Raw genomic sequence first — 144179 nt, 5'->3', positions numbered from 1 at the left:
AAAATTTGCATTTCCTGCGAAAATGCAGTGTGGATGCTTTAAAGCTGAAGCTGTCTTGTGAAAATAGTTGAAAATAGCTGAAGAAATCAAAGTCAGTGATTAACAAGTTGTTGAATTTTAATTACGTTGCAGAACAACATCAAGTTAACAAAAATGTAATAACTTAGCAGAAATGAAATAATTTAGAATAACATAACTTAACATAACATAACATAATAAATAAAAGTAGTGCAACCTAGCAAAAATAATATAATTTAGTAGAAAATTAAAAACTTGGCAGAAATATTACAAGTTACCAGAACTGCTATAATTTTGCAGAAATGTAATAATTAGGCAAAACTGTCAACAGATAACAGCTGAAAAGGCTAAAGTAACCTCAAAGTTACTTGTTTATCTGTTAAAAATTACCAGAAACATTAGAAAAGGAAGAAAATCAGCCAGCAGATAAACTGATGTGGAACAAAACCAAGGGAAAATAACAGAGTTTACACAGCTGGTGAAATCTAAAAATGGCAAAAAAAACAAGAACAAAAAAAACCCCAAACAAAACAAAAACCCACACAAACAACATTTAGGTAATAAATGCACAAGATGCTGCGGTCAGAGATAAAAACACCCAAAAATAATGTTATTGAAATGCCAAAGAGTGACAGAAAGTTTAGAAAGTAGAAAACCAGTAGTAGAAAAGTAGAACATTCAAATATATTTAGAAACATATGATACAAAATATTTACTCAGTTGTTTCCAATGATTACAATAATGGCATACAGAAATAAAAATCCCATTTGGGACAAACAGAAAAATATTAATAGAAAATGCAAATCAAATGAATCTAACATCTATACAAACAATTGAAGCATCTGTTGGAATTGTGAACATATCCTTGTTTGCCATGTTTATGTTTATGGCCCTAAGATGCGCAGACACATGATAGGCTATTAACTGCAAAAATATACACATATATAAACAGCAAGTGAGAGAGAAAAATATATGCTCTGATTTGGAGCTTTGTGTAAATACCATTTGGCAAGGATAAACAACATGTTCCAATGCCACGTTAAAATTTTCATAAGCTTCATTTTTTCAGTTAGTTTACAGTTTCCTGATTTTATGATAAATATGGTACCAATCTACAAAATACTGTCGAAATGAAGTCCACATTTTGATATATTTGAGGTGTAGAGAGTCACACAGCTGAACAATCGATGTGCATATTTAAAGAAACAGGGATCAAATAAAGAACATTATTGTGGAATAAATTACAGTGAAAATAATCACTGCTTTGCGTTAAAGAGTGACTTATGATGAGGTATTAATTGGGTTAACCTAACCTCTAACAGCTTTTCACATAGTGCTGTGACCAGGATGAAATCCATCATAAAGTAACTGTAAACAGTAGAACCATTAGCATGAATGTTATGGTTCTACTCTGATCAAAACAAAAGTCAGCTGTGTGACCTGATATAAAATGATAAAGAGGAACACATATAAATGGATGTGACCTTTATGGACTTTTCAAAATGACTTTATATGTCTGACCCATTATCTATATATATTAGAGCAGATGTCGAAAACCACTGTTAGACCTAGTCTATACTAATGTAGTTACTGACACCCCATACTAAGGCAGGATTCATACAAACACACATTATTTATTCTCTTAAACATTTTCTTTTTTCACATTTTGAGATTGTGTAATTTCTATAAAGAATATGTCTAATAGTGCAATAGATATAGTTATTTAAATGTCCATAATAATGACATGATCATTTTTGTACATGCTACAATTCAAGATTTAGAGCTGTGTGTTTGTATGAATTCAGCTTGCTATACTTATAGACTTAGATATATTAATCCACTATTTACCCAAACAAGTTACATTGTTTGGGTAAATAGATTGGGTTTGTCCTACAAAATAATTATTCAACAATAAAAAAAAAAAACACAAAAAACATCTAGACATTAATCCAGAGTTCAGTTTCATATGTCTGATATTGTTTGTTAAATCTGGTGACACAAACACAGTCAAAAATTCATTGCTAGCGTGACATGTGGTCCTTTTTGCCTTTGACCAATGATATGCTGGTTACTTGGACCAGTTTAGTATTTGCTGTCACAGAGGAATGTTAACCATAAATCCAAAAGACAAAACTGAAAAAAATATGTTAATTGCAAACATGTTTTTGCTTAGTAAAAGGACTGAAATTACATGGAAACTGTCACCTTAAAGCCTCATTGTAAATATCATCACAAACAGATGTTTTACACACAGTTAACAAAGCTCCACCACATCCGATCACTGCATATAAATCTAAAAGAAAAGAAAAAACAGAAAAAGAAAATAATAATAAAAAATTAACACAAGGGAAGACTTTTGATTTAACAACTAAGCTTAAAATAAATGTTACCTTTGAATATTTGTGGGAAAAATCTGATACTACCCCAAGAATTCAAAGCCACACCGGAAACGATGACAGGCTTGCAGCCCTCTGTCTTCCTGGAGTGAGGTGCCTGATCAGTAGCAGTGAGTTGACAGAAGTCGGTGTCTGTAAGAGTGGCCAAACACTGATACTGTCCACTTACGTAGAGTCTAAGAAGCTGGAATGCAGGCACACTGTACGAGCTTGTTCTAAAAAAATACAGAAAAAGGAACATTTTATTTGTGTTAAGGCCTAAAAACTAGAAATAAGTTATAAAATGGACAATGTTGAAATACCTTATAGGTGCTGCAGGCCACATAACCAGAATCCAGAGCAATCTCACACTCACATGATGGTGAGGAAAGACATGAGCTCTGCAATGAGGTTTGAATGTCTCAGTTGGGACACTGAAGAACTCAGGAGACAGCAGTACCTGCACAGAGAGACAGAGTAGAAAAAGCATAGATTTGTAATCCATAATGTGAATTAAAACTCAAAAAGTGTCAACAAGTATAATCATTTGAGTGTGGAATTCTTTATGCAATAAACAGGATTTAAATTAATTAAATGAATTAAAAGCAATGGCATTTTTTTTAATCAAAGATAAAGAATCATACCTCTCTCTGCTCTGAGGATCACTGAGCATCTCTGACAGGAAATACAGTTTCCTCAGTATCAGTCATCATTGATGGTCTCAGAGGTGTGTAGTGTGGCAGCATGATGATGGTCTCCAGATCAGGCAGGAGGTCAGGTGATGGGTGTGTCATCTTCTCCATTGAAGACACACTGGTATGGCAGTTCATAAAACAGCAGTCTCCTTGTGGCATGTAGTATCTGTGGAGTCCAGCACTGATGGATCAGGTTTGGCTCAGCAGTTCATGAAGATGGTGTTAAGATGTTGTTGTTTCAGCTGAGGATGGTGAAGTTTGAAGGTTTTCCCACAAAGGAAACAGGACTGTGTGTGCCCTGTCTGAAAAAAAATACATCTACAAAACATAAAGTGCTTTTAACACCACCCACCCTCCCCACCCACCCATCTCAGCCCCAAGTGTCTATGTAATGCTGGTATGGGGTGTCAGTTACTAAATCTAATTAGTGCGTCAGAAAGCGGGGGCTACACCTAAAGCCCCCGCTTTCTGATGTCTTTGTTTATTAGCAGCTTTTTCCAGCTGCTCAGAGAATTCTGACTTGGCCTTTATCCACCCAAACCCAACCCACCCGGATAAAGGCCAAGTCAGAAAATGGATGCAGAAACTTTCCATGTACTTCTAAATCAGATTTAATATATATTCTGTAAGCTGTAAAAATGTTTTTCTCTACATAATGTATCATTATAGACATCTCTGGTAGCCTAAAGATAGTTTAAAACTTTTAACATTTTTTTACCTGTAAAACATGATAAGCAAAAACTCATTCATTCCCAAAACGTTTGATTCTACAAAATCTACTATAATCAAGAAAATATAATTTTCTGTTATTATTCATGTGACCCATAATAAATACCTGCATTTATCTGGGATTTATTTATTTACTATTTCATATTTGAAAGCCCTTTGAGGGAAGCTCTCGTTTGTTGAGATACATACGCCAGAGTAAAAAAGTATCAAAAAGGAGATGACAATTAACATCCATGAAAAATGCATTAGTAGATTAGTCATTTAAAACATGAGAATAAAAATAAATTATGTCCGTTTAATACTTTTTGCAGCATATTTCAGATCTGAGGTGCATGATAACAGAAAGCAGATCTCCCTGCTCTGCATGAAGTACAGCCATGATTTGGTGAAATGATTAATAACATTGCAATAAGAAAGGCTCTTCTTACAGACAAAGTAGGTAAGACAATATGAAGAAATAAGATTTTTCAATGAAAAATCTTTTTTCATGCTCTACAATCAGTAAACTCTGTAACAAACATGATCTGTAATTGTTTCAAAACTCACCAGGCGACTTCATGATTGGCTGGAGGACAGGACACAAAACACAGGGTTGTGGTAACTGTAATATGTCCTCAGGACACCTGAATGTAGACTGTGCTGTGGCTGAGAAATAAAAATGAGGTCAAGCAGGGTGTTCTTGTCTGTAGTGGCAGAAGTGATCAGCTGTGAATACCCTCTCGACTGAAACTGCTCCAGAATCTGTTTTCTTCCACTCTGTAACTGGTTCTCATTAAAATCTCCACACACAATGATTGGGTGACAGTCCATTATTTCAAGTGAATCTAAAAGACTTACCAGGTTTTGCATGAATGGTGTCAAACTGTAGTCAGGAGGTCTGTACACAACAGCAATGAGCGCAGGGAATGGAGCCTGAACCTTCAACACTAAGAACTCAAGATCAGTGACATTATGCAGATACTGTTTTACCTGAACCTGAAAATGATTCCTCAAATACACAACAACTCCACCACCACTTCTGCTGGCCATGTGAGGAAAGTTTGTGTAGGACACATGTCTGTTGCGTTTGAACATGGTGTAGCCGTCCAAATGAAGACTGTCTGCAACAAAGGAGCCTTGGAGGTGAGACTCTGTGAGACACAAAACATCTGCTAAACACATTTCATGATGACTCTTGATGTCACTGATGTGAGATGGCAAACCTTCTGTATTGTGATGGATCAGTGTAAGAGTGTCAGGTCTGCTGGCTGTTTCTCTGACCTGAAGAAGAGGCATCATTTCCTCAACGCTGGCTTGTCTCATGGTTTGGAGCGCTGCAGTTACCTCAGGATTGGCGTAAATCTTTTTCTCATCCAAGTCCTGTAAATAGAGTCCACTGAGAGACGTCACCCTGCTGAGAGCAACATAAGCCATACCAGGTTCAAAAATGTTCTTCATTGAAACTACAGCTGTCTGTGTTGTAAGACCCTGAGTTTTGTGGATTGTGCAGGCAAATGCTAGCTTTACAGGAAACTGTCTGCGTACCGCTCCTTTAAACTTCAGACTCTCCTCTGCTCTTTCAATATAAATCAGATCATCAGATGCTGCATTAGCACTGCGGGTGTTTCTTACAGACTGCCGGTTGTCCATTCTGAGCCCCAGTTTAATTATGTGTCCATCATTTTCAGATCTCACCACCTTTATCAGTATACCAAAAGCACCATTGACCAAACCGTTTAGTGTGTCCAAGTTTCTGGTCAGCATCACTCGAGCTCCTTCAGCAACATTCAGGGTGTCGGGTAAATCATTTCGCCCACCTGTAAATGGTCTGTCTCTTCGTGCCATTCTGCCTGTACATTTATCCTTCTGGAAATCGTCTGCATTGATGATTATAATGTTTGAATGAAGCTTCTTGAGCGTATCTGTGTTGTGGGATTCAACACTCTTGTTGGTGGCATAAATGTGTAAGACCTCAGTTGGACATTCTTCTGGTGCAGTCACAGCCTGTGACAACAAATCTCTGTCGCACTGAGAAAGCTCATCTGTCTTTTCTTTCACTCTAATCCTGTTCAACATCTCTGCAAAGGCCACATCATCTTTCTGACGCATGATCTCGGTTAGAGTGATCATCTGAAAATGTTCCTGCCATAGGTCAATCTGTTCTGGATCATAAACGCAGAGAGGTTTAGACTGTCGCACTGGTGGCAGCTGGTAAAAATCTCCAACAGCTAAAACTGACATTCCACCAAAAGGTCTCTGAGTGCCTTTGATTTGTTTCAGTCTTGCATCCACATAAGCAAAAAGGGGTTTTGAAACCATTGAAATCTCATCAATAACAATAATTTCAGCATTTATAAGCTCAGATCTGACTTCATCCAGTTGGTTACCAAGTCCTTGAATGGGTGGTTTCAGACTTCTGGGTAGTTTGAGTAGGGAATGTAACGTAGAGCCATTGATAGAAAAAGCTGCTGTCCCAGTAAATGAAGTCAGTAAAACAGTTGGATTTGATATGTCAGCTTCTTCTGCATTAGCAGGCAGTCTGCTCAGGATCTTTGATGCTTCAGAGTGAATACATTTAATCAGATGTGACTTTCCAGTTCCTGCACCACCGTTGATATAGAAGAAAAATGGATCTGGGTTCAAACCACAAACTCGCTGAATACACCAGTCTCTTATAGCATAGAACACGCAGGCCTGCTTCTGGTTCAGATTCTGATACATTACACGTACCACAGCTGGATCGACTGCAGGTTGTTCTCTGATGGCTCTGATCTCTGTTACAGCATCAGACTGACGACTGTAGTCGGGAACATTCTCCTGTTCGTTCTCATCATCAGAATGTCTCTCAGGAAGATTCTCATCACATTGCAGCCTCACAACTTCAGATTCAGGAGCCAGATTACACCATTCATCAATAACAACATCCCTATTTTGTTCAAACTCTTCCAGTGCACTCTCAATATCCTCAGAGTTCTTCTCATACTTGTCTTTATTTCTCTTCACAACCCTTTTCACAGACTCACTGTGGTCTGAACATGGAAGTCGTACAAAACCTGAGTTGTAGAAGGACTGATAGGTTTGGAACCCTTGTGGTTTCAGTTCCTGCTCTGATCTGTGTGGAAGGTAAAGTCTCAACAGTCGACCATAATATTGCTCAGGATCTTTTTCCTGTGAACAGTGGTAATACCTGATTATAGCTGGTTTATCATTCTTTCGCCTTTGTACAAATCCAAGCTGGTTCAGAAGAGGAAGCACATCTTTTCCTTCATTTGGACCACTCACCAACCGGCACAAGGCAGCAAAATCAGCCAGTGACATTTCCTCATATTCTGGTGTCTCAGGTCTGCATTTGTATTTATCACTCAAACTTGTCATCCAAATATTACAACTGTCATGTGTTGTGGTTTCCAGATAGCTCATGGGGCGACTCATTTTTACTGGGTTATCATCTGTTGGTACAAATACAACACTGCGGGAACATTTTTTCATTTTTAGGCCACAGACTCGAGTCACACACTCCTGTGCGCTGATTTCTCTCTTTTTTGAATAAGCCTGCATCACAGCTCTCATTTCATCACATTCATTGACCGTGTTGTTTGCAGAGTTGTCAATAACTGTCTTCAGGTATTCAGAAAGGCCAGATTCTTTCTTCGTTATATATTTACAGAGGTATTCTATACATGAATAGGCATTCAATATTAACGAGACATCTAAATTAGAGTTCCAGGCTTCAAGCAGGTGTGGGTTGTAATTGTTGATCCAACAGTCCTTTGGGTCACGTTTCAGAATGAGAGCTGTTTTCTTGTTTATGTCTTGGAGACATTGTTCATACTCATTCATTGTCAAGTTGCATCGTGACAGAATCTGCTCTATGGTGAGGGAAGCAGCTTCAGGTTCCTTCAGCAGGTTCAACAAAGGTCTGAGTTTGGCTTTTGCAGCTTCAGTGTCTGAATCCTCATCCTGTCTCACAATCATTGTTCTTGTGGCTGGCGGTTTTGGAAACCCAAATCTACAACCAGAGTTCACACTCTTAAAGCATGTTTTTGTGTGGTTTTTGCTGTGCTTTTGTAGTTCAGCGACTTTTTTGTGCAGTTCAGGCTGTTTTTCTGGATCAGGGAGTTGAGCTGAGATGTATCTGTCCACAAAGTCACAGACAGTTTGGTCATCATCCACATCTACTTCTACCTTTTCTTGAATCCACAGCAACATGTGTATATGCGGACTGCCTCTGTGTTGGAACTCAACTCTGTAAAAGTAATCAATGATTTCACCAAGGGGCTGTGCAGGAGAAAACAGCAAATCTCTGAACAAAGCCTCAACACGCTTATCAAACATTCGCATGGTGGTTACTGGATTTGATCTTAGAATTTCACACTTTTCTGACCAGTCCAGGGCTTCAAAATCAACCCCTTCACCTTGTTGTCTCTTTATTGCTTGAATCACTTCGGGCCATCTCATCTCAGCAGCAGAGAAAGTGACAAAGAACTGAGGTGTTCCTATTTGACGAACCATACTGAATAGATCTTTGGTGGTTTTCTGCCAGTAAGCTGGAGTTCCTCTGAGTGGCTGCATAAATCTGATTGCATCTTTATTTCTTACCAGCTTCTCTACTTCTGTCTTACTTTGTAACATTCCTGATGTTATTTTGCGTCCATCTTTGGTCATAGTTTTACCTTTCCTTAGCTGTATTGTCATGCTGGAATTAGCCAGGTGTATTTCAGTGACAAACTGTGAGAAAAACAGGTAATTTGTGTCTTTAGCAAATCTTGCATCAATGTTGAAAAGCCTTGACTTGAAGTAAGCACTTGGTGTGAGTTTAAGACGTCTCTTTTCATCCAGTGTATTTTGCCCGGTAGGAAACTGCACAGGAAATGCCATGGCTTCCAAATGAGGAGTTCTGAAGAAGCTAACAGGATTGTTTCTTTCTGCAGGAGCCACACAATATGTGTTATCAGTGAAACAGAGAATCTCTTCTGAAATGTCTACAGGCTGCAGACAACTTTCTAGAGCAAAACCTCCATTGTTCAAATCACTTTCTGGTTCCTCTGGATTATGTTCCTCTGGTTGTTCATCACAGGATGCCATATCAATATCTTGTTCACTTTCAGACTCAGTTTCACACAAAAGGGCATCTTTTTCATAGTTGTCAATTTCCATTAGATCTGCTTCATCATAATCATCACTTCCCATGCTGGCTTCATCACTGCTGTCATGATCAGGTAACGTTGGATCACAAAGCAATGCATTGTCTCTGATAATAATATCTGTGTACTGTGGATGAATCTGTTTCAGTTTACGCAGAGCTTGAATGAGTTTAGACCAGGTGACAGTCTGGAACAGCTGATGGCCTTTGTAGCACAGTCGTCTTTTCAGCTTGATCCTCATTATCTGTGATTGGCTTCTGAGCCGAGGTAAAGAGTCAACTGTTTGTTGGACCTCAGATGGTACACACACCACATTACCACGTATGAGTCTTTGTCTACCTTTTGGAAGTGGAATAATCTTAGCAAATGGTATGCATTTGGCAATCAGATGTCTCTCCAGAATGTTGAGATCACACAGTTCAGCTGGAATATCCTGCAGATCTAAACCATTGACAGCAGCAAGCCTTGGCATGCGTCCACTTTTGAGGGAACTGTGACACGTGTGACAGATATACTCCTTTTTTCTCTCAACAGGAAAACTGCACTGATCATTACATGCTTCATCACACACATGAACAAATTTACCAGTTAGACACTGCTGAGCTACAGTTTGGTGTTTTGAGTAATTTTCTCTTTTGCAGATTTTCACCTGATTAGGAAAAGAAGCTTTTAGACAAACAGTACAAACATAAGATGGTGCTGACTTAATGTTTGATCTGAAACAAGATATGGCTTCATTCATTAAAGTGTTATCTGGATGAGACTGTAAACTTTCAGCTGGTCGTTGCATCTGACGATATTTTCGTTTTATGTTCATTGCACATCTGATATTATGCATCTGTCTAAAAGAAAAACTGTTCCAATATTTTACTCTCATTCGTTTTCTCATATTGTCCTTGTGATGCTGCTGAAATATTCTCTCTTCGCCATAATGTCTAGTGATGTAGGATTGTTTTTTCTGTCTAAATTCTTCACTTTCTTTATATAGGTTATATACATATGTCCTCATGTAAGCTTTATGTTTCTCTCTGAATTCAGCACAAGTTCTGTATATTCTTCTTATACGCTCTTTCTGCTTCTCTCTCAATAGAGGAGATTCTCTATATATTCTTCTCATTCGTTCCTTCTGCTTATCTCTGAATACTGGAGATTTTCTATATGCTCTTTTTATACGTTCTTTCTGCTTTTCTCTGAACATTGGCTTGTCTTTGTACATCCTTATGACACGTTCTTTTTTTCTCTCTCTAATTTTAGCACTTTCTCTATATATTATTCTCATTCGTTCCTTCTGTTTTTCCTTGAATCCATCTCTATAGGTCCTTCTCATTTGCTCTTTTCGTTTTTCCTTATAATCATCTCTTTCTCTATACAGCTTTCTCATTTGCTCCTTCTTTTTTTCCTTAAAATCATTCCTTTCTCTATAAATCTTTCTCAAATGTTCTCTCTGTTTCTCTCTATACGTATCATTTAGTTTATATAGGTTTTTTTTGTACACTCTCTTTTTCTGTCTGTGATCGGGATCATTAGACTTTCTACTGGAATTTATTTTCCTTGCCTTAAAGATTTCATCAAAAGTGTACATCTGCCTTTCTTTCTTTTTCTGATTTTCCTTTCTTTGTGGTACTTTTTGTTGTGCCAATAATCTTCTCCTCAGTTTTCTTCTTTCCTGTTTATTACATTTTAGAAGTTTATGTAAGAGTTCCTCTGTTGTCTTGGTTGAACAGGAGGCACTGAATTGAATTGAATTATTCTGAGGTACAGAATCTGATGTCACCTGAGTTTCACTCACAGAAGATGCAGAGGTTTGATGTAGCAGAGATGCAGCAGCTGCCTCATTTAAATCCGTGCAGAATGATGTAAATTCAGTGGTTAAAGTTTCCGTCACAGCTTTCCTTGTCTGCTCAGTGGATGTTTGGGAGTTTAATTCCTGAACAGGTTCATATAAAGCTGTTGTTAGAACATTTGTAGCAGTTTGCCTGTATTCGGTGGTTTGATTAGCATATCTTTGGTCAGCAACGTTTTCACTCTGAAACTCGACAGGCTGTAGCTCATAAGTGCAGGATGGTGCGGTGCTAAGCATTCGGTACAAGTATTTGATCCTGTCAATCATGTCGTTAAGACGTGCAAATTTTAACATAACTGCAGTTCCACCACTTACAGCTAGCGACAATGGCATTCCTGTAGACTTACGTGGGTGAGGGTCAAAGTATGCGTATTCACCTGAAGTCAGCCTGCAAACTGCGATGACTGTTCCTCCCATGACTAGCAAAGCATAGCGAACATCTGAAGCCAAACACTGTAGTCCCTGTTCAAGGCTCGGAAGATGATCTGTACCATCAAATGTGCCGTAACGACCACACTGAGACATATCCACTTGATACTTGTGTCTGCGGCTGGTGACCACTGTGGGAAGCTCATCGCAGGCTAGAAACACGCTGTTTACGAACCTCTTTCTGGCATCTGAATGCATGGCATGGCCTTTGTCCAACACACGGTTAAGATCTGCTCTCGTAATGAATTCATCCTCGTGTAAGAATGACAGGAAAACCAAACTGTTAGCCATGCATTGCTGATTCCGGTACTTTCCATACTTAACAGAGGCCTGGCTTCGGGATGCACAGATGCTACTCACTCGTGGACGACTTTCATTGTTTGTAACCTGTACATGAGACGGTCCTGGAGCTTCTCCATCATGCTGCGTTTGCACAGTTACCTGGGGTTCAGTCTGGATTACCTGCTGTACTTTAGCATTTGGCACACATGCTGAGCGAACACCTCTCTTTACCACATCTGCATAAGACACTGCGGCTGTCTGAGCACTGCTCTGCACTTCTGGACTGGGAATACTTGTAACAGACACCTTTACCTGCTCACCGCTCTGAGAAACATTTACCTGTTCTTTCTGCTTTTGCCATCTAAGCTTCTGGGACTGCGACCTTTGACCTTTTCTCGGCATTTTATTGAAGTACAAACTGAAGCTTATATACAAAGATATAAACAGAGCTCAACCTGGAAACGGTGAAGAACTAATTACTCAAGTTAGTATTAAATCTGAAAAAATGTAAATATAATATAAAATGTTCCAATGTTTTTATAAATATGTAAATAGATGTAAAAGGTTGACTTTAATCCAAACTCAATATAAAAGATATTCAGTTCTTTGAAAACACTTTGCTCAGTTTTATTGTAGCTTTTTCCAAAACACAATATTTTTACTTCTGATACTTTAACCACACTTGTTAATGACTAGATCTTAGCTTCTGTAAAGGGATGTATAGAATAAATCACAATAATCAACAGGCTATAATAAAACTCTTAGTTTTTAAGCAGACTTTGTGTAAATCTTTCAGATATCTAAAATGTAAAGCAAATATAAACAGCTGTGGTGATGTGGTGATCAGATGACAGGCAATGAGGATTCTTCAGCTGGATGTTCTACAGCAGTCAGGAAACAGGAAGTCTGGGTCCTCAGGGCAGCTTCTCGATGACAATTGTGTCTGAACACTTACACTGAGTAACAGAAATGGGTTTGTCCCTAAATAAGAATAGTATAACCCTACTATAGTCAAATGTTACTGACAATGAAACGGACTAGCAAAATGTATCTGAAGTTATGCAATTTAATATTTTTGTGAATACAACAGTCTGAATGTGTCGTATAAAATAACAAGTTTATCTTATTACAAAAAACCTTAAAGAAGGTGTAAATTTTATATAATGTATCAAAGTAATTGCACCTCTAAGCCAAACTATCAGTGTTTATTCCAAAGTATTCCAAGTAAAAATTAAAATTACAAGTCTACAGCTGTGTAAATAGTTTCTACTGTACTGTAATTCTACTATTGTAATTTCAACTTTCTACTTGTAATTTCCAGGAAAAAGACTGGATGTGAGAGAGTTTAACGAAAGGAAAGAAGGAGCAGTGAGAGCAGAGATCTCTCAGAATTCTGTAACAGATAGATGAAGTACTGGTAACTTCAATTTCCCAAAAATTGGGGCCATGTCAAAACTTGATTATTCCAGTCAAAACTTGATTCCAGTCAAAATTTGATTCCAGTTAAAAACGTGATTTTTGATAACTTAGATAGAGCTTGTGGGATAGAGTGAAGCAAGATAGAACGTCTTGTCAAAATAGATAGAGTGGGTAGAGTGATAGGACAGACTGAATGGCTTGTTAATGATAGAGGGAGAGAGCTTCTGCAGCAGGTCACCTGTAAGACACAAAGAGACAGGAATTAGGCATATTTCCAATAAGCGTGGCTTTACCATATTCTTCAGACTATAAGGCCAACTTAAAATCCTGTCATTTTCCCAAAAATCAACAGTGTGCGTTATGAATTGATTCTGGTTGTGCTTACTCTAACTGGATTTATGTGGTACATGGCACTCTCAATTCTGTCAAATATTTAGTAAGACTTTGGTAAGCTGCACCGCTTGATGTATTTTCGGACCATTATGGCTACAATTAATCAGGAGTCTTGTGGAGTAATTCGTACTGTGCTTCAACATAATATTATGGTGTGTGCATAAGGACCTGGCACGTGTTAAGAGAAATGCTTACGAAGCAGGTTTCAAACTGATAAGCTCATGAAGAATTTGATGGATTTGTGGAAGAGGAATAAACTGAAAAAGTGAATGTGTCGTTCTGTATTTTATGTGTTACAACTGAACAATGTTGCAGATTATTGTGAATGAGTTGAATACAGCTTGACTTATCTGGCTGTTTTGATTGGCTTAATGTACCTTATGTTTAAAAAACAGACCCGTTCATTGCCCTTATGCCTTATAATCTGAAAAATACAGTGCATATTGGACTGAACGACAATGTTAAACAAATGGTGGTGGAACTGATATAATGACATTTTTGCATTCTGTTAACACAATAAAAACAAACAGTGTATTGACTGAAACCAAGATGTGCTGCAACAGTTCCTGTAAATATTATATGGTCCAAACAAACCTACACACTGACATTAGAGCAGTCAGTTTCAGGCTTCCTGTTCTACATTAACTTTACATCCACTCAACTCAAATTTACTGATTAACTGGCCAAAAAGAACATATATCCTTTCTCACATTTGCCTAAAAACATCTTGATGATCACCTGATCACCAAGAGCTGTGCTGACTCACTGCACTAAACTGAGTCTCCTACAGTGAGAGACGAATTTCAGAAAAACACCAGCATTTAAGTCAAACATGATGCTGTTAATGTGATGGTCCAGAGTCCCTTTACTACTTCAGGACCTGCATCATGCCGTCAGGTCCTGAGCTTCAGATTAATCATACTTGGAATTCCCAGCAGGAAACTCATGAGTTGTTCCAAAACACACAAGGAACTCTGAACGAAACAAAACTCTTGGTGCAGACTAATCAGATTCTGGACTTCAATGAAATTGAGAACTTTACATGACTTGAAAACCGTATATTAGACCTTAATGAAACAAAATCTGAAAGTAGAGTTGTCCAAAATCCCCCCAGTGATGCAAATCAGTCATTAATAGTTACTGTAAATGCTTGATGGTACTTATTGCTATTAGGGCTATTAGACTGGGTATTAGACAGCAACATGTTTTTACATTAGACCAGGTTGTTCTGGTTTGATTTTCTGTGCTTCATAAACAGAATGAATCACTGTCAAACTGCTTTTTGTATTTATCCAGGTTATCCTTGTTAGATGATTTAAAACATTTAAATGTGACAAAAAAACATAAACAAAATAAATCTGCAAGGAAGAAAGTCTTTTCCCAGCACTGGACCTCAGACAAACCTTTACTTACCAGACTTGAGACGATCAGATCAGCAGTCTAAAGAAAGGAAACAATACATCAGGTCACTGTTCAATGATTCAGACAGTTGAGCCTCTTCACACACAATCCAATTTACTGTGACATAAAATAACTAGTAAAATCCTCAATTTCTTCAAGCTTTTATGAACATTAGTTGCAGAGTCTCACATGGCTATAACGTGTAATAAAAGCATTCATACTACAGAAGTGCAAAGAATAGGCTCTAATATTTGTTGGCACAAATGCAGGATATACCAAATATTTCCAACACAGAAGCTTTGTGGCTCAAACATTTTCTATCAGAAGTCAGTTGTAATAAAATGTGAAGAACCACTACTTTAATGTCATTTCAGGTTAAAAACATTGAATCCAAAGTAAGTGTTTAAATCAGAAGCAACAGAAAACCTCATCATTTCTTACTTTTTATTATCGGTTAAGGGTAAAAGTATCCTTTGTAGTCACTCAGGCAAAATACTTCTAGTGTTTTGACTTCATGCTAATTCATAAGTGGAAGATGAGAGACACTAAAAATCGATAGCTGTGTTGCTCTTAACTGTTTAAGTTACCACCTATACTGACTCACCCAAAGCACTTTCATAGTTGTGTTCGCTACATAATCCACATAAGGATTATGTAGCATAAGGAGAAATTGAACAAGTGTATGCAAACATCTCTGACAATCAGACATAAATGGGCTATTAAAGTTTAGGGACAGTCAGAGGTCCTGTGTGGGGCCTTTGTTGCTACAGGTTATAAATCCTGACTGTGTTTTGGCCATGTAAATTACTAAACATTACCATCACTGTCTACTTACCAGAAAAGGCAAAACCAAAGATCTGTTCACTCTGTAGCAAAAGACAAAGAACAAAAATACAGAATGAGACAACTCAAATCAGCATCAGAGTCAATACTGCATCACTCTCTCTAGTCAAATATATTCAGGAAAATTCTTTGATTACCACAGCTGGAATACAAGCAACAGCTCCTCTCGGTTTTCTTTTTTTCTCTACACCCTAATAAAGATCACCCTCTTCATGAAGGTAATATGTGGTTTGATCCATTTGCAATAAACCACACAAGTTTCTTAGTCATGTAATGCTCTACAATTTAGGTTCGATTCCATACCAGAGTAGATATCATAACCAATGATTTGCTACACCTAGAAATGCACACTTTATCAAATGGTGACATCACAATTTAAAAGCAGACAACAATCAGAAATGATAGCTTCTATGTAATGTTTGTAGCCTTTAACATTTGAGGTGGCCTGCACTGAAATCCTATTAACACAATAAATTAAAAAAAACAAACAGTCTGAAAAGTTAAATTAAAATTCAGTAGGAAAAGAACTTGGAAGTACACAGAAATTTACTCAGTATGACTTTTGGTAAAAATGAAAAATTTGGTGCCACATGGTTCTTACACAGCAGTTTATATATATTTCAGTCACATTTGGGGCATGTTTGATACACACCAATAAGCACTGAATTAAATCTATGACAAACTTATGATAGCTGATATTAGGGCCTAATTATAAAAATGTAGTATAATGATAATTTCTTTGTAGATAATTTAATGATAAAAAACAGAAATGAGTCCTGAATGTGAGCTGTTGCATGTAAGGACTTTGCTGGAGATTCCCATATTTATTTTAAAAAAACAGCAACAACAACAACTAACAAACAAACAAAAATGACTTTCACATACAGTTCATCTTTTGCAAATGTGGGCAGGATTATTTTCAAAAACACAGCCTTGATTTTATCTGGCCTCTAACAAATTTTTTAATGTTATGTTTTCATCCCATTTGTATTTTCCAAGTCATCATCACAAATGACAAAAAGCAGTTTTCAGACCGGGATTTAATTTCTGAAGAGAAAGAAGCTTTTGAAATCCTCAATGCCCTACATCAGGGGTCTCAAACTCCAGTCATCGATGGCTGGTGTCCCGTAAATTTAACACGTGTCCCTGTTGCAGCACACCTGAATAACATTAATAGGTCATTAGAAAGACTATAAACTTAACTGCATGCTGAGGTGGCAATTCAGCCATTTGCTTAATGTTACAGCAACTCACGAGTGAATGAACATGATGAAATAAAAGTATTTTAGAAGTACACTTTTCCAAACATATTTATTCAAATTTAATTGAGTAGGTAGGGTTAGGGGATGTCACCTCAGCATGCAGTCAAATTCTATACTCTTGCTAATGACCTACAAATTTTATTCAGGTGTGTTGTAACATGGACACATGGAAAAGCTTCAGAACACAGGCCCTTGAGAACTGCAGTTTGAGACCCCTGCCCTATGTGAAAAAATAATTTTCCCTAAACAGCTACTCATGAGCCGCTCAAGATATGTTTACAAACAGACTTCTAAGGATTTGGAGACCCCACTAAACACAGCCCATCCCAGAGGTTGTAGACAAAAAGGCAAAAACATTGACATGTGTGATGGTCCAAAGTTCCTTTACTACTTCAGGACCTGCATCATGCCGTCAGGTCCTGAGCTTCAGATTAATCATACTTGGGATTCCCAGCAGGAAACTCATGAGTTGATCCAAAACACACAAGGAACTCTGAACGAAACAAAACTCTTGGTGCAGACTAATCAGATTCTGGACTTCAATGAAATTGAGAACTTTACATGACTTGAAAACCGTATATTAGACCTTAATGAAACAAAATCTGAAAATAGAGTTGTCTAAAATCCCCCCAGTGATGCAAATCAGTCATTAATAGTTACTGTAAATGCTTGATGGTACTTATTGCTATTAGGGCTATTAGACTGGGTATTAGACAGCAACATGTTTTTACATTAGACCAGGTTGTTCTGGTTTGATTTTCTGTGCTTCATAAACAGAATCATCACCGTCAAACTGCTTTTTTGTATTTATCCAGGTTATCCTTGTTAGATGATTTAAAACATTTAAACATGACAAAAAAAAAACAAACAAAAAAAAAAACATAAAATAACTCTGCAAGGAAGAAAGACTTTTCCCAGCACTGGACATCAGACAAACCTTTACTTACCAGACTTGAGACGATCAGATCAGCAGTCTAAAGAAAGGAAACAATACATCAGGTCACTGTTCAATGATTCAGACAGTTGAGCCTCTTCACACACAATCCAATTTACTGTGACATAAAATAACTAGTAAAATCCTCAATTTCTTCAAGCTTTTATGAACATTAGTTGCAGAGTCTCACATGGCTATAACGTGTAATAAAAGCATTCATACTACAGAAGTGCAAAGAATAGGCTCTAATATTTGTTGGCACAAATGCAAGATACACCAAATATTTCCAACACAGAAGCTTTGTGGCTCAAACATCAGATCACTGTTTAATGACTTAGACCGTTGTGCCTTGTGTCACACGCAATCTGATTTACTGTGACATTAAATAACTAGTACAATCATTAATTTCCCTTAAGAACTTACTGTACTATAAAGAGGACTAATATTAGCTGCAGAGTATCACATGGCTATAACGTGTAATATAAGCATTCATACTACAGAAGTGCAAAGAATAGGCTCCAATATTTGTTGGCACAAATGCAGGATATACCTGTTGGAAGGAATATTTATGTATTTTGCAATATTTCCCTTTTTGCCAACATTTCTATGTAATTTTCAAACACACTGTATTCACTAAATAATTAATAAACTAATGTTAACTTATAGCATAAATAGAGAACACACTGACTTTAATATAGCAAACACTGTGCACTCACAGCTCTAGTTCTCTTAGTTTTTTTCTCATTGCTTAAGTGCTTAAAATCAGCCATAAACGGCTATTAAATTTCAGGGACATTTTCAGGGACAGTCAGAGGTCCTGTGTGCGGGCTTTGCTGCTTCAGATTACAAATCCTGACCATTTGCTTTTGCCCGTCAGTAAATGGATGTCACAAAAAGCAAAACTACTGTATGTAAATTGTCAGACATGCTATACAATGACAGTGTCATATTGCTTCATCACTGTTTACTTACCAGCAAAGGCAAAACCAAAGATCTGTTTCAATCTGTGTAACAAAAGATAAAGCACAAAAATACAGAAAGAGACAACTCAAATCAGCGTCAGTCAATACTGCATTACTTTCGGTAGTCAAAAAGATTCAGTTAACTTCTGTGTTTACTACAGCTGGAATACAAACAACAACTGTCCTCTGTTTTCTTTTTTCTACACCTTATTAAAGATAACCATATTCATTAAAGGTAATATGTGGTTTCATCCATTTGCAATAAGCCACACAAGTTTCTTAGTCATGTTAAACTCTAATAGTCTAAGGAGCTTGGAAAGAAAGTGTCTGGACTTCTTCACTGAAGAAGCTTCCCAGATGTGAAGAGGTGAAACGTCTTCTTGAAGTACAATGACCTGAATGACTGAGAACCTTCACAGTCATAATGCTCTAATACTTTGCTGCTATTAGATAACGTAGTCAATATCATAAGCAATTATTTGCTACACGTATCACTGCACACTTTATCTAATGGTGACATCACAATTTCAAAGCAAGCAACAATCATAAATGAAAGCTTGAATGATATATCTGTTTTTTATCTGGTTTTAACATTTGAGCTGGCCTACATTCAAATTCTGCTGCCTAAAAATATTATCAATTGCATACACCATCATTAAGTATAATACATGCTGTTGTTTTAAAACAAATATCTACATACTGTATTAATAATATTAATGGCCCACTGCTGCATTTTATTTATTTGAAGTTAGCCCCTTTTTGTTTTTAATTTCATTCATGTTCCATAAAGAGAGAAGTCTCACAGACCTCCAGATTTTGGTTATATTTAAAAGTAGGACTGCACAAAACAGTTCTTAAGAATTAAAAAGTCAACTCTTATTGTTCTTACATTAACTATGTGTTTTATCCTCAGTCTCCCTTCCCTTAATTAACCTGCAACACAGACACACGCGCATACAAGCACGTGACTCTTTTTCTCCTGCTGATCAGCCAGAGGCTCCTATTAAGTCGCCACACCTGGTGCTTCAGCAGTTATTGGTTCTAAGATGGCGGTTACCTTTACAACCTGAAGAATGAGCCTGTTTTAACCTACCTACCGATTTGTGAGGAGTAGAACTAACTGCACCTTCTGTAACAGTCTCAGAAACACTAACACACCAAATGAAGCTAATAAAACAACACTAACTGTAGTTTACAGTCAAATGAACCGTCTTCATTTCACACCGGGCCTATAGGAGCACTAGGCATTAGCATTAGGTTGTTAGCATTAGCTCATAAAACACTCCCTTTAGTAATACAACCTTTTACTAAAAAAAGCATTCATTGTGTTACTTTAATCAGAGTTTTACTTCGACTGGATTTATAAGTCACTAACAAAAGCTCGGTAAATCCCTCAAACAGCTTATAAACATTTCTTTTCAGAGAAGAGAAGGAGAGAAGTAGCTCTTACAGCAGCGATCGGGGAAGTGGGCGGAGACGTGCGAGTGAGCCGGAGTCATAAAAAAAAAAGAGGCATTTACTGGTAGTGGGATATCCCGCCAGTACAAAAAGTTGGCGAAGAAAATGTAAAAAATATATGTAAATGTATTATTATATGAGATTTATTTGCTACAGAAAAAACTAGCAGAACTTGAAGTATATAAATTGAATAAATATTCCAAACAGGATTATTAGAATTTAAAATAATGGTTAAAATTCATTAATAAATATTAGGTTATTATGTTAAAATGTAATATATATTAACACATTTATTTAACTGACAGGATCAATAAGAACAGTCTTCTCCTCAACACCAATACCAAGGAGCTGGTGATGGAGTGCAATGATGGGGAGTTAGATATTGTGCAGAGCAGATGAGGAGGAAGTTGTATTCTAAAATGGAGAACAAATAACACAGTCACCTAAGCATCCTCACAGGACAGCAGAAAGTACAGTAACAGGTATCTCTCACTGAGGTATTCTGAGCTAAATGGACTTGGCACCACTTGTTCACCTGTGCTACAGTGAGGCAAAGGTGTGGTTGTCTACAACAAGGCTGTGTTCAGCAAAGGCTTTAAAGACAACCATGCAAACTATAAATAAATAACATAGCAGTTATACTTAGTCTTTTTACAGCAGCCCTCTCTATAAAAGCACATTTGTCATATAAATATAACTGTTTTAACACAAATACTATATTTAGCAGAAATATTATGATTTGGCACAAATACTATGATTTACCAGTAATACAATGTTTTTGAAAAAACACTGTAATTTCACTCAAATACTATAAAATAGCAGTAATAGTATGATTTGGCAGAAATACTACGTTTGAGCACAAATACAATGACAAAGCAGAAATACTATGACTTAGTAGTAATACTATAACATGACAGTTATACTATGATTTTGCAGACATAGTATGTTTTTGCACAAATACTACGACTTTGCTCAAATACTACGAAATTGCAGTAATACTATGATTTTGAAGGAATACTATGATGTGGTAGAAATACTATGCCTTAGTAGTAATACTATAATATAACAGATATACTGATTTTGCAGACACAGTATGTTTTTGCACAAATACTACGATTTTGCTCAAATACTATGAAACTGCAGTAATACTATCATGTTGAAGGAATACTATGAGTTGGTAGAAATACTATGCCTTAGTAGTAATACTATAATATAACAGATATACTGTGATTTTGCAGACATAGTATGTTTTTGCACAAATACTACGACTTTGCTCAAATACTATGAAATTGCAGTAATACTATGATTTTGAAGGAATACTATGATGTGGTAGAAATACTATGCCTTAGTAGTAATACTATAACATAACAGTTATACTGATTTTGCAGACACAGTATGTTTTGGCACAAATACTACGATTTTGCTCAAATACTATGAAGCTGCAGTAATACTATGATTTTGAAGGAATACTATGATTTGGTAGAAATACTATGCCTTAGTAGTAATACTATAATATAACAGATATACTGTGATTTTGCAGACATAGTATGTTTTTGCACAAATACTACGACTTTGCTCAAATACTATGAAATTGCAGTAATACTATGATTTTGAAGGAATACTATGATGTGGTAGAAATACTATGCCTTAGTAGTAATACTATAATATAACAGATATACTGTGATTTTGCAGACATAGTATGTTTTTGCACAAATACTACGACTTTGCTCAAATACTATGAAATTGCAGTAATACTATGATTTTGAAGGAATACTATGATGTGGTAGAAATACTATGCCTTAGTAGTAATACTATAACATAACAGTTATACTGATTTTGTAGACACAGTATGTTTTGGCACAAATACTACGATTTTGCTCAAATACTATGAAACTGCAGTAATACTATGATTTTGAAGGAATACTATGATGTGGTAGAAATACTATGCCTTAGTAGTAATACTATAACATAACAGTTATACTGATTTTGCAGACATAGTATGTTTTTGCACAAATACTGCGACTTCTGCCATGGAGCGTTAACAAGAATCTGAGGTCCATATTAGAAAAGCTCAGAAAATCATAAAACTTTCCAGAATTGTAATAAATTAGCAATATAAATTACAGGTCTGTGTATAAATTTGTAGTGAAAAAAAAAAGTTGAACAAAGTGGGATTTAACCCACGACCTTTGACCTGCAGACGCGCGTCATTACCAATTACGTCACCTGGAACGGGGGCTGGCGGCTGGAAAAAAAGATTGATGAGCAGTCAGAAATAGATGGCGGTGAGAGGCTTAAATCGCCGTTTTTTGTAGTTACAAAACGTCGTGTAACTCAAAAACTAGGTGGGATAGAAGCACAAGTCTTGTACTGGGCGAATCAGCCGACTTTGGTGAACTTTGACTGCGATTTTCATTGCTCTTTGTACCTCCGTCGCGGAGATATGATGAGAGAAGAAATTTTCATTTTCAGAGTTTGAAAACTGAGAGGAGGACAGATTTCCAACCCTCAAACAAACATAATTTATGGCTCAACAGTAAGATGACAGTAAAAACTGCTCACACCGTGAGTGTCAGCAGTGCCCGAAGATAAATTGGCAGCATGCAGATGAATCTTACAAAGAAGCTCTGAGTGAGATGTTGAGCTTGTATTTCCACCCCAAGCTGGTAGGGGGTGCTCTTTATTAAACACTTGCTTGTGCTACAATGTGCTTCAAGGGTCAATAAAAGCATAACAGAACTCACTTATGGTACTGCATTCTTCCTATAAAACAATAACTGTCAGTGACTTTGTACCGTAGTATAAACACAACATTCAAGACAACAGTTAAAAGTAATGTAACCATAAACAATGAAACAAGAACATCTAAAATGCAGCACATGTCCCAAGGCATGATGGGAGAGAACTAGCTGTTCCCCCAACACGCCACATTATTTATGAATTATGATTTGGCAGAAACACTGGGACTTGGTATAAATAGTATGATTTACATGAAATACTTTGACTTAGCAGAAATTCTATAATCTAGCAAAAACCACTTCAGCATAGCAGAAATTCTATGATTGAGCAGAATTACTAGGATTTAGCACAAACACTATGATTTGGCTCAAAAACCTTTATTTTGCAGTTATATTGTGATTTGGCAGAAATACTATGCTTTGGAACAAATACCAAGATTTGGCAGAAATACTATGAGCAGTAATAATATAACATAGCAGAAATACTGTTATTTTGTGGAAATACTATGATTTAGCACAAATACCATGATTGAGCAGAAGTACTAAGATGTAGTAGAAGTACTTTGATTTAACAGAAATACTATTATGGAGGAGTAATACTTTAACATGGGAGAAATATTGATACAGACACACAAACATACACATACACAGAGCCTAAAAGGAACAGTGGCTGTTAAGAGTCTGGGCTTGGTATATCTAGGTCAGTTAAATTAGCTGCACCTGCTGTAATCAGCCCTTACACACACAGACACAGAGAGAGGTATAAGTTTTCTGCAGTGTATTTCTCACATTCAGGATTCCCCTCGAACAAATGGCCATAATTTCCTAACCGTAGGGGCTAGAACGCTCATTCTGACACCGTTTTGTTCAGAAGAGATGGGGGAATCTGCAGGTCTTCATAAATCAGAGATAAAATATAAATTATTAAAGATATATGACTTGTAATACACTGTAACTGAGCAGAGGCAAAGCAAAACTGCCTTGACTTGCCCTCAAACAATGTTTTGTAACTCTAAATCTATTTGGAGCATCAAAATCATTCTTTCACCATAGGAAACAGCAGGCTTTGGTGAACAGTCATGGGAATTTTCAGGTCTCTGTGGAAATCCATCAAAAAGATATGATGAGAGAAAAAAGTGCCTCATTTCCAGAGTTTGAAATCTGAAGAAATCTGAGCGAGGGACAAATTTCCTATCCTCAAACAAGTGTAATTCATGGCCAAACGGTAATAGGTGAGGAAAAAATTATTGAACTGTGAGCATCAGGGATGTCTGAAGATATATTGGCACAAGCCTCATGTCTCAACTCTGTTTTGTTAAGGAGATATGGCGATTTGAAAATGCCTCTCATTAGAGAAATCCAGCGGTGATTTTGAACAAACTCTCCATTGACTTTGTATGGAGACTTTTCCGACCTTGTGTTGGTCTGAGGAGATTTGCCAAAATTCTATAAATCCCACAACAATGATAGTGACATTTTCGGAAAGCCAGCAAAAATACCTACGTTTTGATGTATAATGTGTGGGAGTTGAGTGGAAATTGAGCGAGTAGCAAGAAGTTGTTCAGACATGAAGAGAAAATTCAGAACAGAGCAGCCCTCACTCTGAGTTAATTGCATAGCAACCATAGCAACACATGTATTTTCTGAAAAATCACAATTTTGCAACTGAAAACTTAAAGAGGTATAAAATTAAAACGGTAGAAGATCTGAAAAAGCTGAATCACTCAGGAATAGCCCAATAATCTGAGAACATTTTAAAGTTTGAATGGAGTTTCTAGGTGAAAGTATGAGGACGTAGTTAAGTTTCAAAAACAAGCAAGTTTTAGCAGAATTGTGGAAGTTTCCCATTCATTTCAATAGGACAAATTAAAGGAAAAAAGTGTAATATTTTAATAAGTATAACAGTAATAAACACCAAAAGTCATAGCAGGAATTAGCAGAAAGAGCAGAACAGTTTAGAGTTTGAACGGAGAAAATCGGCTGAAAACTGAGGCAGTAGTTAAGTGCCAAAAAACGTACGGAAGCAACTAGTAAATAGTGGAATAAAGAATAAAGAGAAACAGGAACTCAATAGTGTGGAAGCCCTTTTAGGGCATCCACACAATAAAGATAAAGAATAAAGAGAAACAGGAACTCAATAGTGTGGAAGCCCTTGAGGGCATCCACACAATTTGCATTTCCTGCGAAAATGCTGTGTGGATGCCTTAACGCTGAAGCTGTCTGCTGAAAAGCTGAAAACGATGAAAAGTTGCAAAAAGTTGTATGGTGGTGAAAAAAGAACGTCACCCTGAGCAGGATTCGAACCTGGACCTCTTGGGCTCAAGGCGGCTCCTTATCTCACTGACCTAAACTCATTCTCCCAGAAAAAAAGAGGAGGAGAGACCGACAATTCTGCTAAAATGAGTAGAAGCTGCTGAGAATTGTGCTGAGAAGAGGTGAAAAGGCTGAAAATTTTGCAGAAAAGAGGTAAATCAGCAGAATTTCTGCAGAAAAGAGGCAGAACAAAAGAACAAAAGAGAAAACTGAAAACAGGTTTTGCCATGACCGGGATTTGAACCTGGCCCTTCTGGTCTCAAGGCAGCTGCTCATCTCACTGAACCAAAGTCTTTCTCTCAAAAACAAGAGATGGAGAAACTGACAATTTTGCTAAATGAGCAGAAGCTGCTGAGAATTGTGCTGAGAAGAAGTGGAAAGGCTGAAAATTTTGCAAAAAAGAGGTGAATCAGCAGAATTTCTGCAGAAAAGAGGTAAAGAAGCAATAAGTTGCGCTGAAAAGAGATGAATCAGCAGAATTTCTGCTCAAAGGCGGCTATTCATTTCCCTGAGCCAAAGTCATTCTTACAAAGAAGAGGTGGAGAGACGGACAATTCTGCTGAAATGAGCAGAAGTTGCTGACAATTGTGCTGATAAGAGGTGAAAAGGCTGAAAATTTTGCAGAAAAGAGGTGAATCAGCAGAATTTCTGCAGAAAAGAGGCAAAGAAGCAGAAACTTGCGCTGAAAAGAGATGAATCAGCAGAGTTTCTGCTCAAAAGAGTTGTCTTTTTTCTGAATACAGCCAAAAAAGCTGGAATTTGTGCTGAAAAGGGGTGAAAAAAATGAAAATTTTGCTGAAAAGGGGTGAAGAAGCTAAAGTATACTAAATCAAAGTATTTGTGCCAAAACATAGTGTTTCTGCCATATTGTGGTACTACTACATTACAACATGAATACGGATTAAAGATGAAAGAAACTGGCAACAAATTCCTCCACTACAAACCAGTCTGATACCACTTCTTTGCAGTGTTCACGTTTACTAAGGCACTACCCAAAAGGCGCCACAAGAGGGCACTCCAACACAAGAGATGACCTATGTACACTGATGCACTTAGTAACAGTCAGCCTCCTTGAATTGGCAGAAATACTGTGATTTAGTAGTAATACTATAACATAACAGATATACTACCAGGCTCAAAGCAGCTACTCATCTCACTGACCCAAACACATTCTCACAGAGAAGAGGTGGACAGACTGACAATTCTGCTGAAATTAGCAGAAGCTGCTGAGAATTGTGCTGATAAGAGGTGAAAGGGCTGAAAATTTTGCAGAAAAGAGGTGAATCAGCAGAATTTCTGCAGAAAAGAGGCAAAGGAGCAGAAACTTGCGCTGAAAAGAGATGAATCAGCAGAGTTTCTGCTGAAAAGACGTTTTTTTTCTGAAAACAGCCCAAATAAATGGAATTTGTGCTGAAAAGGGGTGAAAAAAATGAAAATTTTGCTGAAAAGGGGCGAAGAAGCTAAAGTATACCAAATCAAAGTATTTGTGCCAAAACATAGTGTTTCTGCCATATGGTGTTATTTGTGCCACAAAAGTTACTACATTACAACATGAATGCGGATTAAAGATGAAAGAAACTGGCAACAAATTCCTCCACTACAAACCAGTCTGATACCACTTCTTTGCAGTGTTCACGTTTACTAAGGCACTACCCAAAAGGCGCCACAAGAGGGCACTCCAACACAAGAGATGAGGTGAATGAGCAGAATTTCTGCTGAAAAGAGGCAGAAGGTTCTGTATGTAGAAAAAGAAACACTGTTGAACCATGTGTGAAATAAATAAAGAAATGAAATGAAAGAACAACCTGGTTCTGTTCAAATTCACCAATCAGAGGTACTGCCTCAGTCTGCTTCATCAGGCTGTGTACTTGTTTCTGCCATGGAGCGTTAACAAGAATCTGAGGTCCATATTAGAAAGGCTGCTAAAATCATAAAACTTTGCAGAATTGTAATAAATTAGCAATATAAATTACAGGTCTGTGATAGTATATAAATTTGTAGTGAAAAAAAAAACGTGGACCAAGGTGGGATTGAACCCACGACCTTTGAGCTGCAGAGCCGTGTCATTACTGATTGCGCCACCTGGAAAGGGGCGGCGGTCTAAAAGACAGCTACTTGGGCAGTCAGAAAATAGATCGCGGTGAGAGGCGAAAAACGCCGTTTTTTCGAGTTACAAAACGTCGTGTAACTCAAAAACTAGGAGGGCTAGAAGCATAATTCTTGTACTGGGTGAATCAGTGGACTTTGGTGTATTTTGACTGCGATTTTCATTGCTCTTTCTACCTCCGTCGCGGAGATATGACGAGAGAAGAAACGGCTTCATTTCCAGAGTTTGAAGACTGAGAGAAGGACAGATTTCCACCCCTCAAACAAACGTAATTCATTGCTCAACGGTAAGATAATTGTAAAACTGCTTCCACTGTGAGTGTCAGCAGTGTCTGAAGATATATTGGCACAAGCCTCATGTCCTAAATTTGCTTTGTTAAAGAGATATGGCGATTTTAAAATGCCTCCCGTTTCAGAATTTCAGCTCTGAATTTCAAAACCTCCCCATAGACTTTGAATGGGGAGTATTGAGACCTTGTGTCACTCCGAGGCAAATTGCGAAAAAACGGTAAATCTCACAATAAAGATAGTGACATTGTCTGAAAGCCAGCAAAAATACCTACGTTTTGATGTCTAATTTGTGGGGATTGAGTGGAAATTGAGTGAGTAGCAAGAAGTTGTTTAGACATGAAGAGAAAATTCAGAACGCACCAGCACTCACTCTGACTTAATTGCATAGCAACCATAGCAACGCATGTATTTTCTGAAAAATCACAATTTTGCAACTGAAAACTTAAAGAGAGATAAGATTAAAACGGTAGAAGATCTGAAAAAGCTGAATCAGACAGGAATAGCCAAATAATCTGAGAACATTTTAAAGTTTGAATGGAGTTTCTAGGTGAAAGCATGAGGACGTAGTTAAGTTTCAAAGACAAGCAAGTTTTAGCAGAATTGTGGAAGTTTCCCATTCATTTCAATGGGACAAATTAAAGGAAAAAAGTGTAATATTTTAAAAAGTATAAGAGTAATAAACACCAAAAGTCATAGCTGGAATTAGCAGAAAGGGCAGAACAGTATAGAGTTTGAACTGAGAAAATCGGCTGAAAACTGGAGGAGTAGTTAAGTGCCGAAAAACGTACGGAAGCAACAGGAATAATAAAGAATAAAGAGAAACAGGAAAACAATAGTGTGGAAGCCCTTTAGGGCATCCACACAATAAAGAATAAAGAGAAACAGGATCTCAATAGTGTGGAAGCCCTTTTAGGGCATCCACACAACTAGAAAAATTTGCATTTCCTGCGAAAATGCTGTGTGGATGCCTTAACGCTGAAGCTGTCTGCTGAAAATGACTGAAAAAGATGAAAAGCTGCAAAAATTGTATGGCAGTAAAGAAACTGAAAAATTATGCTGAAAACAAGTGAAAAAACAGAAACTTTTGCTGAAAAGAGGTGGAAAGGCAATGATTCTGCTTAAAAGGGGTAAAGAAGTTCAAATTTGTACTGAAAAGAGGAGAGGTGAAAAGGTTTCTTCTGAAATGAGCAGAAGATACTGAGATTTGTACTGATAAGAGGTGAAAGGCTGAAAATTCTGCTTAAAATAGGTGAATCAGCAGAATTTCTACTAAAAAGAGGTAAAGAAGTAGTTGCACTGAAAAAAGGTGAATCAGCAGAATGTCTGCTGAAAAAGAGATTTCTGTTGAAAACACCTGAAAAATCTGGAATTTGTGCTGAAAAGGGGTGAAAAAACTCACAATTCTGCTGAAACGGGGTGAAGAAGAGATGTTTGGCTGTTGAGAAGAGTTAAATAAGTTGAACTGACAAATGTGATGATATGGCACAAATACTATGATTGGGTACAAATACTATAATTTGGCACAAGTACTATGATTTAGTACAAATACTGTGATTTGGCAGAAATAGTATGACTTGGCAATAATACTGTGTTTTAGCACAACTACTGAGATTTGATTGAAATACTATGATTTAGAAAAGATATTATGACTTTGTACAAATACAATGTTTTGGCACAAATAATATGATTTGGTTCAGATGCTATGATTTGAAACAAATACTATGATTTGGGAGAAATACTATTATTTAGTTGAAATACTATGATTTTCCACATAACAGATATATGATGATGTTGCAGACATTCTGGTTTTACACAAATACTATAATGTGGCAGAAATACTATGTTTTAGCACAAATACTATGATTTGCTATAAATACTATGATTTGGCACATATACTGTATTCAGCAGATATACCATAACAAAATAGAGAGTCTACGACTTAGTAATAATACTATAACATAATAGATATACTATGATTTTGCAGACAGTCTATGTTTTTGCACAACTAGCACAATGTGGCAGAAATACTATGATTTGGCACAAGTACTATGATTTAGTAGAAATACTCTTTTGGCACAAATACTATGTTTCAGTACAAATACTATGATTTGGCAATAATACTGCGTTTCAGCACAGCTACTGAGATTTGATTGAAATACTATGATTTAAAAGAAATACTATGATTTCGTACAAATACTATGTTTTGGTTCGAATACTATGATTTGCAAAAAATAGTATGATTTGCACAAGTACCATGATTTAGTACAAATACTACGAATTGGCAGAAATACTGTGACTTAGTAGTAATACTTTAACATAACAGATATACTGTGATTTTGCAGAGATAGTATGTTTTTGTACATATACTACGATTTTGCTCAAATACTATGAAATTGCAGTAATACTATGATTTTGAAGGAATACTATGAATAGGTAGAAATACTATGCCTTAGTAGTAATACTATAACACAACACATATACTGTGATTTAACAGACAATATGTTTTTGCAAAAATAATACGATTTCGCTCAAATACTATGAAATTGCAGTAATACTTTGATTTTGAAGGAATACTATATATAGGTAGAAATACTATGCCTTAGTAGTAATACTATAACATAACAGACATACTGTGATTTTGCAGACATAGAATTTTTTTTTGCACAAATACTACGATTTTGCTCAAATACTATGAAATTGCAGTAATACTATGATTTTGAAGGAATACTATGATTAGGGAGAAATACTATGCCTTAGTAGTAGTACAATAACATAACACATATACTGTGATTTAGCAGACATAGTATGTTTTTGCACAAATACTACGATTTTGCTCAAATACTCCGAAATTGCAGTGATACTCTGATTTTGAAGGAATACTACAATTTGGCAGAAATACTATGTTTGGGCGCAAATACTATGATTTGCTATAAATACTATGATTTGGCACAAATACTATGATTTAGCAGAAATACTATGTTTTAACATGAATAATGTCTTTTGACAGAAATTTCTGCTAAAAGGTACTATTTCTGCTTTTTAGCAGAAATACTGTAATTTTGCATAAATACTTTGATTTGGGATAAATACTATGATTTGGCAGATATATTGTATTCAGCAAATATACTATAACATAACAGACATTCCTCCACTTAGTAGTAATACTATAACATAAAATAAATGTTATGGTTTTGCCCAAAAAACATGATTTGGCACAAACAACATGATTTTTCAAAAAATACTATGATTTAGCAGAAATACTATGATTGAGCAGAAGTACTAAGATGTAGTAGAAGTACTTTGATTTAGCACAAATACTATTATGGAGGAGTAATGCTTTAACATGGGAGAGATATTGATACACACACACACATACACAGAGAGCAAAGTGTACAGGGGCTGTTAAGAGTCTGGGCTTGGTATATCTAGGTCAGCTAAATTGGCTGCACCTGCTGTAATCAGCACTTACACACACAGACACAGAGAGAGCTATGGGTTTCCTTCAGTGTATTTCTCACATTCAGGATTCCCCTCGAACAAATGGCCATAATTTCCTAACCGTAGGGGCTAGAACGGTCATTCTGACACCGTTTTGTTCAGAAGAGATGGGGAAATCTGCAGGTCTTCATAATTCAGAGATAAAATATAAATTATTGAAGATATATGACTTGTAATACACTGTAACTGAGTAGAGGCAAAGCAAAACTGCCTTGACCTGCCCTCAAACAACGTTTTGTAACTCTAAATCTATATGGAGCATCAAAATCATTCTTTCACCGTAAGAAACAGCAGGCTTTCTTACGGTGACCTGGAAATTTTCAGGTCTCTGTTGAAATCCATCAAAAAGATCTGACGAGAGAAAAAAGTGCCTCATTTCCAGAGTTTGAAATCTGAACAGATCGGAGCGAGGGACAAATTTCCTATCCTCAAACAAGTGTAATTCATGGCCAAACGGTAATAGGTGAGGAAGAAATTCTTGAATTGTGAGCATCAGGGATGTCTGAAGATATATTGGCACAAGCCTCATGTCTCAACTTTGTTTCGTTAAGGAGATATGACGATTTGAAAATGCCTCTCATTTGAGAAATCCAGCGCTGATTTTGAACAAACTCTCCATTGACTTTGTATGGAGACTTTTCCGACCTTGTGTTGCTCTGAGGAGATTTGCAAAAAATCTATAAGTCCCACAACAATGATGGTGACATTTTCTGAAAGCCAGCAAAAATACCTACGTTTTGATGTATAATTTGTGGGGGTTGAATGGAAATTGAGCGAGTAGCAAGAAGTTGTTCAGACATGAAGAGAAAATTCAGAATGGATGAGTGCACACTGTAATTTAATTGCATAGCAACAATAACAACGCATGTATTTTCTGAAAAATCACAATTTTGCAACTGAAAACTTAAAGAGGTATAAGATTAAAACGGTAGAAGATCTGAAAAAGCTGAATCACACAGGAATAGCCCAATAATCTGAGAACATTTTACAGTTTGAATGGAGTTTCTAGGTGAAAGTATGACAAAGTAGTTAAGTTTCAAAAACAAGCAAGTTTTAGCAGAATTGTGGAAGTTTTCCATTCATTTCAATGGGACAAATTAAAGGAAAAAAGTGTAATATTTTAAAAAGTATAATAGTAATAAACACCAAAAGTCATAGCAGGAATTAGCAGAAAGAGCAGAACAGTATAGAGTTTGAACGGAGAAAATCGGCTGAAAACTGAAAGAGTAGTTAAGTGCCGAAAAATGGGGGAGCAACCAGAATAAAGTAAAGATAAAGAATAAAGAGAAACAGGATCTCAATAGTGTGGATGCTTCCAGCATCCACACAATAAAGAGAAACAGGAAAACAATTGTGTGGAAGCCCTTTAGGGCATCCACACAACTAGAAAAATTTGCATTTCCTGCGAAAATGCAGTGTGGATGCTGTAACGCTGAAGCTGTCTGCTAAAAATAGCTGAAAAAGCTGAAAAGTAGCAAAAAATTGTAATATATTTGGAGAAGCATAAGAACTTAGCAAAAATGTAAAAACTTAGCAGAACTGCAATAATGTAAAGAAAACATAATACTCGGCAGAAATAAAATAACCTAGCAGAACTTAGCAGAAATATTGTAACTTAGCAGAAACATGATAACTTCTCAGAAATACAGAAATTTAGCAAATATGGTACAAGATTACAGAGATACTTTATTTAAACAAAAATACCTAAACACTGCAGAAATACTGTGATTTAGGACAAATACTACAACATAGCAGAAATGCTGTGATTCAGCAAATATACTATTCTATGGCACAAATAGAATGAATATGCTCAAATAATATGATTTTGCTCAAAAACTATGATTTAGCAATAATACTAAGATTTGGCAGAAATACTATGCTAGGGCACAAATACTATAATTAATTACAAGTACAATAACATAGCAGAACTATCAAGATTTGGCGGAAATACTTTTAGTTTTAGCAGTAATACTATGATTTGGTAGAAATACTATAATTACACAGAAATATTATATTTACGTCAAATCCTATAAAATAGCAGAAATAGTATGATTTAGCACAAATGCTGTATTTAGCACAAATCTTATAAAATACCAGAAATAATATGATTTAGCAGAAATGCTGTATTTAGCACAAATACTGAAAAGCAGCAGAAATGCTATGACTTAGCACAATAGTAATTAGTTAAATAGAAAAATTGGAAAAGCAAAATGGACAGCTGAAAAAATCCTGAACATGCTAAGGGTCCCTCAAATATAATTGTTAAATGAAAAGAAATCAGCAAAAAAAAGTATAACAGTCACACAATCAGAAATATGTACACATATGGAAACACACATGCACAGAGAGACACACACAGGATCAAATTCAGTCAACCAGTTTAAATATATTGAATTTAAATCATACAATAAGATGCTTCCATAAAAAGGCTCTCTCGCCCTCTCTCTCTCTCTCTCTCTGTCACACACACACACACACACACACACACACACACACACACAAGATCCAATTCAGTCAACCAGTCTAAATATATTGAATTTGAATCTTACAATGAGATCATCCCATAAAAAGGCTTTCTCTCTCTCTCTCTCTCTCTCTCTCTCTCTCTCTGTCACACACACACACACACACACACACACACACACACAGGGAGAGAGAAGTAAGTTTCTAGCTCAGTCAAGCAGCCTGGGAGCTGCTGAATTTGAATCCACCAATCAGAGAGGCTGTATACTTTTTCCCGCCAAAACAGGTGCAGCCGTTTTTACACACACAGAGCACAGAGAGACAGGATTTCTGCAGTGAATTTCTCATAGTGAGGATTCCTCTCAAACAAATGGCCATAATTTCCTAACCGTAGGGGCTAGAACGGTCATTCTTACACCGTTTTGTTCAGAAGAGATCAGGGAATCTTAAAGTGTTGACAATTTATCATTAAAATATGAATTATTAAAGATATTTGACTTCTAATGCACCATAACTGAGTAGAGCAAAGCAAAAACTGCCTTGACTTGCCCTCAAACAACGCTTTCTAACTCTAAATCTATTTGGAGTATCAATATCATTTTTTCACCGTAAGAGACAGCAGGCTTTGGTGAACAATCTTGGAAATTTTCAGGTCTCTGTTGATATCCATTAAAAAGATATGACGAGAGAAAAAAGTGGATCATTTCCAGAGTTTGAAATCTGAAGAAATCTGAGCGAAGGACGAATTTCCTACCCTCAAACAAGTCTAACTCATTTCAGAACGGTAATAGGTGAGAAAGAAATTCTTGAATTGTGAGTGTCAGGAGTGTCTGAAGATATACTGGGACAAGCCTCATGTTTTAACTTCGCTTCGTTAAGGAGATATGACGATTCGAATATGCCTCTCATTACAGAAATCAAGCTGTGATTTTGAACAAGCTCTCCATTGACTTTCTATGGGGATTTTTGAGACTTTGTGTTGGTCTGAGGAGATTTGCCAAAATTCTATAAATCTCACAACAATGATGGCGACATTTTCTGAAAGCCAGCAAAAATACCTACGTTTTGATGTATAATTTGTGGAAGTTGAGTGAAAATTGAGCAAGTAGCAAGAAGTTGTTCGGACATGAAGAGAAGACTGCAAAACCTTCAGTGGCACACTGGAAGCCAAGTGCATAGCAACCATAACAACGCATGTATTTTGTGAAAAATCACAATTTTGCAACTCAAAACTTTAAGAGGCATAAAAGTAAAACGGTAAAAGATTTGAAAAAGCTGATTTATTCCTGAATAGCCCAATAATTGGAGAACATTTTAAAGTTTGAATGGTTATTCTACGTGAAAGTAGGAAAAAGTAGTTAAGTTTCAAAAACAAGCAAATTTTAGCAGAATTGCAGAAGTTTCCCATTCATTTCAATGGGACAAATTAAGCTTAATATTTTAAAAAGTATAATAGTATAAAATACCAAAAGACATAGCCATCATTAGCAGAAATAGCAGAATAGTTTAAAATTTGAACGGTGAAAATCGGCTGAAAATTGTGGAAGTAGATCCACGGCGAAAAGTGTACGGAAGTCCCAAGAGGAACTCAATAGTGTGGATGCTTAAAGCATCCACACAATAAAGAGAAACAGGAACTCAATAGTGTGGATGCTTAAAGCATCCACAGAATAAAGAGAAACAGGAACTCAATAGTGTGGATGCCTCCAGCATCCACACAACTAGAAAAATTTGCATTTCCTGCGAAAATGCTGTGTGGATGCCTTAACGCTGAAGTTGGCTGCTGAAAAAGCTGAAAAAGCTGAAAATTTGCAAAAAGTTATATGGGGATGCAGAAACTGGAAATTCTGCAGAAAACAGGTGAAGAAGCAGAATTTTTTTTGCTGAAAAGAGGTGAAAAGCCAAAAATTCTACTGAAAGGGGTAAAGACGGAGAAATCTTTGCTGAAAAGTAGTGGAAAAAAAATGTTACCCTGAGCAGGATTCGAAACTGGCCCTTCTGGTCTAGAGACAGCTACTCATCTCACTGAGCCAAACTCATTCTGACCAAGAATAGGTGGAGAGACTGCCAATTTTGCTGAAATGAGGAGAAGCTGCTGAGAATTGTGCTGATAAGAGGTGAAAAGGCTGAAAATTTTGCAGAAGAGTTGAATAAGCAAAATTCTGAAAATTCTGCTGAAAAGAGGTCAATCAGCATAATTTCTGCTGAAAAGAGGTGAATGAGCAAAATTCTGCTGAAAAGAGGTTTTTGCTTAAAACAGCTGAAAAAGCTGGGATTTGTGCTGAAAAGTGGTGAAAAAACTGGAAAATTCTGGTGAAAAGGGGTGAAGAATCTGACATTTGTGTTAAAAAGAGTTAAAACAATGTAATTATGCACTGAAAAAAATAGTTGCCATAAGCGGGATTTGAACCCGGGCCTCCCGCTCTGAGAACTGCTGCTCATCTCACTGAGCTAAAACACAGCTCACTCCAGGGAGCAAAATCAGTGACCACATTGATAATGTGTTCCATTCATTTCAATGGTCAAATGTCATAGCACACATTAGCAGAAATAGCAGAATTTTTTTAAAGTCTGAACATAGTATTTATACTATAACATAGTATTTCTTCTAAATCATAATATTTGAACAAAATGATAGTATTTCTGCCAAATCACAGTATTTCTGGTAAATCACAGTGTTTGTGCCAAATCACAGTATTTGTACCAAATCATACTACTTGTGACAAATCATACAATTTGTGCTGAAACATTGATTTATGTATGATTTATGATTTAGCAGAAACACTGGGACTTGGTAGAAATACTATGATTTACATGAAATACTTTGACTTAGCAGAAATACTATAATCAAGCAAAAAGTACTACAGCATAAATTCAGAAATTCTATCATTGAGTAAAATTACTAGGATTTAGCAGAAATACTATGATTTGGCACAAATACTATGTTTTAGCACAAAAAATATGTTTTGGCTCAAAAACTTTTATTTTGCAGTTATACTATGATTTGGAAGAAAAACTATGCTTTGGAAGAAATACTATGCTTTGGAACAAATACCATGATTTGGCAGAAATACTATGAGCAGTAATAATATAACATAGCAGAAATACTATTATTTGGGTGAATGCTATTGTTTGGCACAAACACTATGATTTAGCACTGTACAGAATGGTGTACGTCAGTTTAATGCTGGGTGGTGCTGCAATAGTAGCTATCCTCGGTCAGAAGGAGAGGCTGGCATCCAGGGATTAGATTACCACAGGTGGAGTTTATTGGCAGTCAGATGGATGTTACAGGGAGATATGGCATACAGTAGGAGGATGTGGAGGGGTGATATGGTGTGGTTTCTATGATTAAGAACAGGGTATACATTACAACATGAATACGGATTAAAGATTAAAGAAACTGGCAACAAATTCCTCCACTACAAACCAGTCTGATACCACTTCTTGCAGTGTTCACATTTACTAAGGCACTACCCAAAAGGCGTCACAAGAGGGCACTCCAACACAAGAGATGACCTATGTACACTGATGCACTTAGTAACAGTCAGCCTCCTACTTAGCCACTACGTAATACAGCGATATTACAGTGTACAAATTCACATAAATATGATTTGGCAGAAATACTAAACTTTGGCACAAATACTATAATTGAGTACAAGTACTCTAAGATAACAGAAATACTATGATTTAGCAGAAATACAATGTTTTTGCAGAAACACTGTAACTTCACTCAAATACTATGAGATAGCAGTAATACTATGATTTGGCAGAAATGCTACGTTTTAGTACAAATACTATGACAAAGCAGAAATACTATGACTTAGAAGTAATACTATCACAAAAGGGATTCCTCAAAATACAATGAAATTGCAGTAATTCTATGATTTGGCAGAAATACGGTACTTCATACAAATACAATGCTTTGGTACAAATACTATATTTTGGTTTGAATACTATGATTTGCAACAAATACTATGATTTGGCACGAGTAGTATGATTTAGTACAAATACTACGAATTGGCAGAAATACTGCGACTTAGTAGTAATACTATAACATAACAGATATACTGTTATGTTGCAGACAGTCTATGTTTTTGCACAAATACCACAATATGGCAGAAATACTAGGTTTTAGCACAAATACTATGATTTGGTATAAATACTATGTTTTGGCACATATACCTTATTCAGCAGATATACTATAACATAACAGAAATTCTACGACATAGTAGTAATACTATAACATAACAGAAATATTAATTGGGCACAAATACTATAATTTGGCACAAGTACCATGTTTTGGCAAAATCCCATAATTTGGCACAAATACTATGATATGGCAGAAATAATATGATTGGGTACAAATACTATGATTGGGCAGAAATACTATGTTTCAGTACAAATACTATGATTTAGCAGAAATACTATGTTTTAACATAAATACTATTTTTTGGCAGAAATTTCTGCTAAAAGGTACTATTTCTGCCTTTTGGCAGAAATACTGTAATTTGGCATAAATACTATGATTTGGGATAAATACTATGATTTGACAGATATACTATATTCAGCATATATACTATAACATAACAGAAATACTTCCACCTAGTAGTAATACTATAATATATCAGAAATATTATGATTTGGCCCCAAACCATGATTTGGCACAAATACCATGACTTTGCAAAAATACTATGATTTAGCAGAAATACTATGATTGAGCAGAAGTACTAAGATGTAGTAGAAGTACTTTGATTCAGCAGAAATACTATTATGGAGGAGTAATACTTTAACATGAGAGAAATATTGATACTCACACACATACACAGAGCGCAAAGTGAACAGGAGCTGTTAAGAGTCTGGGCTTGGTATATCTAGGTCAGTTAAATTAGCTGCACCTGCTGTAATCAGCCCTCACACACACAGACACAGAGAGAGGTGTGAGTTTTCTTCAGTGTATTTCTGACATTCAGGATTCCCCTCGAACAAATGGCCATAATTTCCTAACCGTAGGGGCTAGAATGGTCGTTCTGACACCGTTTTGTTCAGAAGAGATGGGGGAATCTGCAGGTCTTCTTAATTCAGAGATAAAATATAAATTATTGAAGATATATGACTTGTAATACACTGTAACTGAGTAGAGGCGAAGCAAAACTGCCTTGACTTGCCCTCAAACAACGTTGTGTAACTCTAAATCTATAAGGAGCATCAAAATCATTCTTTCACCGTAAGAAACAGCAGGCTTTGGTGAACAGTCATGGAAATTTTCAGGGCTCTGTAGAAATCCATCAAAATGATATGACGAGAGAAAAAAGTGCCTCATTTCCAGAGTTGGAAATCTGAAGAAATCTGAGCGAGGGACAAATTTCCTACCTTCAAACAAGTGTAATTCATGGCCAAACGGTAATAGGTGAGGAAAAAATTCTTGAATTGTGAGCATCAGGAGTGTCTGAAGATATACTGGCACAAGCCTCATGTCTTAACTTTACTTTGTTAAGGAGATATGACAATTTGAAAATGCCTCTCATTAGAGAGTCCCAGCGCTGATTTTGAACAGACTCTCCATTGAGTTTCTATGGAGAGTTTTCAGACTTTGTGTTGCTCTGAGGCGATTTGATAAAAATCTATAACTTCCACAACAGTGATAGTGACATTTTCTGAAAGCCAGCAAAAATACCTACGTTTTGATGTATAATTTGTGGGGGGTGAGTGGAAATTGAGCGAGTAGCAAGAAGTTGTTGGGACATGAAGAGAAAATTCAGAACAGACCAGCGCTCACTCTGAGTTAATTGCATAGCAACCATAGCAACGCCTGTATTTTCTGAAAAATCACAATTTTGCAACTGAAAACTTAAAGAGGTATAAGAGTAAAATGGTAGAAGATCTGAAAAAGCTGAATCAGACATGAATAGCCTAATAATTAGAGAACATTTTAAAGTTTGAATGGAGTTTCTAGGTGAAAGTATGATGAAGTAGTTAAGTTTCAAAAGCAAGAAGGTTTTAGCAGAATTGTGGAAGTTTCCCATTCATTTCAATGGGACAAATTAAAGGAACAAAGTGTAATATTTTAAAAAGTATAATAGTAATAAACACCAAAAGATATAGCGATCATTAGCAGAAATAGCAGAATAGTTTGAACGGAGAAAATCGGCTGAAAACTGAGGGAGTAGTTAAGCGCCAAAAAACGTACGGAAGCAACTAGAATAAAGTAGAATAAAGAATAAAGAGAAACAGGAACTCAATAGTGTGGAAGCCCTTTTAGGGCATCCACACAACTAGAAAGTGCATTTTCTGAAGAAGCTTCAGTGTGAATGCTTGAATCTGAATGTATGCACTGAAATGAATTAATTGCTGAATTTTAAATTAAAAATGTTGAATGAGATTAAAAAAAACGAATTTAACCTGAAAACAAAAGTGCTTAACCGCTAAAAGCTGAAGGTTACACAGAAGAAGAAGTTGGAAAAAAGCTGAAAATGTTTTAATTGTAAATTAGAAAAACCTAAGAAATGAGAAAAGAACATTTAGAGTCAGAAAACATCTGAATGAATATTAAAGGTTCATATTCTATGAATCACTGGATGACTAAAATGTGATCCCTCCGCTTGGATCCACACAGTTTGAAAAATTTAAAAGTCTGAGCTTTGAAAGACACGGTGTTGGAAAGAGAACAACGATGGTGACATTTTGAGGGTAAAATGATGGCTGTAGAGTAAACACTGTGGACACAGCAGCAGTTGAAAGAGAAATGTTTAAGATGAATCTTGGCACACTGAGAGAGAGCTCGTTAGGCAGGCAGGTGTGAGCCTGCACCCAATGGCTCCATACACACGCACAGACATGCACCTCACTTTTGCTGCTTAAAATGAACAGAAAAGTCAGCCCCAAACAAATCACTCCCAAATGAAAAGTACATGTCGTATTGACAAAATTCTTTCACCGTGAGCGGCAGCAATGTCTAGTCTACCGAATTCTCAGTTTTCATGCCTGTGGAGTTTATTATATGGACGTGGTGACAGTGGAAAGACACCATGCTCTTCTGATTTTCAAACGAACCTTCTGAGCCATTTTAACATTAGAGTCTATGGAAGAGTTGGAGCGAGGAGGCTGCGCATTGGTGACATTTATGAAAGAACCATAACACCTAGTACAATTAGTAAACACATTGGATGAAAGAGGACAATGATGGCTACGATTTGAGGGTAAAATCATACCTGTAGAGCAAATGCCGCGGACACGGCAGCAGTTTTAAAAAAGATTTTAAGATTAATTTTTTTTTCTCTTCTCACTCTAGCAGTTGAGCTGTCTCACTCTAGCCCCAACATTCCGTCCCATACACACCCATTATAAACTCTGAAACGGGTGAAAAAACATCATGAAACTTAAACTGGAACTGAAGAAAAAGTATAATAGATATTGAAAAGATAAATACAAGTTGAATAGTTCAATGTCTTGGCTTCATTTTAAAGTTTGAATGGTGGCTCTATGTCAACCTATGTGGAAGTAGTTAGAGTTGAAACAGGAGTAAGTTGAATGAGCATTTGAAGATTCTCCCATTGAAATACATTATAAATTTTTGTTGAATAAAGTTGAATAATTTAAAGAATATAGAAATTAAAAATGAGAAAAATACAAGCACACATGTCCAAAAGAAGAAGAATCTAACGGTGGTTGAATGGTTTTTCTAAGTTAAACTGTGTTGAAGGAGATAGATGCCGAAAAACGTACGGAATATGAAAAGTAGAAGAACAATACTGTGGATGCTTAATAAGCATCCACACTAATAATAAAGAAACAGAAGAACAATACTGTGAATGCTTTTACAAGCATTCACACTAATAAAATAGAAAAATAAAGATTACAACAACAATACTGTGAATGCTTTTCAAGCATTCACACTAATAAACTGCTTCAACCAGCCCTTAAATTCAGGGTTTGATTCCCACTCTTTTCTGTATTTTTGAGTGTACAGTTTAGACTGAGACATGATGAGCTAGCTAGCTAGGTGTTTAGCTTATGTCACAGAGAGGCACACACACAATGGAGGAAATGAGTAAGTTACTGTGTTGGAATGATGTTTTAGTGCACTGATATAGTTTAGACAAAGAAAAATGTACATTTACCGGCTTTGCTCATGTGCGATTCATTTGCAGTTTGTACGCGTAAGGGTGAACATCTCCTGCTCTGACAGCAGCTGGGGGTGACTGCTGCGTGAGGACTATCCACCGCCTGTAAGCGCTTTGACACGGGCGATGTGCCCATGGAAGCACCAGCTGCTTGTTGTGAGTAAGAGCGATTTGTGGTTTCATGTCAAAAAGTCGTCATAAGTCTACTATAACACCAGCAAAAGTTGCCAGATTTGTCACTAGTCACTTTTTAGAAAAAAAGTCGGTAAGGGGGTCTGAAAACTCGCTAAATATAGCGACAAAGTCGGTAGGTTGGCAACACTGTGCGTGATGCGCACATGACCACTGATGCGCTCATTCCCTTTGGGTGCGCTTGATTCTTGCCTCTTGACTAGGGTGACCATATTTTGATTTCCAAAAAAGAGGACACTTTGCTCAGTCATGAAGAACTTTTTTAAAGAAACATATTTAACATATTTAAACGATGCCTTCTCTGTGCAGTTACTGAATTGTGAAATAAAATGTGTCATATAGGCTTTTACAAGTCAACAAGTGCAAAAAAAATAACTTCAAAACCTCTGGAATTAAATAATGGTACAGAAATAATGCCTCATCTGCATAAGAAAAATTACCAGTACTAGGGTGGTATGAGGGCTGGACTGGGACAAAAAATTGACCAGGGCATTTTGACTAGAGACCGGCCCACCAGGTATTATAGGAAAAGCCATAAAGCCTTTGAATGAAAACAAACGCTGTTGTGACAGTGATGTACACTGTCTTGTTGGTATATGTATGATTTCTAGACATTTTACATCAGATAAAAACTTTGGTTGTAAGATTCAGATAATTATTTATTAAAAAGCTAGACATTTTAAATGAGAATAAGAAAGAAAGGTATTTCTTTGTGCCCCCCTTTCCCTGTTAATGCCCAAGCTGGCCCCCTGGCAAAACTTTGCTAGAGCTGCCCCTGCACAGTTACCAGCTGTAAGCTAGTTAGAAAAAGGATCCTGGTGTTATTTGTCTCTCAGAAACAGGTTCATAACTTCCCTTCAACTCATTCATGTCACCTAAAAGGTAAACCTGTTTCTCCATCACCTGTTAAGCTCTGATGATTCAGTGAGGACATCTCCTGGTTTCATCTTCATGTTTCCCTCTCACCACATATCCAAACTGATATCATATCACTATCATAACATCATAGCACCCACCCAGCTGTATAGAAACTCCGTCATGCTAGCTAGTACGCAGTACGAGTTATTGTAACTGACTGTAAAAAGTCAGCACAACGAAAATAAACTACACCTAAACTTGGTTTATATCTGACTGATTTTTACACATCGGCCAGCATCTGGCCAATCCACCACCTTTCATTGTTTATACCGTTACAACAACAACAACAACAACAAAACCATCGGCCGTAAAAACGAAAAATCACCATTGGCCCACCGGTGGTCAGTCCAGCTATGGTCGGTACGAGGGAAATTTCTTTCGCAGTTCGTCTGAAAAGATGCACTTGCGCTTTGGGATCTTTTAAACATCAGTAGGTGCATTGCTGCGCGCTGTCAGTCCCGTCTGTGAGCGCAGAACAAGCGCTCACAAAGCAGCAGTTCGGGGTTGACGTTGTCGTGTTATTCAATTATACGTGGGTCCACTGTATGATTCATAACCAGCTTTTTATTTTCCGTTCTTACTCTGTTCAACATAACATTCCATTTTATTCAAAACCCACAGGTTTTCCTGTCGGAATACAGGAAAACCTGGACATTTTTATCAATCTCGAAAATCCCCCCAGACGCCCCGGACAGAACATGAAAACTGGACATGTCCGGGGAAAAGAGGACGGTTGGTCACCCTACTCTAGACATCCTGAGGCCGAGTCAGCAGGGAATTTGCACAACTCTCTTGCTGCTGAATTTAACATTCTTGAACAAGTCACCTATATAGTCTGTCAAAACCCGAACGTGAAGTCATATTGCCTTAGATTTCTATCCATCCTTGTCTCTCCTTAGTGCATGATATAAGGATATAAGGAAAAAAAGGATATAACACTTTGCCCCTGCATAGACTTCCATAACCTAAGCAAAATCACAGTAAAAAACAAATACCCCTTACCTGTCCTCGTCTCAGCATTTGAACTCCTTCAAAGCACGACTATCAACACAAAACTGGATCTCTGCAACACTCATTATTTGGTAAGGATCAGGAAACGAGATGAATGGGAAACTGCATTCAATACATATCTTGGCTATTCTGAGTATTTTGTAATGCCATTTCGTTCGACAAATGCTACAGCTGTGTTTCAAACCCTGGATAATGATGTCCTACAGGGCTTCATCAATCTTTTTGTGTTTATCTACCTTGCGGAGATATTTATCTTCTCGAAGTCTCTCCAGGAGCACAAGACACAGGTCCATCTGTTCCTCCAGCGCATCTTGGAAAACCCACTCTATGAAAAGGGAAAAATATGTGAGCTTCACGTTGAGTTTGTCTTTCTTGGGATTCACTGTAGGAAGAGGGCAACTGAAGACTCATTGGGTGAAAGTTAAGGCCATGGTAGACTTTCCCATTCCCACGGACTTAAAGCAGCTGCAAAGGTTCCTTGGTTTTGGCAACACCCATCTTTGGCCTTTCCATTAACTAGTCTCACCTCTCCCAAGGACCCTCTTCAGTGGAGTTCTGCTGCCCAAGCCGTCTTGGACAAGCTGAAGCAGCTCTTTGTCACAGCACGCATTCTCGTACAACAGAACCTGAGTGACAGTTCATTGTGGAGGTGTCATGGTCCGGGGAAGTGTCTTGTTTTTTGGTGTTTTTCCACTGGGCTCCTGCACCTTGGCCTTGCCTGTTTGGTGGGGTCTGCCACTGGTGTCGGCCCAGTCTCACCTGCAAGCCATCAGCAGCAATCAGCCATTCTGCATTTAAGGGCGGTGTGGACTACAAAATTTAATTCAAATTTTATTTGTCACATACATAATCATACACAGTACGACATACAATGAAATACTTATTGCTGTGCAATTCCCTGCCAAATACAAGAAAAAACCTAACAATCACTTAAAAGTTAAAGTTAAAGTTAAAAATCAAAATTAACAAAGGTGTGCAAATCAGCAGTGTGCAGATTGACAGTGAACAGTCAAAAAGAACAGCTAATGAGATATGTTATTGTGAGTTTGTTATTAAGTGCATGTATAGCTATGTGATATGAGAGAGACCAGATCAGAAGTACATTATTATTGTTGTTATTAAGTGCATGTGCAATAGTGTGTAGAGATATATAGAGAATCCAGTCCTACACCTGGTTCAGGGCCCGAATAGCCTGGCAGAAGAAGCTCATATTCTCCCCCTCATTCTCTCTGTGTTGGCCTTAAGGGAACGAAAGCGCTTTCCTGACTTCAACACTGAGAAGAGTCCATTGTCGGTGTGGGAGAGGTCTTTTATAATTTTCCTGGCTTTGGTACTGCACGACTTGGTGTGCAGCCCTGAGTGAATGATGCATTCAGGAGAGCGCACCACTCTTTGGACAGCTCATCTGTCCTGCTTGGTGCTGTTCCCATACCAGGTGCAGATATTTCCCTTCAGCATGCTCTGAATGGTAGATGAGTAGACGTATGTAATAGAGTGTATTGTTGTAGAGTGTATTGGTAATAATACAGAAGTGCCTGTTACAGGGCTAGTTCTTGGTTGACCAACATATAATGCAAGGAAGCTTGTAGACCACTAAGGGAAAACAATAATTTTGAGTTGGTATGTCCTGCTGTTCAATAAAACTCGTATCCACATCCTTCCTTCCTTCCCGATCCTTTCAAAAATTCTAACCCAGAATATCACAACTGGCGAAGAGGATTTTAAAGATTTCTGCAGCGTGAAAGAGGCTGTAGATGGACTGTGTTTAAATGTAAGAAAAAAAATGATGTTTTCTTCACCGCTGCAGCGGAACAGCTTTTAGCAGTAGCACTGGTGAGCTAACATGGCAATGCATGTGGATATAATGAAGCAAAGGAAGATTTTGAGTCATGTTTGGAGCGGTTGGAGCAATGGATGATGGTGAATGATGTTTCCGATGAGAAGAAAGTGTGCACATTTCTCTCTGTGATCGGAGCAGATACATACAGGCTGCTAAAGAATCTTGTGTCTCCGAGGGTACCCAGTACTATCCACTGTCCATGGAAAACGGACAGTGCATACCGTCAACTCCAGTGGTGATCACTGAGCGTTTTCGTTTTCAGAAACATAACCAGAAAGAAGGGAAGTCAGTTTCTGACTATGTTGTGGCCCTGAGGCAGTTGTCAGCCACATGTAATTTTGGACAATATTTGGATGAGGCCCTGAGAAATCGCTTTGTTAGTGGGCTGCATTCTGATGCTACACAGTGCAAGCTACTATCGGAAAAAGATCTTACATTTCCACGTGCATGTGAGATTGCCATATCCATGGAACTCGCTTCGAAGAATATGATGGAGTTCTCAGGACACCATGAACCTCACCAAGTAAATGCCTTGACAAATGCTCCAAATTTATCCAACAAAGGATGGAAAGGACAGAACAGGCAAGAGGACAATAACAAGCTAAAGAGCTGGAAGGGACCTAAAAAAGACACAAGAGTGAAGCAACCATGTTATCGTTGTGGTGGAAAACATTCAGCACATGAGTGCAAATTTAAGAGTGAAAAGTGTCATGTTTGCGCAAAAATACGACACATTGCATGTGCTTGCAGGAATAAAAAATTCTGTCAGCAAACTCAGTATGTGGAAACTGAGGATGATTGCTTAAATAGGAAGGATGAAGCTGAACTCTTTGGAGTATATTCAGTGTAATCCATCGCCTCCAGTGAAAAGGGTTAGGTGAACAACAACAACACAAACAAGAACACCACCATGTTGCTGGATACAGGATCTGCAGTGTTGGTGGTATCAGACAAGTATTATCAGATGCATCTCACTCATTTCCCTATAAAACCAGCAATTGGGCTTAAGCTCTAGTCCTACTCAGGCCAACACATCACTGTGCGTGGATATATTATGTTACCAGTACAGTATGAGACCCAAAAAAATCATCCTACCGCTGATGGTTGTTCAGGAAAACAGACCAGCTCTGACAGGATGAAACTGGTTAAAGAAACTACAGCTGAACTGGAAACAGAGCTTCACAGTACACGGGGTACTGGTGCAGAAAGAAGCAAAGCCAGTACTAAAGTACTAGAAGTGATTCAGAGCCAGGCAGTGTTTTCGGATGACCAAGGCTGTATTTAAAGCCAGAATCCACACTAAACCAAACACCACACCAATTTTCTGTAAAGCTCGCCCAGTTCCTTAAAAGAAGCTGTAGAGAAAGAGTTGGAAAGATTGTAAAAGGTGAAGGTCATTTCAAAGGCTGAGAAAAGTGAGAGAGCATCCCCTATTGTTACTGTACCGAAAGCAGACAAAACAATTGGGATATGTGGTGACTACAAAGTCAGTGTCAACCACTGTGTTGAAGAGGAGAGATATCCACTTCCTAATACTGAAGATATGTTTGCTACTTTAGCTGGAGGAACATCCTTCACTAAACTTGACCTTTCTCATGCCTATCAGTAGCTACAGTTAGACGAAGAATCGGAGAAGTATCTGGTCATCAACACACTTCTGGGCCTGCGGCTCGGTTCACTCTGGTACAGCTGGCTGCTGGCAGAGCCTGTGGACACGCTACTACCGCCCCCTCTGGCTTCTGCTCCGTGGCTGCTGGGTGACCTCTCGTTTGGGGCTCTCCTCGGCTCTTCCCAGGAGGGTGGCACAGGGTGGTCCTCCTTGGGCTGTTATACTCTGGGGCCTCTGGATGTCTAGGGCCTGGATCTCCTCCATGCCTGCTACATGCCCTGGGGGACAGGGCTATGGCTCCCCATACCCTCTAGCAGATCGTTACATGGAGAATCCTTCTGAATACAAGCGCACTGATCCACACACAGAACACAAACACATCAACACACGAAGTCTATATAAGTACCAGGGTCTGCATCTTTTAGAGGAAAAAGTAGCAGCCATAACAAATGCACCAGAACCAACAAACGTCACTGAACTGAAGCCTTTCCTGGGTCTTCTAAATTACTACAGTCGATTTCTGGAAAATCCATCCACCATTCTTCAGCCTTTGCATAATCTGTTGAGAAAAGATGATAAATGGATTTGGACCATGGAATGTGCAAAAGCATTTCAAGATGCAAAAAGTCTACTGCTGCAAAAGAAAGTGTTGGTGCACTACAGCACAAACCTGCCATTGAAGTTAGCCTGCAATCTGTCACCTTACAGATTGCAGGCGTGGTCATTTCTCATTTCATGGAAAATGGAGAGGAAAGGCCCGTGGCATTTGCATCAAGTGCATTAACTGAAGCTGAGCACAAGTATGCCCAGATAGAAAAAGAGGCCCTTGCCATAATTTTTGGAGTCAAGAAATTCAATAAATATCTGTATGGGAGGAAATTCACCCTCATAACAGATCACAAGCCACTGCTGGCTATACCAGGACCAAAGTCAGCTGTCCCAAGACTCGCTGCACTAAGGATGCAATGCTGGGCTCTTATTTTAATGGCATACAACTATGACATTGAATACAGAAGATCAGAACATCCCAATCCAGAAGCATTGTCACGTTTACCTCGCAACATGCCAGACAACACTGCAGAGGAAGGGAGTATCTTCTATTTCTCACATGTGGAGAATCTGGCGGATTCTCCACCCAGTTATATCTTCACCGGTTCCAGAGGGATGACCAGAAGTGATTATGGACTGTGATGTTCCAGAGATTCCAACAAGTCCACCTGGGAATTTAACATCACACCCCTTACCTGCTGAACCACCTGAACAGACAACTGATGAACCACCAGTATCAACCCCAGAAACCGCCCAAAGCCCATCTGTGGAACGCAGATACCCAGAGAGACGCAGAGTTCCTCCAAAGAGACTGAATCTTTGAAAATGTAGAAACTATGATTTAAGTATTTACTGCCAGTTAATTTAGAAGTGAAACAGCCTTAGAGTAATGGCTACATTTGTTCATTGTTAGTAAAGGCAGTAGAATATTTTATTGGCAGTCAAAATTCATTTCTTAAAGAGTTTACTTATTTGAATTAAAAATCTAAAAGGGAAGGGATGTAATAGAGTGAACTGTTGCCCATCAGTGGTAATAATACAGAAGTGCCTGTTACAGGGCTAGTTCTTGGTTGACCAACATATAATGAAAGGAAGCTTGTAGACCACTAAGGGAAAACAATAGTTTTGAGTTGGTATGTCCTGCTGTTCAATAAAACTCGTATCCACGTCCTTCCTTCCTGATCCTTTCAAAGAGTCTAATCCAGAATATCACAATGTTCTTGAGCACCTTCAGAGGTAGGTAGCATGTCTAAGTCATTTGTGGAAGAAGAGACACTGCCGGGCATTCTTTACCAGAGTGTTAATGTGACGGGACAATTTCAGATACCTGTGAGATGTGAACACCCAGGTATCTGAAATTGTCTACTCTCTCCACCGAGAAATTATTTTACCTCTCATCACAGCTTTCCCTGCTTTCCAGAGAACAGATACTGATGTTCCAGGGGTGCCATTATAGTCTAAATATAGAGCCCACTCTTTTTAAAAATATTTAATAAAGTCTTCATCTTTGAGCAGTGATGTGTTAAATCTCCAGTTTGTACTTGGTGAAGTGTTCTTCTTATGTATTACTGTTAGAGTTATAGGAGCATGATCGCTGACAGCTACAAAGTGTATCTCAGTGTCTGAAATGTTACTCAGCAGTGAGCTGCTGACTACGAAATAATCCAGACGAGAGTAGGAGTGATGGACATGTGAGAAGAAAGAATATTCCTTACTGTTGGGGTGAAGGGAACCCCATGCATTGCAAAGACCATAGTCGCTCATATACTGTTTGATTATATTTGTGGACTGCCAATTGCGCTGAGTTCCTGTTGTGTTGAGCCTTTTTTTTTCATATTCTTAAACTCTTGTTTTAATAGTTTACAGTTGTGGACTGTGCACACTGGCTGTGTATTTTTGTGATGTAACCAAACCTTTTCTGTCCCTCTCAAAAAGCACAAGGAATCACAAGAACAAAGACTTTTTTCTTAGCTGCAGAGTTCCTAATGTACAGCCTCAACAAAATATTTTGTGGACTGAAGAAGTATGAAGGTCAGACAACTCAGCAGACTACACCTGATTAAACAGATTAATTTGTGCAAAAGAAGAATGCTTTTTAGCTTTAGCACCAAAACATGTGTCCTTTTTTTTCAATAGGCCTAGAGTGAGACGTTTCCTAAAAATTCAAACTGCAATGTTCTGTCCTCGTGTTCCACATACATTTATATTCATATTTCCTGTGTGTCCTCTGTTTGCACTGCTGACCATATGGAAGCTGATAGAGGTAGAACTGGCTAATCCCATGAAACTCCACAAATTTAGCTTTCTTTTACTTTGCCATGTGGTGAGAGTCCTGTGACCACACTGTAAAATATAACTTGTTGTTTCAACTTAAAAATATCAGGTACAGGGCTGCCTTAAAATTTTAAGTTAAGTCAAGAAATAGAGTTTGTTCTTGTAACACAACCAAATGTTATGTTGATGAAAAATCACATGTTGTCTAAACTTTCGTCTTAGTTTAGTTGACTGAGATTTGTTAGTCAGTTCAACTCCTTTAATTGTCATTTTTACTTGGGAAAACTCTTTCAGCTAAATTAAAATAATCTATTGTTTAAACTCTTGTCCTAGTTCAGTTGACTTGGGTTTTTTAGTTAATTCAAATACTTTAGTAGTTCTTTTAACTTAGGAATCTATTTTAGCTTAACTAACATAATCTGTTAGCTAAGTTGATTTAAGTTTATTAATTACCTGAGCTCCTTAAGGTAGCTGAGTGAACTTGTAAATCAGTTTCATTTTAATTATCAGAGTTGATTGACTGGATGTAAAGAAAATTGTGTATTGAACATCTTAAGTTTTGTTTTTTGTTTTTTTTTTGTTTGTTTTTTAGCTTTCTAACATCCATTTCAACAAAACTACCTGTTAGGTTCATCTTAGATCTCAGGTTTAAATACCTACATTCCTTTAAATTAATTTTCTGTTGCTTACAGAAAAAAATAAAACCCCACAGATTCCATTAAAGTGTATCTGATCATTTCAGACAGAAAGTTTGTTTTAAGAACATGACAAGACATTTACTCATGAGCACCCAACATTCACCATTTATTGTGCCATCTTAGTCATCTGAGAAACAGAAAAATCAGTGACGTAGCTCATCAGGCTCACGATCCATCAAAACTCAAAGGTTGCTCCCTGTGAAACAATAAATTTGAACTTGGTCTTGAGCCCAGTTTGGGTGAAGATTAAATTCTGACCAATACTCTAGGAGCAGTAGTGATTCTTGTGAAGTAACAACATAAAGTCTGCATTAATGTAATGTATCAACGGGACACTTGCTATTTTAGAAAAGTTATTCTTTACATTTGCAAAATTTTTAAACTTCATTGTGCTCAGTCACACCTGTTAGCATAAAACTTGAAATATTAAAATAGTACAAAACCTTTGATAAGTGACAGTAAAGATCAGTTTATAACAACTAAGACATCAAACTCTTGTATTTGTCTTCGTTTACAATTGCAACAAATTCCACAGAACCAATATCTCTGAAAATGACTGCATGCTTCTGAAACATTTGATTAGATGGATATTTCAGAAACATTCGTTTGCAAAACAAAGGAAAAACTACTGACTTGCATGAGATAAGCATCTGCAGAGTCCACCATTATATTGTTGTTCACATAAGTTTCTTAAACCATGAACAAATGAGTAATTGTCTAATCTGGAATGTAAAGAGTGTAAAGAGTCTGTTTCTTAGACCATGCACTAGTGAGATGCACTGCCTTCCACCAATGTTCATTAGGACGTTCTGAATGACTTCAAAGTTTCCCTGAAGTTCCTTTGGATAGTCTATGTTGAGGGCAAAAAGAAGGCCCATCAGCATGGAAATGGCACTTGAGACATCCCTCAGATTAGACAGGATTACTGCCGCCTCAAGGACAACCAACACATCGATGATGTCTTCTTCTTTCACCATCACAATGCCAACCAACTTTCATCCTCTTAGAAAACGTGTCTTCAATACCTGTCGGCTATAAAAGGGTTCAAAGACAAAAAAATAAAATAAAATTACACAATTACAATTACACAATATCCCTTGTGTTTAAGAATTGATGTCTTTACAAAGAAGAGCAATACTGATGCCTTTATGATGGTGATTGGCTTTGGGTAACACTTATTAGTTGTTAAAGTTTTTTCAGAATGAGATATGCACCCCCATGTTACAAATCCATTTTTTGCTTTAAACAAAGATCATGTTCATAAATAACTGAGCATGTCTTCAATTGCAGAATGCAAACAACATTTTAAATTTAAATTTACTTATGCTAAATATTGGCTGTGCTCTAAACCAAATCTGGCTGAGAATACATGAAATGTGCAAACTGCAGCTACACTACAGGATCAGATTGTGGCTCCATAGACAATGCTTCTTTAATCAGTTTATTGATTAAAGTTTATTTTTCCCCCTATATTAACAGCATGAAAAAAGAGCATATAGACATGGCTGAACAGGTTGCATAATTGGCACTGAATATCAACATCCACCTTTACCCAGCTGCCCAATGACTCTGGGCCAGTAACCTTTAATTGCTTACCCAGTCTACACAGTCTCTTTTCCAGGGTCCAGGACATTTCACCAAAGTATTGCCCCCCACAGCTGTAGCAGCCACTGCAGGCCCTTAAATATCCTAATATCTCTGCCATTACAATATACAATGTGAGAAATCAAACGTAAAGCTGAAGTGAACAGTACAGCAGCGAAATGTCAAAGACCCTGGTGAAGACATGAATAAACACAAGACACTAATAATATCAATGCTAGCTTGCCAGTTAGTTTCTCTGAAACCTAGACCAAATCCAGTGTCAAAGATCTTGTAATAATACATTTGGTGAGGAAAAAGTACACATGTTATCATGTGGCATCTATTGTTTCATAGATGCCACATGTTTCATTTAAAATCCACTGTGGTGCTGTCATTATTAAATTTACTAAAAGAAACAATGCTAACCTTCACAGTCTTGAAAGTGTGTGAGGGATCTTCCTTTAGAAAATGAGGTCCTCTGTCCTCTTCCTTTGTGTAGGGCTCTGGTCAAAGAAGTCAAAAACAAAAACAAAACATTTTTTAAACAGTGTTTATAAAGCATGTAGACAGCTCCAAATTCACAGCTTTTTGATACATAATTCCATCAATATGTGATTATCATTGGAGATTTTGAATCAGGCTTATCAGGACATTCAAGTAGAATATGATATCCAACCTACCACCAATATACACAGATTCTGTAAAAGTTACCACACTAAATGTCCAGTTGTGAAATATGATGACAGACTTTACTTATCAGCTTTCTTTCAATGAGTTCATCAGTTGAACTGGATAACCTAAAACTTAAACAAAGGATTAGATTTCGCAGTTGAACACTTACATCATCACCGAAGCATCTTATGAGCCTAGTTAGCCCTCCTATGCCGCTCTTGATTTTCTACAGCTCCACGAACCTCTCCATAATGGTCAAGCACAGCAAAAAGGAACCCTTTCAGGTCAACAGATGTAAGACGGGCAAATTCTGCTTCAACCTGAGCAATAGAGGAAGAGGGGTGGGGAGTACAGGCAGAATAAAAAAAAAGATTCTTTGAGACCCAAATTTAAGCAAACCGTCATCTGAGGCCCATTAGAGAAAACACAAACACACAAAAGCAAACAAACAAAAAGATGCACTTTACCTGCCGTTCAGCGAACAAGGAAGTTCAGAGAACAATAAGCTCTGTCTCGAAATCTTTTAAAGTAGAATGATTGTGAAAATGACTTATGTGATGTAAAACTTTAGTAAATGTGTGATTAAAAGAACACTGAGTAAAAGGACAAGTAACAATTTCCTTATTCCTCAGATGTTTACCTTGATGAGCAATACTGTTTTAGTCCAACTGCCTCATTAAAGTTACACAACAGGCTTTTTACATTAAAGCCAGCAAGTCCATTACATACTCCCTTTTTAGATCTGAAATACTGTGCACATTCTGTGTATATGTATTGGACAGCAATTTACCCAAAAGAGTGCAAAGTTTGCAAGTCCACCTCATTTTAATGACAAAGTCAGATCATCTAGACCTGTGAAAATAAATTAATGACAAACCTGCAGTTATGGATGTTATTACAACCACAAGAACCTAAACAGTCTGCTCCATTGCTTTTGTTAATGAATCATTTGTTGGTAGCACGTCTGAATATTTAGTTTATGCCACCTGCATGCGATCATCAATAGTGCAATATTACTTCTTAAGAAGTACCCTGACACTACAATCTTTATATCATTTGTTCTACAGAGCTATTAAGTTACAATATAATCTGTGGTGTTTCCAGTATGACAAAATGCACAAATTGTAACTTACCATTTGACTCCACTGACAAAAATATATCCCCAGCATCAAGTTTTGCTTCACAGACCTAAAATAAGTAAATTAAAAATATATGTTATAATTATATTGTTTTTGCCATTTATTCATGTTTGCTAATTTTCTGACATATAAACAATGTTAGTTTTGTTACAATACAGAGAATGCAGTTTAATTAAAAGGTAAATTATGCAAAAAAAAAAAAAAAAACTTCTGCAGTATACCATGCCAAAAATCAGTGTCTCTTATGCCAATTATTTTATCACTACAGCTCTTTTAGTATGGAAACTCACACAATCTAGTCATACTGATCACAAGAGTTCAAAAATAAGTCAAAATAGTGAGCTGTTGTTAAGCATAAAGCATTTCAGGGTAACAAATAACTGCACAATATAATTAAAGCAAAAAATAAGCACACTGGAGGAGTATCTGATAAAAACTAATATAATGCTGGTTTGTAGACCATATTTTGTCTCAATCCTCAGTGCACTCTTGCAGCTTAGCATGCAGCAGTTAATAACAACTTAAGTGATTACATAGGGGTAAACAGATGACAACAAGCATCGGAGTCCTGCCAAAAAGTTCTTTTTGAACCCAGTCAGTTATTGGAAATATTGCCAAAATGAACTTCCACCAAAATACAACAGCCTGTGAACTTGAAAGAAATTTACAAGCACAGAGACAATATCAAATAAGCTTTATTAATTAGCTGAGTTAGCTTGCTAATATCGCAACAGTGGTTGAGTGCACAACCTTAAAGCTAGCGGCACAATACTTGTGATTTGGTCAGTGCCACATTAAACCCATAAAAAAGGCCATATGTCAGTTTATTAGGTCAAGTTTGGTCATGACACACAAGCTGGACCTTGTTGGCTAAAGTTACATTAGCTAAAGCAAACATTTCGGTAAAAGAGAAAACCCACGTCATGCCATAAATTCAAAACATGTTCCAACTTTTGTAGCTCTCTTTCCTTATAGTTATAACCAATGTTACTCACCTTGAAAGCATATTCCAAAGAAGACGATTAGAAAACGTCCAAGTAAAGTGAGCATGTCGTTAACCGCCAATTCCCCATGATGCACCTCGATAGCAGTCACGTGGGACAGTTTTGAATCCTGCTGTGCTCAACTTACCCACATTGTCAAGTTCACATAAGTTGCTGATTTAGCTGGACATGAGTTTTCAAGTTAGCTTTTTTTGGTGTAATTGGGACGTTTTTAACTTGTAATTCTATGTTATAACAACAACTTCAGTCATCTATCGTCAAACTGATATAGAATAATATGTTGAAATATCAAACAGCTAGAATTACATTGTACAGTGCAGGAATCAAAATTTGGGATCAGGTATGCAGTCACAGGCAGCTTGCAGCCCCACCTAGCAGATTGCCTGCTGTTGTGTTGACTGAGAACTGCAGCAGACAAAGAATGAAAAAGCATGGATTCCCTGGGCCAAAGGCCCGCACAGTGGGCTTTGCACTCCCTGACTGGCCTAGAGAGAAAGGAATGGCTCAGTCAGCAGGCCAAGGCCACTGAAGCGATGAAAAGATAATTCAACACTCCCCACCCCCCGCCACCCCCCACAGCTCTTGGACCTCATGCAGCGTCAAACCATTTGTGAGCAGTGACAGAGCCAGATTGGGCCGAAAGGATATGAGTGGGAAACTTCAAAACCTGCTCATATTTCTGTGGATGTGAAAGGATTTGTATAACACATTCAGTTTTGATGGACTTTCCCATGTTCAATCCAGACAACCCTTTTTGTTGACACGTTCAAATAATGAATCTGTTATGTGTATGGTCCCTTTTTCCCTCCTGCTCATGAGTTCTGTTTCTAGTTGTCAGGTAGGGATGCTGTGCAGACCACTCCATCGTCTGTCCCAAGCTTATGGAGAACCGCTCACATGCTGGCTGCCAGGAACCAGGGTGAGTAGTTCTCCCTCTCACAGAACAAGGTGAGGGTTTTATTAACTACATAATCTGCTACAAACTAGTTTTAATTTAGCAGTTTCCAGAGGACTTTCAATCATTGTAATTGTCACTGAGGCCTCATTTAAAACTGTATCAGTTTCTTATAACTTGCCAAAGCTGTGGGTGCTCAGTGTTTTGATTGTATTTGGTAGGAATATAAAAAAATGTTCAACTTAAGGAAAACTGTTAATCTTCCCTCCTGACATTAGTGCATGTAAAACAGATTTTACTTTCTGTCTTCCTACATGAGACGTTGTATTTTCTGAAGTGAAAAATGAAGTTTTATTTATATAGTGGCAAATCACAACAACAGTTGCCTCAGTGCACTTTATATTGTAAGGTAAAGACTCCACAATATAAAACAAATGGCATTGACTGGATTATTCACATTACATTATTGATCTGTTTCAGGTGCTGAAATGGAACATATAATTGTCATTTTTTTAATGTCTAGTAAGGCCTTTTCAGTTGGAGCTCAATTCAATGGATACAACTGTGATGCAAATTTTCACAGCCGCTTCCCTGGTGAGGACTTAAAGACTTTTGTTTTGTGAATTACTGAATAGAAATTATGTTAACGTTCTAAAAATGTGAAAAAAAATTTTTCTTTTGGACTACCTACATGTTCCAAAGATGAGATGATACGTTTTTTGGACACCAGTATTATGACATACAAAACTGAATGTTACAGACTGTAATCCCAGAAGTTAAATCTTTCTTTTTTGGGGGAAAATGTACTATTTGTAAAATATACAATTTATGTACATATTTATGTACATTAGATTTTTTGGCTTCTTTTCCAGCTGAGAGAGATATCAGTGTATACTGTGGGGTCCAGACCATTACCCTCAAGATCAATTTTTGCCCTGTTCTCTTCTCTGGCTACACTGACACCGACCTAGCCCTTAATGGTCGCCATGGAGACGCCCACTGCAGAGGCTTTATCAATAACAACACCTTCCCTACTGTTGTAATCTTTAGCATCAGCCTAGCAACACTTGAATCCTGTGGTAATTCTTTGGTGGTAAGAAAAACTTTTTCTTTTTGTATTAACTGCTACTACATAGCCAGTGTTGAAATATAGCACCTACTGTAGCTGTTAAGATAATTAAGACCAAGCTTTTAAGTAAATAAAATACAAATTAAACATATACATGTATATATATATATATATATATATATATATATATATATATATATATATATATCAGGGCTCTAGAGTGCGACCAATTTGGTCGCAAATGCGACCAAATTTTTCAGTGGTGCGACTAAAAAAAAATATTTGGTTGCACCGGTGCGACCAAATATTTTCGGGTAACAAAAAAAAAAAATTCTCTGCAACTCTCCGTGTGGTCAACAACAGACACACATTATGCCCCTATCGTGGACTAAACCAATCAGAGATAGTCGGGGGGGGACCTCTCTGATTGGCCGTGGTCCAGTTGAAAGTGCAGGTGGAAGAGAGAGGTGAGTAGCTTGAATAAAGCCATATCAATTCATTAACGGATTCCACACAAAGACGTAAACACAGAGCGGACCCGACGCATCAGAATCAGCTTTGTCTTTCTCGGCTTTCTCACCCCACGGCCCGAACACGGACACGCTGTCGGAGCTTAGCGATTCTGATCGGGTCCGCGCTGTGTTTCCGTCTTTTTTGCGCTGATTCTGAGCTGCAGGTTTTGTCTCTCCAACCAAAATTCGCCGAGCCAGCAGCAAAAGAAGCAGCAAACTACGCTTCACATTTGATCAATGTCGTCATGAATTCCCTCTTACTTTTGCTGTTTTGCTTCCACCACGATAAAAATCACACTTCATGCACAGCTCTCTCTCTCTCTGTGTGTGTACTTCAAGAATAGTTTCCCATCTCAAATCTCTGTTTTTTGCAAAATTCATTCGCTTATTACCCACCAGTCTACCGTTGTTTACAGCGCTGTCCGCTGTCTTTTTCTTTTCTTTTTCTTTTTTTCACTTAAATGACCTCGGACAAGAAAGCCTAATTTCTGCTGTTCAATACTGAAAGAAATTTAAACTTCTTAAAATTATGCAAAATTGCAGAACATTTTTAAGGTTATCTGCTATAAAACGCCAGACCAGGAAAATCTCCTTCATGTTTTTCTGTGTTTTATTCTCAGTTACTTTCACACAAAGGCATCTGCTGTGATGTTCACAATTCTGATGAAGTCTCATGTGTATCAGTACTGATAAATGATCAGAATTATAATATTTCTGACTGTCTGAGGCTAAATTGAATCGAATCAGGACTTTGAGAACCGGAATCGAATGGATTATAGAAATCAGTGATGATACCCAGCCCTAGTGAGCAGCCTAGGCCCGACAGAAGTGGACGTAGTTGTGGGTAATAAGAAAAGATGAAAAGAACTATTGATAACTTTTGTGTTAAGTTAAGGACTGATCCGTCTGAAATTCATAGCCAGCTCTGACACGGTGCCATCAATCTTTGAATGCTGAAAAAACAGCAGTGTATCCAGAAAACACATTATATGCTGCAATAAATGCATGGCCCAACTGTCCCCTCTCCCCACTGCCTTTCAGCAGCAGGCAGCAGCAAACAGGTCGTCAGAGGAGGCCAAGATGATGATTAAGTTTAACATTTTCTACAATATTGACAAAGCACTTTAAGCACAAGTTTGTTAGTTAATAATCTAGAAATGAATATTGTCTGTATGGACTTCCCCCCAAAGAAAGTGCACATGTAAAACTGCGGTGTTAAGCGATGCAGTTGAAAAATTTGAGTGCGCCTAACTTTTGTGCCGGTACATCTAAATTTTTAAAGTTAGGCGTACCGGTGCGCCCATGTCAAAAAGTTAGTCTAGAGCTCTGTATATGCATACTTCAATCAGCCTTTTCTTGATCTTGAGAACTTTTTTTTTATCCTGTACGATGTCCAACCCTTCTTATCTTACTAAAAGAGCTGGAGCAGGAATTTTACTCACACTGGTGTTGCTTACAGGTGTCAACTGCTCAAGGACCCAATGCTTATGGGAACCTGTCCCTGGTGCAGATTGGAAACATATCAGGGTATATTGATACACCAGACCCTCCAACTATCATCAGCTACTTGCCAGGTCTATTGTATAAGTTTAGCTGCAGCTACCCATTGGAATACCTAGTCAACAACACACAGCTGGCCTCGTAAGTCTCACTCACACCTTTAAGCTTGTTTGATACCGTGATTCTATATACATGTAAGTTTCAATCATTATGTCAATTGGCAGACAAAATAGAAAGAAGCAGTTTAATAATAAGTTAATAACAACAATAAATAACAACAACAACAACAACAATAATAATAATAACTAGAAAGCGAAAATTTCAGAAGAAATTTTAAGTGTGCCTATGCCGCTGCTAATCACTGTAGTTTGCCATTCATACGGCTACAGAGAGCAAAACTCAGAAGAGCAGCCATTCTCCACCATGAACTATGGTAAAAACAAACACCGCTCACGCTTCACAGATGACAGCTTACAGTTTTGTGTAAAGATGAAGTTACTTCGTACAGCGCCGATTTGCAGACGCTGTGCACACAGGTTCATGAGCAGAAGTCCCATTGTACCACGGCATAGGGCTGTTCGATATAACGATACATATCGGATGACGATAGAAAAACGTCTATCGTTTCATTTTACGCTATCGTTTGTTTCGTGGTGTCGCAAAATAAACTGTTTACGGCAATATTTTTTCATTATTTTGATATATTAATTTCCTAAAGTTCTCTCTTTCTCTTATATTTAATATAACCACACTACAGACGGACAAGCGCTTGTTTTTATGCGTTGTCGTTAGCAACAACGATGGTAAAACCACCTCGTGTCCGCTTGTTTATTTTCCACATAAACCTTTCACAATAAAGCTCAAGATCCTGTTGAGACTTTTCCAAATAAACTGAATCACGTGAAAGATGCAGAGTATTTACAGATGAGAAGCAAAAAAGAGCTGCCAGGTGCTAAAAAATAAACGTTAGCCTCAAACGTTAGAACAGGGTTTTCCCCGCAGCACGCTGTGTAATAAATACTCACAAAGAAAACTGCGGCCGTAACAACTTATGTCTAAAAATGTATCGTTTCATGCATCAGTTAAAACACTCGACTCCAGGTACGCGACGCCCAGCTGGAAACACTTCACGCAAGTCGAGCTGCCCGAGATTCACAGAATTTACAGAAAATGTTACATTTTTGTGGTTTTATATCGTTATCTGACGATAGATGTCTTAATATCGGGATATGAGATTTTGGTCATATCGCACAGCCCTACCACGGCAGACCCGACAATGTTTGCATGAACACGCTTTGAAGCATTACATTATGGACCACTTTTCACACATGCATTCACTTTTTGTTTTTTGTTATTTTTACACAGTGTTCTGAATTATGAACAATGGTCTACAGCCAATCTTGTGTATTATTATACAAACTTTGGTTGTGAGATTCAGATAACTATTTAATAAAAGCTAAATATTTTATATGAGAGTAAGAAAGAAAAGTATATCTTTGTGTCCACCTTTCTCTGTTAATGCCCTAGCCCCCCCCCAAAAGCTTTGCTAGATCCGCCCCTGCACAGTTACCAGCTGTCAGCTACACAAAAAAGGAGCTTGGTCTCTCTCAGAAACAACTCATAACTTCCCTTCAACTCATTCATGTCACCTAAAGTGTAAACCTGTTTCTCCATCACCAGTTCAGCTCTGATGATTCAGTAAGGACATCTCCTGATTTCATCTTCATGCTCCAGCAAACATCAGCTGATACTAGAAATTAAAATCAAAAGAATTCTAACAACAGCTGATCAAGCTTAAAGGTGCTGCTGTTGTTTAGCGCGATAAATAAGAGCGAACAGCCGATCATTGATCAGTTTCATCATGATTGACGTTTCAACACGCGAGAGAATGACAGGGGAGGCTTCGTAACGACAGAATAAATCATAATGTTTTCTCTGAATGTGGGACGATTCCGTTTGTACGGCACGGCAACTCTATGAACTAACCCTAATGAATAAAATAAAGTCCAACGTCAGTAACTTAGTGCGCACACAGCTGTATATAAACTCCCGTGGCAGTACGATTGTAAAAGGTCAACGAAAATAAATTACACCTAAACTCGGTTTATATCTGACCCAAATAGAGTGCAGTTCATAACTTCTTACCTGAAATTCAGTTCACCTCACGCTCCTGCCTTCGGTTTCCAGCATCATCGGCCCATATAAACGAAAAATAAGTCCAGCTAAAACACATACTGTCGGCGAGCGACCGGGTGCTGACACGAGTTTCACCCGCCTCAATATAAGCCAAGCCTGGGTGCTTTTTCACGAAGGGTCGCTAGCGGCGCTAGCTAACTATGCTAGCGGCGCTAGCTAGCTAGCCGGCTATCAGCAACACGTAAGAGAACTGTTGCTAAATAAACTACACCTAAACTCGGTTTATATCTGACCCAGATAGAGTGCAGGTCATAACTTCTTACCTGAAATTCAGTTCACCCCACGCTCCTGCCTTCGCTTTCCCTGATCCACGATTGACCTCTGCGTTAGCAAACACCGGTCGATCGGCGGTCGCCTGCCGCGCCTCGTATGTCTCGTTCGCGGCATGTCCTTTCTGTCATACACCGGTGGATAGCTGCCCACTGTTGTAGCTCCGCATTATAGCACCACCAAACAACTCAGTTATTTTTTCCACATCCAGCTGTAACTCCGATTCTGTGCGAGCATTTGCGAGAGACCGGGGAGGTGAAAGGAGAGAGAGAGTCCCCTCACTGTCCATTTGCAGCCAAGTGCGGCAGCTAGCTAGGTAGCCGGCTAGCTGTCAGGCAGGACCGAGGTCGTCAGAGCACTGTCGCTAATATGGGATGTCTTGATAAAACAAGCAGATATTTGAAGTTTACACACCTACATTCTCGCCTGAAAATATCTTAAAAGTTTATTTTGTGACCTAGAAACACTAATAAAAGACATATAAAACGAAGTGGTGGCCGCCATTGTTTAACTCGGCAGAGGCGTGCTATGGATTATGGGATATTGAGTTTAAAAACAAGCATACAGATTTTCGGCCGTACTACTCCCGGTATACCACTAGAGAGAGCCAACCCACCACAAATAAAGTCTGTTTCTATGGAAATTGGCCTAAATTTGCACTAAAATCAAAATATTTCAAAAAGTATAAAAGTCATGAACACCAAAAGTGTATACCATACTAGTCCAGCTCCAGCCGCACAAAATGATCTAACATATGTAACCCTATTGTCAAAACTGTTCGGCAGAGAAGCGCGGGAAAATTTTCACTAAAATATTAATATTTAAAAAACTATAATAGTCATAAACACCAAAAGTCATAGCACATCATTCCTGATCCAGCCGCACAAAATGAGGTAACATATATGAAGCTTGTCTCAAAACTGCGGGGCGAGATTCACTGCAAAATTTCAGGCGGAAACTGAAGAATAATATTAATAATAAATCCGACGAATAGTAATATGTGTGCCTCTTGGCATAGGCACACAAAATAATAATAATAATAATAATAATGAAATTTAATAATAAGTTATTAAGTTCCACACAATACAACAGAATTTGTTGTTGTTGTTGTTTTCATGAAATACAACCCAAACACAGTTTGTTACATATTTCCAGATTTTAAGTTCTCAGCCCCACAACTAGAAAAAAAGTCCAATTCAGATTACATATATTAACCTCTAAAAGGAGATACTGGAAATGTTTGGTCAGGAAAGTGTATATATTAACCTGAAAGAGTGATGTATAGGCATGGTTTTAAAGAGAAGGATTCCTCAATGTTATGTAAATTTTAATATAAAAATGTATTTTTAAAATACTGATGCTACCTTAATTACTGTTAACTTTCATAATGTTTTAGGTACTTACTTCTTTTTTCCTTTATCTTGACTGAAGGTCATCAGCTGCAATCTCAGTGAAGGAAAGCAATGGCACTTTCATTAGCACGTTGAATCTCCTGCTTTATAATGTAAGTTCACAACAGTGAGTTATAAATGTTTATTTGTGTTGTACAGGTGATCTTAGTCTGTTGCACCAGAGATAAAGCCACATTTGTATGGATAAAGTGAACATAAAGAAACTCTGCATCTATGTAAAGTTGATCTCTACCTCTTACAGATGTATGCATCAATTGTCCATGTACAAAAGAAGGATGATGCCAGATTCACAGAAATTCTTGTTATACAGTTAATGTAAAAAGCAAATTATTGCTAATACTGTAATTATACAAACGTATACTAAAATTGCTCTTACTCTTACCCTAAATCCACTTGAATTAAACACTAGGGCTACATCGAATTATTTAGAAAATAAATGTCTAATAAGCAAATAAATCATTGTCAGTTGGGTGGAAGAGGAGAGCCATGAAATATGACATCTATGCTTAAATGACAATTTGCTTTTTATACAGGACTCATCATATATTCAGCAGTTGTCCATCCCAATGGCAGGACTGACCCTGAAGACACGCATATTTGCAGCTGTAAAAGCCACTAATCTGGATAGAAGGTATTCAGTCACAATGTAGCCTTTCAGCCTAAATATGCCACCCACACGGATACTCATCAAACTATGATACATGATGACTTTCATCTGTGCATAAAAGCACTGAATATGTTAAAATAATACATCAACATTATCTATTGTAAATGAACTGATTCTTATATAGTACTTTTCTAGTTTAGCGCTCAAACCACTTTATACAACAAGCCTCATTCACCATCTAATGTTCACACTTCAATAAATGTATTGGAGAGCAACTTGGGGTTCAGTGTTCTGCCTTCTGATTGGTAGATGACCTTCTCTACCTTCTGAGCAACAGACGTCCAGCTTAAATTGCCTAGTATTCTTAAGCGTTCTCATATCAGAGTACTAACAAGGCCTACCTCTGCTTAGCTTCTGTCATCAGATGAGATACATGACACACACACACACACACACACACACACACACACAAACATGTTGGGTTAACTCAGAGGTTCCCAAAGTGTGGGGCCCGCCCCCTAGGGGGGGCGCAGAGCCATTGCAGGGGGGGCGCGGTATGAAAAGAAAAAAAAAAGAACACTTGGACACTGCTAGGATAATTGACAGGTTTTTGACGGGGCTCCCACACAAACGCAAAGCAGGAGATGAAGCATCGCCAAATATGTTTCCAAACCAACTTCCTTCCAAGCCAAAGACTAGAAAATATGGTGAAGCATATCTTCCCTTTGGCTTCACCTGCACAAGTCCCAAGGTAGGTCTCCCCTGCAAATAGTTTTCCCTGCGTCGGGAGCACGCGCTGGGCTCTCCAAATCACGGCCAAACAGTATCCAACAATGTTCATTTTTAGTTCACAAACACTTCTTGTAATAACTACTCCTGACATTTTGGACATGTTAGCTCATTATGCAGTAAAGTTACAGTGGGATACAAATAATATCAGGCTGATCCTGCCGTCATTTGTTCCCCCGGTTCAAATCACGGACTAACAGTATCCAGCTGTTTTTGTTTTTGAACCCATTTTGCACAGAGAGGCATTTTTTGAAAAATGTATTGATAGCAATGTTGAATATTATTACAGAGGAAAAAAAACAACTACACGTAAAATAATTACACCGTGACGCCTCTGCCTTTCTAAATGGAGGGACAGTAACTGCGTGTGTATATGTAAGCGTGTAAAACCTGAAGATAGTCAGATTAACAGTAACAGTATTTTGTCTCTATCTGCCATTCTGCAATTCATCTCATGTAAACAATAATGTGGCGCACAGCGTGACGTGAAAAGAGGCACACCTTTGTCGTTGCGTGACGAACTCTGTATTCCTCATCCACACATAAATTTATATAATCTTATATAACTTAAATAATCTCCGTTTTCGGTGAATCGCAACGCCGTCTATGTGTTGACGAAAGGCCCAAATGCATAGAAACAGCTGCGTTTTCAAAAATACCCGTGTAGGTGTGGACGTAGCATAAAAGAGTTAGTAGTATATTTTATTACTACCTGTAATTTATTGCCGTTTACTTGTATTTGCTTAATTGTTTACTATGTGTTTGTGCGGGGGAGGGGGGGGGGGCGACCATTTTTCTTGTAAAACAAAGGGGAGCCTGGCAAACTGATAATTGTGTGAATGCCTTAAAGGGTATTCACACTATTGAGTTCCTATTTCTCTTTATTCTTTATTAGGTGTGCCTCTGCCAAGAGGCACACTTATTGTTATTCGTCGGCTTTATTAAGTGTGCCTATGCCAAGAGGCACACTTATTACTGTTCGTCGGATTTATTATTAAGTGTGCCTATGCCAAGAGGCACACTTATTGTTATTCGTCGGATTTATTAAGTGTGCCTATGCCAAGAGGCACACTTATTACTATTCGTCGGATTATTGAGGGCATCCACACTATTGAGTTCCTGTTTCTCTTTATTGTGTGGATGCCTTCAAAGGGCTTCCACACTATTGAGTTCCTGTTTCTCTTTGTTCTTTATTATTGTGTGGATGCTGTAAGCATCCACACTATTGTTTTCCTGTTTCTCTTTCTTCTTTGTGTGGATGCCTCAAGACATCCACACTATTGTTTTCCTGTTTCTCTTTATTCTTTGTGTGGATGCCTCAAGACATCCACACTATTGAGTTCCTGTTTCTCTTTATTCTTTATTGTGTGGATGCCTCAGGCATCCACTCTATTGAGTTCCTGTTTCTCTTTAAACTTTATTGTGTGGATGCCCTCAAAGGCATCCACACTATTGAGTTCCTGTTTCTCTTTAAACTTTATTGTGTGGATGCCCTCAAAGGCATCCACACTATTGAGTTCCTGTTTCTCTTTAAACTTTATTCTTCAAGTTGCTCCCCCGTTTTTCGGCACTTAACTACTCCCTCAGTTTTCAGCCGATTTTCTCCGTTCAAACTCTAAACTTTTCTGCTATTTCTGCTAATTCCAGCCATATCTTTTGGTGTTTATTACTATTATACTTTTTAAAGTATTACACTTTTTTCCTTTTTTTTTGTCCCATTGAAATGAATGGAAAACTTCCACAATTCTGCTAAAACTTGCTTGTTTTTGAAACTTAACTACTTCCTCATACTTTCACCTAGAAACTCCATTCAAACTTTAAAATGTTCTCAACACATTGGGCTATTCCTGTATGATTCAGCTTTTTCAGACCTTCTACCGTTTTAATCTTATCCCTCTTTAAGTTTTCAGTTGCAAAATTGTGATTTTTCAGAAAATACATGCGTTGTTATGGTTGCTATGCAATTAACTCAGAGTGTACACTCGTCCATTTGGAATTTTCTCTTCATGTCTGAACAACTTCTTGCTACTCGCTCAATTTCCACTCAACTCCCACAAATTATACATCAAAACGTAGGTATTTCTGCAGGCTTTCAGAAAATGTCACTATCATTGTTGTGGGACTTATAGATTTTTTACAAATCTCCTCAGAGCAACACAAAGTCTTAAAACTCTCCATAGGAAGTCAATGGAGAGCTTGTTTAAAATCACCGCTGGATTTCTCTAATGAGAGGCATTTTCAAATCATCATATCTCTTTAACAAAGCAAAGTTAGGACATGAGGCTTGTGCAAATATATCTTCAGACACTGCTGACACTCACAGTGGAAGCAGTTTTTACAATTATCTTACCATTGAGCAATGAATTACGTTTGTTTGAGGGGTGGAAATCTGTCCTCCTCTCAGTTTTCAAACTCCAAAAATGAAGCCGTTTCTTCTCTCGTCATATCTCTGCGACGGAGGTACAAAGAGCAATGAAAATCACAGTGAAAGTTCACCAAAGTCTGCTGATTCACCCAGTACAAGAATTATGCTTCTATCCTACCTAGTTTTCGAGTTACACGTCGTTTTGTAACACCGAAAAACAACGTTTTTCGCCTCTCACTGCGATCTCTTTCTGACTGCTCATCAATCTGTTTTCCAGGCGTCCCTCCCCTTTCCAGGTGGCACAATCAGTAATGACACGGCTCTACAGCCCAAAGGTCGTGGGTTCAATCCCACCTTGTTCAACATTCTTTTTTCACTACAAATTGATACACATCACAGACCTGTAATTTATATTGCTAATTTATTACAATTCTGCAAAGTTTTAGGATTTTAGCAGCTTTTCTAGTATGGACCTCAGATTCTTGTTAACGCTCCATGGCAGAAATACATACAAGTACACAGCCTGATGAAGCAGACAGAAGCAGTACCTCTGATTGGTGGACTGAAATTGAGCAGAACCAGGTTGTTCTGTGCTGATAACATTTCTTTCAGCTAACAGTTAAACTTTTTTAAATCTTTCCAACACAAATTTCAGTTTTTTCACCCCTTTTAGCAAAATTTTCAGTTTTTTCTGCTGTTTTCAGAAAAAAACTCTTTTCAGCAGAAGTTCTGCTCATTCACCTCTTTTCAACGCAACGTTCTGCTTCTTTCCGTCTTTTCTGCAGAAATTCTGCTCATTCACCTCTTTTCAGCCGAATTTCCAGAATGTTCACCTCTATTCAGCCCAAATTCTACTTTGTACACAGCTTGATGAAGCAGACAGAAGCAGTACCTCTGATTGGTGAATTTGAGCAGAACCAGGTTGTTCTGCCTCTTTTCAGCAGAAATTCTACTGATTCTGCAGAACTCTTTTCAGCAGAATTTTCTGAATTTTCACCTTGTTTCAGCCCAAATTCTGCTTATTCACCTCTTCTGCAAAATTTTCAGCCTTTTCACCTCTTATTAGCACAAATCTCAGCTGTTTTCAGAAAAACCTCTTTTGAGCAGAAATTCTGCTAATTCATCTCTTTTCAGCGCAACTTTCTGCTTCTTTACCTCTTTTCAGCAAAAACTCTGCTAACTCACCTCTTTTTTGCAAAATTTTCAGCCTTTTCTCCTCTTATCAGCACAATTTTCTGCAGCTACTGCTCATTTCAGCAGAATTGTCCGTCTCTCCACCTCTTCTTTGTGAGAATGAGCTCTACTCATTGAGAGTGACTTTGGCTTAGTGAGATGAGTAGCTGCCTTGAAACTACGAGGGCCAGGTTCAAATCCTGCTCATGGCAACATTTTTTTTTTTTTTTTACCACTTTTCAGCAACAATTTCTCTGTCTTTACCCCTTTCAGTAGAATTTTTGGCTTTTCACCACTTTTCAGCAAAAAAATTCTGCTTCTTCACTTCTTTTCAGCAGAATTTTGAGTTTCTTTAATGCCATACAATTTTTTGCAGCTTTTCATCTTTTTCAGTCATTTTCAGCAGACAGCTTCAGCGTTCCGGCATCCACACAGCATTTTCGCAGGAAGTGCAAACTTTTTCTAGTTATGTGTGCCTATGCCAAGAGGCACACATATTACTATTCCTCGGATTTATTATTATTATTCTCCAGTTTCCGCCTGAAATTTTGCAGCGAAACTCGCCCCGCAGTTTTGAGACAAGCTTCATATATGTTACCTCATTTTGTGCGGCTGGATCTGGAATGGTGTGCTATGACTTTTGGTGTTTATGACTATTATAGTTTTTGAAATATTAATATTTTAGTGAAAATTTTCCCGCGCTCCTCTGCCGAACAGTTTTGACAATAGGGTTACATATGTTAGATCATTTTGTGCGGCTGGAGCTGGACTAGTATGGTACGACTTTTGGTGTTCATGACTTTTATAGTTTTTTAAATATTAATATTTTAGTGCAAATTTAGAAAGATTCTACTTTTGGCGCCATAGAAACAGACTTCATTTGTGGTGTCTTGGCTCTCTCTAGTGGTATACCCGGAGTAGTACAGGCGAAAAGATCTATCCTTGGCCCAAAACTCCATATCCCACAATTCATAGCACGCCTCTACAGAAGCCTCTACCGAGTCAAACAATGGCGGCCACCACTTCGTTTTATATGTCTTTTATTCGTGTTTCTAGGTCACAAACTAAACTTTTAAGACATTTTCAGGTGAGAATATAGGTGTGTAAACTTCAAATATCTGCTCGTTTTATCAAGACATCCCATATTAGCAACAGTTGTCTTATGTGTTGCTGATAGCCAGCCGGCTAGCTAGCGCCGCTAGCATAGCTAGCTAGCGCTGCTAGCGACCCTCAAAGCACCCAGCCTTGGCTTATAGTGACGCGGCTAAAATTTGTTGCAACACCCGATGGCTCGCCAAGTCTGTGTTTTAGCTGGACTTATTTTTCGCTCATATGGGCAGATGATGCTGGTCGATGTGGAAAAAATAACTGAGTTGTTTGGTGGTGGAGCTAGCCGGAGCTACAACAGAGGGCAGCTATCCACCGGTGTGTGACAGAAAGGACATGCCGCGAACCACACATACGAGGCGGGGCAGGCGACCGCCGATCGACCGGTGGTTGCTAACCTGGAGGTCAATCGTGGATCAGGGAAAGCGAAGGTGGTTGCTAACCTGGAGGTCAATCGTGGATCAGGGAAAGCGAAGGTGGTTGCTAACCTGGAGGTCAATCGTGGATCAGGGAAAGCGAAGGCAGGAGCTGAGGGGTGAACTGAATTTCAGGTAAGAAGTTATGAACTGCACTCTATTTGGGTCAGATATAGACAGAGTTTAGGTGTAGTTTATTTTCGTTGTGCTGACCTTTTACAATCGTACTGTGTGCTAGCTAGCACGACAGCTGTGTGCGCGGTAAGTTACTGATGTTGAACTTTATTTTATTCATAAGAGTTGGTTCGTGAGAGTTGCCGTACAAACGGAATCGTCCCACATTCAGAGAAAACATTACGATTTATTCTGTCGTTACGAAGCCTCCCCTGTCATTCTCTCGCCAGTTGCAACTTCACTCATGAAACTGATCAACGATCGGCTTTTCGCTCTTGTTTATCGCGCTAAAGAACAGCAGCACGTTTAAGCTTGATCAGCTGTTGTTAGAATTCATTTGATTGTAATTTCTAGTATCAGCTGATGTTTTCTGGAGCCACAGCTGAAAAAAGGGAAGTTATGAACTGTTTTTGAGAGACAAATACAGGGAGTGCAGAATTATTAGGCAAGTTGTATTTTTGAGGAATAATTTTATTACTGAACAACAACCATGTTCTCAATGAACCCAAAAAACTCATTAATATCAAAGCTGAATGTTTTTAGTTTGTTTTTAGTTTTAGCTATTTTAGGGGGATATCTGTGTGTGCAGGTGACTATTACTGTGCATAATTATTAGGCAACTTAACAAAAAACTAATATATACCCATTTCAATTATTTATTTTTACCAGTGAAACCAATATAACATCTCCACATTCACAAATATACATTTCTGACATTCAAAAACAAAGCAAAAACAAATCAGCGACCAATATAGCCACCTTTCTTTGCAAGGACACTCAAAAGCCTGCCATCCATGGATTCTGTCAGTGTTTTGATCTGTTCACCATCAACATTGCGTGCAGCAGCAACCACAGCCTCCCAGACACTGTTCAGAGAGGTGTACTGTTTTGCCTCCTTGTAAATCTCACATTTGATGATGGACCACAGGTTCTCAATGGGGTTCAGATCAGGTGAACAATGAGGCCATGTCATTAGTTTTTCTTCTTTTATACCCTTTCTTGCCAGCCACGCTGTGGAGTACTTGGACGCGTGTGATGGAGCATTGTCCTGCATGAAAATCATGTTTTTCTTGAAGGATGCAGACTTCTTCCTGTACCACTGCTTGAAGAAGGTGTCTTCCAGAAACTGGCAGTAGGACTGGGAGTTGAGCTTGACTCCATCCTCAACCCGAAAAGGCCCCACAAGCTCATCTTTGATGATACCAGCCCAAACCAGTACTCCACCTCCACCTTGCTGGCGTCTGAGTCGGACTGGAGCTCTCTGCCCTTTACCAATCCACCCACGGGCCCATCCATCTGGCCCATCAAGACTCACTCTCATTTCATCAGTCCATAAAACCTTAGAAAAATCAGTCTTGAGATATTTCTTGGCCCAGTCTTGACGTTTCAGCTTGTGTGTCTTGTTCAGTGGTGGTCGTCTTTCAGCCTTTCTTACCTTGGCCATGTCTCTGAGTATTGCACACCTTGTGCTTTTGGGCACTCCAGTGATGCTGCAGCTCTGAAATATGGCCAAACTGGTGGCAAGTGGCATCTTGGCAGCTGCACGCTTGACTTTTCTCAGTTCATGGGCAGTTATTTTGCGCCTTGGTTTTTCCACACGCTTCTTGCGACCCTGTTGACTATTTTGAATGAAACGCTTGATTGTTCGATGATCATGCTTCAGAAGCTTTGCAATTTTAAGACTGCTGCATCCCTCTGCAAGATATCTCACTATTTTTGACTTTTCTGAGCCTGTCAAGTCCTTCTTTTGACCCATTTTGCCAAAGGAAAGGAAGTTGCCTAATAGTTATGCACACCTGATATAGGGTGTTGATGTCATTAGACCACACCCCTTCTCATTACAGAGATGCACATCACCTAATATGCTTAATTGGTAGTAGGCTTTCGAGCCTATACAGCTTGGAGTAAGACAACATGCATGAAGAGGATGATGTGGACAAAATACTCATTTGCCTAATAATTCCGCACTCTCTGTAAACAGCAAGCTCCTTTTTTTGTGTAGCTGACAGCTGGTAACTGTGCAGGGGCGGATCTAGCAAAGCTTTTGCCAGGGGGCCAGGTAGGCCATTAACAGAGAAAGGTGGACACAAAGATATACTTTTCTTTCTTACTCTCATATAAAATATTTAGCTTTTATTAAATAGTTATCTGAATCTTACAACCAAAGTTTGTATAATAATACACAAGATTGGCTGTAGACCATTGTTCATCATTCAGAACACTGTGTAAAAATAACAAAAGACAAAAAGTGAATGCAAAAGTGCATAAATATTTATTTTACGTGTTTGATGTGTGTGGCGGGGCGTGGTCTGCAGTGCCGCTGCAGGGGAGGTGGACCCACCTGAGCGGCATCTGCAATCACGCCTCTCGGGCGTTGTCTGTGCTCTCTCGGCTGTTTTTAGGGTGTGTGTCGGGCTGTAAGTTGAAAAGCTACAGCCGGTTGTGTGGGTACACCAGCCATGTGTGAAAAGTGGTCCATAACGTAATGCTTCAAAGCGTGTTCGTGCAAACATTGTCGGGTCTGCCGTGGTACAGTGGGGACTTCTGCTCATGAACCTCTGTGCACAGCGTCTGCAAATCGGGGCTGTACAAAGCAACTTCATCTTTACACAAAACTGTAAGCTGTCATCTGTGAAGTGTGAGCGGTGTTTGTTTTTACCATAGTTCATGGTGGAGAATGGCTGCTCTTCTGAGTTTTGCCCTAAGCAGCCGTAAGAATGGCAAACTACAGTGATTAGCAGCGGCATAGGCACACATAAAATTTCTTCTGAAATTTTCGCTTTCTAGTTGTTCTTCTAGTTGCTTCCGTACACTTTTTGGACTTTAACTACTCCCTCAGTTTTCAGCCGATTTTCTCCGTTCAAACTCTATACTGTTCTGCTCTTTCTGCTCTTTCCGGCAATGACTTTTGGTGTTTATTACTATTATACTTTTTAAAATATTACACATTTTTCCTTTTTTTTGTCCCATTGAAATGAATGGAAAACTTCCACAATTCTGCTAAAACTTGCTTGTTTTTGAAACTTAACTACTTCCTCATACTTTCACCTAGAAACTCCATTCAAACTTTAAAATGTTGTCAGATTATTGGGCTATTCCTGTATGATTCAGCTTTTTCAGATCTTCTACCGTTTTAATCTTATCCCTCTTTAAGTTTTCAGTTGCAAAATTGTGATTTTTCAGAAAATACATGCGTTGTTATGGTTGCTATGCAATTAACTCAGAGTGGACACTCATCCATTCTGAATTTTCTCTTCATGTTCCAACAACTTCTTGCTACTCGCCCAATTTCCACTCAAACTCCACAAATTATACATCAAAACATAGGTATTTTTGCTGGCTTTCAGAAAATGTCACTATCATTATTGCGAGACTTACAGATTTTTTGCATATCTCCTCAGAGCAACACAAAGTCTGAAAACTCTCCATAGAAAGTCAATGGAGAGTTTGTTCAAAATCACCGCTGGATTTCTCTAATGAGAGGCATTTTCAAATTGTCATATCTCCTTAACGAAACAAAGTTGAGACATGAGGCTTGTGCAAATATATCTTCAGACACTCCTGATGCTCACAATTCAAGAATTTTTTTCTCACCTATTACCGTTCTGAGATGAGTTACACTTGTTTGAGGGTAGGAAATTCGTCCATCGCTCAGATTTCATCGGATTTCAAACTCTGGAAATGAGGCACTTTTTTCTCTCATCATATCTTTTTGATGGATTTCAACAGAGCCCTGAAAATTTTCATGACTATTCACCAAAGCCTGCTGTTTCTTACGGTTAAAGAATGATTTTGATGTTCCATATAGATTTAGAGTTATCAAAGGTTGTTTGAGGGCAAGTCAAGGCAGTTTTTGCTTTGCCTCTACTCAGTTACAGTGTATTAGAAGTCATATATCTTTGATAATTTATATTTTATCTCTGAAATATGAAGACCTGCAGATTCCCCCATCTCTTCTGAACAAAACGATGTCAGAATGACCGTTCTAGCCCCTACGGTTAAGAAATTATGGCCATTTGTTCGAGGGGAATCCTGAATGTCAGAAATACACTGAAGAAAACTCGCACCTCTCTCTGTGTCTGTGTGTGTAAGGGCTGATTACAGCAGGTGAAGCCAATTTATCTGACCTAGATATACCAAGACCACACTCTTAACAGCCCCTGTTCACTTTACCCTCTGTGTATGTGTATCAATATTTCTCCCATGTTAAAGTATTACTCCTCAATCATAGTATTTCTGCTAAATCAAAGTACATATACTACATCTTAGTACTTCTGCTCAATCATAGTATTTCTGCTAAATCATAGCTATGGCAGCCCAGTTATTTGATTGTTTTGGGCTTGTTCCTGCTTTGTTTGTTCCCCCTGCAAATTTATGTGAATTTGTACAATGTAATATCGCTGTATTACGTAGTGGCTAAGTAGGAGGCTGACTGTTACTAAGTGCATCAGTGTACATAGGTCATCTCTTGTGTTGGAGTGCCCTCTTGTGGCGCCTTTTGGGTAGTGCCTTAGTAAATGTGAACACTGCAAGAAGTGGTATCAGACTGGTTTGTAGTGGAGGAATTTGTTGCCAGTTTCTTTAATCTTTAATCCGTATTCATGTTGTAATGTATACCCTGTTCTTAATCATAGAAACCACACCATATCACCCCTCCACATCCTCCTACTGTATGCCATATCTCCCTGTAACATCCATCTGACTGCCAATAAACTCCACCTGTGGTGATCTAATCCCTGGATGTCACCCTCTCCTTCTGACCGAGGATAGCTACTATTGCAGCACCACCCAGCATTAAATGTACGTACACCATTCTGTACAGTGCTAAATCATAGTGTTTGTGCCAAACAATAGCATTCACCCAAATAATAGTATTTCTGCTATGTTATATTATTACTGCTCATAGTATTTCTGCCAAATCATGGTATGTGTTCCAAAGCATAGTATTTCTTCCAAATCATAGTATAACTGCAAAATAAAAGTTTTTGAGCCAAAACATATTTTTTGTGCTAAAACATAGTATTTGTGCCAAATCCTAGTATTTCTGCTAAATCCTAGTAATTTTGCTCAAAAAGTAGAATTTCTGCTATGCTGTAGTACTTTTTGCTTGATTATAGTATTTCTGCTAAGTCAAAGTATTTCATGCAAATCATATTATTTCTACCAAGTCCCAGTGTTTCTGCTAAATCATAAATAATGTCTTAGCACAAATTGTGTGATTTGGTTCAAATACTATGATTTGGCAGAATTTTCTATGTTTCAGCACAAATGCTATGATTTGGCAGAAAAAATATTATTTAGTATAAATACTAAGTTTTAGCACAAATACTATATTTTTGCACTGATTTAGCTAAATACTATGATTTGTCATAAATGCTATGATTTGGCACAAACACTGTGATTTACCAGACATACTGTGATTTGGCAGAAATACTGTCAGTTAGTTCAAATATTATGATTTAGAAGAAAAACTATGTTTTAGTATAAACTCTATGTTCAAACTTTAAAAAATTCTGCTATTTCTGCTAAGGTGTGCTATGACTTTTGACCATTGAAATGAATGGAACACATTCTCAATGTGTTCACTGATTTAGCTTGCCGGGTCAAAGCTGTGTTTTAGCTCAGTGAGATGAGCAGCCGTTCTCAGAGCAGGAGGCCTGGGTTCAAATCTCGCTTATGGCAACAATGTTTTCAGTTAACAGTTAAAAATTTTTAAGTCTTTTCAACACACACTTTAGCTTCTTCACCCCTTTTCAGCAAAATTTTCATTTTTTTCACCCCTTTTCAGCACAAATTCCAGCTTTTTTGGCTGTTTTCAGAAAAAAACTTTTCAGCAGAAACTCTGCTGATTCACCTCTTTTCAGCACAACGTTCTGCATCTTTACCTCTTTTCTGCAGAAATTCTGCTGATTTGCGTCTCCTAAGCAGAATTTTCAGTCTTTTCACCTCTTATCAGCACGATTCTCAGCATCCTCTGCTCATTTTAGCACAATTGTCAGTCTCTCCATCTTTTTGTTTTCAAGAATGACTTGGGCTTAGTGAGTTGAGTAGCCGCCTTGAGACCACGAGGGCAAGTTTCGAATCCTGCTCATGGCAAAATTTCGTTTTACCACCTTTTCAGTACAAATTTCAGCTTCTTTACCCCTTTTCAGTAGAACTTTTGGCTTTGCACCACCTCTCAGAGAAAATTTCTCCTTCTTCACCTGTTTTCAGCAGAATTTTCAGTTTCTTTACAGCCATACACTTTTTGCCAATTTTCATCTTTTTCAGCTTTTTTCAGCAGACAGCTTCAGCATTATGGCATCCACACAGCATTTTCGCAGGAAATGCAAATTTTTCTAGTTCTTTATTATTGTGTGGATGCCCTCAAAGGGCTTCCACACTATTGAGTTCCTGTTTCTCTTTATTGTGTGGATGCCCTCAAAGGCATTCACACTATTGAGTTCCTGTTTCTCTTTAAACTTTATTCTTTTTCAAGTTGCTCCACGTTTTTCGGCACTTAACTACTCCCTCAGTTTTCAGCCGATTTTCTCCGTTCAAACTCTAAACTGTTCTGCTATTTCTGCTAATTCCAGCTATATCTTTTGGTGTTTATCACCATTATACTTTTTAAAATATTACACTTTTTTCCTTTTTTTTGTCCCATTGAAATGAATGGAAAACTTCCACAATTCTGCTAAAACTTGCTTGTTTTTGAAACTTAACTACATGCTCATACTTTCACGTAGAAACTCCATTCAAACTTTAAAACGTTCTCAAATGATTGGGCTATTCCTGTGTGATTCAGCTTTTTCATATCTGTTACCGTTTTCATTTAATGCCTCTTTAAGTTTTCAGTTGCAAAATTGTGATTTTTCAGAAAATACATGCGTTGTTATGGTTGCTATGCAATTAACTCAGAGTGAGTTAATCTCCACAAATTATACATCAAAACATAGGTATTTTTGCTGGCTTTCAGAAAATGTCACTATCGCTGTTGTGGACGTTACAGATTTTTATCAAATCGCCTCAGAGCAACACAAAGTCTTAAAACTCTCCATAGAAAGTCAATGGAGAGTCTGTTCAAAATCAGTGCTGGGACTCTCTAATGAGAGGCATATTCAAATCGTCATATCTCTTAAACAAAGCAAAGTTGAGACATGGGGCTTGTGCCAATATATCTTCAGACACTCCTGACACTCACAGTGGAAGCAGTTTTTACAATTATCTTACCGTTGAGCAATGAATTACGTTTGTTTGAGGGGTGGAAATCTGTCCTCCTCTCAGTTTTCAAACTCCGAAAATGAAGCCATTTCTTCTCTCGTCATATCTCCGCGACGGAGGTACAAAGAGCAATGAAAATCGCAGTCAAAGTACACCAAAGTCCGCTGATTCACCCAGTACAAGAATTATGCTGCTAGCCCTCCTAGTTACACGACGTTTTGTAACTCCAAAAAACGGCGTTTTTCGCCTCTCACCGCGATCTATTTTCTGACTGGCCAAGTATCTGTCTTTCAGACCGCCGCCCCCTTTCCAGGTGGCGCAATCAGTAATGACACGGCTCTGCAGCTCAAAGGTCGTGGGTTCAATCCCACCTTGGTCCACGTTTTTTTTTTTCACTACAAATTTATACACTATCACAGACCTGTAATTTATATTGCTAATTTATTACAATTTTTTAGTTTTATGATTTTAGCAGCTTTTCTAATATGGACCTCAGATTCTTGTTAACGCTCCATGGCAGAAATGCATACAAGTACACAGCCTGATGAAGCAGACTGAGGCAGTACCTCTGATTGGTGAATTTGAGCAGAACCAGGTTGTTCTTTCATTTCATTTCTTTATTTATTTCACACATGGTTCAACAGTGTTTCTTTTTCTACATACAGAACCTTCTGCCTCTTTTCAGCAGAAATTCTGCTCATTCACCTCATCTCTTGTGTTGGAGTGCCCTCTTGTGGCGCCTTTTGGGTAGTGCCTTAGTAAACGTGAACACTGCAAAGAAGTGGTATCAGACTGGTTTGTAGTGGAGGAATTTGTTGCCAGTTTCTTTCATCTTTAATCCGTATTCATGTTGTAATGTAGTAACCTTTGTGGCACAAATACCACAATATGGCAGAAACACTATGTTTTGGCACAAATACTTTGATTTGGTATACTTTAGCTTCTTCACCCCTTTTCAGCAAAATTTTCATTTCTTTCACCCCTTTTCAGCACAAATTCCATTTTTTTGGGCTGTTTTCAGAAAAAAAACCTCTTTTCAGCAGAAACTCTGCTGATTCATCTCTTTTCAGCGCAAGTTTCTGCTCCTTTGCCTCTTTTCTGCAGAAATTCTGCTGATTTACCTCTTTTCTGCAAAATTTTCAGCCTTTTCACCTCTTCTCAGCAGCTTCTGCTCATTTTAGCAGAATTGTCGGTCTCTCCTCCTCTTCTTGAGAGAATGAGTTTAGTTCAGTGAGATGAGTAGCTGCCTTGAGACCAGGAGGGCCAGGTTCGAATCCTGCTCAGGGTGACATGTTTTTTTTTTCACCACCATACAACTTTTTGCAACTTTTCAGCTTTTTCAGCTTTTCAGCAGACAGCTTCAGCGTTAAGGCATCCACACAGCATTTTCGCAGGAAATGCAAATTTTTCTAGTTCCTGTTGCTTCCGTACATTTTTTGCACCTTAACTACTTTCTCAGTTTTTGTGCTATTTTCACCGTTCAAATTTTACAGTATTCTGCTATTTCTGCTCTTTCCGGCTATATCTTTTGGTATTTATTACTATTATACTTTTTAACATATTACACTTTTTTCCTTTAATTTGTCCCATTGAAATGAATGGGAAACTTCCACAATTCTGCTAAAACTTGCTTGTTTTTGAAACTTAACTACTTCCTCATACTTTCACGTAGAAACTCCATTCAAACTTTAAAAGGTTCTCAAAATATTATCATGTTTAACCTGAGTAGCGAAAGAGCGGGGGTCTGAAAATGATGAAGCCGGGAGTCCGCTGCTCTCGCTGGCTCGAGTGACCATTGAACCCCCCGGCTTGCTATCGAGCGGGTGGGTAACAGACGTCTCCGAAAACGTCGGCGCACTTTTGCAAATATGCGATGTCTTGATAAACCAAGCAGATATTTGAAATTTACACAGCTACTTTCTCGCCTGAAAATATGTTAAAAGTTTATTTTGTGACCCAGAAAGATTAATAAGACTAATTTTAAAACTTAGTAGCGGCCGCCATTGTTGGCAGCTGAAATTTGGCTGGGCCGCGCTATGAATTCTGGGATATGATGGGCCACGAAGGACACACCCGACCCATCCTTCAAATTTGGGGAAATGAAGGACGCATTTGTCGGCCGCATTTGAAGGAGTCGATGAATTGGGACAGCCTTCGTCGCCTTGCTGTGACGTAATTGGCCTTTAAATGCGGCCTCCGGAGGATGCAGCCGACGTTTTGGGACACAGCTTCTGTCTCTCGCTAGCAAAATTGACTCAGACAACAAAATAAAGCTAGTTTTCGGCTATGAGCCAGACACGGAACCCGACGTATTAACCAGAGGTCCCTTTACTACGGTTCGGAGCCGTGGACCTGTTTTATACAAATGCAGAATATCTTGCTTAGGATGACCCCAACCTCAGCAACAGGACCACTCTCAGCATCGACCAAGTGTGTTTTCTTTTGGAACTGTGTCTTCATTCCACCTGTTTCACATACAAGGGTCAGTTCTACAGGCAGAAACATGGGTGTGCCATGGGTTCCCCAGTTTCACCCATCGTGGCCAATTTGCACATGGAAGAAGTGGAAAAGAGGGCTTTGTTATCCTACCCTGGATCATCACCAAGTCATTGGTTCAGGTGTGTGGATGGCACCTGGGTGAAAATCAAATCTCAGGACGTACCACAATTCACGAATCACATTAAATCGGTGGACCGACACATCATATTCACCAGGGAGGATATGAAAAGTGGCAGCTTAGCCTTCTTAGATTGTGAGATTTCCATCAGTAATGGGGGACATCTAAAAGCTGATGTGTACCGGAAACCTACGCATACGGATCAGTATTTAAGGTTTGACTTTCATCATCCACTGGAGCATAAACAACATAGAGCCAACACCATCCCCACAGATACAATGGCCAGGGAAGCAGAAGAACATCACATCAAGAAGGCCCTGAAGAAATGTGGTTATCCCAGCTGGACATTTGTCAAAGCTGGGAAGGCGCCTAAAGAAAGCTCCAGTCGATCCAGGAGAGAAGGACAATCGCTGACTAAGCGAAAACCTGTAGTTATCCCGTACATGTCAGGAGTATCGGAACAGTTGAGACGCATTTTCTAAACACCGCGTCTCTGTGGCTTTTAAACCCCAAAACACGCTGTGCCAAAAATTGGTCCACCTCAAGGATTAGGTCCCCCAGCACAAACAGAGTAACTAAGGCTACGTTCACACTGCAGGCGAAAGCGCATCAAATCTGACTTTTTTGACCCTATGTGGCCCATATCCGATCATGGTATGACAGTGTGAACAGCACAAATCCAATATTTTCAAATCTGACCTGGGTCACTTTCGTATGTGGTACTGAATCCGATACATATCTGATGTTTTAGAAAGCGACTGCTGTTTGAATGGTCATGTCGCATTAAATCCGTCTTTTACGTCACTGACACAAGACAGACACCAATTATCAGCGCCAGTGAAGTGCCCGAGAAGACATTGTGAACGCTTCCTGGCCATCCAGTGTAGATGTTAGTGAAACTGTTGGGAAGACAACGTTGTAGAAAAATGAACATTTTATTTGTACTGTATAATCTGCAGATTCTGACAGAAATCTGCAACTATCCTTTGAAGCACCGCTCCTCTCTAAAACCGCAATAAGGATAATTATTAGGCCATATGAAAATAACAAAATAACTTTATAACTTAAAACAAAACTGGGAAACATAAAGTCCGAAACAAGTCTTTATATTAAGGGCCATCAGACAAACAATACTGTTTGGTCTGGGTCTAAACAGAGCACGTTGTGTGTGACGTCTTCTTTTGCACATGGGGGCCACTTTGAGGGTTCACACTTTGTAGTGTGAACAAGCAGAAAAAAAATCGGATTTGATCAAAAAATTTGAATTGACCATTAAGACCTGCAGTGTGAATGTAGCCATAGCGTATGCTGTTAAGTGCCAGGAGGATTGCCAGGATTTATACATCGGGGAGACCAAACAACCCCTTGCGAAGCGGATGGCACAGCACAGAAGAGCTACCTCGTCAGGCCAGTGGACACTCTTTCAATGATGAGGATGTACACATCCTGGACAGGGAGGAACGCTGGTTTGAGCCCGGAGTCAAGGAGGCCATTTACGCGAAAAGGGAAAGACCATCTCTGAATCCAGGAGGGGGCCTAAGGGTACATCTTTTGCCATCTTACAATACTGTGATTGCAGCCATTCCCCAACTCTCTGTGAATGGTACTCATGGCCATTGATCAGTGGTTGTTGATCAGTGGTTGTTGATCAGTGGTCATGAGAATTTGCATAATCATGATGAAGGTGACTTCCCAGCCCATTGTTCCTCAGTGGGCTGGTTTCAGTCATTATGCAAATGTACTATTTATAAGATTGGGGAAACCTGCAGTCAGCTAAGACTGAAGAAGTCAATTGGATGAGTGATGAAACATTTCTCCCACTGAAAAAGCTACGTCCAGATTAACAGAACCAACTTTTGGAGATACACGCGGAATAGTTTCCTATATGAGATTGCTGCAAAAAGTGCAGCCTTATCTAATATCCCTACTACTGTTACTCATTTTATATTAAGATTTAAAAATCTAGTTGGTACTGTTATGGCGAGTAACCTTCAGTAATAATTATTAAATCACACAGCAATATTTAGTTGTAAAAAGCATGATAATATATTAAGTATTACAAAATACATTTTGGGGCATGTACTCTGTAATCTGTAGTGGAATACATTGTAAAAGTAACCTTCCCAACACTGTTTATAGTTTAAGTTTAATGAAGCGAGACACAGTTTTAACCAAAAATCCAGAAAAAAAATCCCCACATTACATAAAATTATAAATGGATTTTCATATAATTGAGTTAAGTATGCATTTGAATCCCTACAATCCAGATAAAATTCTGGCTCCCAGAGATTAGATTACAATCAATTAATCAGTTTCAGAAACAGATACAGATCATCAATCAATTACAGATGTATTGTTGTCTCATGGGGTGAGGAGGATCATGAGAAAGATGGGACATTAGCTTATCCAAAACTATGAACTTGTTAATGATGTGAAGGCAGCTGGAACCACAGTCACCAAAAACATAATTGGTAACACACTGCACTATATTGGACTGGTCTGGCATTGCCTACACCTGCTCACCCTGCTCAAGACAGACTTGAACATATAAATGTTTCAGAGAAGGGTTAGGACAAAGTGCTGTGGTAAGATGAAAACAAACTCAAGCTCTTTGGCATCAACTTGTCACACCATGTTTAGAGGAAGCAAAATACTAAATATCACCTAAAGAAGGTAGAGTCAAGCTACAGGACAGGGATAGACATGGCATCGGATTGTCTGGCAGTAATGCTTTGGGGGTGTTTTTCTGCTAATGGATGACTTCACCACATTAACGAGCCAATAGACTGTAAAATCTTGGATGAGAACATCCTTCCCTCAACCAGAACACTAAAGATGAGTCATGGATGAGTCTTCCAGCATGACAATGACCAAAAACATAGCATCATGACAACAAAGGAGGGGAGAAAAGGAAGCAGCTGAGGGGGTTGAAGCTTTGAGTTGCCAAGTGGCAACGAAGTAACCTAAGGACATGTGCAAGTTTCTGCATAAAGGAGTAGGCCAGAATCCCTCCTTTGATGTATGCAAACCAGGTGACCAACTACAGAAATGTCTTACTTGTATGCTTGTCAACAAGGGTTTATTTATCAAGTACTAAATCATGTTTTTCCCCTGGACACAGTTTGCATTTCACCATTGTGCTTTTGTCCCATTGCAATCAGTAAATAAATAAAAGTAGTGTCCACAATTTAGCTATAGACCAAACCACAATTTTCTTCCTCCCACACAAGAAATGATTTCACTTGCACTGCAATTAGCTGAATCAGTTCAGTGCAAAGGAAGAAAAGGGCATATTTGATTGTTGTTGTTCTTCTTCTTCTTTCTATCCTTCCAGTGTGCAGATAACTGAAGAGCTTTTGTACTAAAACTTTGTAATAAATACCATCCACCCGCATACATGCCAACCCTCACCATGAATTTATTTTATCTGACAACCTCACCCATCAAACCCAGGGTGCGGGGTTAACGCTGATCGAGTCAAAATCATTGCTTTGGCCTGGTGGCCATTGTTTTTAGAAGGCATTTCTGCACACCAACACAGGGCATGTGGAAACTAGCAGAACTGAACTTTCAAAAAAACCTGTTTGTGTGTCACCAAATACTGTTTTAATATTTTTTAGCCAAGAATGTAGTGGTTTAATCTTCAGATATCTTGTCAGTTTGTCCAGATAGAGCCTCTTTGCAAAAGTGCTTCGATGAATTCGGAGATGTCTGCCCAGCCTAGTCTCACGGTTTAGCGAGGGATTGACCCGCTCGCCTCGCAAGCAATCCCGACGTTATTACCCCCGACAAAGCGCAGGCCCCCGGTACACAGCTGCCATAACCCCCGCAGTACACTGACTTTATTTACTGAGGTTATATTTATCGGGTTTTTATTTCTTGATGTTCTTATGTGTCATACGTGTTTCGGTCGCCAATTCTGAGTTATAACTAACATTAAAAACATGTTTAAGGAGGAGAGAGAGCAAATAAATTCGATTAATAGCTGATCTTTGGGTTTTTGTTCAGTAATCAGCGTGACCTGTGTATAAACGCATAAAAGAGATAACGTTGGTGTTTCCGTCATGTAGTAACTGCTAGGTTTAACTGTACAAAGGTTGTTCGACACTATGAAACACATACAGACTTCATGATGTTCGGCTAATATTTTTATTGTGAATATTAATCATGAGGGTAAACGGCCCTGTACAGCACAGAGCGAGGTCAGCATATCCACGATATCTTCAGCTCTCTGAGTTAACCTAGAGTTTCCCAGCTGACTAATCTAACGGTCATCTACGAATAATTCACAGGTCATATCAATATGATTTTACAGAAAATCATCCTTATTACTTCCAACTATTCCAGAGACGTGAAAATCTACAGCATAAAAAGCACAAAAATATAGCAGTCTAACACCACACTTGTAACAGAGATGAACGCATCAGTTTGTCGCAGATCAAAGTGGAATGAATGTGGTTGGTTGAACAGGTGTTCGTGATCTGTGTTATCTACATTTTCATCAGCGTAAGAGACTCAGCAGCAGATTAGAATAACAGTTATACATTTAATAAATCACCAAATTAATACATTACAAGAAGCGATCAAACCTGTTCCAACAATTTGAGTTTGTATTCCCTCAGCTGCAGACTCGCTGCTGTTTAAATGTTTGAGAGCGAAGATTAGATATAAAACAAGCGTCAAACATAGACTCAGTCTGCGTTCACATTTGATATGAGGCCAGCACGTATAGTGGTTGTGTCCTGTTTTAAGATCATATATGTAAAGCAGTCGTTTAATCTGCGTAGATCCAGCTGCTCAGAGTCCGTGGTTACCATGGTTACTGTATAAGCAGCTGTAATTTAAACAGCTGGCACAGCGGAAACTTACCGGCGACATGAGTGTTTATGTTTGTCATTGCAAAAGAACTGTCTGAATGTTAATGTTATTTATCCAAGTTAACTGAAGTTAACTTGGATAAATTATAGTTAAGGAGTATCACAGATAACGCCCACGTGAGCTGTGTGACTTTACACCACTACACTGAAATAAGTAGGCTATTACTGAAATACACGTGCTAGGATTGCATTTATATAGTGCTTTTCGAGACCCTCAAAGCGCTTTATAATTCCACTATTCATTCACTCTCACATTCACACACTGGTGGAGGCAAGCTACAGTTGTAGCCACAGCTGCCCTGGGGCAAACTGACAGAAGCGAGGCTGTGATATCGCGCCATCGGCCCCTCTGGCCATCACCAGTAGGCAGTAGGTGAAGCGTCTTGCCCAAGGACACAACAACCGAGACTGACTATTAACATGTTTAGTTTTAAAGGACACCTTCCTGCCTTTAGTCTCATTCATGAGCAGTATTAGTTTTCTTCTAACATCCAGAAGTCTGCACGATGTGTTTCATAGTTTGTAACAAGCCTTTGACAGTTAAACATAACATGACCGAAAAAGCAAAAAAAACAACAACAAAAAAAACAATAACACACGAATTATATGTTAACCTCATTTAATTTTAGTTAAGTAAACTATAAAAATTCTAACAGATACCTGGTGCTTAGAATACAGTTGAATAACTATTAAAAACAGATGATGTAATATTTCTGTCCAGGTTGCAGTCTTCATGATGAACATGTTGTTGCAAACTCTGCTCCTCTCGGTGGAAATGCGCCTTCTCTTTCCTCTTTGTATAAAAACATTTTAAAGTCAGTTTAATCTCAAAATTCACTGTTAAATCCAAAACACACCAGATAAAGAAAAGCGAGTGGTTCAGTCTAACACAGTGAACCATTAAACTTCAGTAAAACTATGCAGTTATGAAATGTAACTTTCACCTCAGCCAAACCGATTTGCTCAGTTGTAAATAAAACAGCGAAGTAAACGTGACCCGACAGACAGAACCTGAGTGAATTAAGTCCAGTGTTTAACCACTGAGAGCTAAAACTCAGGTGAGGTTTCAAAGCTGTGTGCCGGTGATTGGACATCAGCCGCTGATAAAGTGGGTTCGCCTATAGAGTGCTCTGTAGGGAAACAAGCTCCAGCAGCTCTGCTCTGGAAAAAAAAACAACTAAATTTACTTATCTTGTGCAGAAAAATGCGCCGACATTGCGTTATATCGAGCACCGGCTGCCCAGTCAAACTGTGACCATCACCAGGTAACGTGGGCGTGTTTCTTGAATTAGCAGCAGGTGTTAAACAGCTGACAGGTGAGGAGGAGGATGCATGCAGGTAAACTGAGGGCCTGTTGAGCTGATCGCTGGTGTCATTAGAAAAATGTCAGCTCGTTCTTTATGTTACAGAAGCACAGAGACACAAGACCAGGCGGAAAGAGACGATCGTTCAGTGAAAACGAGAATCTGGGAATGCAACATGTGGAACACGGACAGTGGAATATGTAAACAAACCGGTTAACGTAACACCCCCCACCCTTCCCCCCAAAAAACAAACAAACAAACAAGCAAACAAAAACAGTTAAGATGGAACACCGGGGCTGTGAGCTCAGTACACTGTCAGCTGACTGAGCGGAGCTAGTGACATCTCTGAAAACATCTGAGCACTTTTGCAAACATGTTCTGTTGATAACCTGACCAGACGTGAAGATTACGCCACGATATTCGCGGCTAAAACACTATTTAAGTGTAGTTGGTGACAAAAGAACGGGGTATTTTAAAACTTTCCACCACCACCATTGCTGCCTGTGATTTGAAATACGTCCTGGGATACCTGGCTGCCCCAAGTCCACACAAGCAATCGATTATCTAGGATCGACCTGTCTTGACTTACTTTGCACGGCAACCAATCAAATGTTAGAGAAGCTGCAGTGGCAGCGTTAACCCCGCCCACTTAGTTTGATGGGTGAGGCTGACAGATAAAATGATTTCAAGGCGAGACATGAAGGGGACTAAAGTGCCAAAATGAATTAAATAAATAAGTCATTAAATAATTAATTAAATATGTCAATTATTAATTAAATGTGTCAATAATTAATTAATTAAATGTGTCAGAAATATTTATTTAATTAATTATTGCCACATTTAATTAATTATTTAATGGTGTATTTAATTAATTCATTATGGCAGTCCTGGTGTTCCATAATATTTAAGTTATGAGATTAGATTAATTTAAATAAAACTGTATTAAACCCTCAGGAGGGTTCCTCCGGGGTTTTCAGACAGCTGAATAAACGTCAAACAGAAAACTTGATAAACAGAAGTGTGAGATGGTCGAGAATTTACGCCAGCGTCCGGTTCATTTTAGATAGCAAGGAGTAGAGAGTTTCACTCCACCAAGAGAGCTCGTGATGTAATTCTGAAGGCTAGACCATCCAGTTTCACAGTCGCTCACTTCCGGCCAACCCAGCTTTCGGAGGACCCGGCCCAATTAGACCGCGAAGGCCGTGTCCTCAGGAGGATGCAGCCTCTGAATTTGGACACCCCCGTTGTTTCCGGCTGGACAATAATAACAGTGACATTTAACTTATTTTATCCGATAAATTAACACTGTAAAGTACAAGTTTTTTGTATATAAATGTATATGTATACCACTCCCCCCACCAACAGCCCTTTTGAATGTCTTCTTAATTCTGAGATCTCAAGGTTGGCAAGTACGCACCAGGGGTGAGAGGGAATTTTTTTGTTTTTGCTTGATTGTTTGCTTTTATACACTACTAAAAAAATACATAAACAATTTTTAATTGGACTTTATCATGAATTAAATGGCCCTTCTGGGATATTGATCTAATTCGCAAGGGGGTTGTCGATCACTTTTGCCAGTTTCAGTCTGAGGCTTTAAGAAGAACACAGCACTTTTTAGACACTTCTTTTTTGTTAGTCTGCAAAATCAGCACCGTCTATTAACGTTACAGATGGGTAGGACCAATAACATTAGTTGCTATCTGAATAATAACTTAAGTTAAACTGAGAACGTTAATGTATCCACTGGCTAAGTCAACAGTTATCATAACTGTTTAGTATTTTAGTGTTGTGTTGTTGGAATGCCCATCTGTAATGTTGCTCTATGAAGTTGTGTCACACCTAGAGGAGGTAAAGAAGGCACTATTGGTATTGCTACTGTTATAAATAAGCATCTAATTCAATAACAGGTTTTAGTATCCATTAGTATCCGAAAATGGGTTTTTTTTTCACAACTTTGCTCTGGAGACACCATTTCCACATAAGGCTGCATACTGAAACACAGTCATCCTAAAACAGGTTGTACCATGTTCTGTTCCTTTGTTCTGCTTTTAATCACATTTTTGTGCAAATTAGATGGAACATTCTAATGGACTACTGTTACACCACACCTTCTGGAAATCCTAATGATGACCTGCGTTACGATCTTTTCTTTAGGTAATTCCAGTATAATAACAGGCCCATGATTGTGTAAAACTCTGACTCCGACTATCCTTGACAATGTTTTAATAGTCTTCTCTAATGTTTTCTGAACTAGTTGTGAAAAAGACCCCCAGACCACAGTGTTTGAGAATGGGAAGAGCCAGATGGGTCGTTTTGCCTTTGAAGTATTCCGCTTTGTAAAGCACAAGAACCAGAAGATGTCCACTGTCTTCCTACACTGTGTCACCAAGCTGTGCCGAGCAGATGATTGTGCAATGCTGATGCCAGTGAGATTGGATACTGACACACTCACACATAAAAAAAAATAATAATAATCTTGGGATAAAATATAACAGAATAATCTTGTTAGAGTCACCTTCATTTCAAAATGGAAAACTCCATATTGTAAATTCACTAAGGGACATAATTATCTTACTTAGGTTAAAATACCTAAGCTCATTTACAAATTCTTAACCATAATTTGGAAGTACTTGTACTTCTACTGTACAGTCGTTTCCACTACAGTTTATACCTCTGATAGTTTTTTCTATTCACTCTACATTCAAAGGGTAAGTATACATTTATTTGAATTAATAAATACTAGTTCCATTATGTTTTCATACAAAGCGTATACTGCATCATTGCAAATAATTTAATATTAATTATCGAAATAGTTTATTTCTTGAATTTAAACATCAGCTTCAATTCAGCATTCCTAAATTCAGTTCTTCAAGTATAGTTAGGTGCTCATAGAAACATTCCTTCTAATCACAATGGGCATTTCTTAAAGCATCTGTATGTGATAAAGTATGTGATTCATTACACAACAAAGTTCATTGTAATAGATTTGCTGGAGCTAATCTGATGCTTCAGTATGCAGTGTTAGATGAATGTCCTCCTCTTCTCCAACCAATCGCGGCAGATGGCCGCCCCTCCCTGAGCCTGGTTCTGCTGGAACTTTCTTCCTATTAAAAGGGAGTTTTTCCTTCCCACTGTCACTAAAGAGTTGCTCATAGAAGCAATTAGTTGACCAGATTACATTCATATTTCTTCAGACTAAGTGACTGTCTGACTTTCCAAACAGACTGAGATTTCCAAATGGTCCTTCCATAGAGTCTAACAGACAGCAGCACTGTTATTTAACAGTGGTCAGGGCACAGCAGTTACAAGATATAACAGGTTATCAGCCTACATTCCTAATTTTTCAGACAGTACAATGTCTTGAAAGACACCTGGGCATTCAGATTTCATGTTTCACCATGAATCACCATTAAACAACATATGGTATTACCGCGGAAGCACTAGTTGGTCGTCGGGCCATACGCGTGTCCTTGTGCAGTTGAACATAATCCACAAAGTCCGCTTGTAGTTGAAAACAAACAGGCAAACATTTATTTCCACTGTCTTGAAATACAGTAATCCGTTTGAATGTTCCCGTACACTGCAAACACGGTAAGAAAACTGTTTGACTCCACAGCTAGTTAAAGCCCCGTTACTCCCCACTGCCAGTCGCGAACGCTCCCTCCGTGCACAGTTGCCATGTATTAAAGGAACAGTACGTAAATATTAAATAAGGAAAGAAAATACAATTTAACTGTAAATATTACGCTAAACAAAATTATAAAGTAGAAACTGAAATTACCCATTATCTTACACTTATCCTTATCCAAAATAATTCAAATTATTAACAAATATACACTCTGTGCAATCTGAGTAAAGTAAGAGATGATTAGACCTTTATCTTATACATTCGGAGTAAAACAAGTGAAGAATAATGCATGTACAGCAGAAGAAAGAAATATTTGATCTCCCGCTGAATTTGTACGTTTGCTCATTCTCAAAAAAATTAGTCTCTCATATTTATTGTTTCATAAAAACTATAGAAGGTGATTAATAGTCACTTTATATTTTTGAATAATTGCACCAGCAAACTTCAAACTAGATAGACTTGTAGCCCATTCCAGCCTTATGTGAGTCTCCAACTTTGTCCCGGACAACATTTGACAGTTCTTTGGTCTGGCCCGTGGTGGTGGAGCGATTAGAGTGGATGACAAGCTGAGATCAACAGTAGTTGTAACTGAATGATTGATTAGTTCTGTGTCTCCCCATTAGAATGAAACTACCCAAAATATCAGAGACTGTTCATTTCTTTTAAGTGAGCAAAGGGGATCAAATCATTATTTCCCTCACTGCAGAATAAGGGGTTAGATATTCCTCCGATTTCAAATTGGAGACATATCTTGGCAACATTGATGGGTTATATTAGCAGTCTGTGTCCTGAATTCCTCGTCATAAGAACGTACACCACATGAGAGAGGACTCATTCTTTCTGTGTAATATTTTCATAGATCTGTGGCAGCAGGAAAAAGAGAGATGTCTCTGAGGGAAAGGGATCAAATGCTGCATCTGGAAATGCCATCCTGACTGCTGGGCCTATCATAACTCGGAGTGGTATAGTTTGATAACACTCTTGCCTAACATTTCCACAGCTGAATAATCTTTACTGATTATCCAATGTATTACAAGATACTGGTGTATGTCAAAATCCAAGATTTGACACCTAAATGTTGACTAAAATTGAAAGCTTGTCTGGGTGACCTAGGATTTTCAAAGCAGTACAAGGCGTCCTTGTCTAATGTACTGTATACACACCAATGAAAGAAACTATATACCATATGGATTACAGTGTGCTGAAATGCCATGTCTTTGTTTTTCACAGATGAAATACCAGCCAATAATTCTCAGCTGGGTAAGTCTTATCATTCTGTTCAATAAGTGGTATGATGCTTTTGTGTGTTGTTCTACTTTTAAAGATTATAAGATATTTGTGTTTTTAGTGGGAGAAACATTTTCACTCATCCAAGTGACTTCTTTAGTCAAAGCTGACTGCAGATTTTCCTAGCCTTATAAAAAGGACTAACTAACGCACTACTAACTAACAATGGGCTGTAATATCAGTTGTATAATCATTAACATGCAAATTGTCATGACCCTTGATCGCTGGCCATGAGTACCATTAGAAGATTTCCAGCATGTTTGGAATCACAGCATTGTAGGGTACATCTTTTACCATTTTACAATGCTACAAATGCATTATGAGCTGGTGAATGTTTGGAATTATAGCATTGTAGGGTACATCTTTTACCATCTTACAATGCTATAAATGCATTATGAGCCGGTGAAACCTGCAGCCAGCTGAGACTGAAGAAGTCTGGATGAGTGATGAAATGTTTCCCCCCCATCTGTCCAGATGAACAGAATCAACCTTTGGGATTTCCTTAACTGGATGATTGCACAATCATCTAGACAGGAACATATACCCTTTCTGCAATGCCTGCGCATACTATATTCCTCAGGATTAATTTTATTGTTCAGCCAGTATAATGCTTTAGTTGTTATTGAAAATCAAATACTGAGCCGGGATATCTCAATCTGACATTAAAAGTTGTGTAATTTTTCATAGGAATGGCAAAAAAGGTATTAGTGTTTTAACACTCACTGCTATTTGGCATTTTGCATGAACTTAAGAAAAAGTATTGAGAATGAAAGACAGTTTTACATTTTGGAATTTTTCTTTGTGTTTGTGCTGCTTTAGCCCATCTTAAAGCTCCAGTGTTTCACACAAATACAGTGACCATCGCACTCATCTCAGGCATGATCATTCTGGGTGTCATGTGCCTATGCTTCTTCATCATGTCCCTCACCCTTCTGAAAGGGAAGAGCGCTCCAGTCGGCACCCTGTCAGGAGTCCGAAACCTAACCTTCAACTGAGTACCTGAACTCACTGCAGACATTTCTCATCAGTTCAATGCTAACCAAGAATGCAGAACACACGCTGTCTGTGCATATGGGCATCAAAGAATTTAACTGTTGAATAAAATACCTGTTACCAGGTCTGTACAATGAGTATTAGTGTAGGAGTTAAGTAAAACTGGGTTTTGTGTTCCATTTTTGTGTTACACAAAAAGCTAAGCCTCAGCCTGCATATTTTTCATGCAGCTTTAACCCATTAGTGGGGATACTAAAAACTTACTGCAATACCTCAGCTATACAGTTTTCATTGCAGGGTACGGGATCAATTATATGGCTTGCAGTGCATTATATAGTGTATAATAAACATAGCATTTCCTGATAGATATTAGAGAGATAGATTTGCTTAATCATTTATTAGAAGTTTTTTCCCTAAATATGTATTTCAATTGCTTGCTTTAAATATTTTTAGTTACTCTGTTAGCAATAAACTTGATTGTTAAGGATATTTTGTACATGTGCTACCTTATGTATAACTTTTCCTGATATGTGGTTAAAATGCAACTTGATCTGTTCCCAAAATGTACAAATTGTCTTCAAACGTCCATGTTGCTAATACTGCACCTTGACTTGTTATTAAAACATACCCATTTTCATATTTCTAAAAATAAACTATACATTCCCTCTTAAACACTACTGTGGGATTACAAGAATTGATAAATGGCTAGCATTGATATAGCTTGTATTTTTACACTACAATCCACATTTATCCATTCATGCACACATACATGCAGTGCTTAGTCAGATCATACAACACTGCTATCTAACGCACACAGACACACACACATCAGATGGGGTGGAGATTGGGGGTGAGGAAGCAAATGTAAATTTCTGCATTACTAATATACAAACCTGATGTAAAATCAGTTTGGTTCCTTATCATAGTCCTTAATAACCTCAAAGACCTCTTTGCTTCATGGAGGGGCTTAACTTCCTCTGGGATCATTAATAATTTTAACGTTTCTTTTCATTTTTATAGAAAACCTAAAGCTAATATAACAGAATAGGATTCATTAAAACATTTTGTTTTGTATATATGGATAATTTTATTTAAACGCTTACGTTCCCGTACTGTGCATCCATGAAACATAAGACGATTCAACCTGCGTCATTTCTGTCTTCCGTTTATTTACTTTCCGGCTCTTTGAAACGTCATGGCAAAATGTCCAGGAAAAACACCACGTTTTTTAAATGGACTGACAATTGGGCTAATCGTTACTTGCAGGAGGCTTGCTTTCAAGGTACATCAGCAATGAAAAAAACTTCTTGCCAACTAAATGTTTTTTTAGATTCCATTTTTTTATTCTAGGGCTTGTGTATCCAGATGAACAATTGTAAGTTTAAAAATCTTTTGATAATATATGCTTATCCCTTTTGGAATTAGTCTTGTGTACTTCTTTTCATAATGCCTATCACATTAAGAGTAGGGGGCTATTCCAGAAAGCATGTTCATCAAACTCTGAGTTTAAAAACAAACTCTTAGTTGATAAACTGTGAGATCGACAACTCTGAGTTATTTGTAGCATCCGATTCCCAACGAGAGGATGGAGTGGGACCGGGTTGCATGATATATAGCTTTGTATCTGTCCTCAGTGGATCTGAAATATTACAAAAGTCAGAGAAAACCACAAGCATCTATTTCCCAAGGCTTCTTGCACAACCTACTAATACACTACTTCAGCTCACAAAGACTTTTACTCACTCAACCAGCAAGGACTTCCTGTTCCCAAATTTTCTGCAAACTCCCACATTACAAATTGTGCATCTAAAGTGACGAGAAACAGTAACAGTGACAATAAAAGTGATTTGATTTGATTTGAAACCTCGTAGAAACCAAACGATTTTGACATGGAGAACTTGTACTTACCATGTCCAGTGCAACAAAGGACGCCGTTTTAATAACCACGACCACACCAGGCCAAAGCTCTTTAAAATTTTCATTCTGGAAATCAGTGACAGGAACTACCAGTGAAAATGCCATACTTGTCTCAAACTGCAAAGTTGATGACGACTACCTGAAACATGAGCTACTTCAGCTCAGGAAGAGTTTTAATTAACACTATTAATTAAAACTTTGCACCAGAGCCAACTTTGGCTTTAGTTGGAGTTTTGTTTGGAACAACTTCATTTTGTCCTTTCATTTTCATCAAATACTTAAGCCCAAGTTTATATCTCATCATTTTTAAAGGCATTTCAGCTATTTCTATTAATGACAGATCTTATGCTGGCTCTATATATCATCAACATTCAGATACTGCTAGGTATCTAAACACAACCACTTTTTCCAAAAGCTTTCTGAATTTGAGAGAAAATAGACGGAAAGTTTCTTCCTCGTTTCCAGATGGCCCCATCATCTCCAAACAGAGTAACATCAAACTCTTTTCCCACCCTACTAACCATGCCATGCACCAGAATTTTGAACAAAGCAGGACTAATTCTACTTCCTTGAGGAATAACATTTTGAATCTCTGGCTACTCAGATAGTTCACTGCCAACTCTCACTTGTATTGTCTGGTTTCACAAGAAATTATTGATCCAATTAAGCATTCTTCCTAAAATTCTGGCATTATAAAGTGCTATTAGCAAGTCCTGCTTCGACAATATGTCAAATGCTTTTTCAATATCCCAAAAAATAAAATAAAAAAGGGTACTACTGCCTCTTTTACTGGCTATAGCTTCAATTGAATTCAGTTCAGTTTAATTAATATAGTGCCAAATAACAACAACAGTTGCTTCAAGGAGCTTTACATTGTAAGGTAGTGTAAGGCCCGCTTGAAGCTGACGCTCCGGCATGTGTGTCAAAAACAAACAAACAAACACTGCTTCAGAAGCACTGTGTATTCGTTTGGCTAGAGTCACGTGATCAACGACGCCCGAAGTCTCATTTAGAACGTAACTGCTTCGGTACCTGATTCAGTGGTTTATAAGGAAGTGAATCATTCATGGGATTTGATCTTTCCATTGATATTTGTATTAAAAAATATGGAGCCAGCGAGGAAGACAGGAGGTTCTGTCACGTAGGAATATTTGGAGTTGATTTTGGTCAATCAGGTGGGTTTGTACAGAGCCCCGCAAGGGACATGGGAGGAAAAAAAATGAAGATGAACTTTTGCAATATCTCACAAAACTTTGAACTGGTGGGTCACAGACGTTTTCGAAAATGTCGGAGCACTTTTACAAATATGTGATGTCTTGATAAACCGAGCAGATATTTGAAGTTTACACAGCTACATTCTCACCTGAAAATATCTTAAAAGTTTATTTTGTGACCCAGAAAGAGTAATATTAAAACTAAGTAGCTGCCACCATTGTTGGAAACTGGAATTGGCTGGGCCGCGCTATGAATTCTGGGCAACGAAGGACGCATTTGGAGCAGCCTTCGAATTGGGACAGCCTTTGTCGCCTGGCTCGTCAGCTTCGAGCTGGCGGGATTCCGGCAAGATGGCTGTCCGGGCAGGCGTCTTCTTTTAAGCTGTCCTGCACTAATCCCGGTGGACCTGTTTAGACCTTTACTTTTGAATACCAAATATGTTACTGTTTTTGCCTATAGTTTTAAAGACTAAATACATCACCTAAAACCTTTTGAACGGACCAAATCTGCCATTTAAAAGAGAAGAAGATGACATGGGAAAAAGCAGAAGCTTCAGCTAAGCCAGCGGTAGCCTCCAAGAGCTCCGCAGCCACTGACCACGAATATTCAATGGAGACTTCGACACCGTCAGCCAAAAGAAAAATTCCACCTACGCCCACCAAAGCACCGACACCACCTAGCAAGGGAATTGTGTCCCAAAGTGTGGAAACTGTGTTTTTGATGTACTTAACCAAGATTGTTAACATTTGTAATTGTGTTTATAGGTTCAACATTCCTAAACGCTAAATGACCCGTAGTTAAAGGCATGGGTAGTAGTGAGAAAAGACGGGGTTGTCTTGGGAGCACACTGTAACTGCACAGCTGGCCTTGGTGAGAGCTGCTCACATGTGTCAGCTGTGTTGTTCAGCACATGGCAGCATACCAGTGGAAAAAAGAAGAGATAGCTGTTACATCTAAGAAGTGCAAGTGGGCCATCCCAAGTGAGGAGTCTTTAAAGGAAGTTGAGTATCAGCAATGCAAGGACATCATTTTTAACAACTCTAAATAAAATAAAAAAAGAGAAATCTGCAAAAGATCATCCTGGCCTCCCAGCTTTCCCACCTGACTGCTGCTGAGCAAGACCAACTATATCACAACCTCACCCAATGCCGCACACAAGAGGGGAAGATCATCAAACCTAAATTAAAATTCTAAATTAATTCTATTTTTGTTATTAATATAATTCAGTGTTTTATATTGCACCTTACCACTGAAGCAAGCAAGTTTGTAGATTTTTGTTCACAATAAAACTTTTTTCTGATTTTGATTCTGATCTGTATCTGTCAATCAGGAATATAAAACATGGTTAGTGGAAATCATTTGAGATGGATGTGAAGATCAAAAAATAGTGAACCCAGGTGACGTCTGCCATTCTCTTATTGTGATATTTGTAAAACAAGTAATAAAGTCAAGTCACAATAAGCAAACAAAAAGTGAGAGTTAATAATGTGTATTTATTGGTTGAGCACATCAGTCACATCAGTCACATCATTTTCATTTACATCACTGGAAGGGCACCACAGATTCAGATACATTTGTAAGCTCACAACATACACCCACAATCTTGTCAAGATAGACAGAAAAAAATGACTTGACCTATGTCTGTGAAAGTTATGGGGACAGTGCTTTGCAAGATCGCGTACTTTTGACAGAACTATTACTCTTTTATATGTATCCTGAGAGAAGTTAGACATCTGGTGTTCTCCAAATTAACAGGATCCAACCGTTTCTTTCCGCGAGTAAATGCTGGAATCTTTAATTCTGCTTGGAATCTCTGAATGGACTCTTTAACCAGGAAAACCCTGTCTGCTAAAACTACATCACCTGGGAGCAAACGAGACAAAAAAAAATTACTTTGTTCTGTAATAAACCTATCACTTGTGTGACCTCCAGAGGAGATGAAACAAATAAAACCTTGAGGTCAAATTGCAATTAAATATTTTACTGTGTGATGTGACTTGTACGAGGAGTAACACTGAGAACTGGCTAGCAATCTACTCGGTTTCTCTAGAAGTATTTCTAAACAATCTATGATGCAAACAGTCTTCTCAAAGCTGCTGTTCCAAAATGCATATGGAAGAGATTGTCTTAGGGATTCTCTGTCAGGCCACAACACTAGACTTGGCACCAGTCTACAATGCATCACACTAATACAGTGTTTGAAAAGCTTTGAAACAGTGGTTGAATCAATTTTGAAATAAAAAGCCAAAAAGTCAAAGGACAAGTTCATTCTAAGCTCCATTAATGTTAACATGTACTGCAAAAAACATGTTAAAGAAGATTTAAGTTTGAGAAAAGCAGCCACAAAATGAAAAACTGTCATGAGAATTGTATTTGTTGGTAAACCAGTAAGAATATCAAACCTTTTTATCATCATTATGGAAGCTCATTTCATTCAGGGTAGTGTTATTCGTTTTTTCTTTCAGCAACACATTTTCAGTCCTCAGAGCTTGGCATTCTTGCTCAAGAGATTGGAGGCGTTTACCACATGTTTCAGTGCTACATAATAGAACATTCTCATGGAAAACAGGCTGGACATCATTTCCAGGTTCTTCATTGGTGGAGTCCTTCAAATGCTGTGAGATGGGAGTTTTGTCTGCAGTAGGATTCTTGCTGTTAAAACACAACAAATTAAGAGAGGTGTTAAGATATAAACCGCATTTTTGTCAATCATTCTATTACTACAGTATACTACTACAGTACATGATACCACTTCTAGCTTGTACTAAACTTAGAACCAATTGTGCAGAAACATTTTGGTTTATAATTTTACCAAGTAGGATAAACATGCAACAGAAAAATAAGTAGGTCCAACATATATTACAACAGTTTGCTACAGAAAGACTTTGATATATTCACCTTGGAGGGATGCCTTCTGCAGATAGCTTTACTTGCTCTATCCGTTGTAGCTTTGCTTTCTGTCTTCTGTTGAACACATCCAGCCTCATTTTTCTTCTCTTCTCTGCAGATGGAACGTTGCTGAAAATAGATGGAATAAAGTCCGGACTGTATGGATTATCGCTCTTCTGCCTACCTACAAAATAAACATAAACATTTCAGTATTTCTACTTTAGAGCTTGCTAACTTAGAAAGCACGACAGAAAGCCCACGATGCATGCAACTATGTGGTTTTGAACTCATCAGAAACCACAATGATAGTCTAGTAAATAATGAAAATACTTATGTTAGAAAGCTTGTATTTGGTAACTCACCCGATATGAAATGATCGCTGCACAAGCGGAATCAGACGGCTGGAGGGCCCCATCTTTCAGTCTTGTTTTGCTTACTCCTGGCTCTTTTAATGGCGCTAATCAATTTAGTACGCCTTTCCGCATCTTTGGGAATGCGGTAAAACGACGTACCTTTCTTTTTTCCTCGTCTATTTGTACAACCTGGGGCGCACCAGTTATCAGCCATGGTTAGCCTCCTTCACCACGGCAGTCAGCGGATTGCTGCCAAAATGGGGGCGGGTGGGGGGCGAACCTGTGTGACGTCATCTCCCGGAGCTCTGGGAGAAACTTAAAAGAAGTGGAGGATCTATCGGTTTTGTGAGGAAAGATCAGAGGTAAGTGTGTTAGCCTAACTACTAGCCGAAAAATCCGTCATCAGTATTATATTAATAGTGATAAAACACGCCTACCATGTTTTGGGTTCCTGCAACTGGTCCGTCGGGTTATTGTCTCCCCAGAAACACTTCCGTTGTGTTTTTTCCTATAGGGCTTTGGAGTTGACGTCACTGGAGGTGGGCCACGCCCCCTTTCCGCCATGACAGTAGGCTAGACACAGGATACAGCTTCAGCTATGGTTCGTACGTGTTGTGTTATCAGTTGCAACGTTTGATCACACGATCGTGAAGGCAAGAAGCTGGATAATGGGCTCTCTTTTCATCGTTTTTCAACCTGGAGGCAAAGTGAGGGATCCCATGTATCCGATATTACTAAACAAAGACGTCAGGCTTGCATTGCAGCGGTGAGACGAGCGGATCGAGTTCTGTGCAATCCCCAGCTTTTTGTTGGTTTGGTCTCCGCATCTTCTTTCCGGTGAGTTCTAAATTAATTCATATCACTATTAAAATGCTTTTAGTGTTATTTTCAATGTGCTGAGGTCATAGATAATGAGATAAAACATGCTAATGTGTGATGCTGCAGAACCACGTCATGTCATCATGTCGACTGAGTAGCTTATGATTTAGCATTATTGCAGGCAAACCAGCATATGAAATGGATGTAACAAATCCAGACTGGGCACCAACACTGCTCATGGGCCTCTAAAAACATACTAAATTGCTCTCATTGTACACTAATCCGCACATAACTTCCAGATGAATCACACACCTGTCATGTGCACTAATTTTATCTTACAGGCTTTTATGCAGCTGCAGAGTCTGAAGGTGTGCCCCGTGCAGAAGTAATCGATGAAGATCTGACAGAAGAACAACAACAAAATTACAATGTCATGGAGGCTGTGGACAGCAGTTGTGTTAGACAAGTGGAGGTTGAGGTACCACCTGTAAATGTGGACAGTGGTGATCGGACAGACAGCATCACAGAAGCTAAAGGGCAGACGAAGCATTGTGTGTGCAATGAACAGGGCAGAGCAGAAATAAACACAACACTGCTTGATAAGATTGTTAAGGTTTGCTGTGTTTTGGTGAATATGTGCCCCAGTGTGGTTGTCAAACCAGCGCCAAATGAAACTTGCTCTTGTTGAGTATTCATAAAGCTGTTGTGTTGCATGTGTAGTTCATTGTAAATAATTGTACTTTGTGTGAAGTAGTTTCAATAAAACAGAAAAGAATAGTATACATGTTTGTTTTTTTTTTATTCTTGATCTTATCACATGTACTTAGCAAGTACATAGAAATGAAATGCAAACTATTTACATGGCAACACACAGCTGGCATCAATCTTGAACCACAAAATGAAACATTACAGGCTATTTAGAGCAGCACATTGTTTGGAGAAGTATTTCCCAACAAGTTCAGGAAGACACACTTTAAGAAAGAAGTCTTGTGCTTGCTTTAAACGCGGTTCCCAGAAATCCACATCAGGGAAGATGCGTATGACAGGTCTCTCTGTGTCCACACAACGAGGTCACAGTGCAGTTTCATTCAGTCGTTGTGAGTGCAGTACCTGAAACACACAAAAACCACTTTTAATAAAAGGTCTGTAATGAACCAAGGCTAATATAGATGGTTTGGCTGTACGTGCAAATCAAAAACTGTAACAAGGAAGTTGTTTAGAAAGTTATCATGTTCAAACCGACTTACCTTTGTCTTAACGACAACGTACTCGCAGCGTGGAGGCATAAAGATGGACAAATCTTGCACCCAGCCGTTCGTGAATTGGATGTGGGCCTCCAGGGATTTATAATTCTTAAACTGGTTTGCTGTGTATGCGCTGACTCCACAGACAAGGTATGCAAAGATCGGGATAGGACAAAGGCGGTAAGATAAAATTAGTGCACATGACAGGTGTGTGATTCATCTGGAAGTTATGTGCGGATTAGTGTACAATGAGAGCAATTTAGTATGTTTTTAGAGGCCCATGAGCAGTGTTGGTGCCCAGTCTGGATTTGTTACATCCATTTCATATGCTGGTTTGCCTGCAATAATGCTAAATCATAAGTTACTCAGTCGACATGATGACATGACGTGGTTCTGCAGCATCACACATTAGCATGTTTTATCTCATTATCTATGACCTCAGCACATTGAAAATAACACTAAAAGCATTTTAATAGTGATATGAATTAATTTAGAACTCACCGGAAAGAAGATGCGGAGACCAAACCAACAAAAAGCTGGGGATTGCACAGAACTCGATCCGCTCGTCTCACCGCTGCAATGCAAGCCTGACGTCTTTGTTTAGTAATATCGGATACATGGGATCCCTCACTTTGCCTCCAGGTTGAAAAACGATGAAAAGAGAGCCCATTATCCAGCTTCTTGCCTTCACGATCGTGTGATCAAACGTTGCAACTGATAACACAACACGTACGAACCATAGCTGAAGCTGTATCCTGTGTCTAGCCTACTGTCATGGCGGAAAGGGGGCGTGGCCCACCTCCAGTGACGTCAACTCCAAAGCCCTATTTGTGGCTGTGTCCCAGGGCGTTTATCAATATGCGTACTGGTGCGCACTTGCGTTCTCGTGTACTCGTGATACGTCATCAGTCGGAGACCAAGTACTGTTCCAATTCGAAGTACGCATCACGCCGAGAACGCGAAAAAGTCCCGGATGTGTTCTCGATCCGCCCATTTTATCGAGCATGCATCGGTGTAGACTTGGGACAGCTATATATCCCAGAATGCATTTCGTCCAAAACTCAACAGCGGACTCCCGGCACATCGTTCCCCCCCCCGCTCGCGGACTTGTCACTACTCAGGTTAAAGAAACCCCAGCAGCTGTCTATAGTATTGAGTGTCCACTAGAATAGAAATAAAAGCGTTCTAACATCTCACCTGCTTGTTTTTATTAAGGTATGTACACGTATGTACATGTACACTATTTTTATTAATAGAGGTTTCACTACTGAGGTTAAAAATGATATATAAGTCACTTAGATCACTTCTAAATGTTAATGTTTGGTTTATTTCAGTGTTTTATTTGTTCCTGAGTAAACCGGTTTGGCTGTGATTACAGTTAAGCTTCATAACATGTTACTCACAGTTAAATTAGGAGGGGACGGCAGTAAAAACTCCGGACCTGTGACATCATCACGTACACTGGTGTTCCGACTGTACAAATCACGAGTCCGTGCTCGCGTACTTGAGAATTGAGAAACGGCCCACGAGTCCGTGCTCGCGTTCTCGGCGGGTACGTACTCCCGTGCGTTCTCGGCGAGTACATACTCACCGAGCACGCGAGTACGTACTCGCGTACTTGAGAATTGAGAAACGGCACCAATCCAGCGACCGCGCGCTTCGGAGTATGCGCAGTTCGGGTACTACGTGCGTAGTACCCTACGTACGTAGTACCCGAACTACGTACTACGAAGTACGAGAAGTGCAGAAATGAGAGGCTTGTGAAATGGGACGGTCTGGCCTTGTCGCGCTGCTCAGGTTGCCTAGCAACCATGATACTAACCGCGAGAAACATTTCACCAGCATTGTTTGACAGACATGGAGGAAAAAAAAGTTTTTTTGTTCGTTCATTTTTGTATGACATCACTTTGATTTCTTGAGTATCTGAGGCTGAGACCACGGGACTGTAAAAACATGATTGTTGGGCTTCATTTCTGTACTGAACAGTCATTTCAAGATTAGTTAGTAAATAACAATTAGCTTATGTTGTTCACGAGACTAAATCATCTCACTTTGTCAATGTAAATATAATATGGCCAATATTATAGTTATTGTCAGATTGTTATGATATATTACAGCAGTGAGCTTGAACTCTGTGTCATCCACTGCGCTTCAGTAAAGATTCAGGTTGCATGCTGCAATGCTTATATATACGTGGGACAAGGAAATGTCCGAGCCGTGATAACTGTTGCTGATAGAATGAAGAGTAGACTGATATATTAAATATTCCTTTATTGGGTGAGAAAATCATACCGTGTCATAACTGCTTTAAGTCATACAGAATAGATATCAGAGCCTTAAACAGGCTGACTTCTGCTAAATGGGTCAAACTGGGCAGAAAGTATACAAACACGTAACATCCTTATAGAATATGATGTAACACTATAGATCAACTTAGCTCAAAATATATAAAGCCGATAAACAATTACAGCAATATGAGACAACAAACACAGCAGAACTACTAAAATACTCAAAGCTTCATAGAACTGAAACAAACATGGACATTTATTTTTAGGTCCATTCTGCTGCTGATACATACTTTAGGTTTCTGAATATTAAACTTGTTTCTGCCTTTCATAGTGTATAACTTGAAGGCCATGAGTTCTTCATCCCACACTGAAAACACTGGGATGATAAAATTATTTGAACATTACCTAATAAGACTGATTCAGGACAGACAATTAGTTAATTTAAACTTTCCTAGCAGTCCTTCACAAACAGGGAACAGTCTGTCTATTCTCTCCATCTGTCAGCTGCTGCTGGCTCTTCCTCCTCCTCTTCCTCACACACTGCTGAGTTTGTCCTGGTGGATCATCAGGGGTGCAAAGCCTCACAGATGATGTGCAGCAGTCCCTCAGTCTGTCCTCACTCTGGACACTTGCAGTTGTCACACATGGAAATCAAATGTGTGATAAACTGCAGGATTCAAACACAAGTGTAACTTATACATACATGTTCATACTTTTATTCCACAATCAGAGAGAAAGAAACAGAGAGAGAGTGCAGGACAGACAGACAGGTGACAGTCTCAGGTGTATACACTGCTACAAAACAGCACAAGAGAAGGAGGATTTAGTGTTTGTGTTATTACGAGTGCTAAACAAGAAGAGTTCCCAGATGGTACAGTGGACACATGTGTGACTCCTGTGATTAAAGCATCTTTCTTTCAGCTTAACGAGTGAACCGTCAGCTCGTTCAAACAAATGTTAAAGTCCGTTTGGCTCGACACCACCAAACAGAGGCAGCAATATAACATAGCTAACATTAACAGTGCAGTGAATCCTGCTTGTGCCGTGATATTCAGGACTGCAAACCGAGCAGCATTCACTGACTTTCAGCTTGTTGTGTTTGTGGACATATGACTGACTTTAATTATCCATAAAATCATCACATTCTCTGTAAGATTAAGGTCAACTATTGAACGGCGTATATTTTAAAGTAAAGGCTTTAAAACCAAGTTGACGCTGAAAGTACTAACATCACTAATGTCACATAACTAGGAATGGGTATCGTTTAGGTTTTATCCGATACCGGTGCCAAACCGGTACTTTTGAAACGGTGCCGGTGCTTAAACAGTGCTCAAACTGGTGCTTAAAGAATGGAGAACACAAAATTGGTCCAAAAACCTCTCATGTTCAGCTTTTTTTTTTGTAAAAAGATAACAATGTTAGCCTTTTCTGCAGCTATAGGGCATATATGGTATCACTCTTGGCTGGAAGCAGTGCTTAAACAATGGAAAAAACACAAACTTTGTCCAAAAACCTCTCATGTTTAGCTGTTTTTTTGTAAAAGGATAACAATGTTAGCCTTTTCTGCAGCTATAGGGCATATATGGCATCACTCTTGGCTGGAAGCAGTGCTTAAACAATGGAAAAAACACAAACTTTGTCCAAAAACCTCTCATGTTTAACTGTTTTCCACTTTTTCTTTGGTCATTTTAGCCTTTTTGGCCAGGGTGAAGGGAGTATCTGCCATCAAACAAGAAGACAGCCGCATGTAACTACGATGGTGTTTGCTAGTTCACCTTACATGCATTAATGTAATAATGTGGTTAGCGTACTCAACGTTAATTACACACAAACAACATGAAGCTACTCACGCAGAGGAGAACGGCGACTGCTGCCATCATCATCCGTCATCATTTCTGCTACGCTGACAGGGCTAGGGGCCAGGACTCTACTCTTCGGGTTTTTGGGGGATGTTGCTAACAGGCACCACACCCGCAGTAGATGTGCACGGTGTGAGGTCTCGCTGCAAGCTATCAAACACGGCGCATTTCTCGGCTTTAAAAAAAACGCTATGCGTCGCTAGGTGTTTTATCACATTTGAGGTGTTACCTCCTTTGACAGTATCACAGTATCAGCTTAAAGCACTTGTTGCAGGCTGCTGAGTTTGCATCTTTTGCTGTGAAGTACAGCCAGACTTTTGATCGCTTCGCCTTGGGCATTTTTAATCTGTAGCTCTGCTCTAAAAGAACGTACGTACCTGGGCCCGCCTACTATCCTCAGAAACGTAAAATGATTGGCTAGAATTGGCTCAGGAAAAATAAAGCACCGAAATAAAGCACCGAAATGTGCGCTGCTTTTCGGTCTGGTTACTACCGTTAATGTCAGAACCGGTGCCATCATGGCACCGGACACCGGTACCCATCCCTACACATAACTTTGCCGACATGTGGCCAACAGTAATGTTTTAATGTTCTTCATTATTAAACATTCGCACATAAATAAGTGACATAATATTCAGTACTTACTTTTGAAAGTTTACTCTTCAGCCACTCCACTTCAGCCATCTGCTGTATTTTTCGGCAAAATTATCCATACCCACCGCCGCGCTATGAATTGTGGGATATATGGGACCACGAAGTGTACATCGGACCACGCTTCAAATTTGGGGAAATCGTTGGCGCATTTGGAGACCGCATTTGGAGTACACTTCGGATTGGGACAGCCGTCGTTGCGTCGCTGTGACGTAATAGGTCTCAAAATGCGTACTCCGAAGCGTGCGGTCGCTGGATTGGGACACAGCCTGTGTTTTCATTTTTCCTAATTGTTGTTCTTTTTTCCTTTTACCGTTGTCGTTTTTCCTATATCCGTTGTGTTTTATGTGCTTTTGCAACGTTTTTCCTATTGCTGGTGTTTTCTGAAGTTGCAGTCCGTTTGGCCTCTCAGGGCCACCGTACAAAGGGCATGATAGATCACCCTCTAAATTCCAATCCCATCATATAAATTCATTTTTACACAACTTCTGTTTAGATTTTATCGTGGCTCAAGAGTTGGCAGTTCTCCTTGTAATCGGAAGGTTGCCGGTTCGAGCCCTGGCTTGGACAGTCTCGGTCGTTGTGTCCTTGGGCAAGACACTTCACCCGTTGCCTACTGGTGGTGGTCAGAGGGCCTGGTGGCGCCAGTGTCCGGCAGCCTCGCCTCTGTCAGTGCGCCCCAGGGTGGCTGTAGCTACAGTGTAGCTTGCCATCACCAGTGTGTGAATGGGTGAATGACTGGATATGTAAAGTGCTTTGGGGTCCTTAGGGACTAGTAAAAGCGCTATATAAATACAGGCCATTTACCATTTTAGCCTAATGGATCCTTGGAGATTAGCTAACCCACTTGTTCAGTCCTTTTCATGGTTCAAGCCTGATGGCTCGGCTAAATCTCGTATCGATTTCTGGCTAATCTCAGACAGTATAATGCAGAATAATGTAGATGTGGGTGTCTCAGCTGCGCCTTTTTACATTTTGTGTGATGTGAATAAATAAAAGAATATTTATATAATAAACATCCATCCATCCATTCGCTTCCGCTTATCCTTTTCAGGGTCGCGGGGGGCGCTGGAGCCTATCCCAGCTGTCATAGGGCGAGAGGCGGGGTACACCCTGGACAGGTCGCCAGTCTGTCGCAGGGCCAACACACAGAGACAGACAACCATTCACACTCACACCTAGTGACAATTTTGATTATCCAATTAACCTATCCCCACAAGTTGCATGTCTTTGGACAGTGGGAGGAAGCCGGAGTACCCGGAGGGAACCCACGCAAACACGGGGAGAACATGCAAACTCCACACAGAAAGACCCCGGCCTGATGGTGGAATTGAACTCAGGACCTTCTTGCTGTGCGGCAACAGTGCTAACCACCGTGCCACCGTGCTGCCCATATTTATATAATAAACATATATGAATAAAATACATTTTTTTACATTAGTAGTTCATTTTCTCTCTAAAAAGAGCCGGAATTCCCATCACTATTACTTTGGTACCTGGTCAAACTTAAGCTCTCCTCTGTCTGCACTTCTCCTACAGCAAACTCGCAGGCAGCGGCTTCTCCTCCCTAGCTCACATGCATAAGTGCTGTGCTCAGTCGCCTAGTGTCCGAGCTCGGATCATACCAAAATTAGGGGGAATTTACGACTGTGAGCTATGTGCTTCGAATATTGTGTGTAGTTTTTGTTTTATACAGTTGTCAGTCAGGCAACTAACTATGAAACAAATTACACTCCAAAAGACCCTGGGCTTCTGAAAAAACAACTTGGGCTTAAGCCTCCCCACTGCTCCCCCGATGACTGAGAGTATTGTATAAGAAAAATGTAAAGAGAAGATCGAGTCTTTGATCCTGCCAGCAGCACAAGGTGGCAGCAGTGAGATTTCAAAATGGAATAGACCTTTTTGTTTCTTTGCCCTGTGACTTTCGCATACACCCACAAACACATACATTTTTAATTAGTGTGGATGCTGATTAAGCATCCACAGTATTGTTCTTTAAATCTTTATTATTAGTGTGAATGCTTGTAAAAGCATTCACAGTATTGTTCTTCTAATCTTTATTATTAGTGTGAATGCTTGTAAAAGCATTCACAGTATTGTTCTTCTAATCTTTATTATTGTGTGGATGCCCTCAAAGGCATCCCTTTATTCTTTATACTTTATTCTTCAAGTTGCTCCGTTCTTCGCCGCTTAACTACTTCCTCAGTTTTCAGCCGATTTTCTCCGTTCAAACTCTAAACTGTTCTGCTCTTTCTGCTAATTCCTGCTATGACTTTTGGTGTTTATTACTATTATACTTTTTAAAATATTACACTTTTTTCCTTTAATTTGTCCCATTGAAATGAATGGGAAACTTCCACAATTCTGCTAAAACTTGCTTGTTTTTGAAACTTAACTACATCCTCATACTTTCACCTAGAAACTCCATTCAAACTTTAAAACGTTCTCAAATTATTGGGCTATTCCTGAGTGTTTCAGCTTTTTCATATCTTCTACCATTTTAATCTTATCCCTCTTTAAGTTTTCAGTTGCAAAATTGTGATTTTACTGAAAATACATGCGTTGCTATGGTTGCTATGCAATTAACTCAGAGTGAGGGCTGGTCTGTTCTGAATTTTCTCTTCATGTCTGAACAACTTCTTGCTACTCGCTCAATTTTCACTCAACCCCCACAAATTATACATCAAAACGTAGGTATTTTTGCTGGCTTTCAGACAATGTCACTATCTTTATTGTGAGATTTACCGTTTTTTCGCAATTTGCCTCGAAGTGACACAAGGTCTGAAAACTCCCCATTCAAAGTCTATGGGGAGGTTTTGAAATTCAGAGCTGAAATTCTGTAACAGGAGGCATTTTCAAATCGCCATATCTCCTTAACAAAGCAAAGTTAGGACATGAGGCTTGTGCCAATATATCTTCAGACACTGCTAACACTCACAGTGGAAGCAGTTTTTACAATTATCTTACCGTTGAGCAGTGAATTACGTTTGTTTGAGGGGTGGAAATCTGTCCTCCTCTCAGTTTTCAAACTCCAAAAATGAAGCCGTTTCTTCTCTCGTCATATCTCCGCGACTGAGGTACAAAGAGCAATGAAAATCGCAGTCAAAGTACACCAAAGTCCGCTGATTCACCCAGTACAAGAATTATGCTGCTAGCCCTCCTAGTTACACGACGTTTTGTAACTCCAAAAAACGGCGTTTTTCACCTCTCACCGCGATCTAATTGTGACCGGTAATCAATCTGTTTTTCAGACGCCCGCCCCCTTTCCAGGTGGCGCAATCAATAATGACACGGGTCTGCAGCTCAAAGGTCGTGGGTTCAATCCCACCTTGTTCCACATGGTTTTTTTTTTTCACGACAAATTGATACACTATCACAGACCTGCAATTTATATTGCTAATTTATTACAATTCTGCAAAGTTTTATGATTTTAGCAGCTTTTCTAATATGGACCTCAGATTCTTGTTAACGCTCCATGACAGAAATACATACAAGTACACAGCCTGATGAAGCAGACAGAGGCAGTACCTCTGATTGGTGAATTTGAGCAGAACCAGGTTGTTCTGCCTCTTTTCAGCAGAAATTCTGCTGATTCACCTCTTTTCAGCAAAATTTTCAGCCTTTTTACCTCTTATCAGCACAATTCTCAGCAGCTTCTGCTAATTTCAGCAGAATTGTCAGTCTGTCCACCTCTTCTTTGTGGGAATGAGTTTGGGTCAGTGAGAAGAGTTACCGCCTTGAGCCCAGGAGGGCCAGGTTCGAATCTTGCTCAGGGCGATATTTTTTTTTCACCACCATACAACTTTTTGCAACTTTTCATCTTTTTCAGCTTTTCAGCAGACAGTATCAGCGTTAAGGCATCCACACAGCATTTTCGCAGGAAATGCAAATTTTTCTAGTTATATTTTATTCTTCCGTACGTTTTTTGAAGTCCTACTCCTTCAAAACCATTCAACTTAGAAAAACCATTCAAACACCGTTGGATTCCTCTTCTTTAGGACATGACTGCTTCTATTTTTCTCATTTTTAAAATTTATATTTTTAATTTTATTTAACTTTTTTCAACAAAAATTTCCCATGTATTTCAATAGGGAGACCCTTCAAATCCTCATTCAACTCACTCATTTTTAAACTCTTACTACTTTCCACATACGTTGACATAGAGCCACCATTCAAACTTTAAAACGAAGACAAGACATTCAACTATTCAACTTGAATTTATCTTTTCAATATCTATTATACTTTTTCTTCAGTTCCAGTAAGTTTCATGATGTTTTTTCACCCGTTTCAGAGTTTATAATGGGTGTGTATGGGACGGAATGTTGGGGCTAGAGTGAGACAGCTCAACTGCTAGAGTGAGAGGAGCAAAAAAATTAATCTTAAAATCTTTTTTAAAACTGCTGCTGTGTCTGCAGCGTTTGCTCTACAGGTATGATTTTACCCTCAAAATGTAGCCATCGCTGTCCTCTTTCATCCAATGTGTTTACTATTGTACTAGGTGTTATGGTTCTTTCATAAATGTCACCAATGCACAGCCTCCTCCCTCCAACTCTTCCATAGACTCTAATGTTAAATTGGCTCAGAAAGTTCGTTTGAAAATCAGAAGAGCATGGTGTTTTTACACTGTCACCACGTCCATATAATAAACTCCACAGGCATGAAAACTGAGAATTCAGTAGACTAGACATTGCTGCCGCTCACGGTGAAAGAGTTTTGTCAATACGACTTGTACTTTTCATTTGGGAACGATTTGTTTGGGGCTGACTTTTCTGTTCATTTTAAGCAGCAAAAGTGAGGTGCATGTCTGTGTGCGTGTGTATGGAGCCATTGGGTGCAGTCACTATAGCAACCAGGCTCACACCTGCCTGCTTAACGAGCTCTCTCTCACTGTGCCTAGATTCATCTTAAACACTTCTCTTTCAACTGCTGCTGTGTCCACAGTGTTTGCTCTACAGCCATCATTTTACCCTCAAAATGAAGACATCGATGTTCTCTTTCCAACAGCATGGCCGTTTATCAATGCCCAAGTACGCGAGTACGTACTCGCGTTCTCGGTGAGTACGTACTCGCCGAGAACGCACGGGAGTACGTACCCGCCGAGAATGCGAGCACGGACTCGCGATATGTACAATTGGAACACCTGCGTACGTGATGATGTCACAGGTCCGGAGTTTTTACTGCCGTCCCCTCCTAATTTAACTGTGAGTAACATGTTATGAAGCTTAACTGTAATCACAGCCAAACCGGTTTACTCAGGAACAAATAAAACACTGAAATAAACCAAACATTAACATTTAGAAGTGATCTAAGTGACTTATATATCATTTTTAACCTCAGTAGTGAAACCTCTATTAATAAAAATAGTGTACATGTACATACGTGTACATACCTTAATAAAAACAAGCAGGTGAGATGTTAGAACGCTTTTATTTCTGTTGTAGTGGACACTCAATACTATAGACAGCTGCTGGAGTTTCTTTAACGTGAGTAGTGAGAAGTCCGCGAGCGGGGGGGGGTTGAAAACGATGTGCCGGGAGTCCACTGTTGAGTGTTGGACGAAATGCATTCTGGGATATATAGCTGTCCCAAGTCCACACCGATGCATGCTCGATAAAACGGGCGGATCGAGAACACATCCGGGACTTTTTCGCGTTCTCGGCTTGATGTGTACTTCGAATTGGAACAGTACTTGGTCTCCGACTGATAACGTATCACGAGTACACGAGAACGCAAGTACGCACAAGTACGCATATTGATAAACGCCCCATGTCTTTCAAAGGTCAGGCATTTAAACTTTTTAAACTGTGTGGATCCAAGTGGAGGGATCACATTTTAGTCATTCAGTGATTCAAAGAATATGAACTTTTAGTATTAATTCAGATGTTTTCTGACTCTAAATAGTCTTTTGTCATTACTCATCTTTTTCTAATTTACATTTTAAACATTTTCAGCTCTTTTCCAACTTCTTCTCTGTGGATGTCAGCTTTTAGCAGTTCAGCACTTTTGTTTTCAGGTGCAGATTTCTGTATTTTTCATCTCATTCAACATTTTTAACTTAAAATTCAGCAATTAATTCATTTCAGTGCATACATTCAGATTCAAGCATTCACACTGCAGTTTCTTCAGAAAATGCACTTTCTGGTTAGTGTGAATGCTTGTAAAAGCATTCTCAGTATTGTTCTTCTACATCTTTATTATTATTTTTATTTTTATCTATTCCGTATGTTTTTCGCCGACTATCTCCTTCAAAACCGTTCAACTTAGAAAAACCATTCAAACACCGTTAGATTCCTCTTCTTTTGGACATCCCTGCTTCTATTTTTCTCATTTTTAACATTTATATTTTTAATTTTATTCAACTTTTTTCAACAAAAATTTCCCATGTATTTCAATGGGGAGACCCTTCAAATTCTCCTTCAACTCATTCCTCTTTCAACTCTTACTACTTCCACATACGTTGACATAGAGCCACCATTCAAACTTTAAAACGAAGCCAAGACATTCAACTATTCAACTTGTATTTATCTTTTCAATATCTATTATACTTTTTCTTCAGTTCCAGTTTAAGTTTCATGATGTTTTTTCACCCATTTCAGAGTTTATAATGGGTGTGTATGGGACGGAATGTTGGGGCTAGAGTGAGACAGCTCAACTGCTAGAGTGAGAGGAGCAAAAAAATTAATCTTAAAATCTTTTTTAAAACTGCTGCTGTGTCTGCAGCGTTTGCTCTACAGGTATGATTTTACCCTCAAAATGTAGCCATCGCTGTCCTCTTTCATCCAATGTGTTTACTATTGTACTAGGTGTTATGGTTCTTTCATAAATGTCACCAAAGCACAGCCTCCTCCCTCCAACTCCTCCATAGACTCCAATGTTAAAATGGCTCAGAAAGTTCTTTTGAAAATCAGAAGAGCATGGTGTCTTTCCACTGTCACCACGTCCATATAATAAACTGCACAGGCATGAAAACTGAGAATTCAGTAGACTAGACATTGCTGCCGCTCACGGTGAAAGAGTTTTGTCAATACGACTTGTACTTTTCATTTGGGAACGATTTGTTTGGGGCTGAATTTTCTGTTCATTTTAAGCAGCAAAAGTGAGGTGCATGTCTGTGCGCGTGTGTAAGGAGCCATTGGGTGCAGTCACTATAGCAACCAGGCTCACACCTGCCTGCCTAACGAGCTCTCTCTCACTGTGCCAAGATTCATCTTAAACACTTCTCTTTCAACTGCTGCTGTGTCCAGAGTGTTTGCTCTACAGCCATCATTTTACCCTCAAAACGTCGCCATCGTTCTTCTCTTTCCAACACTGTGTCTTTCAAAGCTCAGAGATGTAAACCTTTAAAACTGTGTGGATCCAAGTGGAGGGATCACATTTTAGTCATTCAGTGATTCAAAGAATATGAACTTTTAATATTCATTCAGAGGTTTTCTGACTCTAAATTTTCTTTTCTCATTTCTTAGGTTTTTCTAATTTTTATTGAAAAACTTTTCAGCTATTTTCCAACTTCTTCTGTGTGATTGTCAGCTTTTAGCAGTTCAGCACTTTTGTTTTCAGGTTAAAAACTCTATATTTTCCAGCTCATTCAACATTTTTAGCTTAATATTCAGTAATTAATTCATTTCAGTGCATACATTCGTATTCAAGCATTCACACTGCAGTATCTTCAGAAAATGCACTTTCTAGTTATTTTTCAACTATTTTATTTATTCCGTACATTTTTTTGGCATCTATCTTCTTCAACACCGTTCAACTTAGAAAAACGATTCAACCACCATTAGATTCCTATTCTTTTGGACATTACTGCTTGTATTTTTCTCATTTTTAACTTTTATATTTTTTAAATTATTCAACTTTATTCAACAAAACTTTATTATGTATTTCATTGGGGAGACCCTTCAAATCCTCATTCAACTTACTTCTCTTTCAACTGTATCTACTTCCACATACGTTGACCTAGAGCCACCATTCAAACTTTAAAACGAAGCCAAGACATTCAACTATTCAACTTGTATTTATCTTTTCAATATCTATTATACTTTTTCTTCAGCTCCAGTTTAAGTTTCATGCTTTTTTTCACCCGTTTCAGAGTTTATAATAGCTGTGTATGGGACGGAATGTTGGGGGTTAGAGTGAGACAGGTCAACTGCTAGAGTGGGAGCAGGGGAAATATTTTTCTTAAAATCTTCTCTTTAAACTGTTGCTGTGTCCACAGCTTTCGGTCCACAGCCATCATTTTACCCTCGAAACGTAGCCATTGTTGTTCTCTTTCATACAATGTTTTTGTTATTGTAATAGCTGTTATGGTTCTTTCATAAATGTCACCAATGCACAGCCTCCTCCATCCAACTCTTCCATAGACTCCAATGTGAAAATGGATCCCAGAATTCGTCTGAAAATCAGAAGTACAGGCTGTCTTTACACTGTCACCACGTCCATATAATAAACTCCACAGGCATGAAAACTGAGAATTCTGTAGACTGGACATTGCTGGCACTCACGGTGAAAGAATTTTGTCAATACGAGTTGTAGTTTTTTCTTGGGAAGCATTTGTTTTGGTGTCATATTTCTGTTTATTTAAACCAGCAGAAGAGAGGTGCATGTCTGTGTGTGTGTGGTGCCACTGGGTGCAGTCACTATCCGGTCTTTACGTCTGACGTCACTAGCCGTGTCTGGGCTTAAACTCCGCTGCAGGTCCATATATCAAACGATCACTGTGGCATTACTGAGAGTTGAAAAACTGTCTAAAGTCTTTCATCTTTAATAAAATGATCAGCGTTCTGCTCTACCAGGTGTAACAATTGAGTTTAACATCCAGGCATCCATGAAAACGGAATTTATGACATTTAACGGAGTTAGCAGGAAGTTAGCTCGCTAGCTTCCATCTAAATACAATATAGCATGTCCTGACTGAGGGGTTTTGGAAACAAATTAAAACGTACAGCTCTGCTATCACTTCCAACATAAATGAAGACAGAAAACTAAACAGCAGTGACGTTTGTAGGGTTACTGAAGTTTGGCTAGCTGGTGTATAATGATGTAACCGCTAGCAACACAGCTATGTGAGCATAATATAAACACGCTAACTTTTTTCCACTCAATAAAAGTTAACGTGAGGATTCTCGGTGGTCAGAAACAAATGCAATCGCATGGCAGGATGCTGTAAACAGACCAAACTTCAGCCAGGAGAACAACTGAGATAATCCATCCACAATACGAGGTTAGTCATTCATATACTGCTGCATGGGCTGGGCTGTAGTTACATCGTAAGGTTTTAAAAACTGAGCTTAAATAAATGATTAGCGGTAATAAAAGCCGAGGGAGGTCAACAGTGATCACTGACTGTTTTTAGGAGCTTTTTGAGATTAAATAGAAGAAAATACAAAACATTAAACATGTTAACAACACAAAAGCCATATTAAACGCAGACTACTTTAGGCCCGGAAGTAGGATTCGTCACGTCATCACTTAAAGACCGGATAGCAACCAGGCTCACACCTGCCTGCTTAATAAGCTCTGTCTGTCACTCTGCCAAGATTCATCATAAAAACTTCTTTCAACTGCTGCTGTGTGCACAGTGTTTGCTTTACAGCCATCATTTTACCCTCAAAATGTAGCTATCGTTGTTCACTTTCCAACAGTGTCTTTCAAAGCTCAGAGATGTAAACTTTTTAAACTGTGTAGATCCAAGTATCATCATCATCATCATCATTTATTTATATAGCACTTTAAAAACACACCTGGTAGACCAAAGTGCTGTACAATACTAATATGCACATAGTAATAAAAAACAGACATAGCAATAACAATAACAAAAAAAAAATCAGTTACCCACAGAGTTAAAAGCCAGGGAATAAAAATAGGTTTTTAATAAAGACTTAAAAACTGGCACTGATGTAGCCTGTCTAATATGGAGAGGAAGGTTATTCCAAAGCATCGGAGCAGCAACAGAGAATGCTCGGTCTCCTCTAAGTTTCAACCGTGACTTTGGGACCGAAAGCAGCAACTGCTCAGCTGACCGAAGGGAACGAGTGGGGACGTGGGTCTTCAACAAATCAGACAAATAAACAGGTGCCAGACCATTTAGAGATTTAAAAACCAATAAAAGGACTTTAAAACGGATCCTAAATTCAATTGGAAGCCAGTGTAGAGACGCCAAAATCGGAGTGATGTGATCAAATTTCCTTCTGCCAGTTAAAAAAGTAGAGGGATAACCTTCTAACTGACCCACAGAAATACATTATATTTTCAGTCAGGAGTTTGTCTCAACAGCAGGAAAAACCCACTTTTTAAATTGCTCCTGTGACCACATTTTTGACAGCAGGAACATAAATAACAGACTACTGTGTAGAAAAATTCCTTGGGATCCTCACAGTTCAAAAATGATTTTGACAGGAGTCAGGGTCTTGGATTTAGAAGCAGTTTTTCAACAGGTGCACCGAGGCAGATTTGACTGGGTTTTGCACACTGTAATAAGTATATCAGTAGTTAGTGTAGGCTAACTGGATAGAGCAATCCGGTTCGCCCATTAAATTCAAGGTTATTGTTTACTGGTGGAGTTGTCTTCTGCACACAGTTGGTTCAGTTCTGGGCATTTGAAGTCAGATGATGATGTTTAGAATAATCTTTTCTGACTAAATGATTAGAACTGACCCCTTTTACCTGTTTTTTGTGGATTTTCCCACATTTCAGTTATTCAGTGAATCAAATAATATGAGGTTTCAATATTCATTCAGATGTCTTATGACTCTGAATTTTCTTTTGTCATAACTTTGCTTTTTATAATTTACATTTTGAACATGTTAAGCTACTTTTCAAGTCTTTATCTTTTTCAGCTTTCAACAGTTCTGCACTTTTGTTTTCAGGTGAAAAATTCAACATTTTTAAGTTAACATTCAGCAATTATTTCATTTCAGCTCAAAATATTCCGCTATCAGCATTCACACTGCAGTTTCTTTAGAAAATGCATTTTCTAGTTCCAATTTAAGTCCATTTTTAATTCATTCGTTCTAAATTAATGTTAAACCTGAACCAGTAGGAGGTACTTTAGTTATTTCATTTTCCTCTGTTTATATGTTCCTTTAACAATATACAGCATATTCATGATAAATACACATGACAAACGTGCTCCCTCTACTCCTAAATATCCGGCCTTGTTATGAACATGTAAAATATGAAATTGAGGCTTTAAATTCAAGCTCTTGTAAGAGTTTACTGCTAAAAATTTCATTTGTACTTTAAAATTATGCAGTGGATCTACTTTGCAAACAAAATTGTGTTAATTAATTTGCATTAAGAAACTGTTGTTCTTCTGAAAAAGCGTCAAATCAGAGATGTTTTAAATGTGACGGTAATTTTAGTTGCAAATGCTAAAACGGAAATCAAGCCACTGACAAGCATATACCGGAATATATTTACGTCCTTTTAACTTAAATGTATGTTTGATTTTTAATCCACATAGTAAATATTTCATGACTTGTAACGAGCCAGGTGCAAATGCTGTCTTGTTGAATGGTATTTTGATCTGTAGCAACCTTTATCTGCTTAACGCTCTATGCTTCCGCAGTTCGAAACTAGGCAATTTAAAATGACGCGAGAAAAATAGATTTTAACTTGGGATTGTTTGCTAATCCTCACCTGTACCTAAGTGTCCATATTTAGGACACCTACAGTCAACGGCTGTGTCCCAATTCAGGGTATGCACGCTTGAAGTACGCATTTCAAGTGCGATTACGTCACCGGCACGCGACGACGGCTGTCCCAATTCAAAGTGCACTTCAAATACATACTCCAAATGCGCCGTCGATTTCCCCAAATATCAAGCGTGGTCCGGTGCACGCTTCGTGGTCCCATATATCCCACAATCCATAGCGCGGCGGTGGGTGTGGATAATTTTGCCGCAAAATACGGCAGAAGGAAGCGGCCGAAGCATTGACTGTAGAAAACAGTCAATGGGCCAAAGAGTGAACTGTCAAAAGTAAGTACTGAATATGATGTCACTTATTTATGTGCGAATGTTTAAGAACATTAAAACATTACTGTTGGCCACATGTCGGCAAAGTTATGTGACATTAGTGATGTTTGTACTTTCAGCGGTAACTTGGTTTTAAAGCCTCTACTTCTAAATATGTATATAGTCGACCTTAATCTTACAGAGAATGTGATGATTTCATGGATAATTAAAGTTAGTCATATATCCACAAACACAACAAGCTGAAAGTCAGTGATGCTGCTCGGTTTGCAGTCCTGAATATGACGGCACAAGCAGGATTCACTGCACTGTTAATGTTAGCTATGTTATATTGCTGCCTCTGTTTGGTGGTGTCGAGCCAAACGGACTTTAACGTTTGTTTGAACGAGCTGACGGTTCACTCGTTAAGCTGAAAGAAAGATGCTTTAATCACAGGAGTCACACATGTGTCCACTGGACCATCTGGGAACTCTTCTTGTTTAGCACTCGTAATAACACAAACACTAAATCCTCCTTCTCTGTGCTGTTTTGTAGCAGTGTATACACCTGAGACTGTCACCTGTCTGTCTGTCCTGCACTCTCTCTCTGTTTCTTTCTCTCTGATTGTGGAATAAAAGTATGAACATGTATGTATAAGTTACACTTGTGTTTGAATCCTGCAGCTTATCACACATTTGATTTCCATGTGTGACAACTGCAACTGTCCAGAGTGAGGACAGACTGAGGGACCCACTGCTGCACATCATCTGTGAGGCTTTGCACCCCTGATGATCCACCAGGACAAACTCAGCAGTGTGTGAGGAAGAGGAGGAGGAAGAGCCAGCAGCAGCTGACAGATGGAGAGAATAGACAGACTGTTCCCTGTTTGTGAAGGACTGCTAGGAAAGTTTAAATTAACTAATTGTCTGTCCTGAATCAGTCTTATTAGGTAATGTTCAAATAATTTGATCATTCCAGTGTTTTCAGTGTGGGAGAAAGTACTCAGGGCCTTCAAGTTACACACTATGAAAGGCAGCAACAAGTTTAATATTCAGAAACCTAAAGTATGTATCAGCAGCAGAATGGACCTAAAAATAAATGTTTGTTTCAGTTCTATGAAGCTTTGACTATTTTGGATTAGTAGCACTGCTGTGTTTGTTGCATCATATTGCTGTAATTGTTTATATGCTTTATATATTCTGAGGTAAGTTGATCTATAGTGTTACATCATATTCTATAAGGATGTTACGTGTTTGTATACTTTCTGCCCAGTTTGACCCATTTAGCAGAAGTCAGCCTGTTTAAGGCTCTGATATCTATTCTGTATGACTTAAAGCAGTTATGACATGGTCTGATTTTCTCACCCAATAAAGGAATATTTCATATATCAGTCTACTCTTCATTCTATCAGAAACAGTTATCACAGCTCGTACATTTTCTTTTTACACATATATACGGTATAAGCATTGAGCCAAATTTAGTAATGCCAACATATTAAAAGAACAATGTTTGTCTCTTATATATAATACATCTGTATATACACTGTCAGAGATACTTGTCTTTGAGTGAAGATTTAAGGTGATAGGAGATATAAATAACTGCTACTTGCATCTTTGACCCAGAGTTCAAGCTCATATATATATATATATATATATAGGGACTGCTATCACAGCTAGAGATTGACGAGGTACAACATAAATGCTACGGCAAGGAGGAGTCAGGACGCCAGGTCAGGGGGGAGATATCATCACCCCCACCCGAGATTGGGTACATAGCCCCAAGTGCGATAGGAGAAAGATCGTTGAGTGCGAGAGGAACTGACCTGAAAGATAGGATCATGGCCAAGCTTGAAACCTGGATCCCCCATAGCCGGTTACCAAGATTACGTGAAGTACCCTCAGAAGGTCTGCTAGATGATGTTAATGCAGCACTACGGACGATACCTACAACCACGATTACCGACACTAACAAGCTGATCTACACTACGGCAGCAGTGATCAGTGAGATGCTTGGCTACAAGTTGAACAGCCACAAGGGGCAGTACCCTCCATGGAGAAGGAGGCTAGAGGGCAAGATCAAAGTAGCACAAAGGGAGGTTAGCCAACTAACGGAGTTGCAGAAAGGCGAGACAAAGAAGGTGCATAAGAAATACAGCAAGCTGTCCGTACCTGAGGCCTTGGAAACTGCCAAGCAAAGACTCACAGCCTTGGCCAGCCGCAGAAGCCGCTTGAGGAGGTACACCAGAGAGATAGAAGGCAGGAGAATAAACCAGCTGTTCTCCACAGAACCAGCAAAGGTGTACTCTCAGTGGCAAGGGAACAATAAGAGAACAGCACCACCAAGGCTGGAGACGGAGCAATACTGGAAGAGCATATGGGAGAAGGACGCAACCCATAACGGCAATGCTCAGTGGCTAGTGGATCTGAGGGCAGACCACAGCAACCTCCCTGAACAGGGTCCAGTAACCATCACAGTGGCAGATATCCAAGAAAGGGTCTCCAGTATGAAGAGTTGGACAGCACCAGGGCCCGACATGGTTCACGCCTACTGGCTGAAGAAGCTGACTGCACTCCACGAGCAGCACAAATGAACCAGCTGCTAGTTAACGAGAGACACCCGGAATGGCTAACCGAAGGTCGGACGGTCCTGATCCCCAAGGACCCCAAGAAGGAACCGGTCCCATCCAACTACCGACCAATAACCTGCCTCAGTACTACATGGAAGCTCCTGTCAGGCATCATATCGGCTAAGATGAACAGGCACATGGGTCAATACATGAGCGGGGCACAGAAAGGGATTGGCAAGAATACCAGAGGCGCAAAACACCAGCTACTGGTAGATAGAACAGTCAGCCGAGACTGCAAGACCAGACTGACCAACCTGTGCACAGCCTGGATTGATTACAAGAAGGCCTATGACTCAATGCCCCACAGCTGGATACTGGAATGCCTAGAATTGTACAAGATCAACAGGACCCTAAGAGCCTTCATCAGGAACTCAATGGGGATGTGGCACACAACACTAGAGGCCAACTCCAAGCCCATAGCACAAGTCACCATCAAGTGCGGGATCTATCAAGGAGATGCTGTTCTGCTGTTCTGCATAGGCCTGAACCCCCTCAGTGAGATCATTAACAAGACTGGCTACGGATACCGACTACGGAATGGAGCGGTTGTCAGCCACCTCCTGTACATGGATGACATCAAGCTGTATGCCAAGAGTGAATGAGACATCGATTCACTGATACACACTACCAGGCTATACAGCAATGACATTGGAATGTCATTCGGACTGGAGAAGTGTAGTCGGATGGTAACAAAGAGAGGGAAGGTAGTCAGAACTGAGGGGATTGAACTACCAGAAGGCAACATTGCAGACATAGAGGACAGCTACAAGTACCTGGGGATCCCGCAAGTGAATGGGAATCATGAAGAGGCCGCTAGGAAAGCTGCAACCACCAAGTACCTGCAGAGGGTCAGGCAAGTCCTGAGGAGTCAGCTGAACGGTAAGAACAAGATCCGGGCCATCAACACCTACGCCCTGCCCGTGATCAGGTACCCTGCTGGGGTAATAGGCTGGCCAAAGGAGGAGATAGAAGCCACTGACATAAAGAGAAGAAAGCTCCTTACCATGCATGGAGGGTTTCACCCCAAGTCCAGCACCCTGAGGCTGTACGCTAAGCGGAAGGAAGGGGGCCGGGGACTGGTGAGTGTCAGCACCACAGTCCAGGATGAGACAAGAAACATCCACGAATACATCACGAAGATGGCCCCAACTGACAGCGTGCTCAGTGAATACCTCAGGCAGCAGAAACCCAAGAAAGAGGAGGAAGGCGAGGAACCATCATGGAAGGACAGGCCCCTGCACGGTATGTACCACCGGCAGATAGAGGAGGTGGCTGATATCCAGAAATCCTACCAGTGGCTGGACAAAGCTGGACTGAAAGACAGCACAGAGGCACTAATCATGGCAGCACAAGAACAAGCTCTGAGTACAAGATCCATAGAGGCTGGGGTCTATCACACCAGGCAAGACCCCAGGTGCAGGCTGTGTAAAGATGCCCCAGAGACAATCCAGCACATAACAGCAGGGTGCAAGATGCTAGCAGGCAAGGCATACATGGAACGCCATAACCAAGTGGCCGGCATAGTGTACAGAAACATCTGTGCCGAGTATAACCTGGAAGTCCCGAGGTCAAAATGGGAGATGCCCCCAAGGGTGATGGAGAATGACCGAGCTAAGATCCTGTGGGACTTCCAGATGCAGACGGACAAAATGGTGGTGGCTAACCAACCGGACATAGTGGTGGTAGACAAACAGAAGAAGACGGCTGTAGTGATCGATGTAGCGGTTCCGAATGACAGCAATATCAGGAAGAACGAACACGAGAAGCTGGAGAAATACCAAGGGCTCAGAGAAGAGCTCGAGAGGATGTGGAGGGTGAAGGTAACGGTGGTCCCCGTGGTAATCGGAGCACTAGGTGCGGTGACTCCCAAGCTAGGCGAGTGGCTCCAGCAGATCCCGGGAACAACATCGGAGATCTCTGTCCAGAAGAGCGCAGTCCTGGGAACAGCTAAGATACTGCGCAGGACCCTCAAGCTCCCAGGCCTCTGGTAGAGGACCCGAGCTTGAAGGATAAACCGCCCGCAGGGGCGTGCTGGGTGTTTATGTACATATATACATATATGTACATATATCTGACAATCAGTGTTGGGACTAACGCGTTATTAAGTAACGCGTTACAGTAACTACGTTATTATTGTGGTAACGAGCACGGTAACTAGTTATTATGCCAAAACCAGGAATGCGTTACTCGTTACTGGGATTTAGATAGGCTCGTTACTCGTTACTTCGTGTGGTGGATATCGCGGAGCTTCCACAGATTCAATAACATTAGCAAGTGATGGAGGCCAGCAGGTGGATGAAGGAAAAGGGAGGCAAGAGGAGAGACCCGAAGCGGCCGCCGGTCCGCGTGTCAGGTGAACTGAACTTCAGGTAAGAAGTTATGACCTGCAGTCTATCGGAGTCAGATATAAACCAAGTTTAGGTGGAGTTTATTTTCGTTATGCTGACATTTTCGTACTGCGTGCTAGCTAGCATGACGGAGTTTCTATACAGATGGGTGGGTGCTATGTTACTGATGTTGAACTTTATTTTGTTCATACGGTTAATTATTAGAGTTGCCAACCGTCCCCTAAAAAACAGAATCATCTGGTATTCAGAGAAAATATTACGCGTTTCGTACTGAGGTGAAAAGGAACACAGTTTGTCCCGGACTTCAGCTACAATGAAAAAGACACAAAGCTGAAGCTGCACAGCTGCCTCTTCTTCTCTCATTCTCTCCTGTTTCTACTTCAATCACGAAACTGATGAATGATCAGCTGATCGGCTTTTCTCTCTTGTTTATTTATCGCCCACTTTGCGCCAGAAAGAGGAAACCAGCGGACGTCGCGTTAAACAACAGCAGCAAGTTTAAGCTTGATCAGCTGTTGTTAGAATTTATTTAATATTAATTTCTAGTATCAGCTGATGTTTGCTGGAGCCACAGCTGTAAAGCTGCTGGTCATGATATCGGTTTGGTTATCTGGTGAGAGGGAAACATGAAGATGAAACCAGGAGATGTCCTTACTGAATCATCAGAGCTGAACAGGTGATGGAGAAACAGGTTTACCTTTTAGGTGACATGAATGAGTTGAAGGGAAGTTATGAACTGTTTCTGAGAGACAAATAACACCAGCATCCTTTTCTAAGTAGCTGACAGCTGGTAACTGTGCAGGGGCGGGTCTAGCAAAGTGTTGCCAGGGGGGCAGGTAGGGCATTAACAGGGAAAGGGGGGGACAAGGAAATACTTCTTTATTATTCTCATTTAAAATGTCTCGCTTTAAAAAAAAATAATTATCTGAGTCTTACAACAAACAATTGATAGATTGATACATATATACCATCAGAACAGTGTACATCACTGTCACAACAGTGTTTATTTTCATTCAAAGGCTTTATGATTTTTCCTATAATGGTGGGCCGGTCTCTAGTCAAAATGCCCGGGACGATTTTTTTGTCCCAGTCCAGCTCTGTATGCAGTTCATCTGCAGTCTGGTGTTACCTACATCTTCCTATTCAGAAGGCAGAATTTCCAAGTTCTGAGTACAATCAAAAGCACCACGACTGCAGTTTTTGTGTTGGATGTAAAAAGCAGGCTAGAATCATGGCGGCGGTCAACGACGGTCCAGGCGTGGGATTTCTCTCATGGAAATGTGCACATTATTTTTCCTTTCTATTGGTAGGTGGCACAGTGCACTTGTGGCAAGTAAGCAAGATAGAAGACTGACAATCTTGCTGGGTATCCAGTTACAGAAGCAACACATTAACAAGAGAATTCTGAGTAAAACCAAAGTTACTTTCCCTAGTAACTAGTTACTTTGAAAGTAACGAGTAACTTGAAGTAACTGAGTTACTTTTTTAGAGAAGTAACTAGTAATGTAACTAAGTTACTAATTTAAAGTAACTTACCCAACACTGCTGACAATACATATAATATTGTCCATATTATATTAACATTACCACAGTGAGATGACTTTAGTCTCATGAACAACATTAGCTAATTATTATTTACTAACTAATCTTAAAATGACTGTTCAGTACAGAAATGAAGCCCAAGTATCATGTTTTACAGTGGTCTCAGCCTCAGATACTCAACTAATCAAAGTGATGTCATGTCAAAAATGAATGACCAACAAAACATTTTTTCTCCTTCATTTCTGTCACACAAAGCTGTATGAAACGTTTCTCGCGGTTAGTATCATGGTTGCTAGGAAACCTGAACAGCGCGACGAAGGCTAGACCGTCCCATTTCACAAGCCTCTCACTTCCGCACTTCCCGTATTTGTAGTACGCACCGTACGTAGTACGCGTAGTGTGCGTACTTCAAGCGTGCATACCCTGAATTGGGACACAGCCAACAATGAAGCAAAATCCCCTAAGAATCTCCTCCTCCACCTCCTCCCCCTGTCCTTTCGTCAGCTTTTCCGTATTCCATCTGCCCGGCCTGCCAGTTCAAAACGTATTTCGCTGACAATGTTTCGGACTTTTCACTCTTAAACTGTTGTGAACAGCAGTGAGAAATCTGCCGGCCATATTTGTAAACCTTAGATTGATTTCCACTGGTCATTACTTGTGTTACTGGTAATCCACCAACCCCACAAGCTACATTTCTTTTTCCTTTTTTCAAAACGATGGATACTGTCGCTTTAGTTTTGCTGTTTCTGGTCAACGCTGGGACGCTGGTTCAAGGTAAGCTTCCCTAATAATGTAGTAGGAATACCTCTTAGCATGGTTAGACACGGAGTGGTGATGTTGATTCGACACAAAAATACAATACAGACTAATGCAGTGCTAATATTTCTTGTAACTAAATGCCAGTTGGCGTAAAATATAAATAACTCACCAGCTGGGTGAGGAAACCGAGACATGCTCGTGACTAATTTTCAGCTTTGGGCTTCCCACTTTACCTTTTCTTTAGAAATAAAAGAGGACTATTTTATGTTAAGTGGGTAAACCAAAGGAAGCTGTTTTGTGTGTGTTTGTGTATTGTTTGATATGCCCGAGTAGGTAAGAAGAGGCCAGAAATACTTTTACTTTTATGTCTTTTTTCATGTAAGTCAGGGAGGTCTTGAATTTTTATGTACTTATATATATATTTTAGTTTGTGTGATGAGTTACAAGAAAGTCCCCGGACTTTCTGCTGTGAAAAAGCACCTGACTCGGTGACTCACCACTAGAGCATGAACAGTAGCTGAAATTAGAAGCGGTGAAACTGAAACTGAAAATAAATGAGATCACTGCTAAACACACAGACACGCAAACATGAACACTATTCATATGATGCGTTGTGATACACTGGTATCACTTCTGCCCTGTGGTGTGTCAGGTAGTTTCCGTCTTGAAATGACGTTATGCTTAAAGTCATTTGACAATTACAGGTTAGCGTGACTAAACAAGAAGTTAAACTGTTTTTGGCCAAATCCCAATGGGGGAGTAGCAGCTTTTAATATACAAAAAAACCCCGAGTTCCTCCCACCTTGAAAAGAGGAAACTGGAGAAATCCAGACTGAATGATGTACTAGTGAATAAAAGCAGTCTCATGCTTCTGCTTTCTGATTTATTGGCTCCTTTTGACAAGAATAAAACAGCGTCTTCTGAATTTAATGTAGAGACCAACAACATACATAGTAAACCAGAGACGGAGGAGAAGAGAAAATTACACTTTCCCTCGGAAAAAGTTTGATTACATTTGCACAAGGTATGAGTTTTTTCGCTAAGTGTCTAAGTCTAACAGTGTTAGTGAAACTTTCTTTAAAGTGGATCTAACACTGGCTAACAGCAGCGTTTGCTGACCAAGAGTTAATGACATCTTCAACAAATGTCCTCAGTATTACATTCATTGAACAGAATTGAACTTCACTGACTCGTCAACTTGTATTGAATTCCTTTCACAAAGTTTTGCAGCCTCTTCCAGAGTAAATGGACTTGGACATCCAGGATATTGATAACGCAGTTGTACTGACAGCGGACTGACAAACTACACTTACTACAGCTGAACAGAGAGATCAATGTTGCCCTTTGGGGCCCTTATATGTGTGGGGGGTGTTGTTGTTGTTGTTGTTTTTTTTTGTTTTTTTAAGTTACATCTTGGTCCATACTCCATACCAGTGAGGGATGGCAATATACCATTACTTCCATTTAAAATACCTGGCAGTAATCCTAAGCCTCATGCAGCATGAACCTCTCTCTTTTAAAAGCCCGAAAGCCACCTCTGTGCTTGTAAAACCATCGGTGTTACACGATGAGGCTTCACATGTGATATATAATGACTCTAACGCTGTCAAGCTGCTCAGATTTTCAGTGTTGTGAAACAGAAATGCTCCCTGTGCTCATCCACGTGTTTACACAATCTTCTAGTGTTTCACATGCATATATTTTAGGCATATTACCAGTGAATTTCAGTCCCATGTCACAGAATATTAAGATCTTTTAGCCCTTAGAACTAAAGACAGGATTTGGAGAAAGAGACTTTGTCCTATCTGTGATGGCACACAGATCCTTAGAGAGTAGAGTAGATAATTCTTCTATTTGGAGCTTGCTAATATTTATTTGCTTTATCAGAATCATGTTTATTACAGGAGCCAGTTGAGGTGGTTTAGGCATCAGATAAGGATGCCTCCTGGGTGCCTCTTGAGTGAAGTGTTCCGGGCATGTCCCACCAGGAGTCCCCGGGGCAGACCCAGGACACGCTGGAGGGATTATGTCTCTTGGCTGGCCTTGGTGTTCCCTCGGACAAGCTAGAAGAAGTGGCTGGGAAGAGGGAGGTCTGGGCTTCTCTGTTTAGGCTGCTGCGCCTGCAACCCGGCCCCAAATAAGCAGAAGAAGATGGATGGATGTTTATTACAAATTTTACCATAATTAAGGATTTGTGTCTCATTTTTGCTAGGTAATCATTGATTATTGTTTTCAGCAAGTCTCACACACGTCTCCTGGGCAATCCCAGCCCTTTCTTTATCGGCAAATCTCTCAATCTCCTCCAGATTTGATGGTCTTGTTGTACGGACCTTGGTGTTCAGGTCAGACCACAGATTTTAAATCAGATTTAAGTGAGAGCTTTGTGCAGAACACACAGTACTTTGTTCACTTTGGTCTTCTGGAGTTATTTACTAGGAGCAAAATATGTTTTGGGTCGTTGTTCTGTTGGAAGACAAAGTGATGACCCAGACCCAGTTTTGCACAAGTATCTTTTTTTCTTCATAATTCCTTCACTTTGATGAAATTCCCAGTTCTGGATGCACTGAAGTATCCCCAAGTTTCACTGCGGGATGGTGTTCTTTCAGTTGCACACCTCTCCTTTTTTTCCTCCAAACATAAGCAGCATCTGCAGCACAGCGCTCCCAGCTGCTGTGCATGCTTTTGTGCTTTTGCGTTTTTTATGCTTTCATTTTTTATGCTTTTTTTAGTGCAATGCACTGATCACTTTCAGTCAGCAGAAACTGAGAGAAATTGGCCTCAGCCTGAACTTTATATTGGATTGGACACAAAGTATCCCACCTGAGATTGTGAAACCACTGGGCGCTCCGTGGGTTATTGTCTACTAATTGTAACTGAATCCTGGCTCCATTTGCAAATCCCCGATGCCTCAGTGGAGCTACCATTCCATACCAAATCATCCGTGTTTTTCCAAACCGGAAGCTTTAGATAACTAGCTCCTGCCAAGAGCCTTCCTACCACATTTTGGATCAACTAAAGGCTTTTCAGGGAATTTTTAGGACATCCTGATAATGATGAATTGCAGTAGTCCAGCCTGCAAGTAATAAATATGTGACCTAGTTTTTCAGCGTCATTGAGAATGAGACAGGATGTTTCTAATTCTACAGAGGCTGTCATTTGATGCTTAGGTCACAGGCTGACAAACCTGAAAAACATGTGTGACTACATTTCTGCTATGCAGATTTTGTTTTGCTTTCAACCAGCATGGTGTCACATTTTGCATGTTGTGTGGAAAAGGCCTCTTTCTTTGTTAAATAATGGCTGTGCGCCTTTTACAAATGAAAGTCGTGAGTAAATAAGAGTTAAATGTAGGGCTGTTCAATATAACAATATATATCGGATGACGATATAAAAACGTCTGTTGTTTCATTTTACGCTATCGTTTGGTGTCGCAAAATAAACTGTTTACGGCAATATTTTTTCATCGTTTTGATGGTCACTGTAGTGGCTATATTAATTTCTTAAAGTTCTCTCTTTCTCTTATATTTAATATAACCACACTACGGATGGACAAGCGCCTGATTTTATGCGTTGTCGTTAGCAACAATGACGGTAAAACCATCGCGTGTCCGCTTGTTTATTTCCACATAAACCTTTCACAATAAAGCTCAAGATCCTGTTGAGACTTTTCAAAATAAACTAATCACGTGAAAGAGTATGCAGAGTATTTACGGATGAGAAGCAAAACAGAGCCGTCGGGTGCTAAAAAATAAACCTTTGACTCAAACGTTAGAACAGGCTCTATTACACAGCACGCTGTGTAATAAATACTCACAAAGAAAACGGCGGCAGTTACAACTTATGTCTAAAAATGTATCGTTTCATGCATCGGTTAAAACACTCGACTCCAGGTACACAACGCCCAGCTGGAAACACTTCACGCAAGTTGAGCTGCCCCAGATTCACAGAATTTACAGAAAATGTTAAATTTTTGTGATTTATATCGTTATCGGGACGATAGATGTCTTATATCGGGATATGAGATTTTGGTCATATCGCACACCCCTAGTTAAATGTTACCATTTATTGTGAAGATCTTAGAAAAAGTTGTGGCTAACCAGCTAATAGCTGTCTTGGACAAGTACAGTATTCTTGATTAGTTTCAATCTGGCTTTTGTAGAGCTTATTCCACTGAAACAGCTCTTAGTGTTCAGTGACATTTGATGTGAATTGATAATGGAGAATGTTCTGTTTTGCTGTGTTTAGAAGCTACCTCTGCTTTTAATACTGTTGACCATCATGTTTTGTTCAATAGGCTGAGATATTAGATGGGTGTATCTGGGTCTGCTTAGGCTATTTCTAAGTCCAGGTCTTCTTCTAGTTCTCTCATATATGGTGTTCCACAAGGTTCTGTTTGGGGTATCTGTTTCTGTTATCCGTTCCCTCTTCAGCACATTTTGAGCACCTTTAAGGACATTTCTTATCACTGCTATGCAGATGACTTTCAGTTTATATCGGTTTTGAGTCCTAGGATGTTACTAAGCTGAAAAATTATCCTGAATAGGTGATTAGACTCTAAAAGTTAGATGGCTGGCAGCTTTTTCCAACACCAACAAGTAAAAAACTGAACTGTTGTTTGTGCCTCTGGCAAATTTGCACCTAACATAATCAAAACACTTGGTTACGTTGCCTCATTTGCTAAATCTTCCATTAGGAATACTGGGATTGCTTTTGACTCTGCTTTCCCTCTGGAGAGATATCACATCTGTTTTGGTCTTGTTTTTATCATTTAAGGAACATTGATAGGTGAAATCCTATTGTGTCACTATCTGAATTGGAGATTGTTATTCATGCATTCAGGAGTCGGCAACCCTGGGCACGCGAAGGGTTAACTGATGGCACAACCATAGGTGGACTGGCCATCGGGCATTTGCCCGGTGGGCCGATGGTGATTTTTCATCTTTATGAGCCGATGATTTTTTTTTTTTTTTTTTTTTTTTTTAGTAACGGTATAAACAATGAAAGATGGTGGATTGGCCAGATGCTGGGAGATATGTAAAAATAACTCAGTTGTTTGGTGGTGGCAATGGCGGAGCTTCCACAGAGTCCAGCAGGTGGATGAGGGAGGCAGGGGGAGGAGAGACCCGAGGTGGCCGCCGGTCCGAGTGTCAGATAAACTGAACTTCAGGTAAGAAGTTATGACCTGCAGTCTATCTGGGTCAGATATAAACCAAGTTTAGGTGTAGTTTATTTACTAGCTAGCATGACGGAGTTTCTATACAGCTGGGTGGGTGCTATGATGTCACTGATAGTGAGCTTTATTTTATTCATAAGGTTAGTTAGTAGAGTTGCCAACCACTCCTTAAAAAATGGAATCGTCCCTCATTCAGAGAAAATATTACGCGTTTCGTATTGAGCTGAGAAGGAACGCAGTTTGTCCCGTACTTCCGCTAGAATGGAAAAAGACACAAAGCTGGAGTTATTCTGCGTCTTTATGCTGTCAGCTGCCTTTTCTTCTCTCATTCTCTCCCCCTCCCTCTCCTGTTGCTACTTCAATCATGAAACTGATCAATGATTAGCTGATCGGCTTTTCTGTCGCAAGTGCTGTCTCTCTTGTTTATCTCCCACTTTGCGCCAGAAAGAGGAAACCAGTACATCCACTGGTTGATCAGCTGTTGTTAGAATTTATTTAATATTAATTTCTAGTATCAGCTGATGTTTGCTGGAGCCACAGCAGTAAAAGATGCTGGTCATGATATTGGTTTGGTTATCTGGTGAGAGGGAAACATGAAGATGAAACCAGGAGATGTCCTTACTGAATCATCAGAGCTTAACAGGTGATGGAGAAACAGGTTTACCTTTTAGGTGACATGAATGAGTTGAAGGAAAGTTATAAACTGTTTCTGAGAAATAACACCAGGATCCTTTTCTAACTAGCTGACAGCTGGTAACTGTGCAGGGGCGGGTCTAGCAAAGTTTTGCCAGGGGGCCAGGTAGGGCGTTAACAGGGAAAGGGGGGCACAAAGAAATACGTTTCTTTCTTATTCTCATTTAAAATGTCTAGCTTTTAAAAAATAATTATCTGAGTCTTACAACCAAAGTTTTTATCTGACATAAAATGTCTAGAAATCATACATATACCAACAAGACAGTGTACATCACTGTCACAACAGCGTCTGTTTTCATTCAAAGGCTTTATGGCTTTTCCTATAATACCTGGTGGGCCGGTCTCTAGTCATAATGCCCGGACCGATTTTTTGTCCCAGTCCAGCCCTGGGCACGACACGCAGTGAATTAATCTGAGAAGGTGCATTGAAAAATAAATGGCCGGGACAGTGGTGCACATCGCAAATTAGCTCGCATAGACTCATTAGTTGTGCCGCTTCTTAATGACACTATCTTAGCTAACAATCCCAACTACCAGATTCAACTTGTAATTGGCTAAAAATCACTTAGCCTACCGGAGAGAGGGACGTTGCTAGCTGGCAGTTTTTTCAAGTGATGTTGAAATTTCCACATTCCGACACTTCAAATGCTTCAGGAGCTGTCCGCTCAGTGCAGCATCAGCACCACGGAAATGCACTGATACATCTGTAGACTCGAGACAGAATTCACAATGCGTTTTCGGGACTTTCAGGTGTATGGACAAATGTTTTCTTTTCTGATCAAACCAGAAAGCTTTAATGAGCAGCTGGATTTGTCTTGCATTAACTACCTGGACACAGAGGACATCGAAATGCAGCTGATTGAACTGAAAAGCTCGAGTCTGTGGTGGTCAAAGTTTGCAGAACTACAGATGCAGCGGGAATCCACAGCTGTGCGTGTTCTTGGAGCTTGCATTTTCACCTGCTGGACATCACTACCTGACAAGTTTAACTGTCTTCAGAACATTGCAGAGGCCTTATTGACAGTATTTCTCTCACATCAGTGTCCTCAGGTAGCTGTCTGAATGCTGGACACTCGGAGACCTGTGTCTGTGAGTGGGAGACCAGAGATCAGATTAACATGTGTATCTCTGTATTAAAAAACATGCCATATTGGCCCAGTTTATTTTTCTTATCATTGTTGTGAGGAGACCATAAATAGCATTTGCATTTTCTGTTGTACAGTTCATTTGCTGTCATGAAATTCTTGTTATGGATAAAAAGTGTTTTGTTTTTTTTGTTTATTTCAAAATAGCTGATAACTATTCGTTGATAGCTGCCAACATCTGCGAACAAATATAATTCTATAAAGTTGTTCTATATAGTGTGCAACTGTTAATATAGAGCATTATTAAATTTATTGCTAATGCGATTATATGGCACTCATCATTAGAAAGGTTGCCTACCCCTGCATTCATTTATTTCATTATGTTTAGGTTACCTTAAATCACTGGTTGCTTGTCTAAGAAAAAACTCCTTGGAACATCTGTAAGTTGTTTAGAATGATGCTGCAAGGGTGCTGACAAAGTCTTCCAAGTACTGAGGTCATGCCGTTGCTGACCTAGCTGCACTGGATCCCCATTAAATTTAGAGAGTCCATTTCAACATTCTGGCTTTTAGAGCTCTTCATGGACAAGCACAAACTTATATCAATAAACTTTGAAATCTTTATGTCCCTAACATGCCCCTTAGGCCATGTACAGTGGCTTGCAAAAGTATCCGGCCCCCTTGAACTTTTCCACATTTTGTCACATTACAGCCACAAACATGAATCAATTTTATTGGAATTCCACATGAAAGACCAATACAAAGTGGTGTACACGTGAGAAGTGGAACGAAAATCATACATCATTCCAAACATTTTTTACAAATAAATAACTGAAAAGTGGGGTGTGTCCAGATCTAAATCCAATCGAGAATCTGTGGCAAGATCTGAAAACTGCTGTTCACAAACGCTGTCCATCTAATCTGACTGAGCTGGAGCTGTTTTACAAAGAAGAATGGGCAAGGATTTCAATCTCTCGATGTGCAAAGCTGGTAGAGACATACCCTAAAAGACTGGAAGCTGTAATTGCAGCAAAAGGTGGAATAATTACGCACACCCCACTTTGGTCTATTTTGTTGTGAAGTACTATGTGATGTTTACCTTGAAAGTTGCTATTGTTGTTTTGGGGGTTTTTTTTCATGAGAAAAGGCAAATATGCTCAAATTATAAGTTTTCACAATTTATTATCAGACTGTCAGAATTTCCACTTGTTTTATGTGGACTGTGGACCTCTGTCTCTCTGGCTCAGAGACAAAGGCTGCTGGGCCCAGGCAATAAACACAACCCCCTGAGCCACGGGCGTTGGGAAGCTCATCTGTAACCAGAAGGTTGCCGGTTCGATCCCCGGGCTCTCTGTCCTGGTCGTTGTGTCCTTGGGCAAGACACTTTACCCTACCGCCTACTGGTGTTGGCCAGAGGGGCCGATGGCGCGATATGGCAGCCTCACTTCTGTCAGTCTGCCCCAGGGCAGCTGTGGCTACAACTGTAGCTTGCCTCCACCAGTGTGTGAATGTGAGAGTGAATGAATAGTGGAATTGTAAAGCGCTTTGGGTGCCTTGAAAAGCGCTATATAAATGCAATCCATTATTATTATTATTATTATTATTATTATTAATGTTAACACGATTGGTCAAACATTGGAGGGAAGCCTTTAGACCACATCTCAGGCTGCACCTTTCAGACATCTCCCTATAAGGAGATGTCACTTCTCACATCACCATGGCAACCATATCATGTCCTCTGGTCAGGCCTGTAGAGAGAGAGAAGGGGCCATTACCTAACACCTGAGTCAGCCTTAAAGTTTTGTACCTTTCGTACCCCCCCCCCCCCCCCCCCACCACCACACACACACACACACCCATCCCATGTAATAATGAAACATGGAAAAAAGACAATAAAAAAAGAAAGATTAAAAATAGACCTCTGGTACTAATGTTGATGTGCTCTGGAGAAAAGTTGTTGGGTTTTTTGGGGGTATTTTGGTTTTTTGAAAGGGACCAGATTATGTGCTGGAACTCCATAATTTAGGAACCACAAAAGTAAAAATTCAGTGTCGACATGGGAATAACAAGGAAGCGGTTGTGAATGTCACTGACCAAATAGTCAGAAACAGACTTCATCATGGTGGCACGAAGACCCAACGTCCTCTAGTGGGCCCTGTGTTCACTGCCCAGCATTGCTCAGCATTCCTTAGAAAACTAGAATTGGCAGGTCCACCACTGGTGCCTTGTGCTATGCACAGTAACATGTATAAGGAGGAAGGACATCCGCAGGTCACATTGTCTTAGTTTTTAATTGGTTTACTTGCCTGTTGGACATGTTTCGGACCTCAGAAAACAAGTTCTTGTACTGGGCATTATTTTTTGTCTAATTAAATGAGTTGTAAATAATGAAGGGCATTTTGAACAAGAGGATATTCTGTTTCTCTCCAGACATGCCGGTGCCTCAACAGCCTGCTGAGTCTACAGAAGGCCATTTTCCCATATAGAATTAATTACCCTTAATTCTCAAGGGCACTTGCCTTTCCATCCGTCTGTGCTTCTCTAGGGCATCACATCTAGGATTAGCCATGGGCCAGCATGCAGTTGATCAAGAAGTTTATATAATTTTAACTTTGATTTTATATATGGTCTTCTGAAAGACAGAGGGATATGTCACATCTTAGGTTTTTTAAAAGCAAGGAAATGACGGAAAGAAATACTTTGGGTTTTTTTTTCTTTCAGATGAATAGAAATATGTTTTGTGTATTTTTAATTTTTAAATCAAAGGCTTTGGCTTGGATTCACCCTGCTCTGAAGACTGCAGCCTGTGGTATTCACATTCCAAGTTGGTGACATGAGGAAACTCTAATATCACAATATTTTTTGGCTACATCACGATACATGATATATATCACAATATGTTTAAATAACCTCCAAAAACAAATGTTATTTTTAGCCATTTACTGCCTAAAATTGAGCTGGTATACTCATTCAAATCGACCCCTCAGTGTTTTGTTTTGTTTTGTTTTTTACTAACGACTGTACTGTCACAGTATGTTTCTTTCTGTGGTCAACACTAGACCTTTACCAGCAAATGATCACAGCAACAAAAAAGGACATGAAGCACGAATTCACCGCGGTGCACCAGGTAGAAAATTTTCCAGTTGGGAGGGGGAAATTAATGATGCATTCACAGAGTTTGGGAGAAAAAACGCTCACAGTGAATTGCATGCAGACAGCTTGATATTGCCATGGCAATTTATACTCAATGGTTACGATAAAGCCATTTTAACCATCGTATATGGAAAAACCCGTGATACAGTATATTTGATATATCGCTCACCCCTAAGTCCAAGACCTTAAAGAGTATTGAGACTTGGAAGTTGCAAGAGTTAGCATGAACATAGTCCCTTATATATCAAGCTTGCATCAGAGAAATTTTCAATGCCTTCAATGTCTTCCAATCACCAACTCTGCTGTGGTTGTGTAAGATGTAGTCAGAGTTTAGAGCAAATGCTTTCATTGCAGATGTGCCGGAGTCTAATCGGAAAACCTAATTTGTGAACTTGGGCCGATTGTCAGTGACAACTTTATCTGGTATTCAGTGTATTGCATACATTCTCTGGAGTGCGTCAGTAGTGACTGGAGCTGTAAATACCTGAAGTGCAAGACTACTTGGGGCTCCTTTTTTTTTTAACCAATGTAGAAAACCAGAGGATAGAGGCAGTTAAAACGAGGCAAGTCCCCTGGACTGGATTGGACTGGGCGTTTTTAAACAGAGAGACCATCTAGACTTCCTGTTTTGTAGGACTATGCGATATGAGCAAAATTATTATTATGCAATTCCTACAAATTTAGTGAATAGTTTATATCATCACCACATCAAAAGTACCATTTCTTTTTTTTACATTTAGATTAGATTAACAAATATGGACCTTACATGGTGTTATCCCGTAGTGACACACACTGGATGACTCCACACAATTGCACATAAGCTTCCCTGATGCCTCCAGCCATCATTACTGCTCCTGTATGGCGGCTTGCAAACATTGACTGCAGAGTGTCCAGTCTCTCAAGTGCACCGTTAAGCTAATATAGGCGTGCGATGTTCAGCTTGTCCACAAAACTGTTGTTGCAGCGTTGTCTACATATAAAATGATAACATAAATGAGGCAAGTCAACTTATGTGAAGTGTTTGTGCACTTGGAGTCAATTGTTTTGGCATTGCATGAAACCATATATTTATAGATGTAACTTGTAATAGCCATGATTATTTTTCTGTGAGTCTTTATTACATGGCGTACCACGGGGAAAAGCCTGTTCTAATGTTTGAGTCTGAGGTTTATTATGAGGACCTGGCTCATATTTGCCTCTGATTCGTAAACTCTCTCTGTACTCTTTAACGTGATTCTTGCGTGATTCCACGCCACAGAGGTAGGCGCTCGTTTAGGAACGAGCTCTTCGATTTGTTCTGCCTGGTCCTTCTGCTGTACCGTGGTGACTATTGCAAAATATCATCTAAAGCAATAAAAACATATCACAGTAAACCGTGTCTTTTGCGACAGCACAAAATAAACGATAGAGTATAATATAAAAAACAGTACATGTTTTGATATCGTCATCTGATATATTTCGTTATATCTCACATCTCTGTATTGAGGTGCTGGTTCCATGGATCGGCAACATCTGCACTCTTTAAAGAACTCAAACAGCAACTTGCTTAGAGCCAAAATAAATTTTACACATATAGTATAACTTTAAACAAAGCTACATTCAACATCTATAGAACCGACTTATACAGTTACACAGAAACTATACTAAACAAAGTTTTTTTTCTTTTTTTTTTACTCGCTACTGAGCAGGGTGAAATTCTGAACAATAACTCCACAAAGTCACTTCAAACCTTAACAAATAGCCAGGGCTACATTAACATTTTCATCATAATAAAAAATAAAAAACGTCATTGTATGTTTTTGTTAGCCTTTCTCTTACCATTCTCACTTTCTATATTTTTGGCTAATTTCACTCAGTAATATTTGAGTGTTTGTACTCAGTTTTTCAGCATGCTTTGTTTTTAACAGTTAATATATATTTTTTGTAGAAATGCAGAATTCAGTGACAAGAAACTGGTCAGGGAAACAAGCAAAATTGTTTTAAATTGTTTTCCATCCATCTTTTTCCACCAATTTTCTTACTTCTCTGACATTACACATGATCATTGTGATGCATGTGGTATCTCACATCACATTTGGAGTGACAGGATATTGTGGTATAGTTTGACTCACTTATTAACACCCAGGCATTTTAAGACAGTTATAGTTGGGAGGAGCTGCTCACTGACCTACTGGTACATTAATGCTTCTTGTTGTTGCTGGGTTTCTTATGATCTCAGGAGTTTTTAACATCTTGGAAGTGTAACACTGTTAGGGTTTGATGTACACAAGGATGGATTGAGTCAGGGGAAAAGAGCTACATGGATATGTTCATGTACCCAGGTTTGGCTAATCAGGGTGCAAACAAGCAGTACTCAAAATGCCAGCTGTTGTTGTACACATGTTACTAAGAATGTGTTGGGGTTTTTTTCCAGTTAAATGGCAGATGTTAGCACTTTATATGTGCATTTATTCTAACAAGTTGTGGTCTTTTGTTATGCAGTAAAGGCGACGGCAAACTTGACTGCTTTGTATGGAGAAACCATTGTTATGCCATGCAATGGTGGAGCTCCACCACCAGAAGATCTGATGTTCATCAAGTGGAAATATGTAAGTATACACTGATATTGAGTTAGTTGTGAAATAAGCAGCCAGCTGTGTGAATATCACCATGCAGTCTAAAGCTGGGCATACACTATGCAGTTTTTTTTCAGTTGCATTATTCAGCTTCTGCTCAAACTGTACGATTGAATCACAGGGGTTAGAAGTTCGTAAGTCACAATGCATGGTCTCACACTATACGGCCCGATGCTCTGATGCGACCCGAGTGCTCACACTGTCCGTCCATAACATGAAGCTTATAACACAAAATCTGTCTCTCTCTCTCCCTCTCTGTCTTTCACTCACACAGACACACACCACCACCATCAACTTTGCTAAATTGCTAATGAAACACATTGACCAGGCAGCTGCAATGGAGCAGCAATGTCCATCCAGCTCTTTTCACGGTTGTTGTGTCAAAAATCGCACAGTGTATGCCCAGCTTAAGGGATTGAATAATATAAAACTATGAGAGAGTGTCCTGTCTAGGGCAAAACTTTAGGCTTATGTCCGTCATAAATCTACAGCTAGTGTCTTCAAGACTTATTTAAAGAAGTCAGATAAATATGGCTCCACTTAATCCACACTGTAATTAAAGAGATTACCTGGCAGAGATGACCTGTTGAATTTTGCATTATGAGTTAGCAGTGTACACCTATTCTAATTAGCACATATGTGATACATTTGAACGTTCTACTTGGAGAATGCTTGAATGAAAGCTTAAATGCGTTGTTTAAAATTGTTCTACATTTGTGCATGTCTATATAAATACGCTTGAAGAATGAAGATTTGTACAGATTTGACAAACCCTGTCTTCTTTGTCTTATTCTTCTGTTGCCTTACATTTTAGGAAAAAGATGATGGCACACCTGGTGATTTGTTAATCAAACAGGCTCGCAGTGACCAGGCCACAGTTCAGGCCACAGATGGTTATGCTCAACGGGTCAGCATCGATAGGGACTTCAGCCTGCTCATTACCCAGGCCTCACTCAAAGACCAGAGGACTTTCACCTGCATGGTGGTGTCAGACACCAACCTCATGGAGTATCCCGCCTCTGTTGTTGTTTACAGTAAGCTTAACTACAATCTTGAATTTGCTCCCCCCATTTAATTATTTACCAAGGCAGTATAAACTTTATTTTTGTAAAAAACCAAAAAACCAAAGCAAGCTTTTTGTAAAAGTGTGACATAATAATATTTATAATCTTTTTGCAACTTTAATTCATGTCAAATTCATGTTAATTCATGTCATTCCTTTCAAATGTCATTTATGCAACAAGAGTCTAACTGAAAGTCTTGTCTTTTCATGGTTACACTCACAGACAACACAAACACACCTAGCCAGGTAGTCTGCCTTTACAAAAGTGAATAGGTCATTGTAAAGTGCACATTAAGTTTGGCTGTTTAAAGGGAGTTTTCCCTTCCCACTTCGCCGATGTGCTTGTTCATGGGGGATCATGTGACTCTTCAGGTGTTCTTGTTTTCTCTTCATTATTGTAGGGGCTTACCTTATAATAAAAAGCACCACAACTGCTGTTGTGATTTGGCACTTTATAAATAAAACTGAAATTAATTTAATTTTTAGCACTCAATAGTTAACCCAAACCAATTATATTTGTCAAGCTTAGTCAGTATATTTGTATGCAGTTTGGCTAGCAAACAGCTTACAGCAGCTATAAATTAGCTGTTAAAAAGTGTTATCCACTGTGGATTTGGCACTTTTGTGGCTTATGTGCTTAAGGAAATACAGTTTGGAATCAAGATTTCTCTTCCCAAAAGTCCTGATGTATCACCAGCTTATGGGTTTTGCAAATTCAACTGTGAAACAGGGTATAAAGATGGAACAGGAGGCAAATTGCAATTGAATTATATAATATTTTATATTATATGTGATATAATATAAAATATATGTGGGTGTTGGCTCTCTGCATTAGTGTATCACTTCCTGTTCCTGTTACAATGCACAGTGGTATTTTTGTGTAGCCAATTTAAATTAAAAGTTGTATGTAGCGTGTTATTTCATAGTGTAATCTTCACGTGCTTTATCCAAAGTATATTCTCTGCTGATTAACTTGCTAGTTATATTCACAGTATTCATTCAGTGTGTATTTAGAGATTCGCTAGCTTAGCTTAGCTAGTATCCGACTCGCTAGTAGCATGGCTAGTAGCATACCTCCCGTTGTCACCAAAGTGTTTGCTCATTAGTGGTTGTCTGAGTGTTGGGGTTTCTCTGTATTATTTTAGGGTCTTTACTTTATAATATTAAGTGCCTTGAGGCAACTTTTGTTGTAATTTGGTGCAATCTAAAAATTTAATTTAATTCCAAACCTTGATTTTGTCCTTTTGTTTGCAGAGAAGCCATCATCAGTGCAGATTATGGACAAAAGTAAATTATTACAGAAAGACAAATTAACAGCGGTAAGTCTCAGTGTTTGTCCATCAGATGTGTGAAGTTGTTCCATGATGCAACGTGAATTGTGTATACAGAAATGTTTGCAAAATCTAGTTATGTAGTATTAGGTGTGTGTGTGTGTGTGTGTGTGTGTGTGTGTGAGAGAGAGAGGGCAGGTTTTGTTGTTGACAGTCACTGTCAGACTGCTCCTTCTCAAGGCCACGTCTAATCTTGTCACAGTGTGCTTTTTACTTTACTTGTGAAAGTACTAAGAGCTTGCTTCAGCATTATACATGAAATAGTATCAGCTTAGAGAATTTTGTCTTAACAGTACTGGATCCACAGTTTAACCGCTGCTTTTACTGAAGTTGTCTTTGTGGATTATACTAGGCTGAAGAGAAGCTTTATAACATCTAGGGCATATTATACAGTAACCAATGGCATCATTGTAACATTGTATGTATAAAATTACATTGTCTGTCTTTACAACAGAGACCTTTCATAAGATTTCTTTTTTTAATTTGAAGCGACTTGCTTCCTGGCAGCACATCATGCCAGGTTAAAAAATTGAGATGTGCACAATAGGGCTGCCACGATTAGTCGACTAGTCACGATTATGTCGACTATCAAAATCGTCGACGACTAATTTAATAGTCGACGCGTCGTTTGAAGCTTTTTTCTTTTCTTTTTTTTTTTTGCCTGTCCCGTTTGGTTCTTTTGCCATCAGAATTATTGTCTGAAGGTGAAGAAAGATACCCAACGGATTTACTTTACCAAATGGACCCAGCCTTGCCGTAATGGTCTGTTTGATTCACCTTTTATTGTTTATTTTATTTTTTTTTATTTTCACTTGCTAGATACGGGACAGACTTGAATGAGGAAAAGAAAAGGGAGAAAGAAAGAGGGGGAAAAAACAGCGGAGAAGAGGGACGGGGATAAAGGGCAAAAAACAAAAACCAACAAAATAAGCAGACAAAAAATACATATATCAATCACCTGGATCACCTGTTGAGAAAGAAAAAAGAAAACAAGCAGAAGAAAACGAGAGCAATAGAATAAACATCATCACGATGATATATGGGAATATAACAGTAAATACTAAACATTAAACATTATTGTGCAGCACATAAGATCGACAGCGCACAGTGTGCTTTGAGGTAGGAGCCAAAAAGGGTGTAGTTTGTGTGTGTGAGCACCCGTGTGTACACCTGTGAGCATGAGCGCGCTTGTTTTTAAAAGGTTCCTTCATGTAATGATCTGCTAGAGGGTGTGGGGAGCCACAGCCCCGTCCTCCAGGGCATGAAGCAGGTATGGAGGAGATCAAGACTCCAGACATCCAGAGGCCCTCAGAGCACAAGAGACCAAGGAAGACCAACAGAGGGGCAGCCGCGCCACTATCCCAGAAAGAGCTGAGGAGCGTCCCAGATGAGGGGTCACTCAGCAGCCGCGGAGCAGAAGCCAGGGGGGTTGCAGTGACATGCCCGTGAGCTCTGCCGGCAGCCAGCTGTGCCAGAGTGACCGAGCCCCAGGCCGAGAGGCCGAGGGCACCCCACCCCCGAAGTGGCCTGAGCGAGCCCCAGGCTCCAGGCCCCGATAAGCAGCCACCAAGGAGTGAGCCGGTGTGTACCTGGACGCCCATCCCCGGACACAAAGAACCACCAACGCACCAATGTCTGAGGGCGTCTGCCACTGGCAGGGGAAGTGGTGGGGGGAGATAGACCTCCATACCTTGGAGGGCCTGAGATGTCCCCAGAGAGGTGGCGTCTGATACCCAACCTGACATATAGACACAGACATACAGGCACACACAGATACAAACATCCATTCCCACCCTCATGCTCTCATATGCAATTACTCAACACTCACCCAACGTGGAGACAGACATAGAGAGACATTGTACACACAATCACACTCCCCAAGCGTACTCTACGCCCCGGGTCTAGGTACCCTTGCCCCTGGAGGGGGAAACTGCACCCAGACCCAGGTGGTGTTACCCTTTTCCCTGCGGTGGGGGGAAGCAGACCGCCCCGACTCCGCAGCAGCAGGGAGGCCCCACATTCCATACCCCAGTCGGACGGCCAACTCCTCCTCCCAGCCCCCCCGCTCCAGCAGGCCGCAGAGAACAGGGGTGTGAGAAGACTCCAAACCTTCCTCTGCCCGGTCATATGTAGTGTTGATGCATGTGTGTTCTAAGGTGCATTTAAAACCCAGGAGGGCATGGAGCTGCCTGCCAGAGAGCAGCAGGTAAGCGCATAGCCCCTCCTGCTAGCCCAGCTCAGTTTCCAACAATGGCGGCAGCTAGTTAGTTTCAATATTACTCTTATTATTCTTTCTGGGTCACAAAATAAATGTTTAACATATTTTCAGGCGAGAATGTAGCTGTGTAAACCTCAAATATCTGCTCAGTTTATCAAGACACCACATATTTTCAAAAGCGCTCCGACGTTTTTGGAGACGTCTGTTACCCACCAGCTCGATAGCGAGCCGGGGGCAAGGCTCACTAGAGCTGGTGAGAACACCGGACTCCCGGCAAATTTTTTTCAAACCCACCGCCGTCTTTCGCTACTCAGGTTAAACATGCTATATAAGTCACTTAGATAACTTAAAATGTTATTGTTTGCCTTTTTTCAGTATTTTATTTGTTCCTGAGTAAATTGGTTTGGCTGAGATTAAAATTATAGTTTTTACACAGCTGAATAAACGTCAAGCAGACAACTGATTATCAGAAGTGTGAGATGCTCGAGAATATACTCCGGTGTCCTGTTATATTTTAGATAGCAAGGAGCAGACGGCCGAGTTTATTAAACTCCACCGAAACAATCTGCAAATTTCATTTAAATTTAATAAACTATCCTCTTGTCTTTATTTTTAGTTAGCACATACCTTAAACACTTAAAGCTGTAAGATAAGAGCAGATGCATGCTGGTGCAATAAGCTGTACAATTTATGTCCAATGGATGCATGATCTGATTAGTCGACTAATCGCAAAAATAATCGGTGACTAGTCGACTATCAAAATAATCGTTTGTGGCAGCCCTAGTGCACAATCAGCCAACACACCACAAAGATTGTGTTATGCGACACATGAGACATCAAAATCGGTGTGCAAAGTTTCATGCTACCATCTGCACCTACCCTGCAATGAACACCCCGTTCTGCAGGCATTAAGTAGTAATTGTTTTTAAGCCGAGATGAGGAAACTTTCATAGCAGATAGTCTAAACAAGTGAAGTAGGGGAAAAAAGAGGGGAAAGAAAGTATTGAATGTGTACGTCACATAAGATGTGACAAATGAAAGGAAAATAAACTGAAGAAAAAAAAAAAAAAAAAAAGATGGAAAACTTAGCCCCTACAATCACACTTTCTGTTGGATATGTATGCTGCATTTTGCTGGTATAGCTTTGGTCCACTTGTCCTGCCACTGCAGCTCAGATGTTCTTGTTTATCTAGATAACGTTTAACTTCTAGAAGTTATGTACTTAGAAGTTAGATGTTATCTTGAACTTAACCATGTTTTACTTTTAGCTCCGACCACCATGATCGCAACAGTAGGAAGGAAATATATTTTGGAATAATGTCTTTTATGCTTTAAGTAGTGTTCTAAAGACTCAAGTAAATAAATAATGCAGTTTAAATGATGGTTTGATTTACTAAGGGAGAAACCCTACCCAAACCTAACTGCCACTCCGCCCTCATTAAATCTTGAATAAACTGCGATTAACCACAGTTTTGTTTTTTTGTTTTTTTAAAGCTCAGTTCAGTTGTACTAGTCATACCCAGGCCTGATTTTTTTTTTTTCATAGCAGTTGCATCAAGAAATCGCTTAAACAGCAACTTACAACTTTTCTGACAAATTTAAATAGATTAAAAGATCAATCTCAATCTAAAGAAACCTCTGAAAGCAAAGTTATTAACATTTATCAGTTTGGAAAGGGTTACAAAGCCATTTCTAAGGCTTTGCGACTCCAGTAAACCACAGAGATTATTATTCCCAATGGGGAAACCTAGAACATTGGTGAATCTTCCCAGGAGTGGCTGTGTGATGAAACACATCCACTCCTAGGAAATCAGAAAGATCAATCAGAGAGTCCAAGTAAATGTCAGCAGTTGTTAAACTTGCTGTACTTGACATATGACATATCTGTGGGATGTTTGTGATCACCCTGTGGGATGTTTGTGATCACCCTGTCGTGTTTGTACCGGCTACAGATTATTTTTCCAGGCCAAAGATCTTCTAAATAAGTGCAATGCAATTTCCTCTGCAGCTTGCGCGTTATCTGCTTTATGTGCATTTGTGAATTATACCTGGAATAAAACCAAGTATCTCTGATTGTTGCCAGCTTTTTCGGAGATGCCACAGTGTCCGGGGTTGTAAACATTGACAATGTAACACTATTAGCAAGATAATCGACCTCAATGAGAGTGAAGATTGGGTAGCTGTTCTGTGTTGATTTGAGACATGGCATTGAAAAAGATAACAATGGAGGGATTCACTTACTTGAATTTAGTTATGGCAGTTTCAGAAAGATCATCACTGTGTAATGATCTAAAGCAATTAAGTGTGACAAAAATGCAAGTTGGTGTAGAATTGTTTATGTTTTGTTTTCTTTCATTTTTAGGTTGGAACATGTGTTGTGGCAGAAGCAAACCCTGCAGCCACTATCAAGTGGAGAAAAAATGGACAGCTTTTGGAAGATGATCAAAAATGTAATGCATTTCTTCCCTTACGGTCACCTGTAAACTATCCAGTCACACTGTGGAAGTTGCTGCCATAGAGATCCCTCTAGGGGATCTCTATGGCAGCATATTTATTCAAGAGAATAGCTAAAACGATATATGATAAAATTCATTGCTTACTTGTCAGAAGGAACACAGTAATACATAATTGTTACAATAAATGTTACATAATTTCCTTAGGGATTAATAAAGTATTCTGATTATGATTAATAGGAAAGTCCTTGGCTTTCATTGTCTAAATTGAAGCAATGTTGGAATAGTAACAGCTGACGAAATCTGTGTGTCTTTGACTGTCTGTCTGTCTGTCTGGGTGGGTATGTACATGTG

General features: G+C 39.1%; 3 protein-coding genes and 1 long non-coding RNA gene across 7 annotated transcripts in view; 2 read left to right on the top strand and 2 right to left on the bottom strand.

Moving 5' to 3' along the window:
* Nucleotides 1-12387: 12387 nt before the first annotated feature.
* On the bottom strand, nucleotides 12388-20250 carry LOC109200216 (uncharacterized). The gene is made up of 4 exons (XR_002060407.2): nucleotides 19598-20250; nucleotides 18719-18750; nucleotides 17760-17786; nucleotides 12388-13151 (listed from the first exon to the last, which is right to left on the bottom strand). It is a non-coding gene; the product is annotated as an uncharacterized LOC109200216 (long non-coding RNA).
* Nucleotides 20251-48861: 28611 nt separating this feature from the next.
* On the top strand, nucleotides 48862-92988 carry LOC100695266 (zona pellucida-like domain-containing protein 1). Of its 3 annotated transcripts, XM_019355713.2 has the most exons (12): nucleotides 48862-49053; nucleotides 56020-56107; nucleotides 56564-56677; nucleotides 56956-57176; nucleotides 59124-59305; nucleotides 63062-63134; nucleotides 63576-63673; nucleotides 87748-87828; nucleotides 87929-88100; nucleotides 90162-90264; nucleotides 90533-90562; nucleotides 91409-92988. In XM_019355713.2, the coding sequence occupies exons 2-12, from the start codon at nucleotides 56086-56088 to the stop codon at nucleotides 91582-91584; spliced, it is 1272 nt and encodes a 423-aa protein (XP_019211258.1). In that variant the 5' UTR covers nucleotides 48862-49053; nucleotides 56020-56085; the 3' UTR covers nucleotides 91585-92988. The 3 variants fall into 3 exon arrangements, with proteins under 3 accessions (XP_019211258.1, XP_025766881.1, XP_025766882.1); XM_025911096.1 differs by lacking the exon at nucleotides 48862-49053 and having other exon boundaries at nucleotides 55350-56107; XM_025911097.1 differs by lacking the exon at nucleotides 48862-49053 and having other exon boundaries at nucleotides 55350-56136.
* Nucleotides 92989-96187: 3199 nt separating this feature from the next.
* On the bottom strand, nucleotides 96188-98447 carry LOC100694997 (THAP domain-containing protein 11). The gene is given in 4 exon segments (XM_013267599.3): nucleotides 96188-97366; nucleotides 97613-97787; nucleotides 97966-98290; nucleotides 98394-98447. Coding segments are annotated over 3 exon segments (636 nt in total). The 5' UTR covers nucleotides 98171-98290; nucleotides 98394-98447; the 3' UTR covers nucleotides 96188-97110.
* A 25254-nt stretch (nucleotides 98448-123701) lies between these two features.
* The window catches only part of LOC100694738 (CD166 antigen homolog), a 49585-nt gene continuing 29107 nt past the window's right edge, over nucleotides 123702-144179 (top strand). The window contains exons 1-5 of one of the 2 annotated variants that reach the window (XM_025910705.1): nucleotides 123702-124057; nucleotides 136627-136733; nucleotides 137575-137794; nucleotides 139078-139142; nucleotides 143735-143822. In XM_025910705.1, coding sequence (XP_025766490.1) covers nucleotides 124000-124057; nucleotides 136627-136733; nucleotides 137575-137794; nucleotides 139078-139142; nucleotides 143735-143822 — 538 coding nt within the window. In that variant the 5' untranslated portion in view covers nucleotides 123702-123999. The remainder of the gene's footprint in view (nucleotides 124058-136626; nucleotides 136734-137574; nucleotides 137795-139077; nucleotides 139143-143734; nucleotides 143823-144179) is intronic. The other variant, XM_005465876.4, reaches the window with a different exon arrangement.

The sequence above is a fragment of the Oreochromis niloticus genome, linkage group LG10, assembly GCF_001858045.2.
Source record: "Oreochromis niloticus isolate F11D_XX linkage group LG10, O_niloticus_UMD_NMBU, whole genome shotgun sequence".
Taxonomy (NCBI): domain Eukaryota; kingdom Metazoa; phylum Chordata; class Actinopteri; order Cichliformes; family Cichlidae; genus Oreochromis; species Oreochromis niloticus.
The sequence above is the reverse complement of the archived record's forward strand: the minus strand, read 5'-3'. Positions and strand labels throughout refer to the sequence as shown.

Coding starts and splice junctions, on each gene's coding strand:
- LOC100695266 (XM_019355713.2), top strand. CDS start 56,086: ATGCTGGCTGCCAGGAACCAGG. Junction 90,265..90,532: donor GCCTATCATAACTCGGAGTG/GTATAGTTTGAT, acceptor TGTTTTTCACAG/ATGAAATACCAGCCAATAAT. Junction 90,563..91,408: donor AGCCAATAATTCTCAGCTGG/GTAAGTCTTATC, acceptor GTGCTGCTTTAG/CCCATCTTAAAGCTCCAGTG.